The 120,713-nt window shown below is 43.8% G+C and overlaps 5 protein-coding genes across 6 annotated transcripts; 4 read left to right on the top strand and 1 right to left on the bottom strand.

Annotated features, from left to right (window-relative positions):
* Positions 1–25,579: 25,579 nt before the first annotated feature.
* LOC115207355 (ATP-dependent RNA helicase DDX19A) lies at positions 25,580–33,571 on the top strand. The gene is made up of 12 exons (XM_029774378.1): positions 25,580–25,805; positions 26,375–26,414; positions 26,614–26,745; positions 27,938–28,073; positions 28,405–28,497; positions 28,877–28,979; positions 29,413–29,527; positions 29,696–29,873; positions 29,975–30,212; positions 30,726–30,888; positions 31,196–31,387; positions 31,651–33,571. Exons 1-12 carry the CDS (start codon positions 25,749–25,751, stop codon positions 31,710–31,712), a joined length of 1,509 nt encoding a protein of 502 aa, XP_029630238.1. The 5' UTR covers positions 25,580–25,748; the 3' UTR covers positions 31,713–33,571.
* A 4,725-nt stretch (positions 33,572–38,296) lies between these two features.
* On the top strand, positions 38,297–42,823 carry LOC115207354 (tubulin beta-6 chain). Its single transcript, XM_029774377.1, has 4 exons — positions 38,297–38,409; positions 40,222–40,330; positions 40,451–40,561; positions 41,232–42,823. The coding sequence occupies exons 1-4, from the start codon at positions 38,353–38,355 to the stop codon at positions 42,383–42,385; spliced, it is 1,431 nt and encodes a 476-aa protein (XP_029630237.1). The 5' UTR covers positions 38,297–38,352; the 3' UTR covers positions 42,386–42,823.
* A 1,311-nt stretch (positions 42,824–44,134) lies between these two features.
* prelid3b (PRELI domain containing 3) lies at positions 44,135–53,499 on the top strand. Of its 2 annotated transcripts, XR_003880988.1 has the most exons (7): positions 44,135–44,269; positions 45,124–45,292; positions 48,011–48,100; positions 50,303–50,400; positions 50,894–50,964; positions 51,145–51,247; positions 51,541–53,499. XR_003880988.1 is itself a non-coding variant. In XM_029774375.1 (6 exons), the coding sequence occupies exons 1-6, from the start codon at positions 44,238–44,240 to the stop codon at positions 51,658–51,660; spliced, it is 585 nt and encodes a 194-aa protein (XP_029630235.1). In that variant the 5' UTR covers positions 44,135–44,237; the 3' UTR covers positions 51,661–53,499. The 2 variants fall into 2 exon arrangements, 1 of the variants encoding a protein (XP_029630235.1); XM_029774375.1 differs by lacking the exon at positions 50,303–50,400.
* A 2,688-nt stretch (positions 53,500–56,187) lies between these two features.
* Positions 56,188–63,334, top strand: aurka (aurora kinase A). The gene is made up of 9 exons (XM_029774374.1): positions 56,188–56,536; positions 56,681–56,749; positions 59,642–60,065; positions 60,149–60,188; positions 60,351–60,542; positions 60,861–60,999; positions 61,504–61,652; positions 61,845–62,019; positions 62,501–63,334. Exons 2-9 carry the CDS (start codon positions 56,684–56,686, stop codon positions 62,678–62,680), a joined length of 1,365 nt encoding a protein of 454 aa, XP_029630234.1. The 5' UTR covers positions 56,188–56,536; positions 56,681–56,683; the 3' UTR covers positions 62,681–63,334.
* Positions 63,335–66,055: 2,721 nt separating this feature from the next.
* On the bottom strand, positions 66,056–71,424 carry LOC115207351 (vesicular inhibitory amino acid transporter). The gene is made up of 2 exons (XM_029774373.1): positions 70,497–71,424; positions 66,056–69,026 (listed from the first exon to the last, which is right to left on the bottom strand). The coding sequence occupies exons 1-2, from the start codon at positions 70,914–70,916 to the stop codon at positions 67,839–67,841; spliced, it is 1,608 nt and encodes a 535-aa protein (XP_029630233.1). The 5' UTR covers positions 70,917–71,424; the 3' UTR covers positions 66,056–67,838.
* Positions 71,425–120,713: the final 49,289 nt, after the last annotated feature.

Below are 120,713 nucleotides of genomic sequence, written 5' to 3'. Positions count from 1 at the left end.
TTCATAGTAGTTTTCCATAGTTTTCCATAGTAGTTTTCCATAGTAGTTTTCCATAGTTTTCCATAGTAGTTTTCCATAGTAGTTTTCCATAGTTTTCCATAGTAGTTTTCCATAGTTTTCCATAGTAGTTTTCCTTTGTAGTTTTCCATAGTTTTCCATAGTAGTTTTCCATAGTTTTCCATAGTAGTTTTCCATAGTAGGTTTCCATAGTAGTTTTCCATAGTAGTTTTCCATAGTTTTCCATAGTAGTTTTCCATAGTAGTTTTCCATAGTAGTTTTCCATAGTTTTCCATAGTAGTTTTCCATAGTAGTTTTCCATAGTAGTTTTCCATAGTAGTTTTCCATAGTACTTTTCCATAGTTTTCCATAGTTTTCCATATTAGTTTTCCATAGTAGTTTTCCATAGTTTTCCATAGTAGTTTTCCATAGTAGTTTTCCATAGTTTTCCATAGTAGTTTTCCATAGTAGTTTTCCATAGTTTTCCATAGTTTTCCATAGTAGTTTTCCATAGTAGTTTTCCATAGTAGTTTTCCATAGTAGTTTTCCATAGTTTTCCATAGTAGTTTTCCTTTGTAGTTTTCCATAGTTTTCCATAGTTTTCCATAGTAGTTTTCCATAGTTTTCCATAGTAGTTTTCCATAGTAGTTTTCCATAGTAGTTTTCCATAGTTTTCCATAGTTTTCCATAGTAGTTTTCAATAGTAGTTTTCCATAGTAGTTTTCCATAGTAGTTTTCCATAGTTTTCCATAGTAGTTTTCCATAGTAGTTTTCCATAGTAGTTTTCCATAGTTTTCCATAGTAGTTTTCCATAGTAGTTTTCCATAGTTTTCCATAGTAGTTTTCCATAGTAGTTTTCCATAGTTTTCCATAGTAGTTTTCCATAGTAGTTTTCCATAGTTTTCCATAGTAGTTTTCCATAGTAGTTTTCCATAGTTTTCCATAGTAGTTTTCCATAGTAGTTTTCCATAGTTTTCCATAGTAGTTTTCCATAGTTTTCCATAGTAGTTTTCCATAGTAGTTTTCCATAGTTTTCCATAGTAGTTTTCCATAGTTTTCCATAGTAGTTTTCCATAGTAGTTTTCCATAGTAGTTTTCCATAGTTTTCCATAGTAGTTTTCCATTCTCACACAAGGCTGGAGAGAGAAGGTGCCCATAAATCTTTACCTTTTGTCAATCCAAGTAATTCGTTTTTCTCTCTCTCCAAGAAGTGAATGTTTAAGTGTATGTTTATATTGATGCCGTGTTTATAGACCTTTATAGACATGTTATAAGTGTAATGCCATATGCATTTATTCATGTACATATATGTACATTGCATAGTTATAACCCTTAACTAATACTGTTGACACGTGTTCATATCTTTGTCTTATAGAACTACAACAGTAACATTCCAAGTCATCCGGATTACCAGAATCATATAAACATCTTCAAATGGAAACAGCTGTCTGTGTGTGGTGGTGACTGTCAAGAGTACAGTGATGGGCCTCAACATCATGTTCTAACCGGACAGCACTATAGAGTACAGAACCAAACCAGTCAGTTAGAAGTACAGTTGAAGTCGGAAGTTTACATACACTTAGGTTGGAGTCATTAAAACTCGTTTTTCAACCACTCCACAAATTTCTTGTTAACCAGCTATAGTTTTGGCAAGTCGGTTAGGACATCTACTTTGTGCATGACACAGGTAATTTTTTCAACATTTGTTTACAGACAGATTATTTCACTTATAATTCACTGTATCACAATTCCAGTGGGTCAGAAGTTTACATACACTAAGTTGACTGTGCCTTTAAACAGCTTGGAAAATTACAGAAAATTATGTCATGGCTTTAGAAGCTTCTGATAGGCTAATTGACATAATTTGAGTCAATTGGAGGTGTACCTGTGGATGTATTTCAAGGCCTACCTTCAAACTCAGTGCCTCCTTGCTTGACATCATGGGAAAATAAAAAGAAATCAGCCAAGACCTCAGGAAAAAAATTGTAGACCTCCACAAGTCTGGTTCATCCATGGAAGCAATTTCAAAATGCCTGAAGGTACCACGTTGATCTGTACAAACAATTGTACGCAAGTATAAACACCATGGGACCACGCCGCTGTCATACCGCTCAGGACCACGCCGCTGTCATACCGTCTCCTAGAGACGAACATACTTTGGTGCAACAGCAAAGGACCTTGTGAAGATGCTGGAGGAAACAGGTACAAAAGTATCTATATCCACAGTAAAATGAGTCCTATATTGACATAACCTGAAAGGCCGCTCAGCAAGGAAGAAGCCACTGCTCCAAAACCACCATAAAAAAACAGACTACAGTTTGCAACTGAACATGGGAACAAAGATCGTACTTTTTGGAGAAATGTCCTCAGTTTTGATGAAACAAAAATAGAACTGTTTGGCCGTAATGACCATCGTTATGTTTGGAGGAAAAAGGGGGAGGCTTGCAAGCCGACGAACACCATCCCAACCGTGAAGCACGGGGGTGGCAGCATCATGTTGTGGGGGTGCTTTGCTGCAGGAGGGACTGGTGCACTTCACAAAATAGATGGCATCATGAGGAAAATGATGTGGATATATTGAAGCAACATCTCAAGACATCAGTCAGGAAGTTAAAGCTTGGTCACAAATGTGTCTTCCAAATGGACAATGACCCCAAGCATACTTACAAAGTTGTGGCAAAATGGCTTAAGGACAACAAATCAGGGTATTGGAGTGGCAATCACAAAGCCCTGACCTCAATCCTATAGAAAATATGTGGGCAGAACTGAAAAAGTGTGTGCCAGCAAGGAGGTCTACAAACCTGACTCTGTTACACCAGCTCTGTCAGGAGGAATGGGTCAAAATTTACCCAACTTATTGTGGGAAGCTTGTGGAAGGCTACCCGAAACGTTTGACCCAAGTTAAACAATTTAAAAGGCAATGCTACCAAATACTAATTGAGTGTATGTAAACTTCTGACCCACTGGCAATGTGATGAAAGCTGAAATAATTAATTCTCTCTACTATTATTCTGACATTTCACATTCTTAAAATAAAGTGGTGATCCTAACTGACCTAAAACAGGGGATTTTACTAGGATTAAATGTCAGGAATTGTGAAAAACTGAGTTTAAATGTGTTTGGCTAAGGTGTATGTAAACTTCCACTTCAACTGTATATAGCGGGTGAGGGCATTCACAGCCGACCACTCAGACAGGTGAGGCCATACCAACCAACTGTTTGTACTGGTCCTTCTAGACGGATTTAGTGACTAACAGTTTTTTACATGGTCCGTAATTTCTCCGGATTTAGCGAACAATAGTTTTTACAGTTTGTTTGTGTCTGTGGGTGAGGGATGGGTAGCCTACTTCAAGTAACTACTTGACTTTGTAGCAACCCTGGCTTGCTGTATTATTTTGGTCTGGCTTGCTGTATTATTTTGGTCTGGCTTTTTGAGAGGTTTCAGAAATGGACTGATTAGCATCCTCTCTTGAGTCAACAGTGTGCTTACTTTACTGCTGGAAGACATTGATCTGTTTGCTGTTACCCTCTGAACAACAGATCATTAGTACAGCTAGTAAATACGGTTATGTAACTGTATTTAGTCCTACCTGCTATGTTGGGATTTAAATGAATTGGGATTCACACATTTGTTTTTGAGGTAAAATTACTGTCATGTTATTGATGCCAAATTGCAAACCTTATTTGCACCTTGTTTATTCCATAACCAATGGGTGTGCCTGAGTCTCATCACCTCTCAACTAACTAGGTCAGCTGTTTCCACCTGGAACACTATTCCCCTGCGTTGGTCTTTCAGTCGTTGCAGGAAGTCCTGTGAAGGTTATTGTCCTGGTCCAGCCCAAACACCTGACATAAACAATCAACATAACGAATCACAGCGATAGGCTATGATTTGTAATCAGGTATGAGCTGGAAGGAAAGCTTCTACACACTCCTGCCATTCAGATCTGGAGCTATCCACCCTGTTCCCAGCATGCAGGAGCCATTGATTACAGGGTATTGATTAGCTAAACGAGCAAGTCTGTTTGTTTTGTTACCAAGGCAACTACTGTAGCTATCTAGTAACATTTCTAGCTACTTCAGTGGATGTTGAACACATTTCTAGCGGCAAATGTGTTAAATTATAGCCATGGTATAAATAGTGCGCTGTGGAAAACATCTACCATGTTGTTGATTATTTTCCATAGAACGAATAGCCTCTCGTTGATTATCCCTTACATAATGCATGTGTCACGCTCTGACCTAGGAGAGCTGTGTTTTCTCTGTTTAGCTAGGCCAGGCTGTGATAGGTGTTCTATGTTTTGTTTTCTATGTTTTGGCCGGGTATGGTTTCCAATCAGAGGCAGGTGTCTATCGTTGTCTCTGATTGGAAGCCATACTTAGGCAGCCTGTTTTTCCCTTTGTTTTTTTTGTTGGTAGTTGTTTTCCGTTTAGTTGTAAGTACCTGACGGAACTGTCTGCTGTCATGTTTTGTGTTATTTGTAAAGTGTTCATTCTTTCGCATTAAACTACAAGATGAACATATTCCACGCTGCACCTTGGTTGTACCAGTCTCTTCGGCCCAGGTTATCCTGCGCCTGCTCTACGCACGGTACCCCTCATTCACCAGCACAGCCCAGTTCGTCCTGTACCAGCGCTCCGCCCTTGCCGGGCTAAAGTCAACATCGAGCCAGGACGGGTTGTGCCAGCCCTAAGCGCCAGACCTCCAGTAAGCCTCCATGGCCCAGTGTGCCCTGTGCCTGCTCTGCGCACCCAGTCTCCTGTGCGTCTCCCCAGTCTGGTGAGACCGGTTCCAGCGCCCCGTAGGAAGCCTCCAGTGATGATCAATGGTCCGAAGCCTCCAGTGATAATCCATGGCACGAAGCCTCCAGTGATGATCCATGGCGCGGAACCAGTAGTGATGATCCATGGCACGGAGCCTGCAGCGAAGGTCCCCAGTCCGGAACCTACAGAGACGTTCCTCAGCCCGGAGCCTCCAGCGACGCTCCCCAGTCCGGAGCCTCCAGCGACGCTCCCCAGTCCGGAGCCTCCAGCGGCGGTCTGCAGCCCAGAGTCTTCAGCGACGCTCCCCAGCCCGGAGCCTTCAGCGGCGGTCTGCAGCCCGGAGTCTTCAGCAACGGTCTGCGGCCCCGAGTCTTCAGCGACGGCCTGAAGCCCAGAGTCTTCAGCGACGGCCTGCAGCCCGGAGTCTTCAGCGACGGCCTGCAGCCCCGATTCTTCAGCGACGGCCTGCAGCCCCGATTCTTCAGCGGCGGCCTGCAGCCCAGAGTCTTCAGCGGCGGTCGGCAGTTCAGAGCCTCCGGCGCTGATCCACGGTCTGGTTCCTCCGGTAACACAGAAGCGGGGGGATCAGTGGGCGGTGTGGGGGCTACGCCCCGAACCAGAGCAGCCACCAATTATAGATGCCCACCCGGACCCTCCCCAATAGGTTCAGGTTTGTGGCCGGGAGTTCGCACCTTTGGGGGGGACTGTCTGCTGTCATTTTTTGTGTTATTTGTAAAGTGTTCATTCTTTCACATTAAACTACAAGATGAACATATTCCACGCTGCACCTTGGTCTGCTCATTTTGACGATTGTGACAGCATGCTCCAATCTGAAGTTGAACTTGAACTTGTTGACTGATGCCAAGGCGGTGTCTGCTAAGAAGAGGAAATGAGTAGCTGCTGACCAGAAGACTGCAGCCAAGGGCTGGCACCACACCTGCCCTGTCTGTCGGGTGAGTAGTATTGGTTGGTACTGCATGTGCCTTTAGGGTCTCCTCCATGTGTAGGTTAATGTATTGGCCTGTGTGCTACGGTCTTTCATATGTGTAGGTTATTGCATCGTATTGCTTAGTTTTATAAATTGTGTTAACTTTGAATTCAATCTAAGCCACAGATTGTCAACTTCCTGCATTTTGAGAGTAAGCATCTCATGTCTATATAATGGTCCCAGTACTGGTTGATGTGAAGGCCTAAGGGACCACACACACTCAAATCAAATTTTATTATTCACATGTGGCTACATGGACCTGTTACATTGACCAGAAGGGTGTTGATATAGCTGTGTTTAGCCATTCCTTGTTTTGAGTCTGTAAAGTGTATTTCTCATTCTGCAGGAGTCAACCTAGTATTTTATATTAAACCTACCTTACAAATTCAGTTGTTTCTCCATTTGTAACTCACCCATCAAAAATCTCAATATGCTGCTTTAAATGTTGTGTTATTTGTGTTGGTCTAATTCCTAAAATGGAAAAGCAGAAGAATCGCTGAGCTCTCGGATAGTAATAATAGTAATAGTAATAATAATTGTTGGTATGGTACTTTATGGGTTTGTGACATTGAGAATAAACCATTTAATCTTTACTTCAAAGTCAGATGTTTATACACTGAGTATATCAAATATTAAGAACACCTTCCTAATATTGAGTTGCACCCCCCCTCTTCTGGACTCTACGAGGTGTCGTAAGCGTTCCACAGGGATGCTGGTTCATGTTGACTCTAATGCTTCCCACATTTGTGTCAAGTTGGCTGGATGTCCTTTGGGTGGTGGACCATTCTTGATACACACGCATGAAAAAACCCAGCAGCGTTGCAGTTCTTGACACAAACCGGTACACCTGGCACTTACTACCATGCCAAGTTCAAAGGTGCTTCAATCTTTTGTCTTGCACATTCACACTCTGAATGGCACACATACTGTACACAGTCCAAGTCTCAATTGTCTCAAGGCTTAAAAATCCTTCTTTAACATGTCTCCTCCCCTTCATCTACACTGATTGAAGTGGATTTAACAAGTGACATCAATAAGGGATCATAGCTTTCACCTGGATTCACTTGGTCAGTCTATGTCATGGAAAACGCAGGTGTTCTTAATGTTTTGTACACCCAGTGTATGTTATGTATAAAAGGCATATGTATGCATCGTTTAGTATTTTGATTTCTTTAAAACAATGTAATTGTTGGAGTTCAGTTGTTTGACGTGATTGATGGGTGACTAGGTGCGTTCTTGATAAATAACTGCTTATTTCATTCTGCAATGAGTTCATCTGGTTTAACAGAACATGTCAACAAGTTAGTTCTGAATTGTTTTAATATAGCAATGCATTCTGACACCATGAATTGAAATAGATTTCACCTCGTTCATATAGTTGGCAGAAATTACAAGGGATTAAATATAGACCACCGGCGGAAGGAAAAGAGGATCTGGTCAAATAAGGGTATGTTGCTAATAATCAGCTAGCTAGCTATATAACTTCTTTGCAAAAAACAAGTGTAGTTTTCATGTCACATTATAAATGTCTGACTGCTACTAGGATAGTATTCTGTACAAGACACAAGACCAAATGCATAAATAAGACAAATATTATTGTTAGTTAAAGAAAATATGGAACAATAAATGCAAATGTTCAATATAGTTTGTTTTGGATCAGTGTAGCTAGTTGCTAGGCGCCTGCAGGGATTTGTAGTTTTGGATCGATGTAGCTAGTTGCTAGGCGCCTGCAGGGATTTGTAGTTTTGGATCGATGTAGCTAGTTGCTAGGAGCCTGCAGGGATTTGTAGTTTTGGATCAATGTAGCCAGTTGCTAGGAGCCTGCAGGGATTTGTAGTTTTGGATGATGTCTACTTTGATGTTAATTAGCATTTTCGAATCTGAGAGTAAATAGAGCCAAATATATTGATAAAAGTCACCTTGTCCGAGAGAGATTTAAACGGTTATCAAAACGTCACGCCAGGGAAAGCTTGCATGAAACACAAACCTTGTTTGAAGTGGGTTTCCCATATGGGAGACAATTTATGGTGAAAAAAACAACGATTGGAACCATTTCCAGTGTTTGACCCCTAGGTTTTATGGGTATTAGGAGGCGTCCACTGTGGACCTCTATCCTCTGGGGGCTTAGCAGCGCTGTGGAAACACACTCTGACTGCAGCGTTTAGGTACCAGGGTTCCTCAACCCCAGAAGAGGAGAGGCCACACTACATACAGCAGTGGGTTTGTGGGTGCAGCCTGGATGAGAGGAAAACCCTCTGTAGCCCTGAGCCAAAAGGAATCCCCGACCCCAAGTAAAGACCATACATGAAGAACAGCATGGGTTTACACATAGCCTGAGTGATAACCACACGGTAGAAAACTCTGTGGAATCAGACTCTGAAGGCTGCCCTGACGGATTTACTACAAAGCAGGATCAATGAGTTAGCCAGTTAACTTTGATAAACAACCAGAAATAACTACTGATTTTCTAGGTTCAATAAGAAAGCTAAACGTAGATATGTGTTTTTGGTTGTTGGGTCAATTAGACCATGACAATTTCAAGCTTATCTTTCTGAAGAACTTACTTCAGAAAATTAATGCAAGTTAGCTGGCTTACTCATTGATCCTGCTTTGTAGTATTGCCATCTGAAGCACCAGCAGGGTTTCCCCACTCTGCACCACCCCCAGGGACAGGCCAGTACAGCAGTGGGTTTGGGTACAACCTGAGTGAGAGTGAACACACAGTCCTCCCTCTGTCATGGGTTTAGCATGTAAATGGCTTGGTGTGATGCAGTCTGATCCTCTGTCATGGGTTTAGCATGTAAATGGTTTGGTGTGATGCAGTCTGATCCTCTGTCATGGGTTTAGCATGTAAATGGTTTGGTGTGATGCAGTCTGATCCTCTGTCATGGGTTTAGCATGTAAATGGTTTGGTGTGATGTAGTCTGATCCTCTGTCATGGGTTTAGCATGTAAATGGTTTGGTGTGATGCAGTCTGATCCTCTGTCATGGGTTTAGCATGTAAATGGGCTTGGTGTGATGTAGTCTGATCCTCTGTCATGGGTTTAACATGTAAATGGTTTGGTGTGATGTAGTCTGATCCTCTGTCATGGGTTTAGCATGTAAATGGTTTGGTGTGATGTAGTCTGATCCTCTGTCATGGGTTTAACATGTAAATGGTTTGGTGTGATGTAGTCTGATCCTCTGTCATGGGTTTAGCATGTAAATGGTTTGGTGTGATGTAGTCTGATCCTCTGTCATGGGTTTAGCATGTAAATGGTTTGGTGTGATGCAGTCTGATCCTCTGTCATGGGTTTAGCATGTAAATGGTTTGGTGTGATGTAGTCTGATCCTCTGTCATGGGTTTAACATGTAAATGGTTTGGTGTGATGTAGTCTGATCCTCTGTCATGGGTTTAGCATGTAAATGGTTTGGTGTGATGCAGTCTGATCCTCTGTCATGGGTTTAGCATGTAAATGGGCTTGGTGTGATGCAGTCTGATCCTCTGTCATGGGTTTAGCATGTAAATGGGCTTGGTGTGATGCAGTCTGATCCTCTGTCATGGGTTTAGCATGTAAATGGTTTGGTGTGATGTAGTCTGATCCTCTGTCATGGGTTTAGCATGTAAATGGTTTGGTGTGATGCAGTCTGATCCTCTGTCATGGGTTTAGCATGTAAGTGGGCTTGGTGTGATGCAGTCTGATCCTCTGTCATGGGTTTAGCATGTAAATGGTTTGGTGTGATGTAGTCTGATCCTCTGTGTATGTGCATGGTATGCAAATGACCAATTCTGCAACTTAACAAAATGTTGTACTAATTGCACTTAGCATTTGCACTATGAAATTGTACTTAACCTGCCTATTTGTTTGTAAATATCCTGTACTATTTATTTCATTTTTTTATGTGTGAGATGTTTTATGACTGCTGCAAGATGAATGGCCTCTTTGAGGACATTGAAGTTTTCTGAATCCGAATGTTTATACGCTACATGAAAGTATGTGGACACCTGCTCGTCGAACATCTCATTCCAAAATCATGGGCATTAATATGGAGTTGGTCCCCCCCCTTTGCTGCTATAACAGCTTCCACTCCTCTGGGAAGGCTTTCCACTAGATGTTGGAACATTGCTGCAGGGACTTGCTTCCATTCAGCCACAAGAGCATTAGTGAGGTCGGAGTCACCGTTCCAATTCATCACAAAGGTGTTCGATGGGGTTGAGGTCAAGGCTCTGTGCAGGCCAGTCAAGTTCTTCCACATCAACAAAACATTTATGTATGGGCCTCGCTTTGTGCATGGGGGCATTGTCATGCTGAAACAGGAAAGGGCCTTCCCCAAACTGTTGCTACAAAATTGGAAGCACAGAATCGTCTAGAATGTCATTGTATACTGTAGCGTTAAGATTTTCCTTCACTGGAACTAAGGGGCCTAGCCCGAACCATGAAAAATAGCCTCAGATCATTATTCCTCCTCCACCAAGCTTTACAGTTGGCACTATGTATTGGGGCAGGTAGCTTTCTCCTGGCATCCGCCAAACCCAGATTCGTCCGTCGGACTGTCAGATGGTAAAGCATGATTCATCACTTAAGAGAACGCGTTTCTACTGCTCCAGAGTCCAACCACTTCGACGCTGAGCCATTGTTGCGCCTAGACATTTCCACTTCACAACAACAGCACTTATAGTTGACCGGGGCAGCTCTAGCAGGGCCGAAATTTGACAAACTGACTTGTTGGAAAGGTGGCATCCTATGACGGTGCCACGTTGAAAGTCACTGAGCTCTTCAGTAAGGCCATTCTACTGCCAATGTTTGTCTATGGAGATTGCATGGATGTGTGCTCGATTTTAAACACTTGTCAGCAAAGGGTGTGGCTGAAATAGCAGAATCCACTCATTTGAAGGGGTGTCCACATACATTTGTATATATAGTGTATTAGTGTTTGTGTGTCATGTTGGGTTCCCCCGTTGTATCGTCAGGTATAGTGCCAGTGCTGGGGAAAACAACAAGACCACTAATGAGCAGGAAGATAGAGAATAACACAGGGGAAAACAACAAGACCACTGATGAGCAGGAAGATAGAGAATAACACAGGGGAAAACAACAAGACCACTGATGAGCAGGAAGATAGAGAATAACACAGGGGAAAACAACAAGACCACTGATGAGCAGGAAGATAGAGAATAACACAGGGGAAAACAACAAGACCACTGATGAGCAGGAAGATAGAGAATAACACAGGGGAAAACAACAAGACCACTGATGAGCAGGAAGATAGAGAATAACACAGGGGAAAACAACAAGACCACTGATGAGCAGGAAGATAGAGAATAACACAGGGGAAAACAACAAGACCACTGATGAGCAGGAAGATAGAGAATAACACTGGGGAAAGCAGGAAGATAAGGAATAACACAGGGGAAAGCAGGAAGATAAGGAATAACACAGGGGAAAACAGGATCTAGTGCCTGGAAAGTACCGGGAATGTTATGTCTTATTTCATCATGTTCTTGTCAATATGTTTCTGTAGATTATAGAATGAGGTCAGTGTTGGAAGTCCGTTGTTGTTGTCGTCAACAGTAACCTAGCCTGTCAGGGTTTAAAACTCACCTGTAGTATATGATTTAGAATAGATTTCTGTGTTTGTTCAGGGTTTTTACATGTTTCTGTCACAGGTAGATTCCAAAATAGATTTCAGTTTATGACCCGAGACCTGTTTTGAAATCTATACCTGAGATCTGTTTTGTACCTGCAAAGCTAACTTCACAGTCACATTAAGTAAAAATGACATGACTCAATATTGACTTTGATCCACTTTCCATGTTTCCTCCATTCTCTGGTAGCCTACTGCACCTGCTCCCAATCTGAAACCACAGACCCAGTACACGTTTCTGTCTCTGCCTCATGCCTGATGCCCCCCCCCCCCCCCCCCCCCCCCCCCCGCAGTTATCGTAGCAAATGGAACTGGAACTGAACAATCTCGTTAGAACAGAATAGAGAGAGAGAGAGAGAGAGAGAGATAGAGCATGAGAGACAGACAGACAGACAGACAGACAGACAGACAGACAGACAGACAGACAGACAGACAGACAGACAGACAGACAGACAGACAGACAGACAGACAGACAGATAGATAGATAGATAGATAGATAGATAGATAGATAGATAGATAGATAGATAGATACTATAGAGAGATAGATAGATACTATAGAGAGATAGATAGATACTATAGAGAGATAGATAGATAGATAGATCAGTAGACAGATAGATAGATAGACAGACAGACAGACAGACAGACAGACAGACAGACAGAGAGACAGAGAGAGAGAGAGAGAGAGAGAGAGAGAGAGAGAGAGAGAGAGAGAGAGAGAGATAGATAGATAGATGGGGTAGAAAGACAGACAGAGATCAATGTGTATTATCATCAAACAGCTTGCTGTTTTCCAAGAAATCTGTGAGAGCTGGAAGAGATGGAGAGAAATGTAGATAGAGAGAGAAAAAAGGGAAAAGAGAAAGATGGAGAGAGAAAGATGGGGTAGAAAGAGCGAGATGTAGAGAGAGAAACAGAGAGATTGGAGAGGCTCAACATGTTGAAATGTGCACCAGGCAGCCGGAGAGAAAGGGTCCGTTCAGATCCACCAGGATGGTTGCCATGGCAACCATTACCAGGCTCTCTGGCGCTGTAGCTTTGTTTCTGTGAAGTCTTTGGAGGGAAACGACTGACTGCGAGAGGAGAGGAGAGGGTTTTTTTAGAAAGCCCGTTTTTGGTGCAGTGGCGTCATCATAATGAGCAGATGTTAATAAAACCAACTTCATTTCACAGTAACAATGATGCTGTTATAGTGCTTACATGTCTCATCACGACATGGCCTGCCTCTCCTCTCTCTCTACCTTTCTCACCACCATCTCCCCTCTCTCTCTTTCCCTCTCCATCTCTCCCCATCTCTCTCTATCTCTCCCCATCTCTCTCTATCTCTCCCCATCTCTCTTTATCTCTCCCCATCTCCCTTTATCTCTCCCCATCTCATTTTATCTCTCCCCATCTCCTTTTATCTCTCCCCATCTCCTTTTATCTCTCCCCATCTCCTTTTATCTCTCCCCATCTCCCTTTATCTCTCCCCATCTCCTTTTATCTCTCCCCATCTCGTTTTATCTCTCCCCATCTCCTTTTATCTCTCCCCATCTCCTTTTATCTCTCCCCATCTCCTTTTATCTCTCTCCATCTCCCTTTATCTCTCCCCATCTCCCTTTATCTCTCCCCATCTCCCTATCTCCTTTGCTCTCTTTCTCTACCTCTCACAGATTCCGCTTTTACACGATGCTACTCTGTAGCTTTCCATCCAGCCCTATGCCCTCAACAATCCTTTTTAGATACTGCATACAGTATGTATCCTTTAACATAATACATTGTTCTGGGAGTTCAAGGAGAGATATCTGCATTGATCTGTGTGAGACAAACTTCACTACAAGACCCTTACCTGAACATGCACAGATGCACAGAAATATGTATCCGTCCAACATGCATGAAGAAACACATGCATCATGTCTCTCTCTCACAAAACCCCAATCAGCACCCCAATCAGCACCCTAATCAGCACCCCAAATCAGCACCCCAATCACCACCCCCAATCAGCACCCCCAGTTTGTCTCTCTTCATTTCACAGTAAAAATGATGCTGTTATAGTGCTTACATGTCTCATCACGACATGGCCTGCCTCTCCTCTCTCTCTACCTTTCTCACCACCATCTCCCCTCTCTCTCTTTCCCTGTCTATCTCTCCCCATCTCTCTTTATCTCTCCCCATCTCCCTTTATCTCTCCCCATCTCATTTTATCTCTCCCCATCTCCTTTTATCTCTCCCCATCTCCTTTTATCTCTCCCCATCTCCTTCTATCTCGCCCCATCTCCATTTATCTCTCCCCATCTCTCTTTATCTCTCCCCATCTCCTTTTATCTCTCCCCATCTCCTTTTATCTCTCCCCATCTCCCTTTATCTCTTCCCATCTCGTTTTATCTCTCCCCATCTCTCTTTCTCTCCCCATCTCTCTTTATCTCTCCCCATCTCATTTTATCTCTCCCATCTCGTTTTATCTCTCCCCATCTCCCTTTATCTCTCCCCAAATTTCTTTATCTCTCCCCATCTTCCTTTATCTCTCCCCATCTCCATGTATCTCTCCCCATCTCGTTTTATCTCTCCCCATCTTTTATCTCTCCCCATCTCCCTTTATCTCTCCCCATCTCCCTTTATCTCTCCCCATCTCCCTTTATCTCTCCCCATCTCCCTTTATCTCTCCCCATCTCCCTTTATCTCTCCCCATCTCCCTTTATCTCTCTCCATCTCCCTTTATCTCTCTCCATCTCCCTTTATCTCTCCCCATCTCCCTATCTCCATTGCTCTCTTTCTCTACCTCTCACAGATTCCGCTTTTACACGATGCTACTCTGTAGCTTTCCATCCAGCCCTATGCCCTCAACAATCCTTTTTAGATACCCCCAATCAGCACCTCTATCACCACCCCTATCCCCACCCCAATCACCAACCCAAATCCCCCAATCAGCACCTCCAGTTAGCACCCCCAATCACCACCCCCAATCACCAACCCAAATCACCACCCCCAATCACCACCCCCAATCAGCACCCCAATCAGCACCCCCAATCAGCACCCCCATTCACCACCCTCAATCGCCAACCCAAATCCCCCAATCACCACCCCCAATCACCACCCGCAATCACCAACCCCAATCCTCCAATCAGCACCCCCAGTCAGCACCCCCAATCACCACCCCAATCCCCACCCCCATCACCACCCCAATCAGCCCCTCTATCACCACCCCTATCCCCACCCCCATCACCACCCCAATCAGCCCCTCTATCACCACCCCTATCCCCACCCCCATCACCACCCCAATCAGCCCCTCTATCACCACCCCTATCCCCACCCCTATCACCACCCCAATCAGTAATATCCAAATCTGTCTGCTTGCTGCATAACAACAACAACAAAGCAAAGCTGTTTTGCCTCTCTCTCTCTCCGCTACATCATGCATGGAGATCATTTTCAAAATGAAACAAAATTATTTCCTGTGTCTCGGTGGCAGAGTAGCGTATGCACGTCCAAATGGCACCCTATTCCCTATGTAGTGCACTACTTTAGACAAGGACCAATGGCACCCTATTTCCTATGTAGTGCCCTACTTTTGACCAGGAGCAATGGAGCTCTGGGCACAAGTAGTGCACTATATAGTGAGAAGGATTCCATTTGGTACGTATCCAGGCAGGGATTGTGTATAGGGCCCTGGGGCGAGATGGCATGTAACTGTGTACGCGTGCCGAAGTTCCTGAATAAAATATGGTGACCTAGATGGAAATCCGCCATTGGTCAACTTAATTGTCCAACATGTGTGATTAGCGAACCAGGTGCAAGAGGTGTGGCCATGGAGTGGTCATGTAGGCCCTGTGGATGAAATTAGCACGTTGATAACTGTTGTTGCTCGGTGCTCTCTTCGGACTTGGAGAGTAGAAATGCAATGGTGAATTTACATACAACACACCATCTTAAAAACAGATGCTGGCTATTGCATTAAATGGATATTGAGTCATGAAGCCAAGGAGAGTGTACATCTACTAAGACAATGCAACATGTTTTTATGTACAACACGTTTTTATTTCTCAATGTGTAACTCTGCTCTTTTTTAAATGAGCTTCTTATCCATTTGATCTCTTGTTTTGTATTCCGGCTTGTCGGTTGGGGGTTTGTATCCATTTCCTCCTTTGACAATCTGACGAATCATTCACTTCTGCATAACCATTCTAGAAAGAAAAACAATCACAGGAGAGAATCGTGAGAAACATGAGAACCCTCTTACAGTGTTCTCTAGCTGCTAGGTGATGTCACTGCTGAGGCTCCTCTTCCATTCAGTTCAGTGAAACAGATAAGAGTCATGCATGTGATGTTTGCACAGACCCCGAGTAACTAAACATAGCTCACTGTACTGTGTGGATGCGTGCCAAACGGCAGCCTATTCCTCACATTGTGCACACTACTGTTGACAAGAACCCTACATGCCCTGGTCAACAGTAGTGCACTATATAGGGCATAGGGCCCTGGTCAACAGTAGTGCACTATATAGGGCATAGGGCCCTGGTCAACAGTAGTGCACTATATAGGGCATAGGGCCCTGGTCAACGGTAGTGCCCTATGTAGGGCATAGGATGCCATTTGTGACTCACCCAGCATGTCTGCAGGCATGGCTGGATGAGCACAACAGACACAATGCATTTTGATTCAACACAGCTATACGACTACACTGAACCCTCCTACATTATTGATGCACAGTTTGATTGTTGGTACAGTATCAATAAATGATTAGGAAATTGAAAATTGTTGAGCGAAGACCTTGAAGCAGAGCCATGAATCTGACTAACATAAGAAGGCAGGGAGCCTCAACAGAATTAACTTGGCCTTCGTCTGGGTTGAAGGAACCTTGAATCTTTTCAAAGGTCCTCCAGCTATTTGGCCCCCATGAGTTATGTGATGAATGATCTTATTGAATGAAATAACTCGTCTTACAAACTAAAGCCCAGTTAACCTCTGATACTCCAGTCTGCAGCCTCTGTTTGCCTGGATATTACTATAAGCACCTAACCCACCTGATAACCTGGAAGTGGCCAACTCCAGTCCAGGAGGTCTGCTGTGCTGGTTTCCCTGGTTTCCAGGTCTACACCAGTCACTGTTCCAAAGGTGGGAGTGAAAACGAGCAGGACTGTGGAAACTCTCCCCTGTTCAAGTAGTCCCTCAGTCGGGTGAACCAAGAACATGCTCAGTATTCACTGTGGGACAATTCATCATTCAGAATCTTGCAAATAGAGGTGATGATTAGAATGGGAATAATAAATCTCTATCATGTGGTACAGAGATGCATGTCCAGTCTATGCAATGCATTTCTGTGTGCAACATTGCTCTATGTAGCCAACTGAAGATTACTGGTGAAAACCCTAGCTAATACATTATCTATTATGGGATGTTGTATAGCCATTGTAATTCCATGGTGATGTCCAGTATGCACCGGTCGCTTCTCTCACTAAGCCTCTGGAATAACAACCAGCCCTGATCTCTCCCTCCCTCCCCCCCTCTCTCTTTCTCTCTCTCTCTCCATCTCTCTCTGTCTTTCTTTCTCTCCCGCCCCCTCTCTCTATTTCTTTCTCTCTCTCCATCTCTCTTCTAAGACAGAAAACAACTTCTGCATAACCATTTTAATTCTGGCGTGGGTGTGCAAGTTTTCTGAGGGAGGCAGAGAGAGAGAGAGAGAGAGAGAGGGAGAGAGGCAGAGAAAGAGAGACAGGGACAAAGAGAGAGAGAGAAAGAGAGAGAGAGTGAGCGAGCGAGATAGAGAGAGAAAGTAAGCGAGAGACAGAGAAAGAGAGAGACCATGGACTCTGCATGCTAATGTCTTCCAGGAACAAAGCAGTAGAGGGCTGAGTCCCAAATGGCACCCTATTCCATATAGTGTACAACCTCTGACCAGAGCCCTATTGGCCCAGATAAGAAGTAATGCACTGTATAGGGAATATGGTACCGTTTGGGACTCAGCAGAGGTTTGAGGAGGAAAATCCTGTTTAATCCCTGCTATCTGACCACAGGGACCTGCACACAGTTTACAGGATCAGCCTCCCTTTGATTCTCATTCATTAGCAGACTGAGAACAGCCATGCACCGCCACGATGCATCCATCTAAGGCAGTAGTATTCAAAGTCGAGGTCGCGAACCCTAGTTTTTAGGAACTAAAAATTAAGAGTAAAGAATATTGTATGGGACAATACAAACGTTTTTGAGAAAGGTAATTTGGAAAATACTATTTTATTGAGTAAATGTATTTATTGATTTCTTTTCATTTTGATAAGAGATGAAAATGTAATAAATGTAATGTTATTTGTTGATGTAAAAATCGAAATGTACCGATTTTAAAGTTGTGCCATTAGATTTGGCGTGGGGCGGGGTTGTGTTAAATTCTTGCGGGGTAAAAAAAAAATGGGGTCCCTAGAAATGATTATGGAAACAATGGGGTTTCAGGTGAAACATTTTGGCTGCTACTGATCGAAGGGAACAGAACAGGCTAGAACTGGTTGTAAATAAAACTCCTGTAATTTCAACCTGTTCAGGTGGGATGGAGTTTTTTTTGGCCCAGAGCATGACATCACAATCTGATCTGATTATTTTTGACCAATGACCAATCATCTTTTATTTGCATATGTATCCTCCTACTTTGAGGTAAGCTCTAGAGCAGGAAGGGAGCTCAACATTAGTAACAATAACAATTATGTAACAATGTGTTGTCACATATACAGCGCATTCAGAAAGCATTCAGACCCCTTGACTTTTTCCACATTTTGTGACGTTACAGTTTTATTCTAAAACTGATTAAATAAAAAAATGTTCCTCATCAATCTACACACAATAACCCATAATGACAAAGAGAAAACAGTTTTTTTCAGTATTCAGACCCTTTGTTATGAGTTTTGAAATTGATCTCAGGTGCATCCTGTTTCCATTGATCATGTTTGAGATGTTTCTACAACTTGATTTGAGTCAACCTGTGGTAAATTCAATTGATTGGACATGATTTGGAAAGGCACACACCTGTCTATATAAGCTCCCACAGTTGACAGTTCATGTCAGAGCAAAAACCACAGTGGCCTCCATCATTCTTAAATGGAAGATTTAACCACCAAGACTCTTCCTAGAGCTGGCCAAGTTGAGCAATCAGGGAGAAGTTATGCACATCAACAACAAGATCAACAACTAATGCTAGCCAGAGCAAGATGAGCTAAAATCTAACGAAGGAACATTAGATAAACCCGCAAACTTTTTCTGCTAGTTGGCTGTCAAAATTGCACTGATAAACGAGGAGTTGTAGCCTCCTCGTCCTTCTGCAGCTTGCCTTCGCATGCTTGTCCCAAGTAGCTAGCTACTTCCAGACACAAATGAGAGAACACCTCACACTAACCATTTTACTCACCCTAGTAGAGCTGGTTAGGCTGTTTACATTTATTATCTAGAGTGTTCTTGACTAACTAGCTCTTTTTTTGCCTGTATTTACTGACACCAGTCATATTCAGCGGGTGTTACCTGTTTGTAAATTCATCAGTTTTGCACTCTGGCATGAGCAGAAATGAAGGGGAAAAGTCAGTCATTCACCCACTACTCCAATGGCATGACATGACATCCTCCTAGCAGCTAGCTAGCTAACATTAGGCTTTGTGTTTTTAGCTTGCTACATAAATAGATATGCTAGTCTATTAGCCACATTATGGCTGAATTGTGATCATTGCCCTTGCTAGTTTGATTGTATTGACATTCCCAGCTTTAGTTACATTTGTTTGTTTCTGTCCAGAATTGTCACGGCTGTCAAAAGGATCAGACCAAAGTGCAGCATGTGTTTCGTTCCACATATTTATTTAATCCGTGAAACTATGCAATACATCAATTAACTGAAATCTACAAAAAAAACAACAAACCGTGATGCAGAGGAGAAACAAACACTACTCACAAATAATCACCCACAAAAACAGGTGGGACAAACATCAGCTTAAATATGACCTCCAATTAGAGACAACGACGACCAGCTGCCTCTAATTGGAGATCATACCAAACAAAACCAACATAGAAATACAAAACTAGAAACTGAACATAGAAATACAAAACATAGACAAACACCCCCTGTCACGCCCTGACCTAATCTACCATAGAAAATAACCACTTACTATGGTCAGGACGTGACAAGAATATTGAGTCATTGAAATTGAAACAGTGCATCCTGAATGTAGACAGTAAACAATGTACCAGACCAGCTGTGATTTACAACCTGATAGCAGTATGTTTTGTACTACCAACAGTAAACAATGTACCAGTCCAGCTGTGATTTACAACCTGATAGCAGTATGTTTTGTACTACCAACAGTAAAAATGTACCAGACCAGCTATGATTTACAACCTGATAGCAGTATGTTTTGTACTACCAACAGTAAACAATGTACCAGGACAGCTGTGATTTACAACCTGATAGCAGTATGTTTTGTACTACCAACAGTAAACAATGTACCAGACCAGCTATGATTTACAACCTGATAGCAGTATGTTTTGGACTACCAACAGTAAACAATGTACCAGGCCAGCTGTGATTTACAACCTGATAACAGTATGTTTTGGACTACGAAGAAATGTATTGGTGAATTATATTTATCATGTATTGAACTGCATCCATCTATTCTGGCAACAATGCCTTAGTGTACGTCATTGTCACTCCCTGACCTGAGAGAGCCGTTTTTCTCTGTTTAGTTAGGTGATATGGGGTGGGCATTCTATGTATTTTGTTTCTATGTTTTTGGCCAGGTATGGTTTCCAATCAGAGGCAGCTGTCTATCATTGTCTCTGATTGGGAACCATACTTAGGCAGCTCTTTTTCCCTCCTTGAGTTGTGGGATCTTGTTTTTGTGTAGCTGACATTGAGCAGCCCCAGAACGTCACGTTTCTGTCTGTTTTCACCTGTTTCTTGTTTTGTTCGGGTTCACAAATAAAGTATGTGGAATTACCGGCACGCTGCGCCTTGGCTGATCTATGACAGGGAGTTCGAAGATAGCGATCGTGACAGTCATGGAACGTTGAGTCCAATACAACCTATTTTTAAAACCTCTTATAAAGTTGGTTTGTAGCATAAACTGGGAATTTGTGACTGATATTATGATTGCCTGTTTTTTTCCATATCTGCAAAGTAGTTAAAACACGGTCAGTTTCCCTTTAAACTTTAGGTCATCTGTTACTTTGCTACATGTGAAATGTTTTTTTCAATGGGAAGTAATAGTTGTACATTTAAATTGGGAAATGCTTAATGGTTGTGTTTTTGTATTCTTATGATTGGGACCTACTGGCTTATTACGTCAGAGTTTTTACAGACTGCTTATCCTTTAACATCATGCTGTGTGTGACTGCTGTCTTTCCCTCTGCCCTAAGCAGTGGTGTAGTTGTGCTTTAACATCATGCTGTGTGTGACTGCTGTCTTTCCATCTGCCCTATGCAGTGGTGTAGTGGTGCCTGGAGAAGTGAGTATACTCTAGTTTTGCCAGAAAGTTCCCAAATGGCCCATCCAGCGAAGGAAAGGCACCCTGTGTGAAAAATCCTGTGTTTTCTTAATGAGTTTTCCTATAGATTTTTCAGATGCTTAAACCACATCAATCTGAATGGGTGGGCCCTGAAAGGATGGGCCTGTGCCCATCCATGTCTGAGCCCCTGATGCAAACAGAGCATGGTGACAATTGCACATCACAAATAGCCTACTAACCAACAGTTCGGACTGAACTTTTTCAATACCTGGTTTGCATACCATTGTTTCCTTAGTTAGCATTTCCTTGTCACACCCTGATCTGTTTCACCTGTCTTTGTGATTGTCTTCACCCCCCCTCCAGGTGTCGCCCATCTTCCCCATTTTTAAATTTTATTTTAATTTTATTTAACCTTTATTTAACTAGACAAGTCAGTTAAGAACAAATTCTTATTTACAATGAAGGCCTGCAGGGACAGGGACGGGGTCCTGGGATAAAAAAATATAAATATAGGACAAAACACACATCACAACAAGAGAGACAACACAACACTACATAAAGAGAGACCTAAGACAACAACATAGCAAGGCAGCAACACAGCATGGTAGCAACTCAACATGGCAGCAGCACAAAACATGATACTGGGCACAGACAACAGCACAAAGGGCAAGAAGGCAGAGACGACAATACATCACACAAAACATCACACAAACCATTATCCCCTGTGTATTTATACCTGTGTTCTCTGTTGGTCTGTTGCCAGTTCGTCTTGTTTGTCAAGTCAACCAGCGTTTTTGTGTCTCAGCTCCTGCTTTTCCCCAGTCTCACTTTTTCTCACCCTCCTGGTTTTGACCCTTGCCTGTCCTGACTCTGAGCCCGCCTGCCTGACCACTCTGCCTGCACCTGAGCCTGCCTGCTGACCTGTACCTTTGCCCCACCTCTGGATTATTGCCCTCTGCCTACCCTGAGCCTGCCTGCCATCCGATACCGTTGCCCCACCTCTGGTTCACTGACCCCTGCCTGCCTTGACCTGTCTATTGCCTGCCCCTGTTGGAAAATTAAACCATTGTTAATTTGACGTTGTCTGCATCTGGGTCTTACCCTCTTACCTGATATTCCTACCCTACAGGCTACCATTCTTCTGTGAGCTGCTCCATGACAAAACCAGTTGAGAGTTTTACACTTTGGCTGCCTGCAAATTATATTCCGCTGAAACTGGGCTTTGTGTGCGGCGCGCATGTGAATATATTTCACGTGCTTTGCGATTGTGTAGGCTACTTTGTGTATGATTTCTCTATTGTATTACATCATTGATAAGTCATATACCACCATTACACTACTTTGATATGCATCAGTAGGGATTAAGAAGTGAGTGTAAGCAATGCCCACTGAAGAAAAACGTTTTTTACCTGCGTATAGCCTCCACTACACCACCGGCCCTTTGTGTTTTACAAAAAGTGCTCTATCCTACATTAGTGTGCTGGTATTATGGTTGTTGTCCTTTCAGCATCATCAACCTGTCACACACTGAAGGTCTATAGGTTCACACACTGAAGGTCTATAGGTTCACCACTGAAGGTCTATAGGTTCACACACTGAAGGTCTATAGGTTCACCACTGAAGGTCTATAGGTTCACCACTGAAGGTCTATAGGTTCACCACTGAAGGTCTATAGGTTCACACACTGAAGGTCTATAGGTTCACACACTGAAGATCTATAGGTTCACCACTGAAGGTCTATAGGTTCACCACTGAAGGTCTATAGGTTCACACACTGAAGTTCTATAGGTTCACCACTGAAGGTCTATAGGTTCACACACTGAAGGTCTATAGGTTCACCACTGAAGGTCTATAGGTTCACCACTGAAGGTCTATAGGTTCACCACTGAAGGTCTATAGGTTCACCACTGTACTAACATGTCTATAATAGATATAAAGCGTGTTAAGATATTGTCACCAGTGGTGTAAAGTACTTAAGTAAAAATACTTGAAAGTACTACTTACGTAGTTTGTACTTCACTTTACTATTTATATTTTTGACTTTTACTTCACTACATTCCTAAAGAAAATAATGTACTTTTTACTCCATACATTTTCCCTGACACCCAAAAGTATTCGTTACATTTTGAATGCTTAGCAGGACAGGAAAATAGTCAAATTCATGCCATTATCAAGAGAACATCCCTGGTCATCCCTACTGCCTCTGATCTGTCCGATTCACTAAACATACATGCTTAATTTGTAAATGATGTCTGAGTGTTGGAGTGTCCCCCCTGGCTATCTGTAAATGATGTCTGAGTGTTGGAGTGTCCCTCCTGGCTATCCGTACATTTTAAGAACAAGAAGATGGTGCTGTCTGGTTTGCTTAATATAAGGAATTTGAAATGATTTATACTTTTACTTTTGATACTTAAGTATATTTTAGCAATTACATGTACTTTTGATGATTAAGTATATTTAAAATCAAATACTTTTAGACTTTTACTGTAGTATTTTACTTTACTTCATCTTTTATTAAGGTATCTTAATCTTTACACTTACTCAAGTATGACAATATGGTAATTTTTCCACCACTGAATGTTTCAAGAAAGGAGTGTCTATATTTGGCCTGGCGAAGAGGTTTTATGCGCTGACTGAATGGAAGCTGATAATTGCGAGTTTTTTTACTCCGCTGGTCTCGGGAAGAAATTATGAGTACTCACTGTCCAAGACCGAGTCGAGAACGAGTACAAATGTATCAGACACCGAGATAAGACCGAGTCGAGAACCAGTACAAATGTATCAGACACCGAGATAAGACCGAGTCGAGAACGAGTACAAATGTATCAGACACCGAGATAAGACCGAGTCGAGAACCAGTACAAATGTATCAGACACCGAGATAAGACCGAGTCAAGAACCAGTACAAATGTATCAGACACTGAGATAAGACCGAGACACTAAATATGTGAAAGAAAGAGACCTATTCAGTTGTACAACTGACTGTATTCAACTGAAATGTGTCTTCCTCATTTAACCCAACCCCTCTGAATCAGAGAGGTGCAGGGGGCTGCCTTTATCGACATCCACATCTTCGGTGCCCGGCTTCATCGGGGGGCAGAATGACAGATTTTTACCTTGTCAGCTCAGGGATTCGATCCAGCAACCTTTCGGGTTACTGGCCCAACACTCCTACCCGCCAGGCTTCCTGATGCCCCAGGTAGGTAGCCTGGTCTCGTGACCTACAACACTGGCTAGGCATACTGGTTTGTGTCAAGAATGGCAACGCTGCTGGATTTTACACGCTCAACAGTTTTCTGTGTGTATCAAGAATGGTCCACCACCCAAAGGACATCCAGCCAACTTGACACAACTGTGGAAAGCATTGGAGTCAACATCCCTGTGGAACACTTTCGACACATTGTAGAGCCCCAACTAATTTAGGTGTTCTTAATGTTTTGTATACTCAGTATAGATGATGTGGTGCACTGGCAAAATATAAATACACACACACACACACACACACACACACAGTCTACTCCCATTATCCATTCCAGACAACATCTACGGTCTTCTTATCTGTGCTCAATGCGTCCCATGGAGTCTCATTGGTGTGATAACAGGTAGCCCTTGTTCTTTGCCTCCTCCTAAAATTCTCGGGGGAACTGAAACCTTAATTTTACACGTTTGGTTGCCATGGATACCTCATCCAGCGCAGCCGCAGTTTGGTAGGCAACAATAAACTCAGACTCCCTTTTAAGCCAAATGTATCTCCAAACTAAAGCTCTGAACGACCCAGACCCCCCTGCCTCTCCTCCTCTCCTCTTCCTATAACTCAACACACACTGATGATCACCATCGATGAATGACATGAGAACACTGATCAATATAGTCTTCTTATCTCTTACTGTCTCCCTCTCCTCTCTCTGTCTCTCTCCTCTCTCTGTCTCTCTCCTCTCTCTGTCTCCCTCTCTCCTCTCTTTCTCTCTCTCTGTCTCTCTCCTCTCCCTGTCTCTCTCTCCTCTCTCTGTCTCTCTCCTCTCTCTGTCTCTCTCCTCTCTCTGTCTCTCTCCTCTCTCTGTCTCTCTCTCCTCTCTCTGTCTCTCTCACTCGCTCTGTTTCTCTTTTCTCCCTCTCCCTGTCTCTCTCTCCTCTCTCTTTCTCCCTCTCCTCTCTCTGTCTCTCTCACTCTCTGTCTCTCGTTCTCCCTCTCTCTCTCTCCATCCATCCATCCATCCCAGCGGAACAAGACCAAGCAAAGGTGTGAAATCAATTTGGCATGTAATGAAGCAGCAGCAGTAGCATCAGTGAAGACAGGTTTCAGAGAGGTGACCTCTGGGTCTCTGTAGGTTTAATGGACGCTGAATCTGGTCAATAGATAGACAGTCAGTCCGTCCATTGGAAATATCGGGTTGTATTACCTAGGTATAGGTATGGATTCATACTGGTGTAGTCTTTACTGCAAGTAGTCGCAAACTGTTCCCTAAAACGTCTTAAATGCAACCCCTATTTCAGTTATCAAGACAGAATGTTTAAGGCACCATCTAGAGGCTGCGTAAAGTACTAAATACATATTGTGATAAACTGATATTTTACCGCAAATAAATTATTTCATCCATCTGCAATACTCAGGAAGAAAATTTGCGAAACAACAATAATTTCATCCATGCAGGCTATTTTTGGATTAAATGCACTATACAGAATTAGCTAATCCATATACGGCATATTTGAATGCACTTTTGTTGTACGAGTTGGAAGGAACTGTTTTTACTCTTGTCTCAATTTCTACACCCGGACCTTTTTTACGGACGCACTGGTGAACTCCGTAGCCGATTTCTTCACGCCATTGTAATATTAGTTTATTTTCAGACTTTGGAAACACTTTGTTCGGGGTTCCTAGCTGAGTTATCTGTTTGGTGAGATAAGAGAGTGACCTAATAACAGCGGACATCATGTCAACGGACTCCTGGGCCCAGGCTGTGGACGAGCAGGAGGCCGCCGCCGAATCGGTCAGCACCAGCTTACCGAACCGCTCTTTGGCGAAGTGTGTCGGGTCATTGGGCCTATGCTTCGGCTGGTTAACGTTAACTATGGATTTTGTTCAACAACAAAAAATAATAATTAGCAAATGACATGAATTACCTAGTTAACTCGTTTACCGATATTACAATCAATCTAACATTACATACATGACCGTATTACCGTTTACATCTTAATGACTACTGTAACTAGCTAGTTTGGCTAACGGCAGCTAGCTAGTTAACTAGTCAAGTTATCAAACGTTAGCTAGTTTACGTTACTTTACTAACCTAGCCAGATCAGCTAACTATTAATTGTTTTCATTGCATTGTAGGACACCACGTTTTCTGTTACATCCAATTCTATCTCGTTAAACCGATTTCATGTATTTCTTGTCACGACTTTCGACGTGGTAAATAAATGTCATCTGTCCAGAGAGGAAGATCCTAACATGTTCACGTCCTCCACTTTGTGCAGCACATGCCTTGTCCTGAAATGACCAGTTTAAAGACATTCCTGGACATCCTTAAACCATATTATGTTTGTTTATATTTCCTAGATTGGTAGCCTACAAATCAAAGACAAGCCAGAGGAAAATGGTAAGAGAAGTTACCCCATGTTACCTATTATAAACAGGCTATGTGGTTTAGCAGAACACCTGGTCTGAAGGATTAGAACTTACATTTGTGAATCAATTCTTGTTAACTAGTTTGGGGGGAAACAAAATGTTTCATTGAAAAAAAGTGTCAACTTGTTCTGAGATACCACAAGCTAACAAATACCATATGGTACCCTCAGGTACTGCCAACACTGCATTGGCGGCGACGACAACAACAACAACTACGACAAACACAGCAGCAGCCAGCGCCACAACGCCTGCAAAGGCAGGAGGAGGAGAGGGAGACAAAACAGGAGACGAGGACGATAAAGGTGTTTACTGTCAGGCAATGCAAACAATACAACATGGGATGTCAGACAGTGCAAACAATACAACATGGGATGTCAGGCAGTGCAAACAATACAACATGGGATGTCAGGCAATGCAAACAATACAACATGGGATGTCAGGCAATGCAAACAATACAACATGGGATGTCAGGCAATGCAAACAATACGGGATGTCAGGCAATGCAAACAATACAACATGGGATGTCAGGCAATGCAAATAATACAACATGGGATGTCAGGCAGTGCAAACAATACAACATGGGATGTCAGGCAATGCAAACAATACAACATGGGATGTCAGGCAATGCAAACAATACAACATGGGATGTCAGGCAGTGCAAACAATACAACATGGGATGTCAGGCAATGCAAACAATACAACATGGGATGTCAGGCAATGCAAACAATACAACATGGGATGTCAGGCAATGCAAACAATACAACATGGGATGTCAGGCAGTGCAAACAATACAACATGGGATGTCAGGCAATGCAAACAATACAACATGGGATGTCAGGCAGTGCAAACAATACAACATGGGATGTCAGGCAATACAAACAATACAACATGGGATGTCAGGCAGTGCAAACAATACAACATGGGATAACAGGCAGTGCAAACAGTACAAAATTGTCATACTTGAGTAAAAGTAAAGATACCTTAACAGAAAATGACTCGAGTGAAAGTCACCCTGTAAAATACTACTTGAGTAAAAGTCAAAGTATTTGGTTTTAAATATACTTAAGTATCAAAAGTAAATGGAATTGATCAAATATACTTAAGTACTACATAGAGCCATGACTACATGGAACTCTATTCCACATCAATTAACTGACGCAAGCAGTAAAATTACATTTAAAAAAACAGATAAAAAAACACCTTATGGAACAGCGGGGACTGTGAAGCAACACAAACATTGGCACAGATGCACACACACACACGATAACATACTCACTATACATACACATGGATTTAGTACTGTAGATGTGTGGTAGTGGTGGAGTAGGGGTCTGAGGGCACACAGTGTGTTGTGAAATCTGTGAATGTATTGTAATGTTTTTAAAATTGTATAAACTGCCTTAATTTTACTGGACCCCAGGAAGAGTAGCTGCTGCTTTTGCAGCAGCTAATAGAGATCCATAATAAATACAAATGTAATGTAACTGTTTTCAGATGACAAGGCGGCACAGTCGTTATTGAATAAGTTGATACGCAGTAATCTAGTGAACACAACCAATCAAGTAGAAGTCCTACAGAGGGATCCCAACTCTCCGCTTTACTCTGTCAAATCCTTCGAGGAACTACGGCTGTAAGTTCCTCTATGTCCTGTCTATGAGGTGCCTATGAACTGTTAGAGTGCACAAGGTGTTATGAATGTTGTTGAACTAAAATGAAAGTTTTGAACAGAATCTGTTTCGCTGTTGGTACATGTAATGTGCTCTGGGCCCCTGGCTCTGTTGGTACATGTAATGTGCTCTGGGCCCCTGGCTCTGTTGGTACATGTAATGTGCTCTGGGCCCCTGGCTCTGTTGGTACATGTAATGTGCTCTGGGCCCCTGGCTTTGTGTCCATATCTTTCTCTGTTTTGAATAAAAAGAAATGTCCCCTAAATACTCCTGTTTCCCTCCCTGTCCCCACAGTAAACCTCAGCTGCTCCAGGGAGTGTACGCCATGGGCTTCAACCGACCCTCCAAAATCCAAGAGAACGCGTTACCCATGATGCTCGCTGAACCGTGAGTTTACAGAGAGCTTCAGTCAGTTGCTCAGTCCAGACACTTCCTGATACCTCTTAGTCAGTCACACACATCTCTCAGCTTTTTGTATCAAGTTAATATTCATTCCCTGAATCCCAAACTAGTTGACAGACTAGAGATGATTAGTTTTGTTTGGACAGAAGGCATATAGACATAAGAAATGCTGTGTGGAGTCGACCTCTCTGTAATACCAAACATCCTCTCTGTCTGGTCTTGCTCTTCTCCATTTAAACTGATATCAAACTGTTCCATTGATCTGATTGGCTGTTAAACAGTTTTACCAGAACAATCATCAAGCTTGGTCTTTCCTGTCTCTTTCTGTCTGTGTTGATCTGACCTGTGCTCTCGTGGCTACCAGCCCACAGAACCTGATAGCCCAGTCTCAGTCAGGGACCGGGAAGACTGCTGCCTTTGTCCTGGCCATGCTCAGTCACGTTGATCCCAACAACAAGTTCCCACAGGTGAGTTGAGCCCTGACCCTTGACCTCTCAGGGTCACTTTCATTAGGGTACACTGTCTGCTTGCTTGTTTTTTTTTGTACCAGTTCCAGGTAGGACCTCTGCATGTTTTGTGCCTAATGGCATGTTTAGGTAATCGGCAGGTGAGATGGTTAATACTACCTTTATATAACACCATCTCTCTCTCCTCTCCCAGGCTCTCTGTGTGTCCTACCTATGAGCTATATAACACCTTCCTCTCTCTCTCCTCTCCCAGGCTCTCTGTGTGTCCTACCTATGAGCTATATAACACCTTCCTCTCTCTCCTCTCCCAGGCTCTCTGTGTGTCCTACCTATGAGCTATATAACACCTTCCTCTCTCTCTCCTCTCCCAGGCTCTCTGTGTGTCTCCTACCTATGAGCTATATAACACCTTCCTCTCTCTCTCCTCTCCCAGGCTCTCTGTGTGTCTCCTACCTATGAGCTGGCCCTGCAGACGGGGAAGGTCATTGAGCAGATGGGGAAGCACTACTCAGAGGTCAAACTAGTCTACGCCATCAGAGGAAACAAACGTAAGTCCCTATGGAGTCCTTTTAAAGTCTCAACTGATTTGACTGTATTTCAGATGGAGTGAGAAACACTGCTCTGACTTATCACACTGAGCTGACCAGGTTAATCATCCACCGCAGTTGTTGTAACTGTGGTGAAAAGGGGAATATTCTCTCTTCTTCTCTCCCCAGTGCAGAGAGGTACTCAGCTCCAGGAGCAGGTGGTGATAGGGACGCCAGGCACCATGCTGGACTGGTGTCTGAAGTTCAAGTTCATCGACCCCAAGAAGATCAAAGTGTTTGTCCTGGACGAAGCTGACGTCATGATCGCTACACAGGGTCATCAGGACCAGAGTATACGCATTCAGAGGTACACACATTGACCCCTTGGTCTTCTCTCTCTGTGTTTCAGGAAGTTGGATAAAGTTCTAAAAACCCACCCACCACACTGACCCCTTTTCTCCCTCTCAGGATGTTACCCAAACAGTGCCAGATGCTGCTGTTCTCGGCCACGTTTGAGGAGACGGTGTGGAACTTTGCCCAGCGCATCGTCCCAGACCCCAACATCATCAAGCTGAAACGGGAGGAGGAGACGCTGGACACCATCAAACAGTACTACGTCCTCTGTAACAGCAAAGAGGAGAAGTTCATGGCTCTCTGCAACATCTACGGGGCCATCACCATTGCTCAGGCCATGATCTTCTGTCATGTGAGTTATTCCACTTAATCAAAGTGTTTGAGGCAATTATACGCATCGCCTTGCTATCTTGATCACATGATGAGTAAGTTGGTTGGTATGTAAGGTAATGGGATAGTGAGTAAGTTGGTTGGTATGTAAGGTAATGAGATAGTGAGTAAGTTGGTTGGTATGTAAGGTAATGGGATAGTGAGTAAGTTGGTTGGTATGTAAGGTAATGGGATAGTGAGTAAGTTGGTTGGTAAGGTGATTTGTAGATCGGTGAGTGCACACTGTTACTTAGTCACAGATAAGTGTTGAGGAAATGTTTAATTCCCAGCTGTCAAGAGTTAAATCTGATAATATTAATGGATGTAAGCAGCATGACAAGATGGGAAGCTGTTACCATGTTGCCTGATACCTATTTAATCCTCTCAGATCTACACTAGGGGCTACGGGAGACGTTTCCAGTGGCTAGGGGGTGGATTTGGGATGTGGTGTTTCTCTCCGTGTACTTTATCCCTCTTGTCTCTCTTTCCCGCTCAGACCAGGAAAACGGCAGGGTGGTTGGCAGGTGAGCTGTCCCGGGAGGGCCACCAGGTGGCGCTGCTCAGTGGGGAGATGCAGGTGGAGCAGAGAGCTGCTGTCATCGACCGCTTCCGAGACGGAAAGGAGAAGGTCCTGGTCACCACCAACGTCTGTGCCAGAGGTAACTCAACCAATCAAACTATTGGTGTCTAATGTTTCCAGATGGTTTTGATCGTGTTTATTAATGGTATAGCTGTTGATCCTTGAGGAGTTTCAAATTAAGGAGAGGGCCCTTTTTAGCTCGTGATGCAAAAGTAACTGTTCAACTCTTCTTCACATGGATGTAGACTGATGACATTACATTAATACACTGGTCTTCATTGAATTATTTTTAGTATTCTTCACCTGGGTGGATATGTTGTACACTAATTTTATGTTTGGTCTGTCCATCTACCTATTCTAATCTGACCATTTGACTCTCCCTCCAGGTATTGACGTGGAGCAGGTTTCCGTGGTGATAAACTTTGACCTGCCGGTAGACAGAGACGGTAACCCGGACAACGAGACGTACCTGCATCGGATTGGCCGCACGGGTCGTTTTGGGAAGCGGGGATTGGCCATCAACATGGTGGACAGCAGGTTCAGCATGAACGTCCTAAACAAGATCCAGGAACACTTCAGTAAGTCAGGATGTCTGAATAAATCATTTATTTATTGACCTTTCAAATAGAATTTGCTACCTCTCCCAAATGATTTTCAAACTTTGATGTCCGTTTTCCCGGACAAGGATCAAGCCTAGTATGGACTAGAAAAGCACTTTCCATGGAGATTCTTCTTTGAGCTTGCTTTTTGGTCCAGGACTAGGCTAAATCATGTCTGAAAAACCGTCCTCAACAGTGTGACAGTCTTAACAATGACCTTTATCCTCACTAACCATCCATAGATAAGAAGATCGAGAAGCTGGACACAGATGATCTGGATGAGATAGAGAAAATCGCAGGCTGAAAAGACTTCAGAACCACATGACTGCTCTAGTCCCCCTCCCTCTTCCTGCTTCTCCCAGACCCACCCCACCCCTCGGACTGTTATCATAGTCTTTCATTTTAAAAAATAGAGCGTTGGAGAGAAGAGCAAAGCCACAAACACAGCTATAATGTTTACATGTGGTTAAATGTCTAATCTCTCAAATATGTTTTTATAAGTCTCTGAAACGTTCCCGTTTCACTCTTTGTACTTCTTAATGAATAAAGTTTATAATATTAGCTAACATTTTTCATTTGTATATGTGCGTTGTAATGCTGTCATGGTGGTAGGCTTAGAGCGCAATGGCTTATGAAAAACATTTTTAAAATTATGCAAGTCGAATGTTACTACTGCCAGTATCTTCCCTGTTTATGCAGTTATTTTGGTGGAATGGAAACAAGCCCTCTCATTTTATATAAAGATATTTTTGTTTAACCTAGTCCCTGAATGAAATCTCAAGGAGAGAATAGAGCATAATTAGGAAAATAAGCTGAATACTTTAAAGATTTTAGTTATCATTTGTGAATGTTTTGCAATGAATACAAGAATTCTGATAAGTAGTACAGAGAGTGAAATAGATGTATTGTTTTGAGCAGTCTTTGTTTTTAAAAATCATAGTTACTTTGAGATGGTTAGGGGTCACGGGTTCATGCAAACTTGTATCAACCTTTCTGTGTGCCACTACAGTAGTGCAGTGTTCAAGTCGCATAACATCCGATTTGTTCGTTTTCAGGATTTTCCCTCAAAATGCCAAATAGCAAAAGGGGATATGGAGAGAACGTAACTTTTACTACATGTTTTGACCAATAAAGTACAGGTAAATTAAACTATATAAAAATGTGTAATTTAGACATCCGACCATGCATCATCTCAACCTCAATGTTTTAGTTTTTTTATCGATTACAAAACAACACAGACCTCGATACATTGTTTCTTAAATCATCTCGCAGTGGAACTGTTGTCATTGTTAGGTATGTTATCGTTCATATCTGATTGACCATGTACCTGGAGACTCACCTGTCAAGATGTTAACTATTGGTCTGATTTTTATTAACACACACTCACTGATGTCCTCATCTCAGAATCCAGAGGGAGAAGTTTGACTTTCTGGTCACACCATTGTGTTTTAATTGAAAACTCCACCAAAAAATGTATATTTTGGTAGTTGTTTCATTAGTCCATTGATAATGTAGTCCCAAAATATGTCAGCAATGAAGTTTTCAAGATATACATAAATACAGCCAGTATGAACCATTTTGCGTCATACTGGCTGTATTTATGTATTTGGATATTTATACATCTTAACTTGATTGCTGACATGCAAAATGTTTTGGGACTACATCAATAATGAAACAATACCAAAATGGAGGCTGCTTTAATAGACATTTAGTAAAATGTCATTAACTCATTACAATTGCGAGGGGCTGCAAAAAATATGGAAAAACAACCTTGAGATTGAATTACCCAACAATGCCTTGCTCAAGTGCATTTTCTGTAAAATATTTAAATTTATTTTCAACGATATTATTGGCTCAATATTCTGAGTTATGACTTGAAATGTCATATTTGACATATGACCACCTCACCCTGAGTGTAGAATGTGTGATTTAAAGTGAAATGCTTATGTGACTAAAGATGCCTATAAGACTCACTGTGGGACAGTTGAACAGCCACAGATTCAGCCTAACCCTGTACTTAAAAGCATTTTCAATTGAGATTCTCCATTGAGTTTGCTTTATAGTCCAACATTAGGCTTGATTTGTGTCTGAGAAACCACCTGTGTTTATTAAGAACTGAGATGCATGGACAGACAGATACAAATAAAAAACTTGTATATACAGTACTTGCTACATTAGGCCAAAGAAATTTGAATGAAAAGTGTGGCTGAATGATTGATTTATAGTCACCTAAAAGCATTCCTTACCAACTGAAATGTTGATACACCGATAGCTTCTCTGCATTATAGTGAATTAACATTAACGGGTGACTTTTCAAAACTGCCTGTATTTGGAGAACTTTCAGAGGTGTCCTTGATATAATGACATTGTCACTGTTTGATTTGAATGAGGCTGGAGTTGTGTTTGGTCAATCAGAGTCGATCCTCTACAGAACCTCACTTTCTACTGTTCTGTTAACTGTTCAGAACGGTTCAATGAACATTTAACTGTTCAGTTCTGTTAGCTCACTGTTTCTGGGACTTTTCTTGGCAAGTCATAGTGAATATCTGGGTGTATGTTATTGAATGGGGAAAATGCAGCCAATTGTTTGAGAATCACTGATGTTAAATTGAATAACATGTTATTGTTCTTTTGGTCAGGGAAATGTGTATATATGCAGTTAGATTTGAATGTCTATTTATGAGTGTTCTGAGTGCACTTTGTTGAGTTGGCCCACTATTTACCAGTCTGTACACAACACTCCTACCAAACTGTTGTTTTGGTCTAACAACAAAAAACAAGTTACCAATTACCCCAATTATTAATAAAACGTTAAATCAAGATTTAACGTTAGGGTTGTTTGTTAGTATGTCTTCATCTACACTTTGGGGGTGTGTGTGTGTGTGTGTGTGTGTGTGTGTGTGTGTGTGTGTGTGTGTGTGTGTGTGTGTGTGTGTGTGTGTGTGTGTGTGTGTGTGTGTGTGTGTGTGTGTGTGTGTGTGTGTGTGTGGATGAATGATGAGACTTTCCAGAAACATTTCTGCCATCAAAATGTGTCAAGGCGTTAGCTTTTTTTCCTTCTGGAGAGAGATGATACGTATCCTACTGAGTGTTGTAGATAGACACAACAAGCTATAAGTACAGCTGATGTGGGTGTTATCAGAGACGCAGCAGAGAGAACGAGACGGCAGCCTCACAGCTTAACTTGACTTTCTCCTTAATCACTCAACTGTGGTTGGGGTCCATGTACTGTACCATTCAAAAGTTTTAGAACACCTACTCATTCAAGGGTTTTTCTTTATTTTTACTATTTTCTACATTGTAGAATAATAGTGGAGACATTAATACTATGAAATAACACATATGGAATCATGTAGTAACCAAAAAAATGTTAAACAAATCAAAATAGATTTTATGTTTGAGATTCTTAAAAGGATCCACCCTTTGCCTTGACAGCTTTGCACACTCTTGGCATTCTCTCAACCAGCTTCACCTGGAATGCTTTTCCACCAGTTTTGAAAGAGTTCCCACATATGCTGAGCACTTGTTGGTTGCTTTTCCTTCACTCTTTGGTCCGACTCATCCCAAACCATCTCAATTGGATTGAGGTCGGGTGATTGTGGAGGCCAGGTCATCTGATGCAGCACCATTACTCTCCTTCTTGGTCAAATAGCCCTTACACAGCTTGGAGGTGTGTTGGGTCACACAAATGATAGTCCCACTAAGCCCAAACCAGATTGGATGGCGTATCGCTGCAGAATGCTGTGGTAGCCATGCTGGTTAAGTTTACCTAGAATACTAAATAAATCACTGACAGTGTCACCGGCAAATCACCCCCACATCATAACACCACCTCCTCCATGCTTTACGGTGGGAAATATATATGCGGAGATCATCCGTTCACCCACACTGCTTCTCACAAAGACACAGCGGTTAGAACCAAAAATCTCAAATTTGGACTCCAGACCAAAGGACAGATTTCCACCAGTCTAATGTCCATTGCTCGTATTTCTTGGCCCAAGCAAGTCTCTTCTTCTTATTGGTGTCCTTTAGTAGTGGTTTCTTTGCAGCAATTGGACCATGAAGGCATGATTCATGCAGTCTCCACTGAACAGTTGATGTTGAGATGTGTCTGTAACTTGAACTCTGTGAAGCATTTATTTGGGCTGCAATTTCTGAGGCTGGTAACTCTAATGAACTTATCCCCTGCAGCAGAGGTAACTCTGGGTCTTCCATTCCTGTGGCGGTCCTCATGAGGGCCAGTTTCATCATAGCGCTTGATGGTTTTTGCGACTGCACTTGAAGAAACTTTCAAAGTTCTTGAAATTTTACGTATTGACTGACCATGTCTTAAAGTAATGGTGGATTGTCGTTTCTCTTTGCTTATTTGAGCTGTTCTTGCCATAATATGGACTTGGTCTTTTACCAAATATAGCTATCTTCTGTATACCCCCCCCACCTTGTCACAACACAACTGATTGGCTCAAATGCATTAAGAAGGAAAGACATTCCACAAATTAAATTTTAAGAAGGCACACCTAATAATTGAAATGCTTTCCAGGTGACTACCTCATGAAGCTGGTTGAGAGAATGCCAAGAGTGTGCAAAGCTGTCATCAAGGCAAAGGGTAGCTATTTAAAGAATCTCAAATATAACATATATTTTGATTTGTTGGACACTTTTTTGGTTACTACATGATTCCATATGTGTCATTTCATAGTTCTGATGTCTTCACTATTATTCTACAATATAGAAAATAGTAAAAATTAAGAAAAACCCTTTAATGAGTAGGTGTTCTAAAACTTTTGACCGATAGTGTGTGTGTGTGATATATATATCCCATTCCTCCATGATCACTCAACCATAGTTGTGGTACCATATATATATATATATATATATATATATATATATATATATATATATATATATATATATATATTTATATATATATATATATACTGCTCAAAAAAATAAAGGGAACACTTAAACAACACAATGTAACTCCAAGTCAATCACACTTCTGTGAAATCAAACTGTCCACTTAGGAAGCAACACTGATTGACAATAAATTTCACATGCTGTTGTGCAAATGGAATAGACAACAGGTGGAAATTATAGGCAATAAGCAAGACACCCCCAATAAAGGAGTGGTTCAGCAGGTGGTGACCACAGACCACTTCTCAGTTCCTATGCTTCCTGGCTGATGTTTTGGTCACTTTTGAATGCTGGCAGTGCTTTCACTCTAGTGGTAGCATGAGACGGAGTCTACAACCCACACAAGTGGCTCAGGTAGTGCAGCTCATCCAGGATGGCACATCAATGCGAGCTGTGGCAAGAAGGTTTGCTGTGTCTGTCAGCGTAGTGTCCAGAGCATGGAGGCGCTACCAGGAGACAGGCCAGTACATCAGGAGACGTGGAGGAGGCCGTAGGAGGGCAACAACCCAGCAGCAGGACCGCTACCTCCGCCTTTGTGCAAGGAGGAGCAGGAGGAGCACTGCCAGAGCCCTGCAAAATGACCTCCAGCAGGCCACAAATGTGCATGTGTCTGCTCAAACGGTCAGAAACAGACTCCATGAGGGTGGTATGAGGGCCTGACGTCCACAGGTGGGGGTTGTGCTTACAGCCCAACACCGTGCAGGACGTTTGGCATTTGCCAGAGAACACCAAGATTGGCAAATTCGCCGCTGGCGCCCTGTGCTCTTCACAGATGAAAGCAGGTTCACACTGAGCACATGTGACAGACGTGACAGAGTCTGGAGAAGCCGTGGAGAACATTCTGCTGCCTGCAACATCCTCCAGCATGACCGGTTTGGCGGTTGGTCAGTCATGGTGTGGGGTGGCATTTCTTTGGGGGGCCGCACAGCCATCCATTTGCTCGCCAGAGGTAGCCTGACTGCCATTAGGTACCGAGATGAGATCCTCAGACCCCTTGTGAGACCATATGCTGGTGCGGTTGGCCCTGGGTTCCTCCTAATGCAAGACAATGCTAGGCCTCATGTGGCTGGAGTGTGTCAGCAGTTCCTGCAAGAGGAAAGCATTGATGCTATGGACTGGCCCACCCGTTCCCCAGACCTGAATCCAATTGAGCACATCTGGGACATCATGTCTCGCTCCATCCACCAACGCCACGTTGCACCACAGACTGTCCAGGAGTTGGCGGATCTTTAGTCCAAGTCTGGGAGGAGATCCCTCAGGAGACCATCTGCCACCTCATCAGGAGCATGCCCAGGCGTTGTAGGGAGGTCATACAGGCACGTGGAGGCCACACACACTACTGAGCCTCATTTTGACTTGTTTTAAGGACATTACATCAAAGTTGGATCAGCCTGTAGTGTGGTTTTCCACTTTAATTTTGAGTGTGACTCCAAATCCAGACCTCCATGGGTTGATAAATTGGATTTCCATTGATTATTTTTGTGTGATTTTGTTGTCAGCACATTCAACTATGTAAAGAAAAAAGTATTTAATAAGATTATTTCTTTCATTCAGATCTAGGATGTGTTGTTTAAGTGTTCCCTTTATTTTTTTGAGCAGTGTATATCCGATTCCTCCTTCCTTTGCAAACTGTTGGAGCGAAGGCGCTGTGCACAATCTACAGCCAAACAATAACTTCTCTGAAAGAGGTTTAAAACTTTTATAAAGTAAGAAATGATTACAATTTATTAAAGAGATTGTACAAAACCAGTTATATCCAATTAGGGGACCGTTTAGGCTTGAGATTATCCCCAGAGTCAAATGCGCTGTATACATCATACTTGATCAAGCATCATACTTGTTCAGCACATCAACATTCAATCGTACTGTGTTAAATGCAAGTGAAATGAAAGTCCAAAAGATAAACCTGGTGGTTTGGGTGTCACCCTGACAGCAGTGACATCAGATGCCCTCTGCAGTATAAAACCCTGGTGAGGAGGCAGTGTCATGTCAGATGCCCTTGTGTGTTAGCAGTCTTTAGCTCGCTCATCATGCGTGAAATTGTACATCTACAGATCGGACAGTGTGGAAATCAGATAGGCTCTAAGGTAAACGTACTGGTTACTATTCCAATGAGTTAAATGTCTTTTTACTCACTGAAGGGTTGATAAATTAACCGTTTTATATTCAGATGGATTAAATATGTTTTTTACTCACTGAAGGGTTGATAAATGAACTGTTTTATATTCAAAGGGGTTAAAAGTATTTTTTTATTCACTGAAGGGTTGATAAATTAACAGTTTTATATTCAAAGGGGTTAAATGTGTTTTTTACTCACTGAAGGGTTGATAAATGAACTGTTTTATATTCAGATGGATTAAATATGTTTTTTACTCACTGAAGGGTTGATAAATGAACTGTTTTATATTCAGATGGATTAAATATGTTTTTTACTCACTGAAGGGTTGATAAATTAACCGTTTTATATTCAAAGGGGTTAAAAGTATTTTTTTATTCACTGAAGGGTTGATAAATTAACAGTTTTATATTCAAAGGGGTTAAATGTGTTTTTTACTCACTGAAGGGTTGATAAATGAACTGTTTTATATTCAGATGGATTAAATGTGTTTTTTAAACACTATACATGCTTTAGCTCTATGCTTATCTTGATTCCAATCACAGTATATATACTTCTACTGCAAATACAATATATACAAATACAAATATATATATAATGCAAATGCAGTATATATACTTATACTAGAAATAAAATATATATACTTCCACTGCAAATACAATATATATTTATATATACTTCCAATGCAAATACAGTATATATACATCAACTGCAAATACAGTATATATACTTCCACTAGAAATAAAATATGTATACTTCCACTGCAAATACAATATATATATATACTTCCACTGAAAATACAATATATATACTTTATTTACATGCAATGAGACTTAGAAACTGGAACAGTAGGGTATGTTACTTGTTGATAATGTTGATGCCCTTCATTTACTATTCACAGAGTAGTAAAGCACAACATACCTATACATGTAAACCAATTGGCATTCTCTTGAGTATAATATATCTATTTTTCATGTTTGAAATAGTGTATATTGAACAAGTTACTGGGTGCTGGAACGTTGCCTGCCGTGGCGGTTGTTGAGTGTGAGTGACAGGGAGTTCCCCAAGGGGCACTCTGCTCAGAGATAAGGAGGAAGTAGCAGAAGTCTGGCACATTGAAGGGTGGGACATAGAAGGGTGGCACATAGAAGGGTGGGACATTGAAGGGTGGGACATAGAAGGCTGGCACATAGAAGGGTGGGACATAGAAGGGTGGGACATAGAAGGGTGGGACATAGAAGGGTGGGACATAGAAGGGTGGGACATTGAAGGGTGGTACATAGAAGGGTGGGACATAGAAGGGTGGGACATAGAAGGGTGGCACATTGAAGGGTGGGACATAGAAGGGTGGCACATTGAAGGCTGGCACATTGAAGGGTGGGACATAGAAGGGTGGCACATAGAAGGCTGGCACATTGAAGGGTGGGACATTGAAGGCTGGCACATAGAAGGCTGGCACATTGAAGGCTGGCACATTGAAGGGTGGGACATTTTTATTATGGCTGCTGCTGAGGACAAGCAAGAGCAACTGTATGGTGCGTTAGATTTTAGCTACAGTTCACCACTATGGACGGCTCACACTTCATCATAATGTGTGTATTGGGCATCTGTTGGGGTCTGGGGGAGTTATCATTAGGGCCTGAGTTTTTCCTGGCCTTTTGACCTGTTGAGTTTTTCCTGGTTCTGTGTCTTTCTTGGGCAGGTCACGCTCAAAATATACAACACGGATATATAGCTTTACTATGTATCAATGTCTTTATATCTATCTATCATGTCTTTACAGTTTTGGGAGGTGATCAGCGAGGAGCATGGAATCAGTGCTACGGGAATGTATGAGGGGGATGATCCTCTTCAGCTGGAGAGGCTCAACGTCTACTTCAACGAGGCAAATGGTAAGAAAAATGGATACCTTATTGAAAAATGAAGAGAGTTCTTCAGTCCACAGGACTATCAAGATATATTATCTTGGATCAAATGCAAATCATTTATGACATGTTCATTTGTTTTTCCAGGTGGTAAATATGTGCCCCGGGGCCTGCTCCTTGACCTAGAACCAGGGACCATGGACAGTGTCAGGGGTAGCCGCATCGGAGCTCTCTTCAGGCCAGATAACTTTATACATGGTGAGAGTAACTGTACATCTGATCAAAGTTATTGATGACAGAAACGGCACATCTGATCAAAGTTATTGATGACAGAGACGGCACATCTGATCAAAGTTATTGATGACAGAAACTGTACATCTAGTCAAAGTTATTGATGACAGAAACTGTACATCTAATCAAAGTTATTGATGACAGACACTGTACATCTAATCAAAGTTATTGATGACAGAATCTGTACATCTAATCAAAGTTATTGATGATGATGGTAACTCAATAATGATACTCTTTTGACACTATTGTAATATGCATACTGTATCTTAAAGGGACATTTCACTTTTTTACGTTTAAAGTGGCACTACAGTCTCCTTTTCAACTCATTTAACACATGATTTACTTCACAAAAGGCAAATCTCAATAGGTGGTCCAGGTCAGTATAGGTTCCTTTATTGTTCCTCAAGGGGGGAGGCCGATGACATCACGGATTCCTGTCAGACCAAGTCCTTGAATGCCCTACACCTTGAAGGTTGCAGTTGTGCATATTTTACTGTATTTATATTTGGGATATCGCTTTTCTTGGGATATCGCAGTAAATGTTCAGAAATCGCTAGAGAACTTCTTATTTACAATGTAAGTTAGTTGCACTAACATGATGGGCACAATTCTCTTTCTGCCGGTTTCTATGGAATAGGAAACTCTGGTGCTGGTAACAACTGGGCCAAGGGCCACTATACAGAGGGAGCAGAGCTTGTGGACACCGTGATTGACAGGGTGCGTCAGGAGAGCGAGGGATGCGACTGCCTTCAGGGCTTCCAGTTTGTCCACTCCCTAGGTGGCGGGACGGGGTCCGGCATGGGCACCCTCATCATCAACAAGATCCGCGAGGAGTACCCCGATCGCATCATGACCAGCTTCAGTGTCCTGCCCTCGCCCAAGGTGTCAGACGTCGTGGTGGAGCCCTACAATGCCACGCTGTCCATCCACCAGCTCCTAGAGAACACGGATGAGACCTTCTGCATTGACAACGAGGCTCTCTATGACATCTGCTTCCGGACGTTGAAGCTCACCAACCCGACCTACGGTGACCTGAACCACCTGGTGTGCATGACCATGAGCGGGGTCACGACCTCCCTGAGGTTCCCAGGTCAGCTCAACGCCGATCTGAGGAAGTTAGCTGTCAACATGGTGCCCTTTCCCCGCCTCCACTTCTTCATGTCGGGCTTTGCACCTCTCACAGCTCGCGGCAGCCAGAAGTACCGCACCCTCTCCGTGCCCGAGCTCACCCAGCAGATGTTTGATGCCCGTAATATGATGACCGCCTGCGATCCCCGAAGAGGACGCTATCTGACCGTGGCTGGGATGTTCCGTGGCAAGATGTCCACCAAGGAAGTGGACGAGCAGATGCTGATGATGCAACAGAGGAACAGCAACTACTTTGTGGACTGGATCCCTCACAACTGTAAAGTATCTGTTTGTGACATCCCACCTCGGGGGCTCACAATGGCCTCCACCTTCATTGGCAACAACACGGCCATTCAGGAGATCTTCCGTCGTGTAGGAGACCAGTTCTCGCTCATGTTCAGGCGCAAGGCCTTCTTGCACTGGTACACTGGCGAGGGCATGGACGAGATGGAGTTCACAGAGGCAGAGAACAATCTGAATGACCTGGTGTCCGAGTACCAGCAGTACCAGGATGCCACGGCTGACGAGGAGGGTTGGGGCCCCGAGGAGGTGGCTGGGGAAGAGTCGGCTTCACCGGCTGCAACGAGAGTTCAGAGTACGGAAGCTACGACGATGGAGACTGTGACAGAGACTATTGAAACCATTGAGACGATAGCTGAATAGATGATAACAAGGGCCAAGGGTTTTTCCAGGTCAGGTCATGAGGACAGGAAAAACTTCTGGCCCTACTAGTATTTGCTTCATAGTGTCCAAAGGAGATATCAGCATAATTGCCTGTTTAATAAAATGTACAGTGTGGTAATAGAGAGCTGTAATGTAGTGTCAATTGTCTGCATTTGTATACTGATGTAGGCCTATTTTATGTTTTTTTTTTTATGAAACTGAATAGACCAGGAAAGAATCTGTCTTACAAATATAGGTAACAAATTCTGTCAATGTTGTAATGTAGAATACCAGATTTCCCAAACTTGATTGCAAATTTAAAAAAGCTGTATTTAAAAATGTTCTATTTGTTAATTATTTTGTGCCTCAGCAATTTTAGCAATGTATTCAGTGTGATATTGTGAACCAGTTCTTTTATTAAAATTCTCCATTATAACAATAGTTCTCTGTGTGATTATTTTGTGTGGTTCTTCCAAGTTCAAGCATTATTGTCAATGAACAATGTCATAGGCCTGGTTTTAAAGCCCAATAACACTTCACCGACATGCAGTAGCTACAACTCAGTCATTGGCTACAGTTGACACATCATTCCCTCCCACTCCTCCCATCTGACAGAGAGAGATTACTTTGTGACTGTCTCTGTCCAGTTTGATAAGACCATTCGACATGGCAGCGGAATTGCCCCTTTTGTAAGGTCATAATATACTCAGATCAGGCTGAAAGACCCATGAACTGTGCCACCTGAAGACAGAGACTAATCTATGGACTAAAGGCCATGTAGCCTCAGTGGAGGCTGCTGAGGGGAGGACGGCTCATAATAATGGCTGGAATGGAGCAAATGGAATGGCACCATACACCAGGTAACCATGTGTTTGATGTATTTGATACCATTCCACCTATTCCGCTCCAGCCATTACCACGAGCCCGTCCTCCCCAGTTAAGGTGCCACCAACCTCCTGTGATGGGAATGTAGGTTAGAAGGGAATGGTATAATCCATACCAGAGGATAATGACCTAGCAGTCAGTCATCTCTGCAGTAGCTCTATACTCAGAGATGTTTAACCAATCAAAAGGTTGGGCAATGACCACATCCAAGACCATGTTTATTCAGGATCCAGGTTGAACCCCCACTGCGTGATGAGTTATTTAACCTCACTGAAGGGGATAAATGTAAACATTGTCCAGTTGTTTTTACTATACTGTGATTCTATGTTGAAAGTGGAATAGTCTAGAGGACGTGTCAAACACATCCCACAGTGGGCCGAGTGTCTGCCGTGTTTTCGCTGTTTCCTTGTACCTTGATCAGTGAATTAAGGTCACTAATGAGTAAATAACTCCACTTACTGGTTGTCTAGGTCTTAACTGAAAGGAAAAACCAAAAACCTGCACACACTAGGTCCTCCATGGAAGGAGTTTGACACCCCTGAACTAGAGGATAGAGATCCTATTTAGGAGAGAAAGCAAATCATTGTTGAAAAACATTACTATTAATATGTGTTTTATTTATTCAATGAATAAAAATGGATTCAACAGTAAATCTTCCTCATAGGTAGTTATTCAAATTCGCATTTGATATAACAAACATGCACACGCCAACATGCCAAAAACTTGTGCCTTGCCAGAAGAACGTCCTGTCCAGTAAGGCGTGTGCGTTTTTTTCCCCACTTCGTCTGTGCGTCGTCGACGGCTGTCAATCAACGCCGGGGAATGCGGCGGAAGTGCGCAACACAAACACATGTCCCATGACTGCGCGTCGTAGGTGGTGGAGGAGGGGTTTGCGCTGAGCGGTTTTCCTAACAGTGTGACTGCAATCCCCAGCTGATTCACTCCTAAGCTCCCCATCTCAACGACCATGAAGATCTGGACGTCGGAACACATTTTCAAGTGAGTAGGCAGGTTTCTATCTATTCATTGATTTGTTCCTGTTGTTTCGCTTAGTATCGGTTTTGTCTTGAATTAACTGACTGAAGAATTCAACTTCACGATTTGTAACTTGGATCCCATGTGGATTTGATTTTAGTCAGCAAACGTTAGCTAGCTAGTTATTGTAGTTTTATTTTTCTTTCAATGACTGAGAATCCTGACCCTGGCAGATTTGTATAAATTGAACAGCATCTGAATGGTTTAAATCAACAGCTTCTAGCGGTCAGTGTCAGGTTGCAGCCAATTGCGTAACCAGTTAGCTCGTCGTAGTAGCGACCGCAACCTTTCCCCTGGTTCTTGACGCGCCTCCGAGATGCGCCACACCGCAACCACATGGCTTCCGTCTCCTCAATGACAACCTAGATTCTTCATCGAGAGAGAATCAATCCGTGGATACATTTAGGCTATTTACAAGTCAAATCACCAGTTTTTATTTTTATTTTTAAAAGGTTGACACTCAGCTACTATGTAGACAGAGCTGAATTAAATCAGTGAGGTTTTAGACTTGCATATCTGTTCTCAGAGCATGTCGCCCAGTCCTGCTCAATGAATAGAGGAATAATAATCAACTCGTGAAGGCTGTGGCACATAAATAGATGACAATGTTCATAGCTCTTAAACGGCACCTGTTTCATCCACACAAGTGTATAAATAAAAATACATATTGTCATGAATTGCACTTGTGATTTCAACTTCAATGTTAAAGTGTGTGTGTTTATTATCCATGTATTTCAGTGTCTGACTGCCATGTGGATATCAGTAAAAACGTGTGTAATATAACTTGAATGCTGATAAACTCTTTGTCCCCTCCACAGCCATCCCTGGGAGACAGTCACCAAGGCTGCCATGCAGAAGTACCCCAATCCCATGAACCCCAGTGTGTTTGGGGTGGATGTGTTGGACCGTAGTGTGGACACACGGGGACGCCTGCACAGCAACAGACTGCTGAGCGCTGAGTGGGGTCTGCCCTCCATCGTCAAGTCGGTAAGTGTGTTTTGTTGTTATTTTTTTAATAGAAATTCAAAAAACGTAGGATCTGTCTTTCATTCTGATCTATCACAGTAGATTCTACTTTAGCAACATAATAGTAAGCAGTCGAAGTGTCATACTAGCCTTTTCGTTCAGTGTTGGGCATTTTCTCTGCAATAGCCCTAGAAATAGAAAATGAAATGTTTAAAATACGTCAAGCTTCATAAAATGAAAGTACAGCAAGACAGTATATTTTGACTGGACAACAAACCTGCTGTTTCAAGCCTTTAAACTGCTGTGTGACGAAAAACATGTGGGGTGTCAAAATGTGTGGTGTCATGGGTAGAGAGTCCTCCTGGTAGACTGCTCCTGGTAGACTGCTCCTAGTAGCCCCGGCTTCAGTGTTACTCGAGTTCATAGCCCAGCTTCACAGCCATATATCTCTGTTAGACATTCTCACACACTCTGCGTCAGGCCAAGCAATGCATCTTCCATTATGCAGTAGTTGACCTTGGCCCCCAATACTCCCAGCCGTAGGGTGCTATTCCTGGACATAGGGGAGTAGGGGGGGTAAGAGTAGCAGGCTCGCTGCCCACCGCTACCCGTGGCACGAGACTGCATTTCTCTGTGTGTGGCACATGCTGTCCTGAACAAGCTGGTGCCATTCCTGTTCCTCGTATCCTGTCCTGGCAGTACAGAGCTACCCCTATAAAACATAATCCTGTCTGCTCAGTACAGAACTGTCCCTATAAAACACAACCCTCTTATCAGTGATGTAACAGGCAGACCTCTACCTATGCTGCCAGGGGCCTGCTGTAACAGGTGGAGGGAGGGGCCAACTCAGGGCTGCTTTAAATGGTTTCCAGTCTCATCACCACGTTCTTGTCTGGTGTAGCTATTAAACACTGTCCGTAATTAGTTTGCTCTTTGCTGCATATGCAAATTGCCACAAGATTACAGTTACGACTATTATATGACTACGAAGGCATTGTAAAAGATTAGGTGATTCATTTCATCTTGAATCAATTGACCAGGTAGACTATAACTTCAGTTTTAAAATGACAGTTCATACACATCTTATTCTTCAGTTTTTTTGTTGTTGCAAATATTCCTATTATTTTTCCTTTGAAATGAGGTCATCTCCAGAGCTCTGATCTGACCCGTAGTCTAGTACTATGGAAGCATTAACCACTGTGCTCCTCCCTTGCCTGGTCCTTTAATCTTAGCCCCCAGAAACTGGTGCTGTGACGAGAGACCACCCAACTCTGCCTTTTGGTTTGGATCCTGAGAGGGAAGGTCGGCAGAGTCCTTTGACAGTCTTGCTCCTCCACCGGCCAAATCATTGACAGGACACTGTCTCCTTTAATTCAAAAAGCCTCTCATAGTAGGAGTGCTGATCCAGTATCAGGTTTCCCATGTCCATATACATCAATCAATCACATGTATTTATAAAGCCCTTCTTACATCAGCTGATACCTCAGTGTCCTGTACAGAAACCCAGCCTAAAACCCCAAACAGCAAGCAATGCAGGTGTAGAAGCACGGTGGCTAGGAAAAACTCCCTAGAAAGGCCAAAACCTAGGAAGAAACCTAGAGAGGAACCAGGCTATGAGGGGTGGCCAGTCCTCTTCTGACTGTGCCGGGTGGAGATTATAACAGAACATGGCCAAGATGTTCAAATGTTCATAGATGACCAGCAGGGTCAAATAATAATAATAATCACAGTAGTTGTCGAGGATGCAACAGGTCAGCGCCTCAGGAGTAAATGTCAGTTGGCTTTTCATAGCCGATCATTGAGAGTATCTCTACCGCTCTTGCTGTCTCTAGAGAGTTGAAAACAGCAGGTCTGGGACAGGTAGCACGTCCGGTGAACAGGTCAGGGTTCCATAGCCGCAGGCAGAACAGTTGAAACTGGAGCAGCAGCACGACCAGGTGGACTGGGGAAACAAGGAGTCATCAGGCCAGGTAGTCCTGAGGCATGGTCCTAGGGCTCAGGTCCTCCGAGAGAGAGAATTAGAGAGAGCATACTTAAATTCACACAGGACACCGGATGGACAGGGTAAATACTCCAGATATAACAGACTGACCCTAACCCCCCCGACACAAACTATTGCAGCATAAATACTGGAGGCTGAGACAGTAGGGGTCGGGAGACACTGTGGCCCCGTCCGATGATACCCCTGGACAGGGCCAAACAGGCAGGACATCTGATTTATTATGATATGAAAGGTAAATAGATCAGCACTACTACCCAGACTTTTTGTGACCACGTGCCCCAATCTACACAATTGCTATTAATATCACTGCTAAATCCTTTTTTTTTTTTAAAGAAGTCTAGCACATAAACCGGCCAAAATCACTCACAGGGCATTGACGTCGTCGGGGAATCTCTGAGACTTCCAATAAACTGAGACATATGACCGACCTTTAGAAAAGAACAGCATTATAAATGAATGGACCGTTGAGTGGAGGCCGAGTGTACAGTAGATTACTGAGAAACCAGATTAACCAATCTGTTAGATCCAGCACTATCTGACTTGGCCATAGACATGTCCTATATACCTAGCTAGTGCACAAAGGAAACCGTCTGATACATGTGTTACTACTGGCTAGGCCGTTGAAATCAGTACAGGATGGACACTGCTCCGTCAGGACATTTGAATGACACTAAACGGGTCGGGTCTGGTGCTTTGATCATGCGGGCCTGTTCTATTCTTTTTATCTCTCATTCCAGATCATTGGCAGAACACAGACGTGCACCTACATCCAGGAACATTCTGTAGTGGATCCCGTTGAAAAGACATTCGAGCTTCAATCTTCAAATGTGAGTTCTGAAACTTTTTATGATTTCAGCATAATGTTGTATATAATACTTGTTGACACTGAGACATACACTGAGTGTAGTAAACATTAAGAACACCTGCTCTTTCCATGACAGACTGACCAGGTGAAAGCTATGATCACTTATTGATGTCACTTGTTAAATCCATTTCAATCAGTGTAGATGAAGGGGAGGAGACGGGTTTAAGAAGGATTTTTAAGCCTTGAGACATGGATTGTGTATGTGTGTCATTCAGAGGGTGAATGGGCAAGGCAAAATATATAAGTGTCTTTGAACGGGGTATGGTAGTAGATGCCAGGCGCACCGGTTTGTGTCAAGAACTGCAATGCTGCTGGGTTTTTCACGCTCAACAGTTTCCCGTATGTATCAAGAATAGTCCACCACCCAAAGGACATCCAGACAACTTGACACAACTGTGGGAAGCATTGGAGTCAACATGGGCCAGCATCCCTGTGGAATGCTTACGACACCTTGTAGAGTCCATGCCCTGACGAATTGAGGCTGTTCTGAGGGCAAAGGGGGGGGTGCGCAACTCAATATTAGGAAGGTGTTCTTATTGTACACTCAGTATACATATAAAGTGGGGAACAGTATGTAAACATTATTAAAGTTAGTGTTCAGTGACTATGTACACTACTGTTCAAAAGTTTGGGGTCACTAAGAAATGTCCTTGTTTTTGAAAGAAAAGCAAAACATTTTGTCCATTTAAAATATCAAATTGATCAGAAATACAGTGGAGACATTAATGTTGTAAATGACTATTGTAGCTGGAAACGGCAGATTTAATTTTTTATGGAATATCTACATTGGTGTACAGAGGCCCATTATCAGCAACCATCACTCCTGTGTTCCAATGGCACTTGTGCTAGCTAATCCAAGTTTATCATTTTAAAAGGTTAATTGATCATTAGAAAACCATTTTGCAATTATGTTAGCACAGCTGAAAACTGTTGTTCTGATTTTAAAGAAGCAATAACAATGGCCTTCTTTAGACTAGTTGAGTATCTGGAGCATCAGCATTTGTGGGTTCGATTACAGGCTCAAAATGGCCACAAACAAAGAACTTTCTTCTGAAAGTCGTCAGTCTATTCTTGTTCTGAGTGGCTATTCCATGTGAGAAATTGGCAAGAAACTGAAGATCTCGTACAACGCTGTACTACTCCGTTCACAGAACAGAGCAAACTGGCTCTAACAAGAATAGAAAGAGGAGTGGGAGGCCCCGGTGCACAACTGAGCAAGAGGATAAGTACATTAGACTGTCTGTTTCTCAAACTAGCCTCCTCACAAGTCGTAAACTGGTAGCTTCATTAAATAGTACCCGCAAAACACCAGTCTCAAAGTCAACAGTGAAGAGGCGACTCTAGGATGCTGGACTTATAGGCAGAGTTCCTCTGTCCAGTGTCTGTGTTATTTTGCCCATCGTAATCTTTTCTTTTTATTGGCCAGTCTGAGATATGGCATCAGTCTAAGGTTCAGGGCAAGCTACTTGGTGGAGGCTGGATAGTGGTGACTGTTTAACAGTCTGATGGCCTCAATAGAAGCTGTTTCTCACAATCTCATTCCCAGGTGTGGGGGGGGGGGGTGCATCTCAATATTCCCAAGGTGTTCTTAAAGTTTTGTACACTCAGTGTATATCTGTTTCATAGGTGGCATGTTGTAGACCTATAGCCTGGCTGTTGCATTAGAGTTTGTTACAAGACCAGACCTGTAACCATTTACAAAACACGCTGTGTTGAAGAACCTGAAACTCTGGAAGCTGTCCTGGTCTCATTTCCAATAGCAGATGAGTATGTCTGTGAACTGAGGAAGCCTGAATGCAATGAGTCAAATGGTTTAGTATTTATGGAAGGTCTACCTTGTTCTATAGTAAACAAAAATATAAGCGCAACATGCAACAATTTCTATGATTTTACTGAGTTACAGTTCATATAAGGAAATTTGTCAATTGAAATACATTCATTAGGCCCTAATCTATGGATTTCACATAACTGGGCAGGGGTGGCCCACCCACTGGGGAGCCAGGCCCACCCACTGGGGAGCCAGGCCCACCTACTGGGGAGCCAGGCCCACCTACTGGGGAGCCAGGCCCACCCACTGGGGAGCCAGGCCCAGCTAATCAGAAAGAGTTTTTCCCCACTAAAGGGCTTTATTACAGACAGAAATGCTGTTCTGACGATCCCGCAGGTGAAGAAGACTGATTCGGAGGTCCTTGGCTGGCGTGGTAACACGTGGTCTGCAGTTGTGAGGCCAGTTGGACGTACTGCCAAATTCTCTAAAACAAGGTTGGAGGCGGTTTATGGTAGAGAAATTAACATTCAATTCTCTGGCAACAGTTCTGGTGGACATTCCTGCAGTCAGCATGACAATTGCATGCTCCCTCAAAACATCTGTGGCATTGTGTTGTGTGACAAACTGCACATTTTAGAGTGGCCTTTTATTGTCCCCCAGCACAAGGTGCACCTGTGTAATGATCATGCTGTTTAATCAGCTTCTTGATATGCCACATCTGTCAGGTGGATGGATTATCTTGGCAAATGAGAAATGCTCTCTAAAAGGGAGGTAAACAAATTTGTGCACAAAAATAAGAGAAATAAGGTTTTTGTGCGTATGGAACATTTCTGGGATCTTTTATTTCAGCTCATGAAACATGGGACCAACACTTTACAATTTGCGTTTATATTTTTGTTCAGTGTAGTTCACAGTAATTTAGAGTGAATGTGTATATTACATTAAACCCTGAACATGTCTAATCTATGATTCTCTCTCTCTCTGCAGATCACATTCACTAACATGGTGTCAGTGGATGAGAAGCTTACATACAGACCACATCCTGATGACGCAGAGAAGTAAGTACAGTCGAACCAAGTAAGGCTTTACTAACTTTGTGCCATGCTTACAGTGTATCAGGGGCTACTTGAAATGGGAGATGTCGATCTCCAATGTGACTTCCCTGGTTAAATAAAGGATTAATGCATAACATGAATATATATATTTTTTTGATAAATTCTCCACTCTTGTCTGTGCAGGACGATATTGACTCAAGAAGCTCTCATCTCAGTCAAAGGGGTTAGTCTGAGTAGCTACCTGGAGGGAGTTATGGCTAGCACCATGTCTGCAAACGCAGGCAAGGTACGTGATCTCTGTCTTCACCTCACCTACTCAGATGGCTGGTTAGAGGAACACTTATATTTTCATGTAGTTTGAAAAAACTCATGATGTCCATGATAGCTTGGTCTCAGATCTCTTCATGCTGTATAGCCTACACCTATGCTCATGTTTGGCATGACAACTTCCATCGGAGCTATACGACACAACCAGATCTGGGACCAGGCTATGTCCTTTTGAAATCTGAGATCATTTATATCGTTTAACAAAAAAAAAATGCATCTTCTAATTTGTCTCCTCTCCTCTTCCTCCATCAGGGTCGTGAGGCGATGGAGTGGGTGATCAGGAAGCTAAATGCAGAGATCGAAGAGCTGGCAGCCGCCGCTCGCAGCACCATAAGGACTCCCATGGCTGCTGCTATGACTTCAGAGAAATAATACCTCTATGTTCCCAGCTTCCAGCCTGGGGACATTGTTCTTCTCCTGTGTCAGAACAGACTCCACCTCCCTTTATACTGCTCTGATTCTCATCAACTGGTCTGACGTCTAAGCCAGCCAGGAATCAGATCGCCAAGTTTGATTACAATTCAAGTACTGTATTTATGATTAATATATTGTTATTATTTAAGTACTAACTGAAATGAAGGGAACAACGGTAATTCGAATATATATTTTTGAACATTTTATAGGAGAGGACCATCTCAAATGCCGTGTCTGTTGGAGTAGAATCTAAATATGCTCAGTGCCCAAGTTTGAGACTAGAGCAGGTCATGTTATCAGCATGCACTAGTACTAAGTAATAACCTCGGGGACAGTGTCAAATATAGAGGACGGTTCAGTGAGTAACAACTTGGTTCGGCACTGATCTTGTTGGACAGTGCTAGCCTGGTGCCAGAGTTGGCAAGAGAGCACAAACAGGTCTGGGACCAGGCTAAGACCATATCAGAGGTTATTGAATAAATCCTGGGGATACAATCACCTGTCCCTTTAACAGACAGAACCAGAACCGTTTCAACATGCTGCATTTGATACCGTTTTCCCTGCGGAAAGCTGCACCTACATTAAGAATGGTACGGCGAGGTTGGGGTTTTTTAATACTTGACAGTGACATATATTTATTGAGTGAAATCACTGACAAGGGGGGAATCAAATGTGACTTTGGGAAGAATTAACAGAAAATAAATGTATGGTTTAGTCCTCACTAAATATTACTAACGGATTATTCTTCGGTGCCTCAGAAGTCTGACCCTCTGCCAGCACAAAATGTCTGTGTTCTCGGAGTGTTCGGACCCCAACAATGAATGCATTTAACGCACATACTGTGCAGAAGAGAGGGCTCCGGGCCCTCCAGTAATGTTCTGCATTCTCTCCCGAGAGTCAAACTAAGTATTTTAAATAATATAAAAGAACTGTTTTGGTTAAATGTTCTGTACTGCTATAGTCTCCAGTATGTTATGGAAATGTCTGCTATGTTTGACATATGGAGAGAATATATTATTTATTTTATTTATATAGATAGATGAATGTGTTTTTAATTTGGTTGTAAACAATGGTATTTGTTGTCAGTGGTACTTATTGCCTGGGATGTCCAGTATATATTCTAGATCGTAACGCTGAGGAGATCAAATGCCTCTGCTACCAGCTGTCTAAGGGCCGGTTTTCCGTACGCAGATCAAGCTTAGCACTGGACTATTTATGTAGTTTTTTTTTCAAATCCAGGACTAGGTGTAATCTGTGCAAACCGGACCTGAATGTCATGGGTCTATGGTGAAAACTTGTGTTGTCGAGGGCGATACGTCAAGGAAAGAAAAGATGCTACAGTCAGTACGTGTGATGTATGCATTCCAAAAACCAGGCCAGTTTGCATTCTCAATACACATGTGTTATGTTGCCAGTCAGTTCTAATATGCTTTAAAGTGGTAATGTAAGATATTCTAGGTTTGTTATTTGTCAGTGAATGTTCTGTTCTGACATGACCTGATGTTAGAACATGACCTGATGTTAGAACATGACCTGATGTTAGAACAAAGGGACATGTTGATCGTTCTAACCTTCAGACATATGTGTAAGGAGTAATTTATGGGTGTTTTTTTTTTTTTTAAACCCATATTTAGAATAAAATAACTTAACTCTACACCTGCACAACAATACAACTTAGTTGGTGCTGAAATCATAATGGATTAAAATGCTTCTGTAAACTCAAGTTCCAAACGGTCAAACAGAAATGAAGACCAGGTATGTTGGTTTACATGAAAGAAATAAAGTCCTCTGAAATATGCGTTTGCTTTTACATTGTTGTTTGAGCTCAGATAAGCAATTTAAATGTCTATGATTGTAGCTACATACATTTATTGCTCTACTTTGACAAAGATTTGTGGAATAGGTTTTTATGGCAAAGCTGTCAGCACTTTTCCTAGCCCTGTGTATTTTGAGCAGCCAATATGACTGCATTTCCAAAAGAGGTTGAGATGGCGGCAGATGATGCCCTACCACAGCTCTAGGATCAGATTACCCAACGCCCAAATCCTAACCTTGAGATAATTGATGTACTTTTCCAAGGCTGCAAACCGCCAAGTCTAAGGGTAGAGCTCAAATATTCAAGCCCCTTGGGTGCTGCCATAGTTACACTAGAAGTGCCCATCCAAGAAGGCTCAAGGTCATTGGCCACAGATTAAATGACGTCAAATCAGGTTATATCTACCGTAGCTTTGATTGGGCTGATCATGTCAACATCATACTTCAAAATCTTAGCTAACAGTCATCATCATGAATCAAGTTGACAATCTACTGGCAAATCCTTGTCATATGAAGAGAAATTATAGATAAAATGTATCGGTGCTCATCGGCCATTGGACATAAACATTACACCAGTTGGAAATCGCAAATTCAACAATGAGTGGTTTGGAAGGAATCTGTGGCTAACTGCAAGCATTGCAAAACAATCATTAGCCTGCTATTCAGTGGAGTGGCTGTGTGGTCCCAAGTCTAAGATTAAGGGTCTCTTTTCCTAGTTTAAAATGATAAACATTCAACATTGGCCATACTGTCAATGAAGCATGATTTGCGCCGCGCTCAAAACAACAGTTAACTCGGAACAGCAAAATCTGACTTTGGTGAGTTCAAGACAACTGGGAACTTGGGGGAAAACGAGCTACGACTGGGAAAATACGTTTTGAACTTTCATCCAACTCGGAATTGTAAATCGGGAACTCTGACCTCTTTCTAGAGCTACGACCTGAAGATCAATGACATCATGATTCAAGAATTTTTATTTTTTTCGAGTTCCCAGTTGTCTTGAAAGCACCCTAAATCCAGAGAATGCCAGACTTATGACAAAATTTGTCCATGAAGGTCCGCCGCACCACCTTCCTGTTCAAGTGAGCACAGTACATGAAGGTGAGTCCAGAAATGTATTGTATGCTGCTCTATAAGTGATGTAATATGCCAGGGAGATATGTATACCGTAGCTAAGAAAGTAATACTAAGTGTATGTTGTGTAGTCAGATGTTAGTAGCCCATGTGCCTCACCCTAATAATTTGGTCTATTTTCACCTCTTAATTTCGCCTACTGTTCTGACTTGGTTGTGCACATGTGGCCTGTAACCTGTTTTAGAGAAATGTAAAAAAAAACACATTTTGTAAGAGCTTTCATTGTCTTTTTATTTGCCCCCTCTTCATTTATCCTATGGTTCTGACTTGGTGTACAGGGAGAACACTGAAAGAGCAGCCCATGTTCTGAATTCTGTCGCTGTACATTTCAAAAGTGCTGAACAAATAGTTATATTGACTACTTCTGTCCTAGCTCGCTCATTAATGTCTTAATTTAAATGACTGATTGCCTCTTATCCGCTTGTCATCCCCTTATGCCATAGTTTGTACATCTCAATTGTCAGTAGAAACCACATTTGTCAGCCATATCAGTTCTTTTTAAAGCAGTAAATCAGGCTGAATGAGCTGTTTCGCTGCCAGACAAGGCTCCGCTGATAGCCGGATGTAGCAGTGGTAAGGTGTTGGGACTGCTGTCGGGACATCTTTATGTAGGCCCTAACAGTTTGTGGGCACCATTTGGCACCGTTATAGTGCAATTAATGTATTGTTTAGTGTTGTGTTGTGTAGTGGCTATGCTGGCATGCATCCCATATTATTTTATTTTTTTGCCCCACCAAGATTTACATGCCAAAATCGCCGCTGAACATGGCAAATACCCCGTTTATCTGTTTAAAGTGCGGCGCATCATCCCATGGTATCCGTGAAGGCTGCGCACATCAGAAATATCAATGAAACATTATAGTTCCTACACGCCACTTTCTATTTTCCAATAAAATAGTCATTTTATAGGCTGTGTTGCTTACCGTGTTGTTGTCATGTTGTGTTGCTACAATACTGTGTTGTTGTCTTAGGTCTCTCTTTATGTGGTGTTGTGTTGTGTTGTCTCATCGTGATGTGTGTTTTGTCCGGTATTTATATGTTATTTATTTTAATCCCAGCCTCAGTCCCCACAGGATGTTTTTTGCCTTTTGGTAGGCAGTCATTGTGACTGTGTTCTTAATTAACTGACTTGCCTAGTTAAATAAAGGTTAAATAAATGTAAGTAAATAAATGGGCATCAAACTCATGTCGGTCCTCCAGAACGCAGCCGTAATCTTCCTAGTAGGACTCGACAGTAATGAGGTGGCGTGTGTGTGTGTGCGCACATCCCTTTCAACGTGTGTTGGGAGTCGAGCAAGAGTCGACTCGTACGACTCCAACCACAGGAGTCGGAGTCGACTCCTAAAATCCTGGAGTCGTGCACCACTAGTGGTAACAAGTGGAAATCCATCTGAAATTCCCAGATTGCATTTCGAGTACCACGTTATGACCGAGCTTGTGTTAGCCAATGGTTATTTGGAAGAGGGTCGCCCGTCAACCAATCACAGGCCTTAGCGTTTTTAAAGGCATTTAAAAGAGGGATGTTTGAAATTAAACAAGACGCAGTTAGCGAGTCGGTGTGTGATTGACCAGAGTGCAATGAGCATTTTTTATTTTTTAGTTGAACTCTAGTTATCCAGATGAAATATTACTATAGCTACTAAACTCGTGGTCTGATAGCAAATATCGAAATACTATAGAGCTAACGTTTCCCTAGACGAGTTTTCTTTCGCTTGGAATCGAGATATCTGGTTTGGCTGACTTGCTAGCTAACGTTAACGAGTTGGCTAACCCGTGCATCAGTTTGCATAACTGAGGGAGTCAACTTGACCAATATTCATCAATACACGACGTGAGAGAAGTCATTGCTGGGTTTTTTTTTTGAACCGTCGTAGCTAAGATTTCGGTAAGTTTTTAGACCCCCATAATCAACTATGAAATATGGATGCTAACGTTAGGCATACTGAAGCTAGCTAGCTAATGTTAGCTAGCTTGCTACTTTTCTTTTGGCTAAATGCGCTAACCACATTTAAGAAAAATATTTCTACAGAATATGGATGCTACTAGCCTCAAGTTGGCGAAGGACTCGAAGCTTCAGAGGTCTGTGTCTGAACACAAGGTCAGTTCTACATTCTAGTTAACCTTTTTGTCATGGAAATGTACAGGATGTAACGTTTTAACTAGCTGTGAAAACAATCCTAACCCCGTTGTTCGTATCACCTGATTCAACTAACTAATAATGGTCAGTGTTGTACTCTTTGAAAATAACTAGCTACAAATTTACCAAGAAAATACCCATTAACTAATTCCAGTGTGAAGTAAGATGCACTAAATTTACCATGAAGAAAAATCGATGTTACTTAGCTAACGAAAGTTACACTATACATTAATGTTAATATAAATGTGTTAACTAACTTGACTAGTTGAATAAAATAGACATTGCTGGTCTGACGTAACATCCAAACTATTTTGTGAGAAATTGTTACTGTAAATCTGAAGTGTCCTAGACTACAAATTTGAAAGAACAGGTCACTTTGGACTCATATTTTAAGTGTAATTTGGCTTATTAAACGAAATATTTCAAGTGAGAATTAGGCAGGTTTGATAACGAAATATAAAGGTGACTATTGCATTGATGTAGTGTAGATCCAGTAAGCAACACTGCTATATGCCAATGTATTTAGCGAAGGTACCACCAGTAAAGGGGGTTACATAATCACGACTGAAATGTGTCTTCCGCATTTAACCCAACCTCTCTGAATAGGGGGCCAATCAAAGTTTAGATATTTCTAATTTATACAGCCCAAATTTGAAAGAACTAAAGCTTAATCTCATGTGAAGTTACTACTTTACTTACAACCTTTTTATGTTTGGTCAAATGAGTACTCGGGGCTGAGCTAAAAGGATACCGACTGTACTGTTAAAGCATGTGGGTGTTCCAAATAAGCCCACGTCCATAAATCAATTTAAATGTCCAAATGTTGACACATTCCTTATGTTAGATCAACTTCTAAAATGTATTGTTTATGTGAGGTTACTCATAACAGGGGTGTCTAATTGTATCCATAGACTTGACTAGTTGATTCAGGTGTTACTGCTTGGTTGGTTCAAAACCCTGCACCCTCACTACTATCCCTCTGTGGCTAAAAAATGTTGTGCATTCATTATTTTTTTGAAAGGGGGTTCACATTTGCTGTACTGTTACATTTTACTAATTGTCTTCCTTAAGCCTGCTGTTGTATTGCAAAGGTAGTTGGACCAAAACATGTAATCACCTGGATGAATGAAGGACAATGTCCTAACCACATGAGTAGTCAACTTGTCCCTCTTTCTATTTGTCCTCTACTTGTAGGTGTTCTATCCCTGAAATCCTTCAACTGTAATCTTAAGGGCATAACTGTAGCTTGATTATTTTACTTAAATTAAATCTAAAGAAAATGGATGAATGCTTAGGTTCATTGCATGTTAGGGGATGTCAACACATGACCCCAATGTGTTTCAATGCCAACAGGGCTTAATGGGAGCATACTGGGCAACAATGGATTTATGGAAGAAAAGTACAAAGTGACACTTACTCAAAATATTTGGGAACCAATGGGCTGGGTTATAAACATGCACTTGACTACAATATTATGCCAATTTAGTATTGAACAGTATTTATTTTCATTCTGTATAGAGGGGTCTTCGTTTTTCTGTACCTTTGAAGCCCACCTGAGAATGTCCACATTACAAGGCAGCCATGTATAACAATGAAAGTGTAAATTAACAGTTAATAAGACATCAGAGTTTGACTTCTGGGGGGGCATTACCTTGTAGCCTAGTGGTTAGGGTGTTGGGCTAGTAACTGAAAGGTCAGATCAGGAATTTGATCCAGCAACAAGGTAAATCTGTCATTATGCCCCTGAGTAAGGCAATTAATCCACTGTTCCCTGGGTGCTGATGTTGCTTAAGGCAGCCCCCTGCACCTCTGATTCAGAGGGGTTGTGTTAATGTGGAAGAAACATTTCACTTGTACAACTGAATGCATTCAACTGAACGTGGCTGCCTTAACCGATATCCACGTCTTTGGCGCCCGGGGAACAGTGGGTTAACTGCTTTGCTCAGGGGCAGAACGATGGATTTTTACTTTGCTGGATTGAATCACCGAGCTGACAACCTTTCAGTTACTGGCCCAATGCTCTAACCACTAGGTTACCTGCTGCCCCTCAACAGGCAAGATGCTTATTAATACCCATGTAGTATATCATGTGCATATCAACACATCTCTTAATTTTACATTACCTATGATCACTTGTCTGAGAATGTACAAAAAATATCTGGAAAATGTTGCTATGTAGAGATATATTTGACATTGACCACTAGTATGAATTTACACAACTGTTTAACATCTATGGATTGAACCACATGAATTGGTTGAAACATTAAATGGCAGTTTTTTTTATCTAAAGCTTGAAGGGGGCTGTAGGGTAAGTATACCCTTATCTACTATAAACACTACCTAGAGTTGAAGTTAGTTCAAATAACACCACGCTAATGATGTTAGTGGCAGGTAGCCTAGTGTTGGACTAGTAAAGGAAAGGTTGCAAGATTGAATCCCTGAACTGACAAGGTAAAAACCTGTCGTTCTGCCCCTGAACAAGGCAGTTAACCCACTGTTCCTAGGCCGTCATTGTAAATAAGAATTTGTTCTTAACTGACTTGCCTGCAACATGTAGTTGAAATGCATTCAATTCACTACTCAGTTCAATTTGCTACATGTTTTGTGGATGGCCTTGTATAAAAGCCTGCATATCCTGTGGGAATCATTGGCCAGGCTACATTAACACTGCTGTAACTAAAGAAACAGGAAACTGTCATCCTCCTAAATAGGACAAGTCATGTGTTGACCCAAACCATTGACTGCAATATCTAGCATGCAACAACCTTTTTTGGTTGCATAAAGCAGTGTGCTGGTATCCTTTGTGTTGTCTTGCCTTAATAGTACTCATGACTTCACTCCCCATATGTTTAGCTTACCAGTGATGGGCCGAAGCGTGTTCCCGTGTCCCAGTCGTCCAGTGGTCACAAACCTGTGGCCTACGCCACGCCAGCCCAGCGCGTTCTAGGGCCGTCAAATGGGCCGCAGCGTATCCAGCGATCCATGACCCAGAAGCCGGAGACCGCAGTCCCACACACCAAGACCACACAACCGCAAGCGGGTTATCAGAATGTGAATCCTGTTCAACCCCAGCCTAAACTGCAGTCTCAAATCCAGAGCCTCAATTCTGTTAAAGGGCCACCTCAAACCCAGACACCCAAACCTGTCCAGACCCCCAGCCAGTCAAAGGTTCAGACCTTAACCCAGAGCCAGCCAAAGAACCACACCAATGCTTCGACTCCTGCAAGTTCTGAGCCAGCCAGAGCCACTGAACAATCCAAGCAGGAAAAGCCACAAAGTAAGAACCAAAACATTTTGTAATGGTCAGATTGGATGGTAGATATTCCTTGGTCCACTCTTACAATTGTTTTGTTTGTTCAGATAAACCTACCAAGAGTGAATCCTCAACTGCTTCTTCAAAGTAAGTTCAGGTGGTTGACTGAGCGTTGAATCTGACCTCAGCAGACCAGATGTTATGATTCTGTTCCAATGTCACTGCCGTAGAATGGGTACAATACACTTCTGCCTCGTTACTGTGATGGTTTCAATGGTCTAACTGACTTGGCTGATCTTCCTATTGTAGGAAACGCTGGGCCCTGGAGAACTTTGACATCGGTCGTCCCTTAGGGAAGGGTAAGTTTGGCAACGTGTACCTGGCCAGGGAGCGCCAGACTATGTTCATCCTGGCTCTCAAGGTGCTCTTCAAGAAGCAACTGGAGAAGGCCGGGGTGGAGCACCAGCTACGGCGGGAAGTGGAGATCCAGTCACACCTCAGGTGGGTGCTGATCATGCCGTCCTAGCTGACATTCAGATGGTCTGACTGGTGGTTACCACTGCCAGGTCTGTTTAGTGCTTTAGTCAACTTTTTTGGGGGCATAACAAGGAACAGCCAAATGAATAAAGCTCTTCAACGATTGAGTTTTACAGTAATCAGTCCTACATACACAAGGCATTGAGTGGTTAACTAGTAGGATAAAATATTTTCTGGCCACCAGACTAGTCCTAGTATCATCCCTGTGGATGAGTAACACATCAGCTGTATTGTAAAACATGACATTAATGCACTGATTAATTCAGCTTTTTTTCCCCACAGGCACCCCAATATCCTGCGTCTTTATGGTTACTTCCACGACACGGCTCGTGTTTACCTCATCCTGGAGTTTGCTCCTAAAGGGGAACTGTACAGTGAGCTGCAACGATGTGGATGCTTTGATGAGCAAAGGAGTGCCACGGTAAGGAATTTGTGTATTTTATTTTTTTACTTTGAGAATAGTTTATGGAATTATTTGAAATGTGGCCTGCGCTAGGCGTAACGGCAACCACGAACATGGCACCAGTAATACTATGACCTTTGAATGGTTTAGGCTAGACATGGGCAGTTTCCTGCACAATAATGATTCTGCTGGTAAGCTGTACAACCACAGCTGTTCTGTTTGTCTGTAGGACACTCAGGGACTGAGTTGCAGCGATCTAATTATCAAGATCAACTTGAGTGTCTCTGCTTTCCTGAGCTTTCCACTACCTTAACACTTCAGTCACTTCAAAGCTTACAATAATTTAAATTCAAATTAGTCAGGACTGGATTTGCCAGGTCTTTGTAGTCCTAAATGCCCTTAAAATAATTTTCAGATTATATTATCAAAAATAAGTTACATGTTCGGTGAGAATATATGAAACCTCTTAACATCACGTGCTGAGGCTGCAGTTCCTAAATTGAAGCCATTCTGTTTCTCCAGTACATAATGGAGCTGGCGGATGCCCTGAACTACTGCCACTCTAAGAAAGTCATCCACCGGGACATCAAGCCTGAGAACCTGCTGCTGGGGGCCAATGGGGAGCTGAAGATAGCAGATTTTGGCTGGTCGGTGCATACACCCTCCTCAAGGTAACCCCTCCATCCATCAGTCTCCCTTGTTGGCAGTTTATTTGTGAATTGAGATTGTGTAAGGACATTGATGTGAATTGAGTTTGCTTTTGCAGCCAGAAGCATTGTCATGTGGAATAAGGAAGTTACTTTCCATCTGCTATGTTTCACCTCACTGAATATACCCATGATGCACTTCCACCCTCTGTCCAGGAGGTCGACTCTGTGTGGAACTCTGGACTACCTGCCTCCAGAGATGATTGAGGGCAGAACCCATGATGACAAGGTGGATCTGTGGAGCCTGGGGGTGCTCTGCTACGAGTTCCTGGTGGGACGCCCTCCATTTGAGACAAAGAACAATGAGGACACCTATCGCAAGATCTCACGGGTCAGAACTGACTAAAGTTATTTTATGTAGATTTGTTGGTGTTGCTTTACAATTAGGAAGAAAATAACTTTACAGCAGTTGTACATGTTGATTCAGCTTTGCTCTTATTGGTTTGTTTAGATCACATTGTATTTGTCACATGCTTTGAACAACCGGTGTAGACTTACGGTGAAATGCGTACTTTAAACCATGCTTAGATAACTTCATCTGGTGCTCAGTTGGTAAGAGCTTAGAGCTGGCTGTGAATTGGTCTCTTCAGCTGTTTGGTATTGGTTGACAGTCTTCCATTAATCTATACACTATTGATTCAACTTGACTGTTCCACATTTTGATAAAACTAGTCTTTCACCCAGTTTAAAACGCGGTGCTGGCGACACCAAGGTCGTGTTTATTTCCTGCATGGCTCAAGTACAGACTAATATGTATTGGTAGATGTTATATACCTGGAACACAACTCTGAATCCACCTCTCCTTCTTGCAGGTGGAGTTCACTTACCCAGTCCATGTTAGCGCTGGCAGCAGAGACCTAATAGACAAACTGCTGAAGCACAACCCTCTCCACAGGCTCCCTATCCAGGGTGTCCTGACCCATCCCTGGGTGGTGGAGAAATCTACCAAGACGCCAACCGCCATGTCTCACAGCCCAGAGCAAAACAAATGAGGACTTTTATGGTGTTTCAGACTTCCTGGTTGGAAGTTTCCCAGCACCTACACAGTACTGTTGCCACGGTCGTGTTCATTAAAGGAAGTAACAGTCATCTTTATTGGACTGCTTCAGTCATTTAGTTTGGCGTCTAATCAACACGACACGTACTTAATGCTTGACTATACTGCTCACTGCTATGGATAACTTTGCTTTCTTCTCTGTGAATGTGTTATCTGGCGTCTTGATGCCCTGCTGTAATTTCTGCTGCCTTTTTTCTATGGCATTTTATCTTTGTAAATATTTTACTGTTGTGTTAGTAAAATTATGAGCATTTTATGGTATTTACTGTCATTACTTGAATAAATATGCTGGTTTGACATGTGGCAATGTTCATGAGGGATAGGAAGTTACGATGCCAAACTTGCAATGACGCATCAAATGTGCAATTTTATTTTTTTTTACTTTGTGGTAGCCCAATCTAATGCACAGGTTATGGACAACTACAGTACATTTTAAGTTTACTTTGTTCAAGTCCAGCAGCCAGAACGCTTTTCACTGGTAATGGCACCGCCCTTGATTGCCACTAGATGGCGTACCACTCATTCTAATGAACCAGCCATATATTAACATTATGACTGATCCGGAGAAATAAAGAATTTGCTTTAACTTTAAATTTTCATGTGACTACTTGGTCTGTACGTTACATTCACTTAATTCCAATATAATTTGAATATACTATGGAACGCAATCCTTGTGTTTAATGAAAGGCGTAATTACGCCATGGTTGGCGATATATTCCAATTATAGCTCGACGGTAAGCGACGCTTTTCTTAATCATTCCCTGTGCCTCGTCGCTGTACTATACCGCTACGTTCAGGTGTCAGTGTCGTTAAAATGGTTGCTCATTCAACACTTGCTTTTTAACGCTCCAGTTGAGCGTTTGCCTGACGAATTTAGTTTGGCATTGGTCCAATATTCCTTATCAGTTATGCCGTTAAAGATTTATTTTAATTTGATTGTACCTAGGGACGATCAACCATACCGCCACTGGTGTGAATTTGAAAGGCAACTAAGCCGAAGTCTGTTAAATGTAACAAAATTGCCTTTAGTCATTTCTGTGAATCTCAATTCTTAGCTCAAGTACTTTCATATATTAGTGTGTACACCCATTCAAATTTGTGGAATCGGCTGTTTTGGCTACACCCATCGCTGACCGTGTTTTAATTTTTTGAATGAACCTTTAACTAGGCAAGTCATTAAGAACAAATTCTTATTTTCAGTGATGGCCTAGGAACAGTGGGTTAACTGCCTTGTTCAGGGGCAGAACGACAGATTTTTACCTTGTCAGCTCAGGGATTCAATCTTGCAACCTTTCGGTTACTAGTCCAGAGCTCTAACCACTAGGCTTCCTGCCGCCCAAAAGTCAAGCACACAGCCATGCAATCTCCATAGACATTGGCAATAGAATGCCCTTGCTGAAGAGCTCAGTGACTTTCAACATGGCACCATTGGATGCCACCTTTCCAACAAGTCAGTTGGTCAGATTTCTGCTATGCTAGAGCTGCCCCGGTCAACTAAGTGCTGTTAATGTGAAGTGGAAACCTCTAGAAGCAACGAAGGCTCATCCAAGAAGTGGTAAGCCACACAAGCTCACAAAATGGGACCACCATGTGCTATAGGGTGTAAAAAGCATCTGTCCTCGGTTGCAACACTCCCGAGTTTCAAACTGCCTCTGGAAGCAACATCACAAGAACTGTTGGTCGGGAGCTTCATGAAATGGGTTTCCATGGCCGAGGAGCCGCACACAAGCCTAAGATCACCATGCGCAATGCCAAGTGTCAGCTGGAGTGGTGTAAAGCTCGCTGCCATTGGACTCTGGAGCAGTAGAAACGCGTTCTGAGTGATGAATCACACTTCCCCATCTGGCAGTCTGATGGATGAATCTGGGTTTGACTGATGCCAGGAGAACACTACCTGCCCCAATGCATAGTGCCAACTAAAGTTTGATGGCCGAGGAATAATGGTCTAGGGCTGTGGTTCAGGCCCCTTAGTTCCAGTGAAGGGAAATCTTAAGGCTACAGTATACAATGACACTAGACGATTCTGTGCTTCCAACTTTGTGGCAACAGTTTGGGGAAGGCCCTTTCCCTGTTTCAGCATGACAAGCACTAAGTGAGGTCCATACAGAAATGGTTAGTCGAGATCGGTGTGGAAGAACTTGACTGGCCTGCACAGAGCCCTGACCTGAACCCCATCTAACGCCTTTGGGATGAATTGGGACGCCGACTGCGAGTCAGGCTGAAGCACCCAACATTAGTGCCCGACCTCACTAATGCTCTTGTGGCTGAATGGAAGAAAGTCCCTGCAGCAATGTTCCATCATCTAGTGGAAAGACTTCCCAGAAGGGGGGCAAACTCCATATTAATGCCCATGATATTAGAATGAGATGTTCGATGAGCAGGTGTCCACATACTTTTGGTCATGTAGTGTAGTCAGACAGCAACGCCTCTTTTCGTCTCATCTTTTCCATTTTCTAATCTCATCCTCTTTAGTAGCCTACTTTTAGCTGTAGAGCGTGCAGATTGGGCTGAGGTAGTCGGAGCTACTGTAAACCGCTCTGTCAATGCCCATGTTTCTATCAACAGATTGTAAACCTTATGGAGATGGACCTTGTACGATGTGCAGGTCCTCCCAAATAGGCCTGCGGTCCAGATGCAATTTTTTTAACACGCAATCCATATGTTCGATGAATAGGCAGGCCTATCTGCTTGTGCCCCATAGCAAAAATCTGGCAAATAGCATACTGTCCGTTATAACTTCATTCTGCTAAATTTATACAAGCATGATGAACCAAAGTGGACTAGGCCTACAAGCTGCACATACCTTAAACTATTAATCTTTAGGCTACCATTTTCTTTATTCTATATAGCGTTTTAGATATATAGGGCTAGGCTATTCCAAGCAAAACCTACTGTCATTATAGACAATTACCGGCTAAAATGTACCATTATCGATGCAAACCGTAACAATTATGACACGTGACTTGTGCACCTGCATTCACTGTTCGCAGTGCTCACTGGACCTCTTTCTCTCTCGCGCGCGCTTAAAAACAACACATTTAATTAACTGAAACGTTACCTTTTTGGTCTTGAATGTAATTGCATAATTCCTGTAATTCAGAGTGGCTATTACACAGGAATAACACTCATAAAACGTTAATCATTAAACAAAACCATGCATGTATTTTTATTATTAATCGTATATATGCAAAAAAATCCCAAAGTATTCTTCAACATTTTTTTACATATTTTATTCTATTTATAGAGAAAAAAAATACATGTTTCTCACGGTTTTCGTTTTCATCACATAAAAACACACACATGTATACAATATAATTTAACTTATTTCTTTATTCTTTAATATTCATTTTCACGATTTATGAGAGATATAGGCTACATTCCATCTTTTTGAAACCACAATAACACTACACATACGGTTTTATAACATTTCCACATGACCCGTTGGATTGCACACAATGAAAGATGTCTTTATGCACATGTTCTTCTTTGTATGATGTCTTCATATTTGTATGATTCAGACACTTGATTCCGGAAAGCGAATTATTCAAATTAATATCGCATGAATAGTTTACAATTAAAATGCATAATGTGAAACAGGGGATAACTTCGAATTGAGAGTGACAGAATTCCTTGTGGGTTGACTGTTCTTACTGACGCGACAGTATTTTCCTCTTTCTAGGGCGAATATGGGACAAATGACTTTGGAACTTGTGGTCCTAAAACACCGTTCTCCGAACGCTAACGACATAGCTTTTTACTTCAAGGGCATTTGCCGTTTTTTTCTCTCACAATTTCATGTGCGACAGGTAAGTGTAAGCCTAACGATATGTTGTAGGCTAATAGTTATTCATTCAAATATCCAAAAACACGTTTTTCCCTGACTCTGGTTATAACCGTTTTCTTTTCCACCTTCCAATTCCAGAATGATGTTCTTATCTGTCTCAATATCATACATTCAATGCATAGTTAAAGTAGCTGTGTATGTAATTAGACCACTATAATCACACTGTTTCCATTATAGCGCTTGGAGAGAATAATTACTTCTGAATAAAGATATTTGGGATATTCCTAGTATTCAGTATGGGCATCATCCATGATATGTATAGGTGTAGGCCGTCATTGTAAATAAGAGTTTGTTCTTAACTGACTTGCCTTGTTAAATAAAGGTTAAATAAATAAAACAAATGCATTCTATTTATTCTGTCTTGGTGATATACTTTATTGCCATTATATTAGTTGTCATCATGATGGGTCCACATTACAATATTTGAAATATTGCAAATAATTTAGAAGAAGAAAATGGCATCATATCAAACGCACAGCTTCGTTTATACCATTTAGTCACATTATGCCGTTGAATTGTCAAAGTCCACAACCACACGCACTCCTATAATAAAAGCTCCTGGAAAGAACAAACAAGGGATCTATTGCTTGCTTCGTATATGGCACCCCTAAAGGTTCTATATAGCACCCTTTTGTAGGGTTCTTTGATCAGAACCCCCAGGGGTTCTTCTCTACTGAACCAAACGTTTTTCAATATAGAACCCTTGGGTTCCATATAGGGTTCTAGACCAACGTTGGTTCTATATAGAACCTTAAGTTGTGCCATACATGAAGCAAGCATAGAACCCTTTTTTGGTTCTCTCCAGAAGCTTTTTTTCTAAGAATATAAACTTGAATGTCAAATGAAATGGCTCTCCAGGTGGTACGAGACCTCCATAGAGAGATGAAAAGACGCATTGCTCATTTAGCAATTTTGTTTAGGTCGATTGAACTATTGTAAACCTTCACTCCACTGAAACATATGGATATTCATTTAGTCATATTTAGGCTATACATTACAAGTTGAATTGTCCATATCGTGTGTCATGTTTTGTGACTTTTGTGTCTCTCACTCTCCGCGCGCGCACGCGTGTGTGTCAATGCAAGGATGTAATGAGCACGCGCAAATGTGTGCGTGCACTGCATTCTGTGCACGCATTTATTTCGCATGAATTGTGTAAGCATGGGCTGACTGCGCTCAGTGGTGATTTCAGTTATTCACTTTAAGATGGATGTGCAGTAACATCTATATCCAGCAGACTGTGGCTTGGCTAATCTTCTATGCCATATTTATAAGCTTCTATGAGTCCCTCCATTGAGTGGATGAAACCGGAGATAGCGCATATGCCTCCTATTACAAATATAGCGACATCAAAGAACACGTGGTGCCATAGCAGCTTTCTCCATAGCAGCTTGAGGTGGAAGAGGCTGGGGAGCAGAAAGCACAGCCCTGCGCCCGTCAGGCTGCCGGTCAGACCCATGAGAAGGGCAAAATGCGGTACATAAATGGCCATGAGCAACGTGAACACCACAAGGCTGCATCTGAGAGTGAGGCCCCAAGCTTTCAGGCGTCCATCGCCCCCGTAGCAATTTGGGAACCATGTGCGTTCTTGTTCGTTAAAAAATGATTTCTCCAAAACCTCGACTGCAGCGAAGAATGGCAATGGGTATGACAGTAAGGCTTTGGACACTAAGAAGAGGTTTACGACAGCCCTGATGGTTGACGGCAGGTTGTCTGTGATGACCTCCTTGGTGGCATCCGCCCAGGTCAGGTAGGCCACGAGGGCGAACAGGCCCTTGAGGACGCACGCGGCGATGTGGGTCCAGTTCATCATGCAGTGGAACTCGCTGGGCTTCTGCATGTTCCCCTCGAGCGACGGAAGGAAAATCTGAGAGGTGTAACTGAACACAATGATTCCAATAGAAATTGGGAACTTCTTTACATCGATGTAGAATTTGACTTTGTCCCAGGCCCAGTCACGCGCTCTGGAGAGGCAGTAGGCAATTACCAGGATGTTGATGACGAAGTGCGCGATAGTGCACAGCAAGCTGAATTTTGAGACGGACTTGAGGTTCTTGAGGAAGGCGCAGGGTAGCAGGGCGGCAGTGGCCACTATGGCCCAGGACTTCTGGGAGATAGGAAGGGTGGGAAAGCTGTTGTACATCAGGTTACCACTCACAACAACGTACAGGATACACGTCATTACCAGCTCGATGATCTGGGCTACATTCACGATATGACCGCCTAAAGATGGAAACCTCGGCTGACAACACGCGTTGGCTATGTCCACGTATGTGTCCCTCACACGCACCAGTTGACCGTCTTCGTCCTCCTCGTACAGGCAGGCGATGAGGATTTTCCCCGTGTAGCAACACACCACGGCGGCGAAAATAATGAGAAACAGTCCGAGGTAGCCCCCGTGGAGAATGGCGTATGGTAAACCCAGAACGAACATCCCCTGAAAACACAAAAATACACAATATGGAGATGGATTGGCCTATGGGAACAACGCATAACCAGTCCACAATATAGGAAATTCAATACAATAGGCTATATAAAATGTGGATTTTGCTTGGTTATAACTAATACGTTGTAATAAAGCCTAAATATATGCTATATATACATGACAGTATAGTTTAAAGCTACGGATTTGTAGCACTCAATGGTTGACATGGGTATGGACATAATAAACACAAAATGTGTTGGCCAATTCCAGATTATAATATATATTTTTGTCGTATTTGCTGATCATAACGTCACGCATTATAAGCATTATAATATATCCTATGTGTAACATGATTCAATGGGGGATATAATATATATGGGTTCTGGTGGGGATTCCATTTCGCTGTGAGCGTGCCCGTTCCAGCTAATTGTGTTAACGTCATTAGGGGCTTCTAAAGGAGACGCGTCCTGACGTAACGGTGACGGTCGTGATGAGGACTATAGCCCGAATAACGTGTGATGGGACGGCGCTCGGCTTGGGGACTTTTTGACTCATTTTTAGTATTTATTTGGATCCCCATAAGCTCTTTATGGGATTCAAACAGGAACAAAGCAACACATCATACGAAATAAACTGTCGAGTAAATGTTAACATTTAAACGGTCACCATATATTACATGGTTGTAGGTGATGGACACGCGTAATGTAATGGTGAAGTGCGTTATTAAACGGCTGTAACGTATCGGAAAGGCTATGGAGAAAAGCACAGTGCCGCATAGATTAGGCTATATCTTTATGACCTTGATGAGATGGTTATCTAGAAGGCCACCTGTCGATCTGAACCGGAGATCCTTTCAAATAGTACAGCTGCTACTTGAATGCGCGCCGGGTCGACAGAGCCAAGCTTGTGCGTAAAACCACATCAATGGATCAGTACGTCATTTTCTTTTGTCAAATGAAAGTCTATGGGTCTCCTCCATGGAATTAGACTATTTCAATATATTTCCATCATTATTCTCTAGGCTATGTGTATGGCTTCATATAATGAAATACAACAAAACATTACGTTTCACGCACAGCGGTTATCTTCTTATTCTAACAGCAAGCACGCGTTTCCGTTTCCCCCGCTCATTAGGATCCTATCCAAATCACATAAATGATCGATGTGTTCAAAATAGCCCAATTCATCTCTAAATCCTACATCAAAACGAAATATCCTGTCAGATGGGCTCGTCCTTCTTTATTTTTCATACGGAACCCTTGGTAGTCTAATTGGTTGTCTATATCGACTGCCGTAACCCATCTCCATGTGCCGTTTTCATAAGTATTCATTTCATGGTTGCAATCAGTTTGGCGATGACTGAAGGGAAACTATGTTTATTTCTTTACTTTTGGCTGTGGCAGGTAACACAACATAATGAATGAATGAAGGAGTGAATGAGGGGAAGAGGGGACGAGGAGTTTCATCTGAATGCGTGTTTACCTGGATGGCATTGGTGACGTTCCAGCCCGCTTCCCAAGCGGTGATTTTTGGTGATTTTTCTTCTTCGCCCAGACCTGAGGCTTTAGAACCGGAGGGCGGGGGTCCGGTGCCGTCTCTCTGGTAGTGGCTGTCCCCAGCCGCCATTCCGTCTTCTCCTCCAGCCATCCCACCCTCTCCACTCCCTTCTCCAGCGTCTCCACCACCCATTTCATCCGATTTCATGATGTCCATCTGCAGTCCTTGCCGGTGGTCGTAATCCAAATCATCGCATGCGGCGAAGCCCAGTCCCTCCTCGTCTGTGGCGGCCTGGAAGCCCATCTTGGCCATCATGCCGCTCACCTTCGCAGTGGATTTATTCGACATGGAAGTTGCCGCATTTGACAGTTTATTTTGAAACTTGCTTCGGATTAAATGTGCCATTGTTGCTTCCTCTGTCTGGTTTACCTAGTCGGTGACGTTTTTTTTCTCCTAATTCAAATACAATAAATAGTCAACAACTTTAGTTTGCAGATATGTTTCTGTACATTAATAAACAAGGCTATGGTACAAACGGTGTTTTTATAAAGCCCTGGTGGTTGTTCAGTTGCTATCTCCACTTCTTGATCATCCCCAGGTTCATGTCACCTTCAGACGTCGGCGCTCCGTCTCTGCATCTTGTTAAACGCACTCGCTTCTTTAGCTCGACGAAAACGTCCGATCTTGATACCCAATTTTTCTGAAGGAAAACTATTTATTACGCAGAGGATTACTCTAAATTGCTCGTTGCAATATTTAGTTGGTTTATTGATAATAACGGTTGCAGCAGCGCATCCACAGTTGGTTTTCCTTGGTCGTTACCGATGCCAATGCGGTACGCTTGAGCCTGGGGGTGGTAAAGAGGAGGCACGTGTCATCATCAGCCTGCCAATGCAAAGACTGTGCTTCGAGAAACACGTCTCGAGCTCCCAGCGGGCGCAGCCGCCCCATAGAAGAAAACGGGAGCTATTTGGTGCATTTCTAGGGGAGGTGCTTACGGTACCCCGACCCATCCCTACCCCCATATTCTACAAAACTTCATTCTAACGTCCAATGGCATTCTGGGGGATTCGACTAAATAACTTTACGTGTGGCCTATAAAAGGAGCTAGGCGGGAACTGAAGGGAGAAACCATCAACTCTTTGGACCTAGTTATGTAACTTTCAGACTAGAATTTGACCACCTTTTGTTATAACCATTGAGTTTTATTTTGAACGACAAGAGGACGTGCGTGTCTTCAGTGGCAAAGATAGTTGGATGTGCCTGCTGGAATTAAATGGATCGAATTTCAAATGGTTTTTCGTTTATTCGTGAAGAACATGCTTATTTTCTTGTTTCGTCAATCAAAATAGTCTGTCGATGGTAAGGTGAACGTTAATTCCATGTAGCCAGTAGAGAAAGAAAAACTGGTTTTTTTCTGCTGATTTAAAGGCTGCTTTATTTCTACGGCTTGCATTTTATGCACCAGAACACCTTATTTGTTAGAAGAACACTCTTTTTTTTAATAACCCTACCTTATATCAAAATAGAAAAAGAATATATCCTTGGTTTTGCTTCTAAAACGCAGCCAATTATACATTTCGAAATGAGGAGAAAAATGCTGTGTTTTCAGGTTAAATGCATTGGGCCATAGCACGTTTTATTGTGTCTGCAACGAACCTTCTCAAGATGACGCTTTCACCTTAATGCGTTTTTAGTTCAACCATTGATTGAGAGAACTATAGCTTTTAATAGCAAACTATTTTTGGAGATCGATATGAGTTGTGAGTTTTAAAAAAAAGATTGCAACGTGATTTGCAGGACCAAATATGGGGATCATCTCCAGAAAAGGTTTATTGCTATGCGTGGATATGGATTTTCCTTTAAACTATAAATATTAAATACTAATATTTACTCTTGCATGCAGCACGAGTCCAAAACGTTTTTATTGTTTTACTAAAACAATGTAATTCTCAAATAGTCTAGCACAACTATTTAATTATAATAAATAGAAATAGGAAGGCCTAGTTTGTATTAGTCTTAATAATAATAACGTATAATTAACTATCAACGTGCCATAAATAATAATAATTGGAAGTTAATTTAAAAGTTTACAGATAATGAAAGAATAGTTTGATATAACTGCTGTCGTGGCAGTGCTAACCCACGCAGTGTGCAAGGACGCAGCAGAAGCCTGACAATAGGAGCGAGCTAGATGTTTACATGTTTTACTACAGCAAGTCACCCCGACAGCTTTGTCTTCCTCAGGTCACTGATCGTTTGCGTGTGCCGCTTTCCAGTGTTTCCCCAGGCAAAAAGAAACGCGACACTAATGCCTCGGATGAGTTATATATTTCTAAGCCTAATACTATTCTTCATTCAACCTATTTGGTGCTGAATTAAATGTACAATTTGATTCGAAAAATGCTTTACAATTTAGGTGAATTCTATTTTTCTTTTTGGACAGCTCTTTTTGGCGTTCTGCGGTGGGAACATAGGATGAGGCTATAAACATCCTTAGACATGTTTTATTTTCAACCGTGACTATTGATATTTTGATGTTTCAAAACTCATATTATTCTGGGCATGGGGAATTCATTAATCAGTTAGAGATGAATTGTTCATCTTAATTGGTCCTTTGTTTATTTCCTGATTGAGGTTCAGCACCACGTGCAGAAGAACAGCGACAAAACAACCTGCCGTCGCTGCTTGGCTTGTTTGAGTGCTGAAGAAAAGCAATTTTATCTTATTTCTGTAGTGGGTCTGTTGGACTAGGCTATATCAAGTACAATACCAACCACCGAAGGCTTCATGCAGCAGCTTGTTCACATTTCAAATAGGTGATTTGCATTTTAGCCTACAGTCACCACGCACGTGTATCTGCCAGGTTCCTAAAAAATTAGGGGACACTAAAACATCAAACATCACCAGGAATTAGCTGGAAAAATACCTAGGAAAAACAATAGGAAAAAATCCCACCAGTGATTGGCAATGCTATCTAGTCTATTAAAATGTTTAGCAAATATCTCAATTCCCACAATGAAATTTAAAATACAATGTTCCCTAAAATACCAGAGAAAAGGGGGCTTAACCTACACATTGCACGAGCAAACATAAACGGTATTTTCTGAGAGAGAAGACCGAGTCAGAAATACAATAGAAGCGGTCCCCAGAGAGAGTGAAGGGGTTAATGACAGGCGGCGTTATCAGCCTCGTCCAGACCTCCTCTGATCTGTGAGACTGTCTGATAGAATGTGTTCTAGAATGAATAGAACATCCATGACACCAGAAGAGAGTGGCTTACAGTGCTGAATCCCACCGCAAGACTTGCTTACAGATAATCATCGGCATTGTTTATTAGCCAATTGTTTATTAACGGTAGGCATACTTCTTTTTTTAAATGTACGTTTTAGGGAATTAGCAGACACTCGTTTTAATTACTTGTTATGAAGAACATAAATGAAATGGTCAAAACAAAAATGTTTACACACATGTTTACATCTGCACTAAAAGAAAAGCACAAAAAAATGATTAATTATACAAAAAAATAGCTTATTTGACTGGCTGTCAGTCTTTTCAATCAACCCCCTCCCTTTTCCATAAGTGATTCATATTTTGTCGAGTCCGCATGATCTTGTGTTCCATGAACACATTAATAACGTGGTATTGACGTTTTATGTGAGGGCAGGCCGTACGTAGGTGCGAAACCTAAATTAATCAGTTAATGTTGATGGAATTCGCAAATGGAGAGCCAGCGAGTCTGAGAGGGGCGTCGTTCGACTCGTTCCACTGTGCATATAATCTGTCCGATAGATTGTCCTCACTACCGCTCAGTCTTTAGACATGGTCCTGGTCAGTTATTCCTCACTACCCCTCAGTCTTTAGACATGGTCCTGGTCAGTTATTCCTCACTACCGTCCAGTCTTTAGACATGGTCCTGGTCAGTTATTCCTCACTACCCCTCAGTCTTTAGACATGGCCCTGGTCAGTTATTCCTCACTACCCCATAGTCTTTAGACATGGCCCTGGTCAGTTATTCCTCACTACCCCTCAGTCTTTAGACATGGTCCTGGTCAGTTATTCCTCACTACCCCTCAGTCTTTAGACATGGTCCTGGTCAGTTATTCCTCACTACCCCTCAGTCTTTAGACATGGTCCTGGTCAGTTATTCCTCACTACCCCTCAGTCTTTAGACATGGTCCTGGTCAGTTATTCCTCACTACCCCTCAGTCTTTAGACATGGTCCTGGTCAGTTATTCCTCACTACCCCTCAGTCTTTAGACATGGTCCTGGTCAGTTATTCTTCACTACCCCTCAGTCTTTAGACATGGTCCTGGTCAGTTATTCCTCACTACCCCTCAGTCTTTAGACATGGTCCTGGTCAGTTATTCTTCACTACCCCTCAGTCTTTAGACATGGTCCTGGTCAGTTATTCCTCACTACCGTCCTGTCTTTAGACATGGTCCTGGTCAGTTATTCCTCACTACCCCTCAGTCTTTAGACATGGTCCTGGTCAGTTATTCCTCACTACCCCTCAGTCTTTAGACATGGTCCTGGTCAGTTATTCCTCACTACCCCTCAGTCTTTAGACATGGTCCTGGTCAGTTATTCCTCACTACCCCTCAGTCTTTAGACATGGTCCTGGTCAGTTATTCCTCACTACCCCTCAGTCTTTAGACATGGTCCTGGTCAGTTATTCCTCACTACCGTCCTGTCTTTAGACATGGTCCTGGTCAGTTATTCCTCACTACCCCTCAGTCTTTAGACATGGTCCTGGTCAGTTATTCCTCACTACCCCTCAGTCTTTAGACATGGCCCTGGTCAGTTATTCCTCACTACCCCTCAGTCTTTAGACATGGTCCTGGTCAGTTATTCCTCACTACCCCTCAGTCTTTAGACATGGTCCTGGTCAGTTATTCCTCACTACCCCTCAGTCTTTAGACATGGTCCTGGTCAGTTATTCCTCACTACCCCTCAGTCTTTAGACATGGTCCTGGTCAGTTATTCCTCACTACCCCTCAGTCTTTAGACATGGCCCTGGTCAGTTATTCCTCACTACCCCTCAGTCTTTAGACATGGTCCTGGTCAGTTATTCCTCACTACCCCTCAGTCTTTAGACATGGTCCTGGTCAGTTATTCCTCACTACCCCTCAGTCTTTAGACATGGTCCTGGTCAGTTATTCCTCACTACCCCTCAGTCTTTAGACATGGTCCTGGTCAGTTATTCCTCACTACCCCTCAGTCTTTAGACATGGTCCTGGTCAGTTATTCCTAACTACCGTCCTGTCTTTAGACATGGTCCTGGTCAGTTATTCCTCACTACCCCTCAGTCTTTAGACATGGTCCTGGTCAGTTATTCCTCACTACCCCTCAGTCTTTAGACATGGTCCTGGTCAGTTATTCTTCACTACCGTCCTGTCTTTAGACATGGTCCTGGTCAGTTATTCCTCACTACCGTCCTGTCTTTAGACATGGCCCTGGTCAGTTATTCCTCACTACCCCTCAGTCTTTAGACATGGTCCTGGTCAGTTATTTTGCAGCTATAACAACCTCTCAAGTACATACATTCTAGTTTCATCTTGATAAATATAATCAGCAAATCAATGTGATTCCGTGTGTGTGTGTGTGTGTGTGTGTGTGTGTGGTTTGCTCACCATTTTATGTTTGATTTGAATACCAGAATGGTAGCCCATAGTGAACAAATTCATGGTCTGGGTGCGATTGAATTGCATGGGGTTAATAGTGATTTTATCTAGTCAATGCTCACTTTATCACCTATCATTGAAGGCAACGAGGGGTCAAGATGTCGGGTCCCAGGAGGATTCTCAACGAATAGTTGTCACCTTGAGAATACAGATTAAGGGAAGATAGCCAATAAACGCTTGTTTTATATCGCATGTAGCCAATCCGGTTTGTGGCTCTATTGTTTTTGAGGAACCCATGTATTGTGTAGGCCTTACATGGGCAGAGGAAACATATTCACAGGCCGTGTTTTTTTTAATATGATGTGGAGTCAATCGAAAACTCACCCCTGTCTCTTCTCTCCACTCCTCTCCTCACATCAATTCACCGGTGGGCCTCTAGACCCCTCCCACCTCGGCTCTGCAGCAGTCTGCTCCGTCATTTTCCCTATTACACACTTGGCTGAGCTGGCACATGTCCCCTCCTCCTCCCCCAACCACAAAATGATTCATTAGCAGAATATGAGCCACTGAAGAGAAAATATGTTTGTCAAATATTCTTAGATGTGGTTGAAATTCTACCCAACCAGACCAAAACATGTAGGCTATGATAGCAAGCGATGCCACAAATCATTTAGTAAAATAAAATTACAATCGTATAATACCCATAAATAAGATATTTCAAGTGTATGTGAGAGAGAGAGAAAGAGAGAGAGAGAGAGTTAAAGAGAGAGAGTTAGAGAGAAAGAGAGTTAAAGAGAGAGAGAGAGAAAGAGAGAGAGAAAGAGAGAGAGAGTGAAAGAGAGAGAGTTAAAGAGAGAGAGAGAGAGAGAGAGAGAAAGAGAGAGAGAGAAAGAGAGAGAGAGAGAGTTAAAGAGAGAGAGAAAGAGAGAGAGTTAAAGAGAGAAAGAGAGTTAAAGAGAGAGAGAGAGAGAGAGAGAGAGAGAGAGAGAGAGAGAGAGAGTTAAAGAGAGAGAGAAAGAGAGAGAGTTAAAGAGAGAAAGAGAGTTAAAGAGAGAGAGAGAGTTAAAGAGAGAGTTAAAGAGAGAGAGAGAAAGAGAGAGAGTTAAAGAGAGAAAGAGAGTTAAAGAGAGAGAGAGAGAGAAAGAGTGAGTTAAAGAGAGAGAGAGTTAGAGAGAGAGAGAAAGAGAGAGAGAGAGTTAAAGAGAGAGAGAGAGAGAGAGAGGAAGAGAGAGAGAGAAAGAAAGAGAGAGAGAGAGTTAAAGAGAGAGAGAGATATTCTACAAGAAAGAGTGTGTGAAGTGAACCTCCTGTGTCTGTGAGCTCGGGTACGTTAATCAGTGTAGTATGGAGATGTCTTAAAGAGAGAGAGAATTGAGAACACTCGCTGTCACTGTAGCCATGACGATGGTAATGCGGGACAGATCACTCAGATCACGGCACTGTAGCCGTGACGATGGTAATGGGGGACAGATCACTCAGAACACTGCACTGTAGCCATGATGATGGTAATGGGGGACAGATCACTCAGAACACTGCACTGTAGCCGTGACGATGGTAATGGGGGACAGATCACTCAGAACACGGCACTGTAGCCGTGACGATGGTAATGGGGGACAGATCACTCAGAACACGGCACTGTAGCCATGATGATGGTAATGGGGGACAGATCACTGCACTGTAGCCATGGTGATGGTAATGGGGGACAGATCACTGCACTGTAGCCACGGTGATGGTAATGGGGGACAGATCACTCAGAACACGGCACTGTAGCCATGATGATGGTAATGGGGGACAGATCACTGCACTGTAGCCATGGTGATGGTAATGGGGGACAGATCACTCAGAACACTGCACTGTAGCCATGATGATGGTAATGGGGGACAGATCACTCAGAACACTGCACTGTAGCCGTGACGATGGTAATGGGGGACAGATCACTCAGAACACTGCACTGTAGCCGTGACGATGGTAATGGGGGACAGATCACTCAGAACACGGCACTGTGCTGTGCGCTCGAGGGAGGCTGAAAGTCATAGCACACAAACTCTGAGCTTTTGGATCATGCGCAGTACAGGCTGGAACATGCGCTCGCTCATGCTTTGCCTAAAACAATTGGTTAAAGGGAACAGGGGACTTGATATTGGTGACAGATGTAAGAAATCACACAAACTTAATAACATAGGCTACTGTTACAGTAGGTCTATGGCTGTGTTTGATGTCAGCTGTGTCCATGTTACATATGTAGGTTACCCCTGTCTCATCACGTTTGTATGATCTGACATCCATAACAATAGCGCCATTTAGGTTTAACAGCACGATGTAGAAATATGATCCAGTTATTTAATTCAAAGCTAGGCCTATTTTCATATCCTGTAAGAAAAACGTTGCACATAGTCCACTAGACCAGAGCCTGTGAAAGATAATGCATTACCTTAGCCTATTCCCCTTTCATTTAACCCTTGGCTGGCTGACTGACTGACGTGGTCACGTCATAGACAGCTCAGCGAGGCAGAAAATAACACATAACACACTTCAATTAATAAGGAAACCTGAAAAGACACTCCGTCTCTCTAGAGACCGCGCACGGCGCAGGGGAATTAGCCTATCCAGAGAGCTTTTCTCTTTCCGAAATCCATTAACATTACCATCACAATCAGTGCATTATCGCCCTGATTAGCCAATATCTAGCCAAATTATATTGCCAACTTCAATTAAATGCATCTCCTAGAACCATAGAATTAGGAATTAGAATACTGGGATGTACATGAACGTTCTTATGACGGGATAAAGGTGAGCGATTTTGGTCAGGCAGTACTGGGATAAAATATTGTTTCAATTTGAAGATTATCTGCGTTGTGTGTTAGCTAGTTAGCCAGCCAGTTTTAATGGAATTCATTCATCAATGTTTCTTAATTAACTGCCAATATACCAATATTCCATTCAAACAATGCAGTCAATCTACAGCCAGACACTGTCTGAAATCAGTTGATGATAGAACTGACAAGATGTAAATTAAACAAGTACTGATATTATATCATATAATAACACTTACAGCTTTCCTAGAAAACTAAAATGTAGACATTTATGGTCTGTTTACATGTTTTGAGGCTATTTGTACAGAACCCTTGAATAAAACCCGTATAAACTGTATTTATAATTATATGACAATATTTTAGGTTGACAATAATTATGTTAAACCTACACAAATTATGATTTATCACATGCCTTTTATTTTTCTGCATATGTAAAAGCAGGAATGGCATCCACTATGTCTCTACTGCCATTCCTTCCAATTAGATTTGCTTGGATTTCTCCCTGAACATAATGGCTGCCATTTTCGGACTATTCTGGAACGTGTTGTGATTTCCATTCAATAATATAACATGTTAGCTAAATAATCTTGACTAAATGAATACCCGACTGAAAAAAAGGACAAGGCTACTGATTAAAAAATAAGCCAAATGTTTTAAGGAAAAAAAGTGTACTTTTTCCCCCTTGTTTCTATGTGTCTCTGTAAGGAAAACCATCCACAGAGTCTTATTCCTCCTCCTCCCCCAGAGATGCATCCAGGTGGCGCCGCGATAATCGCTAAGAGCCTTTTCATTATGGTCTTAGTGTGCCTGTTTAATGGCTTATTATGAGGCCCCGAGAGGGCTACCGGGCGAGGAGGTTTATATTAGCCCTGCTGGGCGGGTGTGCTCTTTGCCACTCGAGGAATAGCATTTCTGATGAAATAAAAATAAAAAAATAAAACATTTTTGGATTAATTAGCCTACTGTGGTTTTAACCAAAATAATATTTTCGAAAAAGAGTATCCAATGTCAATAATTGTAAATGCATTTTCATTGTCATAATTTATATTCTTTTAGGCCTATTCATTTGTTCATTTTTCATCCAGTATTTTCTCATCATCAGCGCATGTGTGGTCGGTGGTGTCTCTTGTCTCGTGGTGCCAGTTGTTTTCCCTCCCGGTTAAGTGGCTTTGTTGTTCCTGGGGTTCCGCGTGCTCCCCAGACGCCATTTGTTGTTAAACTGGAGTGACTCCGCTCACTCCATCACCTTTGACGTTCGTCTTTTCACTCTAGCCAGGTTTTCACCTCCCCGCTGTGACACATTAACATTGTAATTGCCTTTTAGCCCTCGCTTTGAACACAATAAACTCAGCCGGTCCATTGGGACTAGCTGCTATGGCCCGGGGCTGGCACAATGAGCTATGCCATTGATTTATCACTCTAGCTGCCGAGAAAGGACCACCATCATAACCACCTTCAGTGGTGGACTATATGAAAAGGAGGGCGGAACAGGCTCCCATTAACATTGACGGGACTGAAGTGGCATCGACAGGACTGAATGGTCCAAACACACCAAGACAGTTGTGAAGAGGGCACACCAACACCTTTTCCCCCTCAGGAGACTGTTAAAGATTTGGCATGGGTCCCCAGATCCTCAAAAAGTTCTACAACTGCGCCATGGAGAGAATCCTGACCGGTTGCATCACCGCCTGGTATGGTAACTGCTCAGCATTTTCCCGTAGGCGCTACAGAGGGTAGTGAGTACGGTCCAGTACATCACTGGGGCCAAGCTTCCTACCATCCAGGACCTACATACCAGGCGGTGTCAGAGGAAGGCCCAAACAATTGTCAAAGACTCCAGTCACCCAAGTCATAGACTGTTCTCTCTGCTACCACACGGTAAGCGGTACCTGAACGCCAAGTCTAGGACCAAAAGGCTCCTTAACAGCTTCTACCCCCAAGCTATAAGACTGCTGAACAATTAATCAAATGGCCACCTGGACTATTTACATTGACCCCCCCCCCCCCCCCCCCCACCTTGTTTTTACCCTCCGGCTACTTGCTGTTTATTATCTATGCATAGTCACTTTACAAATTACCTCGACTAACCTGTACCCCCACACATTGACTCGGTACCGGTACCCCCTGTATATAGCCTCCACATTGACTCTGTACCGGTACCCCCTGTATATAGCCTCCACATTGACTCTGTACCGGTACCCCCTGTATATAGCCTCCATATTGACTCGGTACTGTAACACCCTGTATATATCCTCCACATTGACTCTGTACCGTAACACCCTGTATATAGCCTCCACATTGACTCTGTACTGGTACCCCCTGTATATAGCCTCCACATTGACTCTGTACCGGTACCCCCTGTATATAGCCTCCATATTGACTCTGTACCGGTACCCCCTGTATATAGCCTCCACATTGACTCTGTACTGGTACCCACTGTATATAGCCTCCACATTGACTCGGTACCAGTACCTCCTGTATATAGCCTCCACATTGACTCTGTACCGGTACCCCCTGTATATAGCCTCCACATTGACTCTGTACCTAACACCCTGTATATAGCCTCCACATTGACTCGGTACCGTAACACCCTGTATATAGCCTCCACATTGACTTGGTACCGGTACCCCCTGTATATAGTCTCCACATTGACTTGGTACCGGTACCCCCTGTATATAGTCTCCACATTGACTCTGTACCGGTACCCCCTGTATATAGTCTCCACATTGACTCTGTACCGGTACCCCCTGTATATAGCCTCCACATTGACTCAGTACCATAACACCCTGTATATAGCCTCCACATTGACTCAGTACCGGTACCCCCTGTATATAGCCTCCACATTGACTCTGTACCGGTACCCCCTGTAAATAGCCTCCACATTGACTCTGTACCGGTACCCCCTGTATAGAGCCTCGTTATTGTTTTGTGCATTTATTGTGTTACCTTTTGATTGATTGATTTATTATTTTTGCTTTAGTTTATTTAGTAAATATTTTATTAACTCTTTCTTGAACTGCATTGTTGGTTCAGGGCTTGTAAGGAAGCATTTCACTATAAGGTCTTCACCTGTTCTATTCGGCGCATGTGTCAAATAACATTTTATTTAATTTTATGTCTTGTAAACAAAGAACTAAGTAGCGGAGATGGTCGATTCAGCACCACGGACAGCAGAGATTTATCGCAGTTCTGGGGCACGTTCAGAAGGACACTACGTTTTGAAACGTTTCAGATATAAATACGTAATGTAGAACAAACACGCCTCTCCGACATGTAGACCAATGAATGATGTCAGCTCTGTTTGTGTCATTTTTATCTGCAACGTTTGACAACATTTGACAACGTTTGGCAACTGAACGTGGCCCAGGTGTTTGGACCTTCAGCACCACAGAGCAGTGGACAGCGACCGACGTTACTCAGGCGCTACTGAAAACACAGTCACCACTGAGGGAATCCCTGAGGGTAAACTGGGAAGGCCAAGTAGCAGCAATAAGCATTACTGGGTCGGGAAGACTGACTCCCACACAAACTGTTTGATAGACTGTTCAGACATATCTGAATTGAAACGTTTGCATTTAGAATTGTAAATAATAGAGAATCAATCTGCAAATGATTGAAATACACAACATACACTGCGTGCACAATTATTAGGCAAATTGTATTCCTCGGGATTCATTTTATTGTTGAACAAACACAATGCTCTCAGTCAATCCAAAATGTTATTGAACCTCAAACCTGAATGTTTAACAAAGGAAAAGGGAGTTTTGTCTTTTTCAGGGAAATATATAAGTGTGCACAATTATTAGGCAACTATTAGTGTGCACAATTATTAGGCAACTAAATTACAAAAATAATTTCTCTCAACTCACTTGTTTATTCTCAATTTTTAGAGTAAGTGTAACATATAAGTAACACAAATTACAATTATATACCATTTTTGGCCTTTCAAAAATATTCAGTGACCAATATAGTCACCCTTATTTTCAATAACTGCCATGAGCCTTCCATCCATGGAGTCTGTCAGTTTCTTGATCTGTTCACAATCAATTTTCGCTGAAGCAGCAACCACAGCCTCCCAAATGCTGTTCAAAAATGTGTTTTGTCTTCCATCACTGTAAATCTCACGTTTGAGAAGGGCCCACAAGTTCTCAATAGGATTTAAGTCAGGTGAGGAAGGGGGCCAGGTCATTATTCAGGCATCTTTGAAGCCCTTGCTGGCTAGCCAAGCAGTGGAGTACTTGGATGCATGTGATGGAGCATTGTCCTGCATAAAGATCATGGCCTTCTAGAATGCTGAGGACTTCTTCCTGTACCACTGTTTGACGAAAGAATCTTCCAGAAACTGGCAGTAGGTTTGGGAGTTGAGTTTCAGTCCATCTTCAACCCGAAAAGGTCCAACTACCTCATCCTCAATGATAGCAGCCCATACCAGTACCACTCCTTCACCTTGCTGGCACCTGACTCAAAGTGGTGCCCTGTGTCCATTACTGATCCAGCCACGGGCCAATCCATTTGGTCCATCAAGAGTCACTTTCATTTCATCTGTCCATAAAACCTTTGAAAAATCTGTCTTCAGGTATTTCTTTGCCCAATCTTGACGCTTCAACTTGTGAATCTTATTCAGTGGTGGTCTTGTTTCAGTCTTCTTGACCTTGGCCATGTCTCTGAGCACTTGACACCTTGTACTTCTGAACACTCCAGGTAGGTTGCAGTTCTGGAATACGGTGGCACTGGAGGATAATGGGTTCCTGGTAGTTTGACGTTTAATTCTTCTCAAGTCTTTTGCAGTTAATTTGCGCCTTTTCTTCCCCATGCGTTTTTTGCGCCCCAGTTGACTATTCGCAACAAAACGTTTGAATGTCCGGTGGTCACACCTCAATAGTTTAGCTATGTTAAGAGTGTCACATCCGTCTGAAAGGCATTTTACATTTTTGGTTTTTCAGTGTCAGTTAAATTTCTTTTTTGGCCCATTTTACCTGAGGTAATGAGGCTGCCTAATAATTATGCACACCTTGATATAAGGTGTTATTCACTTTCGCCACACCCTCCCTCATTACACAAATACATATCACCTGAAAATGATTCAATCCAATAAGCATTCAAGTTTATATGGTTTGGAGTTCGAAAATGTGAATAGAAACAATGATAAGATCAGAATTGTAATAAGGGTCGTCTAAAGGAGACCAAATACGGCGTGTGAAGTGCTCATATTTACTTGAAATGAAAAACACTTTGCAAAAGTAACAAACCGACCAAACAACAGTCCCATCAGGTACAAACAACGAAACGGAAAACAACCACCCACAAAACCCCATGAAAAACAGGCTGCCTAAGTATGGCTTCCAATCAGAGACAACGAAAAACACCTGCCTCTGATTGGAAACCATACCCGGCCACAACATAGAAAATACAGCATAGAACAACAATCTAGACAACCCACATAGAAAACAGAAAACCCAAAATACATAGACAAAAACACCCCCCTGTCACACCCTGACCAATCTACTATGGAATAATGACCTCATACTAAGGTCAGAACGTGACAAGAACACTTGTCTAATAATTGTGCACGCAGTGTAGTTTCATCTCTATGGAAGTATGGACTTCTCCAGTGATTACATGAACTAAAAGTCAGTCTGTGAACTGTTCATGAAACAATTGATCGTCATGCTAGTGGCAATGGGAAATAATCAATGGATATCACACTTCACTTAATCCAGCACTGGAGCTCTAGAGCCTCGGGCATGTGTCTGGTGTGTGTGTGTGTGGTGTGTGTGTGTGTGTGGTGTGTGTGTGTGTGGTGTGTGGTGTGTGTGTGTGTGGTGTGTGTGTGTCTGGTGTGTGTGTCTGGTGTCTGGTGTGTGTGTGTGTGTGTGTGTGTGGTGTGTGTGTGTGTGTGGTGTGTGTGTGTCTGGTGTGTGTGTGTCTGGTGTGTGTGTGTGTCTGGTGTGTGAGTGTGTGTGTGTGTGTCTGGTGTGTGTGTCTGGTGTGTGTGTGTGTGTGTGTGTCTGGTGTGTGTGTCTGGTGTGTGTGTGTGTGTCTGGTGTGTGTGTCTGGTGTGTGTGTGTGTCTGGTGTGTGTGTGTGTGTGTGTGTCTGGTGTGTGTGTGTGTGTGTGCGTCTGGTGTGTGTGTGTCTGGTGTGTGTGTGTGTGTGTGTGTCTGGTGTGTGTGTGTGTGTGTCTGGTGTGTGTCTGGTGTGTGTGTGTGTGTGTGTGTCTGGTGTGTGTGTGTGTCTGGTGTGTGTGTGTCTGGTGTGTGTGTGTGTCTGGTGTGTGTGTGTCTGGTGTGTGTGTGTGTCTGGTGTGTGTGTGTGTCTGGTGTGTGTGTGTGTCTGGTGTGTGTGACTCATGGCTAATGTCTCCTTGTAGTGAGTACAGCAGTGAGTCAATAGCGAGTCCCAGACACAGTAGATCAACTATAGATAGTAGAAGTACAACCGTTTTGTTCTCATTAAACTTGAATGTGTTTGTGAGAAGCGCCGCCATATCAGCTCTCCCTGGGCCCCAAACGCCGCCATATCAGCTCTCCCTGGGCCCCAAGCGCCGCCATATCAGCTCTCCCTGGGCCCCAAACGCCGCCATATCAGCTCTCCCTGGGCCCCAAGCGCCGCCATATCAGCTCTCCCTGGGCCCCAAACGCCGCCATATCAGCTCTCCCTGGGCCCCAAGCGCCGCCATATCAGCTCTCCCTGGGCCCCAAGCGCCGCCATATCAGCTCTCCCTGGGCCCCAAGCGCCGCCATATCAGCTCTCCCTGGGCCCCAAGCGCCGCCATATCAGCTCTCCCTGGGCCCCAAGCGCCGCCATATCAGCTCTCCCTGGGCCCCAAGCGCCGCCATATCAGCTCTCCCTGGGCCCCAAGCGCCGCCATATCAGCTCTCCCTGGGCCCCAAGCGCCGCCATATCAGCTCTCCCTGGGCCCCAAGCGCCGCCATATCAGCTCTCCCTGGGCCCCAAGCGCCGCCATATCAGCTCTCCCTGGGCCCCAAGCGCCGCCATATCAGCTCTCCCTGGGCCCCAAGCGCCGCCATATCAGCTCTCCCTGGGCCCCAAGCGCCGCCATATCAGCTCTCCCTGGGCCCCAAGCGCCGCTATATCAGCTCTCCCTGGGCCCCAAGCGCTTCTGCCTTGGGTCATATTCAATAGAGAGAAAACGTTTTGAAACAGAGTGAAACAGGGATGTATTCAGCTCTCCCTGAACCTTGACCACTAAGAACACAGATTTCTGCTATGGTAAGCCCTACTGAACACAACCCCGGCGTGTATAACTAGGAGAGGTGTAGCTGCCTGCCGGCTTACACACAATCTATTTAAATGACTGTAATCATTCTGAAGAGGCAAGTCACTCCAAGTCGTGATTCAACGTTTCTGTCAAAGTCGAAATCTGACATAGGACAGACATGAAATAATGCATTAAGTTGATGTGTACATGCTAGTCTTTCCCATCGCAGGCCATTGCTGTCTGTAACCATTTAGCAATTATTTCACTTAAACCTTGTAGCCTAGTAGTGGTGTGTCCCCCCCACCCCCCATTAAATACCTTATTTTAGTGCCTAATATGCAGCCGCTAGCCGCCACATCAGCATTACATCTACCTAGCATAAGCTCTGTTTTTATTAGCATAACACTCACCGTCCTCTCATCACTGGGTGCATTCCAAATAGCACCCTATTCCCTATATAGTGCACTACATTTGACCAGGACCCATAGGGCTCTGGTAAAATGTAGTGCTGCATTATATAGGGTATAGATACCATTTAGGACACCCTCACTATGAATGATTCATTGAAATGCACCATCTTGTCTCCAAATTGACTACATTCAGAAACTCTGAAAAGGTTTTTGTTCAGTGCTCAGTCATTGTGATGTTCTCTGGATGGATACAGGCAGGAAGCCCTTTGATTTAATTGAAGCTAGCGGTGCTCTGGACTGGAGAGTGCTTGTAGCTTACCCTACCTTAGTGAAGAGTTGATCAGGTTGAATGAGTAAAAAACGCTGTTTGACTTTGAAAACGTTTGATTGTGTGTGTGTGTGTGTTATGTATGGTGTGTGTGTGCTGTGTGTGTGTTATGTATGGTGTGTGTGTGCGTGTGCTGTTTGTGTTATGTATGGTGTGTGTGTGCTGTGTGTGTGTTATGTATGGTGTGTGTGTGCGTGTGCTGTTTGTGTTATGTATGGTGTGTGTGCTGTGTGCTGTATGTGTTATGTATGGTGTGTGTGTGTGTGTCCTGTGTGCTGTGTGCTGTGTGTGTGTGTGTAATGTATGGTGTGTTTGTGTGTGTGCTGTGTGCTGTGTGTGTGTGTGTTATGTATGGTGTGTTTGTGTGTGTGCTGTGTGTGTGTGTTATGTATGGTGTGTGTGTGTGTGCTGTGTGTGTGTTATGTATGGTGTGTTTGTGCGAGCGAGCGAGCATATATGTGTGCGAGTGCGCGTGTGTGTGTGTGTCTCTCTCGCTCTCTGTCGGTGTGCGAGTGTGTCGTCCCCCATCCCCCGCCAGCCACAGCCACTCCTGGATGTCATTAACGTCTATTGTGGGCTTCACAATCACACTCAGTAAAACTCAAGCTCTTATCATCAGACACCAGACACACTGTAATAGCCACAGTCACACATCCCCAGTAGAATAGACACAACTATTGATTCCTGGACTGATGTGTCAGACACACACACACGCGCGCGCACGCGCACGTACGCACGCACGCACGCACACACACACACACACACACACACACATATTCAAGGATTGGTTTGTCTCTCCAGGAACAACATATGATGTCATGTGCCAGTAACAATATCTGCACCTGTCCTGCTTGTCTTTGGACATATCCTACTGTATGAAGCCTACCAATCCTACTGTATGAAGCCTACCAAATCCTACTGTATGAAGCCTACCAATCCTACTGTATGAAGCCTACCAATCCTACTGTATGAAGTCTACCAATACTACTGTATGAAGTCTACCAATCCTACTGTATGAAGTCTACCAAATCCTACTGTATGAAGCCTACCAATCCTACTGTATGAAGCCTACCAATCCTACTGTATGAAGCCTACCAATCCTACTGTATGAAGTCTACCAATCCTACTGTATGAAGTCTACCAATCCTACTGTATGAAGCCTACCAATCCTACTGTATGAAGCCTACCAATCCTACTGTATGAAGCCTACCAATCCTACTGTATGAAGTCTACCAATCCTACTGTATGAAGTCTACCAATCCTACTGTATGAAGCCTACCAATCCTACTGTATGAAGTCTACCAATCCTACTGTATGAAGCCTACCAATCCTACTGTATGAAGTCTACCAATCCTACTGTATGAAGTCTACCAATCCTACTGTATGAAGCCTACCAATCCTACTGTATGAAGTCTACCAATCCTACTGTATGAAGTCTACCAATCCTACTGTATGAAGCCTACCAATCCTACTGTATGAAGCCTACCAAAGTATGCCATTTAGCAGATGCTTTTATCCAAAGCGACTTACAGTCACGCATCATACATTTTACTTATGGGTGGTCCCGGGAATCGAACCCCCTATCCTGGCGTTGCAAGCACCATGCTCTCCTCTGACCTACAGAGGACAACGTACAACAAAACACTGAATTAGCTTGGTTAATTATAACTATGTAGTTATTTGTATTTGACAGAAACCCTCAATATAGGACTACTACTACCGTTTCTTCATAAATACCAGATGCCCCCCTCCCTCCATCTCTCCCTGCTCACCCCGGGGCCTCCCTGTGTCACTGTAGCTCACCACTGATTGCTTTCTGATCTCACTCCTGTTCTGTTTAAACAGCATGGTCTCTCATGTGGCGGGGCAATGGAACACAAGTACAGCCCCAGGGTGCAATGCAGCCGCTAGCAGCCAGACTTGGGTTCAAATGCTATTTGAAATCATTTCAAATACTTTACCTGCCCTTGATTGAGTTTACCTGTTGCCAAAAGTCTGAAAAGTGCAAACCGCAAACCCGGTCCATCTGGCAGCTCAAGGCATGCTAAAACAAACACTAACAAGTATCTGAAACATATCAACTACTATTTGAACCCAGGTCTGGTCTGGCGAGCAGCAGCTGCCTGTGTGTCTGCGGGGCTGCAAACTAGGAAGGTAGGCACAGGGACCTGACCTACTGGTACTTTGGCCTTCTTGGCCTCCGTCTGCCACTCCCGGGTATGGAGGGGAGGCTCCACCTAATGGGAGGCCCCGGGTACAGAGGGGTGGCCCCATGTAATGGGAGGCCACATCTAAAGGTGAGCCCTTTAACACATGTAATGTTAGTTTGCACTGGTTCATGTAATCCAAGAGACACCAGAGGGACAAGGTGCATTTCAGACTGGTTCAGGTAATCCAAGAGACACCAGAGGGACAAGGTGCATTTCAGACTGGTTCAGGTAATCCAAGAGACACCAGAGGGACAAGGTGCAGCAGATACAGTTTAGCTGCTGATGTGAGGAGAGAAGGAGGGGAATGGTAGGCATGTTGCAGTGGATTCTTCTGTTTTCCATTTAGCTGTGAAGTGCAGGTAGACATTTTATACAAATCACTGACTTTATTGCATTTACTGCAGATACATTGTAATACTTTGGCAACATTTCATTTAGGAATATTAGGACGGATTGTATTTTTGGAAATCTGATCAATTATATTTATAACAAACAAAAGATGCACAGTATGTTTGTGTGATATGATTTCTACTGAGGCTCCTGGGACATAGGTAGAGGGCCAAGAGGATATAGGTAGAGGCACTAGAGGATATAGGTAGAGGCACTAGAGGATATAGGTAGAGGCACTAGAGGATATAGGTAGAGGCACTACAGGATATAGGGAGAGGCACTAGAGGATATAGGTAGAGGCACTAGAGGATATAGATAGAGGAACTAGAGGATATAGGTAGAGAACCAAGAGGATATAGGTAGAGACACTAGAGGATATAGGTAGAGGCACTAGAGGATATAGGTAGAGGCACTAGAGGATATAGGTAGAGAACCAAGAGGATATAGATAGAGGAACTAGAGGATATAGGTAGAGGCACTAGAGGATATAGGTAGAGGAACTAGAGGATATAGGTAGAGGCACTAGAGGATATAGGTAGAGGCACTAGAGGATATAGGTAGAGGAACTAGAGGATATAGGTAGAGAACCAAGAGGATATAGATAGAGGAACTAGAGGATATAGGTAGAAGACCAAGAGGATATAGGTAGAGGCACTAGAGGATATAGGTAGAGGCACTAGAGGATATAGGTAGAGGCACTATAGGATATAGGTAGAGAACCAAGAGGATATAGATAGAGGAACTAGAGGATATAGGTAGAGGCACTAGAGGATATAGGTAGAGGAACTAGAGGATATAGGTAGAGGCACTAGAGGATATAGGTAGAGGCACTAGAGGATATAGGTAGAGGAACTAGAGGATATAGGTAGAGAACCAAGAGGATATAGATAGAGGAACTAGAGGATATAGGTAGAAGACCAAGAGGATATAGGTAGAGGCACTAGAGGATATAGGTAGAGGCACTAGAGGATATAGGTAGAGAACCAAGAGGATATAGGGAGAGGCACTAGAGGATATAGGTAGAGGCACTAGAGGATATAGGTAGAGGCACTAGAGGATATAGGTAGAGGCACTAGAGGATATAGGTAGAGGCACTAGAGGATATAGGTAGAGACACTAGAGGATATAGGTAGAGGCACTAGAGGATATAGGTAGAAGCACTAGAGGATATAGGTAGAGGCACTAGAGGATATAGGTAGAGGCACTAGAGGATATAGATAGAGGAACTAGAGGATATAGGTAGAGGCACTACAGGATATAGGGAGAGGCACTAGAGGATATAGGTAGAGGCACTAGAGGATATAGGTAGAAGCACTAGAGGATATAGGTAGAGGCACTAGAGGATATAGGTAGAGGCACTAGAGGATATAGGTAGAGGCACTAGAGGATATAGGTAGAGACACTAGAGGATATAGGTAGAGGCACTAGAGGATATAGGTAGAGACACTAGAGGATATAGGTAGAGGCACTAGAGGATATAGATAGAGGAACTAGAGGATATAGGTAGAGAACCAAGAGGATATAGGTAGAGACACTAGAGGATATAGGTAGAGGCACTAGAGGATATAGGGAGAGGACCAAGAGGATATAGGTAGAGGCACTAGAGGATATAGGTAGAGGCACTAGAGGATATAGATAGAGAACCAAGATAATATAGGTAGACGGACTAGAGGATATAGGTAGTGGAGCGAGAGGCTATAGGTAGAAGACCAAGAGGATATAGGTAGAGGCACTAGAGGATATAGGGAGAGGACCAAGAGGATATAGGGAGAGGAACTAGAGGATATAGGTAGAGGCACTAGAGGATATAGGGAGAGGCACTAGAGGATATAGGTAGAGGAACTAGAGGATATAGGTAGAGGCACTAGAGGATATAGGGAGAGGAACTAGAGGCTATAGGTAGAGGCACTAGAGGATATAGGTAGAGGCACTAGAGGATATAGGTAGAGAACCAAGATAATATAGGTAGAGGGACTAGAGGATATAGGTAGAGGGACTAGAGGATATAGGTAGAGGCACTAGAGGCTTTAGGTAGAGGCACTAGAGAATATAGGTAGAGGAACTAGAGGATATAGGTAGAGGAACTAGAGGCACTAGAGGATATTGGTAGAGAACCAAGAGGATATAGGTAGAGGCACTAGAGGATATAGGTAGAGGCACTAGAGGATATTGGTAGAGAACCAAGAGGATATAGGTAGAGGCACTAGAGGATATAGGTAGAGGCACTAGACGATATTGGTAGAGGCACTAGAGGATATAGATAGAGGAACTAGAGGATATAGAGGATATAGGTAGAGGCACTAGAGGATATAGGTAGAGGCACTAGAGGATATAGATAGAGGACCTAGAGGATATAGATAGAGGAACTAGAGGATATAGGTAGAGGCACTAGAGGATATAGGTAGAGGCACTAGAGGATATAGGTAGAGGCACTAGAGGATATAGGTAGAGGCACTAGAGGATATAGATAGAGGAACTAGAGGAACTAGAGGATATAGGTAGAGGCACTAGAGGATATAGGTAGAGGAACTAGAGGATATAGGTAGAGGCACTAGAGGATATAGGTAGAGGCACTAGAGGATATAGATAGAGGAACTAGAGGAACTAGAGGATATAGGTAGAGGCACTAGAGGATATAGGTAGAGGCACTAGAGGATATAGGTAGAGGAACTAGAGGATATAGATAGAGGACCTAGAGGATATAGATAGTGGAACTAGAGGATATAGGTAGAGGCACTAGAGGATATAGGTAGAGGAACTAGAGGATATAGGTAGAGGCACTAGAGGATATAGGTAGAGGAACTAGAGGATATAGGTAGAAGACCAAGAGGATATAGGTAGAGGCACTAGAGGATATAGGTAGAGGGACTAGAGGATATAGGTAGAGGCACTAGAGGATATAGGTAGAGGCACTAGAGGATATAGGTAGAGATCCAAGAGGATATAGGTAGAGGCACTAGAGGATATAGGTAGAGGGACTAGAGGATATAGGTAGAGGCACTAGAGGATATAGGGAGAGGCACTAGAGGATATAGGTAGAGGCACTAGAGGATATAGGTAGAGGCACTAGAGGATATAGGTAGAGGAACTAGAGGATATAGGTAGAGGGCCAAGAGGATATAGGTAGAGGGACTAGAGGATATAGGTAGAGGGACTAGAGGATATAGGTAGAGGCACTAGAGGCTTTAGGTAGAGGCACTAGAGAATATAGGTAGAGGAACTAGAGGATATAGGTAGAGGAACTAGAGGCACTAGAGGATATTGGTAGAGAACCAAGAGGATATAGGTAGAGGCACTAGAGGATATAGGTAGAGGCACTAGAGGATATTGGTAGAGAACCAAGAGGATATAGGTAGAGGCACTAGAGGATATAGGTAGAGGCACTAGACGATATTGGTAGAGGCACTAGAGGATATAGATAGAGGAACTAGAGGATATAGAGGATATAGGTAGAGGCACTAGAGGATATAGGTAGAGGCACTAGAGGATATAGATAGAGGACCTAGAGGATATAGATAGAGGAACTAGAGGATATAGGTAGAGGCACTAGAGGATATAGGTAGAGGCACTAGAGGATATAGGTAGAGGCACTAGAGGATATTGGTAGAGGCACTAGAGGATATAGATAGAGGAACTAGAGGAACTAGAGGATATAGGTAGAGGCACTAGAGGATATAGGTAGAGGAACTAGAGGATATAGGTAGAGGCACTAGAGGATATAGGTAGAGGCACTAGAGGATATAGATAGAGGAACTAGAGGAACTAGAGGATATAGGTAGAGGCACTAGAGGATATAGGTAGAGGCACTAGAGGATATAGGTAGAGGAACTAGAGGATATAGATAGAGGACCTAGAGGATATAGATAGTGGAACTAGAGGATATAGGTAGAGGCACTAGAGGATATAGGTAGAGGAACTAGAGGATATAGGTAGAGGCACTAGAGGATATAGGTAGAGGAACTAGAGGATATAGGTAGAAGACCAAGAGGATATAGGTAGAGGCACTAGAGGATATAGGTAGAGGGACTAGAGGATATAGGTAGAGGCACTAGAGGATATAGGTAGAGGCACTAGAGGATATAGGTAGAGATCCAAGAGGATATAGGTAGAGGCACTAGAGGATATAGGTAGAGGGACTAGAGGATATAGGTAGAGGCACTAGAGGATATAGGGAGAGGCACTAGAGGATATAGGTAGAGGCACTAGAGGATATAGGTAGAGGCACTAGAGGATATAGGTAGAGGAACTAGAGGATATAGGTAGAGGGCCAAGAGGATATAGGTAGAGGAACTAGAGGATATAGGTAGAGGCACTAGAGGATATAGGTAGAGGCACTAGAGGATATAGGGAGAGGCACTAGAGGATATAGGTAGAGGCACTAGAGGATATAGGTAGAGGAACTAGAGGATATAGGTAGAGGGCCAAGAGGATATAGGTAGAGGAACTAGAGGATATAGGTAGAGGCACTAGAGGATATAGGTAGAGGCACTAGAGGATATAGGTAGAGGGCCAAGAGGATATAGATAGAGGAACTAGAGGATATAGGTAGAGGAACTAGAGGATATAGATAGAGGAACTAGAGGATATAGGTAGAGGGCCAAGAGGATATAGGTAGAGGAGCTAAAGCATGTACAGTACCAGTCAATAGTTTGGACACACCTACTCATTGAAGGGTTTTTCTTTATTTTTTACTATTTTCTACATTGTAGAATAACAGTGAGGACATAAAACTATGAAATAACCCAAATGGAATCGTGTATCAAATCCAATCAAATCAAATTACATTTGTCACATGCTCCGAATACAACTGGTATAGACTTACAAGCCCTTAACCAACAATGCAGTTTAAATAAAATACCTAAAAAAATAAGAAATAAAAGTTAACAAATAATTAAAGAGTAGCAGTAAAATAACAATAGCGAGTCTTTAAACAGGGGTATTTGTACAGAGTCAATGTGCACAGGTTAATTGAGGTAATTGAGGTAATCTGTTCATGTACGTAGAGCTTTTAAAGTGACTGCATAGATAATAACAGCAGCGTAAAAGAGGATGGCCAATGCAACTAGTCTGGGTAGCTATTTGATTAGATGTTCAGGAGTCTTATGGCTTGGGGGTAGAAGCTGTTTAGAAGCCTCTTGGACCTAGACTTGGCGCTCCGGTACCGCTTGTCGTGCAGTAGCAGAGAGAACAGTCTATGCCTAGAGTCGTTGACAATTTTTAGGGCCTTCCTCTGACACCACATGGTATAGAGGTCCTGGATGGCAGGAAGCTTGGCCCCAGTGATGTACTGGGCGGTACGCACTGCCCTCTGTAGTGCCTTGCAGTCAGAGGCCGAGCAAATGCCATACCAGGCAGTGATGCAACCAGTCAGGATGCTCTCGATGGTGCAGCTGTAGAACCCTTTGAGGATCTGAGGACCCATGCCAAAGCTTTTCAGTCAACTGAGGGGGAATAGGTTTTGTTGTGCCCTCTTCATGACTGTCTTGATGTGCTTGGACCATGTTAGTTTGTTTGTGATGTGGACACCAAGGAACTTGAAGCACTGAACCTGCTCCACTACAGCCCCGTCGATGAGAATGGGGGTGTGCTCTGTCCTCCTTTTCCTGTAGTCTACAATCATCTTCTTTGTCTTGATCACGTTGAGGGAGAGGTTGTTGTCCTTGCACCACATGGTCAGGTCTCTGACCTCCTCCCTATAGGCTGTCTTGTCGTTGTCTGTGATCAGGCCTACCACTGTTGTGTCATCGGCAAACTTAATGATGGTGTTGGAGTCGTTAGCTTAGTGATGAGCTTTAAGGGCACTATGGTGTTGAACGCTGAGCTGTAGTCAATGAATAACATTCTCACGTAGGTGTTCCTTTTGTCCAGGTGGGAAAGGGCAGTGTGGAGTACAATAGAGATTGCATAATCTGTGGATCTGTTGGGGCGGTATGCAAATTGGAGTGGGTCTATGGTTTCTGGGATAATGGTGTTGATGTGAGCCATGACCAGCCTTTCAAAGCACTTCATGGCTACAGACGTGAGTGCTACGGGTCAGTAGTCATTTAGGCAGGTTACCTTAGTGATTAGAAACGTTGTTTGACTTGTTTGGACGAAGTTTATTGGTAACTTTTGGGATTCCTTTGTATGCATGTTGAACGAGTGGAGCGGGTGGATTACTGAATCAAACGCGCCAAATAAACTGACTTTTTTGGGATATAAAGAAGGCCTTTATCGAACAAAACAAACATTTGTTGTGTAGCTGGGACCCTTGGGATTGCAAACAGAGGAAGATCTTCAAAGGTAAGTGACTATGGTGGTCAGCTTGAAACATGTTGGTATTACAGATTCAATCAGAGAGAGGATGAAAATGTCAGTGAAGACACTTTTTTATTGACCGAGTCACTGGTGCTTCCTGCTTTAATTTTTGTTTGTGAGCAGGAATCAGGAGGATAGAGTTGTGGTCGGATTTACCAAATGGAGGGCGAGGGAGAACTTTGTACGCGTCTCTGTGTGTGGAGTATTGCACATTTAACATGCTGGTAGATATGAGGTAAAACGGATTTAAGTTTCCCTGCATTAAAGTCCCAGGCCACTAGGAGCGCCGCCTCTGGATGAGCGTTTTCTTGTTTGCTTATGGCCGTATACAACTCATTGAGTGCGGTCTTAGTGCCAGCTTCGGTTTGTGGTGGTAAATAGACAGCTACGAAGAATATAGATGAAAACTCTCTTGGTAGATAGTGTGGTCTACAGCTTATCATGAGTTACTCTACCTCAGGCGAGCAAAACCTTGAGACTTCCTTAGATATCGTGCACCAGCTGTTGTTTACCAATATACATAGACCGCCACCCCTTGTCTTACCAGAGGCTGCTGTTCTATCCTGCCGATACAGTGTAAAACCCGTTAGCTGTATGTTCTTCATGTCGTCGTTCAGCCACAACTTGATGAAACATAAGATATTACAGTTTTTAATGTCCCGTTGGTAGGATGTATGTGCTTGTAGTTCGTCCACTTTATTACAGAGCGATTGTACGCTGGCCAATAGTACCAATGGCAAAGGCAGATTAGCCATTCATCGCCGAATCCTCACAAGGCACCCTGATCTCCTTCTGCGAAATCGTCTCTTTCTCCTGGGAATGATGGGGATGAGGGCCTGTTCGGATGTCTGGACTAAATCCCTCTCATCCGACTCATAAAATAAAAATTATTTGTTCAGTTAAAAACCTCTTTGGGCTAGGTGGGACGCTAGCGCCGCCTTGTTTTTTAAAATGGTCGAATTAATAAACTAAACTAAACTAGCGCCCCATCTCGACGACATCCGGTGAAATTGCAGAGCGCGAAGTTCAAAATACAAAAATCGTAATTTTAAACATTCATGAAAATACAAGTGTCATACATCATTTAAAAGCTTAACTTGTTGTTAAAACAGCCGCTTTGTCAGATTTCAAAAAGGCTTTACGGCGAAAGCCTACCATGTGATTATCTGAGGACAGTGCCCCGCATACAAAAGCATTAAAAATATTTTCCAAACCAGCAGAGGCGTCACAAACGTCAGAAATAGCGATAAAATAAATCACTTACCTTTGAAGATCTTCCTCTGTTTGCAATCCCAAGGGTCCCAGCTACACAACAAATGGTTGTTTTGTTCGATAAAGTCCTTCTTGATATCCCAAAAAAGTCAGTTTATTTGGCGCGTTTGATTCAGGAATCCACCCATTCCACTCGTTCAACATGCATACAAAGGAATCCCAAAAGTTACCAATAAACTTCGTCCAAACAAGTCAAACAACGTTTCTAATCAATCCCCAGATACCCTAATATGTAAATAAACGATACAATTTAAGACGGGAATGTATTTGTTATGTAATGTAATGTTCAATACAGGAGATAAATAACGAAGCAGAAGACTACAGTCCAAAATGAGAGCCACCTTGAAAAACTACAATTACTCACTCATTTTTCAAAAAACAAGCCTGAAACCCTTTCTAAAGACTGTTGACAGCTAGCGGAAGCCATAGGAACTGCAATCTGGGAGGATTTCCTTTGAATATCCCATAGACAAGCATTTCAATGGGTGGTGACCTCAACAACAAAAATCCTGGGTGGATTCTCCTCGTGGTTTTGCCTGACATATCAGTTCTGTTATACTCACAGACATTATTTTAACAGTTTTAGAAACTTCAGAGTGTTTCCTATTCAATGCTACCATTACATGCATATCCTAGCTTCTGGGCCTGAGTAACAGGCAGTTTACTTTGGGCACGTCAGTCATCCGAACTTCCGAAATACTGCCCCCTAGCCTTAAGATGTTTTAAAGGTGAGTAATCGCTGTTCTGATGTCCAGAAGCTCTTTTTTGGTCATAAGATACGGGAGCAGCAACATTATGTACAAAATAAGTTACAAACAAAGCAAAAAAATGAACAAAATAGCACGGTTGGTTAAGAGCCCATAAAACAGCAGCCATCCCCTCCAACGCCATCTTTCGGCGGGATTTCACAAAAAAGTGTTAAACAAATCAAAATATATTGGAAATTGTTCAAAGTAGCCACCCTTTGCCTTGATGACAGCTTTGCACACTGTTGGCATTCTCTCAACCAGCTTCATGAGGTGGTCACCTGGAATGCATTTCAATTAACAGGTGTGCCTGAAAGTTAATTTGTGGAATTTCTTTCCTTTTTAATCTTAAGGCTAGGCATCCCGCTAGCGGGACACCTATCAACAACATCCGGTGAAATTGGAGGGCGCGCAATTCAAATAAATAATCGTAATATTAAACATTTATGAACATACTTTTATATTGGTTAAAAGCTTAAAGTATTTTAAATCTAACTGCATTGTCCGATTTACAATAGGCTTTACAGCGAAAGCATACCATGCGATTGTTTGAGGACGGCGCCCCACATCAACAGATCTTTCAACCAGCACAGGCTTCATAAAATCACAAATAGCAATTAATAATAATTTACTTTTTGAAAATCTTCCTCTGTTTGCAATCCCAAGGTCCCAGCTACAACATGAATGGTTGTTTTGTTAGATAAAATCCTTCTTTATATCCCAAAAATCAGTTTAGTTGGCGCCATCGATTTCAGTAATCCACTCGTTCAACATTACATTTTAGTCATTTAGCAGACGCTCTTATCCAGAGCAACTTACAGTAGTGAATGCATACATTTCATACTTTTTTTTTTCCTGTGCTGGCCCCCCGTGGGAATCAAACCCACAACCCTAGCATTGCAAACACTATGCTCTACCAACTGAGCTACAGGGAACATGCAGACAAAGGAATCCAAAAAGCTACTGCTAAACTTTGTTAAAACAAGCCAAACTATGTTTCTATCTAATCCTCAGGTACCCTAAAATGTAAATAAACTATAATATTTCATACGGAAACAAGTATGTTCAATAGAAAAGTAAAATTAGCAAGAGCGCGATCTCTTACTCGCGTGCCCACAGACTGATTTCCAACTGTGACTCCCGGTGCCAAAACTAAAAATTCTTCCTCGTTTTGGAAGAAACAAGCCTGAAACCTTGAACAAAGACTGTTGACATCTACTGGAAGCCATATGAATTGCAATCTGGGAGCTGGAATTACGTAGGACCCATAGCTTTCCATTGAAAGAGCATGGGATGTAAAAAAATAAACAATTCCGGTTGGTTTTTCTTTGGATTTTCGGCTACCATATCAAGTATTTTCTATCCAATGATACCAATTATATGTATATTCTGGCTTCTGGGCCTGAGTAACAGGCAGTTTACCTTGGGCACGTCAGTCAGGCAGAAATTCTGAAAAAAGGACCCTAGCCTGCATTTGAGCCAATCAATTGTGTTGTGACAAGGTAGGGTTGGTATACAGAATATTGCCCTATTTGGAAAAAGACCAAGTCCATATTATGGCAAGAACAGCTCAAATAAGCAAAGACAAGCAACAGTCCATCATTACTTTAAGACATGAAGGTCAGTCAATTCAGAAAATTTCAAGAACTTTCTTCAAGTGCAGTCGCAAAAACCATCAAGCGCTATGATGAAACTGGCTCTCATGAGGACTGCCACAGGAATGGAAGACCCAGAGTTATCTCGGCTGCAGAGGATAAGATCATTAGAGTTACCAGCCTAAGAAATAAATGCTTTACAGAGTTCAAGTAACAGACACATCTCAACATCAACTGTTCAGAGGAGACTATGTGAATCAGGCCTTCGTGGTTGAATTGCTGCAAAGAAACCACTACTAAAGGACACCAATAATAAGAAGATATTTGCTTGGGCTAAGAAACATGAGCAATGGACATTAGACCGGTGGAAATCTATCCTTTGGTCTGATGAGTCCAAATTTGAGATTTTTCGTTCCAACCACCGTGTCTTTGTGAGACGCAGAGAAGGTGAACGGATGATCTCGGCATGTGTGGTTCCCACCGTGAAGCATGAAGGAGGAGGTGTTATGGTGTGGGGGTGCTTTGCTGTTGACACTGTCAGTGATCTATTTAGAATTCAAGGGACACGTAACCAGCATGGCTACCACAGCATTCTGCAGTGATACACCATCACACCATCACATTCTGGTTTGCGCTTAGTGGGACTATCAATTGTTTTTCAACAGGACAATGACCCAAAACACACCTCCAGGCTGTTTAAGGGCTATTTGACCAAGAAGGAGAGTGATGGAGTGCTGCATCAGATGACCTGGTCTTCACAATCACCCGATCTCAATGAAATTGAGAAGGTTTGGGATGATTTGGACCGCAGGGTGAAGGAAAAGCAGCCAACAAGTGCTCAGCATATGTGGGAACTCCTTCAAGACTGTTGGAAAAGCATTCCAGGTGACTACCTCATGAAGCTGGTTGAGAGAATGCCAAGAGTGTGCAAAGCTGTCATCAAGGCAATTTCTACTTTGAAGAATCTAAAATCTAAAATATATTTTGATTTGTTTAATACTTTTTTGGTTACTACATGATTCCATATGTGTTATTTCATAGTTTTGATGTCTTCACTATTTTTCTACAATTTAGAAAATAGTTAAACAAAGAAAAACCCTTGAATGAGTAGGTGTGTCCAAACTTTTGACTGGTACTGTAGGTAGAGGAACTAGAAGAATGGTCATGGTGTAACGCTGAATTCAGGGAGTCAATACATTTAATCAATAAATGAACAAAACAAGGAACACAAACAGCGCACCGACATGAAACAGGAACAATGATGACTGGGGAAGAAACCAAAGGGAGTGACATATAAAGGGCAGGTAATCAAGGAGGTGATGGGAGTCCAGGTGAGTGTCATTATGCGCGTAACGCCGGTGACAGGTGTGCGCCCTAACGAGCAGCCTGGTGACCTAGAGGCCAGAGAGGAAGCACAACGTGACACATGGTAGTCTGTTTCTGTCACCCTCAGGTTTTACATTCATGTGGAGAAAATAAATTTCATCCATCTATAGGTGTCATTTCACCATCTATACTTGATCTTCTAGCGTTTCAATCTTAGCTACATGGTTCCCCCCCCCCCCTCCCCCCCCCCTGGATCTGTGGAAACCCCTGCAGGGGTTTCATTTGGGGCTGGATGGTTGTGGCCTTACCCTTGTCTCTCTGTCTATGAAACGACTCTCCTCCTCCACATAATCACTGCCAATTCAGCTCTTTGTTTTCATCCATAAGTACACCAGGCTGGCTGGGGGATTGCTATCATCACACTTTGCTCCCTCTGTGTTTAGCAGCCCCCTCCCCCCCCCCCCCTCCACTTTTCCCGTTTAGTCACTCTTTCATATCTCCCACGCCATCCTCCGTCATTAACTGTTTATATATCTCTCATGTCATTTCACATAATTTACTGCCCTACTCTCCTTCCTTCATCACTCTGTACCCCCATCCAGACACCTGCCAGTTAAGAGAGTCTCTCCTATCCTCTCCTCTCTTCTCTTCTCTTCTCCTCTCCTCTCCTCTCCTCTCCTCTCCTCTCCTCTCCTCTCCTCTCCTCTCCTCTCCTCTCCTCTCCTCTCCTCTCCTCTCCTCTCTTCTCCTCTCCTCTCCTCTCCTCTCCTCTCCTCTCTTCTCTTCTCCTCTCCTCTCCTCTCTTCTCCTCTCCTCTCCTCTCCTCTGTTCTGTAGTGATCATACCTCCACCCTTCTAAAGCAGCGTTGTTATCAGCAGCTACAGCTTTAATTCATTATAGGAGTGAAAGGACAGGAGATTAATAGTACCCCTTCTACCCTCTCCTCTCCTCTTCTCTCCTCTCGTCTCTCGTCCCTTGTCTCTTTCTCCTCTCTCTCTCTCTCTCCCCCTCTCTCTCTCACCCCTCTCTCGCTCTCTCTCTCCCACTCTCTCTCTCTATCGCTCTCTCTCTTCTTTCTCTCTCTCTCTCTTTCTCTTTCTCTCTTTCTCTCTCCTATCTCTCTGTCTCTTTTAATCCCGCTCTACTCTCTATCTCTCCCTGTCTTCTTCTCTCACAGCTGGTGCTTTTTGAAGGAGGAAAATGCCAAAATCAATGTAAATGCTTCATTTTGAATTGACTGTCTGCACACCATCTGAATGTTCTGATCCAGGTGTGTGGCCAGATATCTGATAACGTCAGGAGAAGGTATAGATTGATTTAGATAATCCAGATTATCAGACCAACTACCCACACACAGATTAATCCTTCTGCTGGTCTTAATTGAATTTAATCAAGACTATTGATATTTTGATGCTGAACGTCTAAATCATAGATTCGGTAGTTTACGTGTAAGTGTAACCGATGTGAAATGGCTAGTTAGTTAGCGGTGGTGCGCGCTAATAGCGTTTCAATCAGTGACGTCACTCGCTCTGAGACTTGAAGTAGGGTTTCCCCTTGCGTTACCCATCGTGCTTTTGTGGTGCGATGGGTAACGATGCTTCGTGGGTGTCAGTAGTTGATGTGTGCAGAGGAGCCCGGGTTCGAGCCCGGGTTGGGGCGAAGAGAGGGACGGAACCTACACTGTTACATAAATAATCTAAGGGTAATATATATTTGTGCTTGTCTCCACCCCCCACCAGGTGTCTCCCATTTGTCCCCCTTTATCTCCTGTGTATTGATACCTGCGTTTCCTGTTTGTCTGTTGCCAGTTTGTCTTGTCTCGTTAAGTCCTACCAGCGTGTTTCCCTTTGTTTCCCGTGTTTCCTGTGCTCTAGTGAAAGTATTATTTAAACCGTGTTCATGTTACCAAAATGTTCATTGTTTCCAAACATCACACAATGGTAAATCCTCACCACACTACTCCTGTAGTCTTTATTGGGTCTAAACGGCATCAGGAACCATTGATCCAGAAAGCTTTCTGTGTAAACGGCCTCAGGAACCATTGGTCCAGAGAGCTTTCTGTGTAAACGGCATCAGGAACCGCTGGTCAATAGAGCTGTCTGTGTAAATAGCAGGCAGGTTGAACAAATACACTGTCCTTGCTGGGAGGGAGGATATTGTCTCAAAAGAACTAAAAATGACAGAGATAGTGGGCCAATTCAGAGAGGGTTTGCTGTCCGAGTATGAGTGTTATACTGTACTGTAGTGTGGCCTAGTTGAGGGGGAGGGGTACCTCATGCATGAACAGCTCTCCTAGCTCACACACACACACGTGCACACACGCACGTGCACACACGCACGTGCACAACAGATTAGTGGGTTGGTTTCTCCTTTGCAGTCGTATGACTCATGGTCTAGAGCTGTGGCGACTGTCCATGGGGATTCCCAGTCAACAGCAGTCAGCGATCACACACACACACCACAACAACAATAAACACGTGAGGATCTAACGGTGGCAGGATAAGGGATAGCCTGGGTTCAAGATAGGATCCGTAGGCTGTTAAAAATTCATGTCAAGATTTATTTAGACTACATTGCAATAAGGCAATATCATTTTTTTTTATATTGCAGATTCTTTCCCCAAAAACTGTTGTACTGTAATTTCAGTTAAATAAAAATTCAATAAAATTGTATTTGTCACGTGCCGAATACAACAAGTGTAGACTTTACCGTAAAATGCTTACTTACGTCAATGTGCAGGGGTACAAGGTAGTTGAGTTAGTATGTACATGTGGGTAGGGGTAAAAGTGACTAGGCAATCAGGATAGATAATAAAGAGAGTAGCAGTGTGTGTGTGTGTGTGTGTGTGTGTGTGTGTGTGTGTGTGTGTGTGTGTGTGTGTGTGTGTGTGTGTGTGTGTGTGTGTGTGTGTGTGTGTGGTGTCAATATGCACATGTGTGTGTGAGTGTATGTACACAGAACATTTGCAAGTGTTAAAATCTTGGTGTTAAGGTGAAAAGTGTCATGAGTGTTATAGATACCTGAGTGTTGATTCTAGTGGGGTTAACACCAGTGTTATATCTGAGTGTTGATTCTAGTGAGGTTAACACCAGTGTTATATATGAGTGTTGATTCTCGTGAGATTAACTCCAGTGTTATATCTGAGTGTTGATTCTAGTGAGGTTAACTCCAGTGTTATATCTGAGTGTTGATTCTAGTGAGGTTAACTCCAGTGTTATATCTGAGTGTTGATTCTAGTGAGGTTAACTCCAGTGTTATATCTGAGTGTTGATCCTAGTGAGGTTAGCTCCAGTGTTATATCTGAGTGTTGATTCTAGTGAGGTTAACTCCAGTGTTATATCTGAGTGGTATTCTAATGGGGTTAACACCAGTGTTATATATTTTATTTTTTGAATTTTTTTATTTCACCTTTATTTAACCAGGTAGGCAAGTTGAGAACAAGTTCTCATTTACAATTGCGACCTGGCCAAGATAAAGCAAGCAGTTTGACATATATAACAACACAGAGTTACACATGGTGTCACGACTCCCGCCGAAGTCGGCCCCTCTCCTTGTTCGGGCGGCGTTCGGCGGTCGACGTCACCGGCTTACTAGTTGCCACCGATCGATGTTTCACTGTTCGTTTGGTTTTGTCTTTATTGTGTACACCTGTTTTTCATTTCGCTAATCATGTTCATTATTTAACATCTGCATTTCCTGTTTGTCTCGTCGGTGATTGTTTGTCTGTTTTGTGTAGTTGGAGGTGTTTTCTCCAAACTATGTATATTTCGATGAGAAGATTTATTGATAATTTTAGTAAACACGTTTGTTTACCTTTATCCCTGTGTCCTGCGCCTGACTCCTCCACTTCTCTAAGAAAACCATTACAGAATCACCGAACCACGCAATGGAGTCAGCAGGAGCAGCCAGTCCTCCTATTCATATAGAGGAGCGCGTTCAGCAGCAGGCGAATATGATACAGGATCTTATGACTGCCATGGATTACGTGCTGCTGCCCATGGAGAGAGTGGAGAGGAAAGGATGTCCCGTCAACCCAGCCACACCACCGCCCGGCACACCTCTGGATCACCTCCAACCGCCGTCTGGATCCGGTGGGATTCGGCTCTCGCTCCCGGGAGCGTATGACGGAGCAGCTGCCGGGTGTCAGGGGTTCCTACTCCAGCTGGAGCTCTACCTGGCGGCTGTCCAGCCGCCGCCCTCGGGACGCAAGAGAGTGAGCGCCCTCATCTCCTGTTTGACTGGTAAAGCCCTGGAGTGGGCCAACGCCATCTGGGAGGTGGAAGACCCGAATCTGGATAACTACGAGGACTTCTCCCGCCGCTTTCGGGCAGTATTTGATCATCCACCAGAAGGAAGAGCGGCGGGAGAGAGCTTGTTCCATTTAAGACAGGAGATGAGGAGCGCTCGGGAGTTTGCACTGGATTTTAGAACTCTGGCGGCTGGTGTGGGATGGAATGAGCGGGCCCTGATCGATCACTACAGGTGTGGTTTGCGAGAGGACGTTCGTAGGGATCTAGCCTGCAGGGACACCACCCTCCACCTGGACCAGCTGGTGGACTTATCTATCCAGCTGGATAACCTGCTGGCCTCCCGCGGACGTCCGGATCGGGGTCCGTTGGTTCCATCCTCCAGTCCCTTAGACCCAACACCGATGGAGTTGGGCGGGGCTGGTTCTAGGGAGACCGGAGGGGAAACCGTTCCATGCACCAGAGGTAACCGCAGAGGACACACTGCTGGTCGGTGCTGGGGAGGTTTTCCAGGTAGTCGAGGCGGTAGGCGGAACACTGGTGGTTAATCTCAGGTGAGTAGGCACACGACTCACCCAGACCCCCCTGTTGCTCACATGTGGTTATCTATAGGATTTCCGGGGTTTTTCCCGCATTCCCAGCATAAGGCGCTAGTAGATTCAGGCGCAGCTGGGAACTTTATTGATCGGTCTTTGGCCAATAGATTAGGGATTCCTATTGTTCCCGTTGATGTTCCCTTCCCTATACATGCCCTAGATAGTCGTCCTTTGGGGTCTGGGCTGATTAGGGAGGTCACAGTTCCCATTACTATGGTGACGCAGGAGAGTCATGAAGAGAGTATTAGTCTCTTTCTGATTGACTCTCCTGCGTTTCCCGTTGTGTTGGGGCTTCCCTGGTTGGCTTCTCATGATCCTATTATTTCGTGGCAACAGAGGGTTCTCAAGGGATGGTCCTGTCAGTGTTCAGGGAGGTGTTTAGGTGTTTCCTTAGGTGCCACTTCGGTGGAAAGTCCAAACCAGGTTTCCACCATGCACATTCCTCCCGAATATGCCGATTTGGCAATCGCTTTCTGTAAAAGGAAGGCGACTCAATTACCACCCCATCGACCGGGGGATTGTGCGATAAATCTCCTGGAGGGTGCTGCACTTCCCAGGAGTCACGTGTATCCTCTGTCACAGGAGGAGACGGCGGCTATGGAAACATATGTCGCTGAATCTCTGGGACAGGGATACATTCGGCCCTCCATTTCACCTGTCTCCTCGAGCTTCTTTTTTGTGAAGAAGAAGGATGGAGGTTTACGCCCGTGCATTGACTATCGAGGTTTGAACCAGATTACTGTGAAATACAGTTACCCGCTACCTCTGATCGCCAGTATGACAGAGTCATTGCTCGGGGCGCGCTTCTTCACAAAATTGGACCTCAGGAGCGCGTACAACCTGGTGCGTATCAGGGGAGGGGATGAGTGGAAGACGGCATTTAGCACCACTTCTGGGCACTATGAGTACCTCGTCATGCCGTATGGGTTAATGAATGCTCCATCCGTCTTCCAATCATTTGTGGATGAGATCTTCAGGGACCTGCACGGGCGGGGTGTAGTGGTGTATATAGATGACATTCTCATATACTCCACCACCCGCGCTGAGCATGTGTCCCTTGTGCGTACGGTGCTTGGTCGACTGTTGGAGCATGACCTTTACGTCAAGGCGGAGAAATGTCTGTTCTTTCAACAGTCCGTCTCCTTCCTTGGGTACCGTTTGTCCGCGTCAGGGGTGGAGATGGAGACTGACCGCATTTCAGCCGTGCGTAATTGGCCGACTCCAACCACGGTAAAGGAGGTGCAGCGGTTTTTAGGGTTTGCCAACTACTACCGGAGGTTTATCCGGGGTTTTGGCCAGGTGGCGGCTCCCATTACCTCCTTACTGAAGGGGGGACCGGTGCGGTTGCGGTGGTCGGCTGAGGCGGATAGAGCTTTTGGTAACCTGAAGGCTCTGTTTACCACGGCTCCAGTGCTGGGGCATCCTGATCCCTCCTTAGCGTTCATAGTTGAGGTGGATGCATCCGAGGCTGGAATAGGGGCTGTGCTATCTCAGCGCTCGGGTAAACCACCAAAACTCCGCCCCTGTGCTTTCTTTTCGAAGAAGCTCAGCCCGGCGGAGCGAAACTATGACGTGGGGGATAGGGAGTTGTTAGCTGTTGTCGGGGCTCTGAAAGCGTGGAGACATTGGCTTGAGGGGGCTAGACACCCTTTCCTCATTTGGACTGACCACCGAAATCTGGAGTATATTCGGGCAGCGAGGAGACTGAACCCTCGCCAGGCTAGGTGGGCTATGTTTTTCACACGCTTTTCTTTCACTCTTTCTTATAAACCAGGTTCCCAGAACGTCACGGCAGAGGCACTGTCCCGGCTGTATGATACAGAGGAGCGGTCCACAGAGCCCACTCCCATAATTCCAGCCTCATGCCTGGTGGCACCCGTGGTTTGGGAGGTGGACGCGGACATCGAACGGGCGTCACGTGCAGAACCCACTCCCTCCCAGTGTCCCGTTGGGTGCGTGTACGTACCGTTTGATGTTCGTGATCTTTTGATCTGTTGGGCCCACACATCACCCTCCTCTGGTCATCCTGGTATAGGTCGGACGGTGCGCTGCCTTACGGGGAAGTACTGGTGGCCCACGTTAGCCAAGGACGTGAGGGTTTATGTCTCCTCCTGTTCGGTATGCGCACAGTGCAAGGCACCTAGACATCTGCCCAGAGGGAAATTACAACCCCTTCCCGTTCCGCAACGACCGTGGTCACACCTATCGGTGGATTTCGTGACGGATCTTCCCCCGTCACGGGGTAACACCACGATCCTGGTCGTTGTGGATCGGTTTTCTAAGTCCTGCCGTCTCCTTCCTTTGCCCGGTCTCCCTACGGCCCTACAGACTGCGGAGGCCCTATTCACCCATGTATTCCGGCACTACGGGGTGCCTTACATTTACATTTAAGTCATTTAGCAGACACTCTTATCCAGAGCGACTTACAAATTGGTGCATTCACCTTATGATATCCAGTGGAACAACTACTTTACAATAGTGCATCTAAATCTTTTAAGGGGGGGGGTTAGCAGGATTACTTTATCCTATCCCATGTATTCCTTAAAGAGGTGGGGTTTCAGGTGTCTCCGGAAGGTGGTGATTGACTCCGCTGTCCTGGCGTCGTGAGGGAGCTTGTTCCACCATTGGGGTGCCAGAGCAGCAAACAGTTTTGACTGGGCTGAGCGGGAACTGTGCTTCCTCAGAGGTAGGGAGGCGAGCAGGCCAGAGGTGGATGAACGCAGTGTCCTTGTTTGGGTGTAGGGCCTGATCAGAGCCTGAAGGTACGGAGGTGCCGTTCCCCTCACAGCTCCGTAGGCAAGCACCATGGTATTGTAGCGGATGCGAGCTTCAACTGGAAGCCAGTGGAGAGAGCGGAGGAGCGGGGTGACGTGAGAGAACTTGGGAAGGTTGAACACCAGACGGGCTGCGGCGTTCTGGATGAGTTGTAGGGGTTTAATGGCACAGGCAGGGAGCCCAGCCAACAGCGAGTTGCAGTAATCCAGACGGGAGATGACAAGTGCCTGGATTAGGACCTGCGCCGCTTCCTGTGTGAGGCAGGGTCGTACTCTGCGAATGTTGTAGAGCATGAACCTACAGGATCGGGTCACCGCCTTGATGTTAGTGGAGAACGACAGGGTGTTGTCCAGGATCACGCCAAGGTTCTTAGCACTCTGGGAGGAGGACACAAGGGAGTTGTCAACCGTGATGGCGAGATCATGGAACGGGCAGTCCTTCCCCGGGAGGAAGAGCAGCTCCGTCTTGCGGAGGTTCAGCTTGAGGTGGTGATCCGTCATCCACACTGATATGCCTGAGGATATAGTCTCTGATCGGTGTCCCCAATTTACGTCTAGAGTCTGGAGAGCGTTTATGGAACGCCTGGGGGTCTCGGTCAGCCTTAACTCAGGGTTCCACCCCGAGAGTAACGGGCAGGTGGAAAGAGTCAACCAAGAGGTGGGTAGGTTTCTGCGGTCCTATTGCCAGGACCGGCCGGGAGAGTGGGCATCATTTATCCCTTGGGCGGTGATGGCCCAAAATTCCCTACGCCACTCTTCCACTAACCTTACCCCTTTTCAGTGTGTGCTAGGGTATCAGCCGGTCCTGGCACCATGGCATCAGAGCCAGATCGAGGCTCCTGCGGTGGATGAATGGTTTCGGCACTCGGAGGAGACATGGAACGCTGCCCATGTACGTCTTCAACGAGCCATCAGGCGGCAAAAGGCGAGTGCCAACAGCCACCGCAGTGAGGCCCCGGTTTATGCACCGGGGGATCGGGTCTGGCTCTCGACCCGAAACCTGCCCCTTCACCTGCCCTGCCGGAAGCTGGGTCCGCGGTTTGTGGGGCCATTTAAAGTCCTGAGGAGATTTAACGAGGTTTGTTATAGGTTACAACTTCCCCCTGATTATCATATTAACCCCTCGTTCCATGTGTCTCTCCTCAGGCCGGTGGTGACTGGTCCGCTCCAGCAGTCTGAGGTACGGGAGGTTCCTCCGCCCCCTCTGGACATCGAGGGGGCCCCGGCATATACCGTACGAGCCATTATGGACTCCAGACGTCGGGCGAGGGGCCTTCAGTACCTCGTGGAGTGGGAGGGGTATGGCCCGGAGGAGCGAAGCTGGGTACCGGCGGAAGACATCCTGGATCCGTCGTTAATCCAGGATTTTCACCGCTTCCGTCCGGATTGCCCTGCTCCCCGTCCTCCGGGTCGTCCCCGAGGCTGGTGTCGGCGCGCTGCTGGAGCCGCGCGTCAGGGGGGGGTACTGTCACGACTCCCGCCGAAGTCGGCCCCTCTCCTTGTTCGGGCGGCGTTCGGCGGTCAACGTCACCGGCTTACTAGTTGCCACCGATCGATGTTTCACTGTTCGTTTGGTTTTGTCTTTATTGTGTACACCTGTTTTTCATTTCGCTAATCATGTTCATTATTTAACATCTGCATTTCCTGTTTGTCTTGTCGGTGATTGTTTGTCTGTTTTGTGTAGTTGGAGGTGTTTTCTCCAAACTATGTATATTTCGATGAGAAGATTTATTGATAATTTTAGTAAACACGTTTGTTTACCTTTATTACATTTACATTTACATTTAAGTCATTTAGCAGACGCTCTTATCCAGAGCGACTTACAAATTGGTGCATTCACCTATAATATCCAGTAGAACAACCACTTTACAATAGTGCATCTAAATCTTTTAAAGGGGGGGGGGGGTTAGAAGGATTACTTTATCCTATCCCATGTATTCCTTAAAGAGGTGGGGTTTCAGGTGTCTCCGGAAGGTGGTGGTTGACTCCGCTGTCCTGGCATCGTGAGGGAGCTTGTTCCACCATTGGGGTGCCAGAGCAGCGAACAGTTTTGATTGGGCTGAGCGGGAACTGTGCTTCCTCAGAGGTAGGGAGGCGAGCAGGCCAGAGGTGGATGAACGCAGTGCCCTTGTTTGGGTGTAGGGCCTGATCAGAGCCTGAAGGTACGGAGGTGCCGTTCCCCTCACAGCTCCGTAGGCAAGCACCATGGTCTTGTAGCGGATGCGAGCTTCAACTGGAAGCCAGTGGAGAGAGCGGAGGAGCGGGGTGACGTGAGAGAACTTGGGAAGGTTGAACACCAGACGGGCTGCGGCGTTCTGGATGAGTTGTAGGGGTTTGATGGCACAGGCAGGGAGCCCAGCCAATAGCGAGTTGCAGTAATCCAGACGGGAGATGACAAGTGCCTGGATTAGGACCTGCGCCGCTTCCTGTGTGAGGCAGGGTCGTACTCTGCGAATGTTGTAGAGCATGAACCTACAGGATCGGGTCACCGCCTTGATGTTAGTGGAGAACGACAGGGTGTTGTCCAGGATCACGCCAAGGTTCTTAGCACTCTGGGAGGAGGACACAAGGGAGTTGTCAACCGTGATGGCGAGATCATGGAACGGGCAGTCCTTCCCCGGGAGGAAGAGCAGCTCCGTCTTGCCGAGGTTCAGCTTGAGGTGGTGATCCGTCATCCACACTGATATGTCTGCCAGACATGCAGAGATGCGATTCGCCACCTGGTTGTCAGAAGGGGGAAAGGAGAAGATTAATTGTGTGTCGTCTGCATAGCAATGATAGGAGAGACCGTGTGAGGATATGACAGAGCCAAGTGACTTGGTGTATAGCGAGAATAGGAGAGGGCCTAGAACAGAGCCCTGGGGGACACCAGTGGTGAGAGCACGTGGTGCGGAGACAGATTCTCGCCACGCCACCTGGTAGGAGCGACCTGTCAGGTAGGACGCAATCCAAGCGTGGGCCGCGCCGGAGATGCCCAGCTCGGAGAGGGTGGAGAGGAGGATCTGATGGTTCACAGTATCAAAGGCAGCAGATAGGTCTAGAAGGATGAGAGCAGAGGAGAGAGAGTTAGCTTTAGCAGTGCGGAGAGCCTCCGTGACACAGAGAAGAGCAGTCTCAGTTGAATGCCCAGTCTTGAAACCTGACTGATTAGGATCAAGAAGGTCGTTCTGAGAGAGATAGCAGGAGAGCTGGCCAAGGACGGCACGTTCAAGAGTTTTGGAGAGAAAAGAAAGAAGGGATACTGGTCTGTAGTTGTTGACATCGGAGGGATCGAGTGTAGGTTTTTTCAGAAGGGGTGCAACTCTCGCTCTCTTGAAGACGGAAGGGACGTAGCCAGCGGTCAAGGATGAGTTGATGAGCGAGGTGAGGTAGGGGAGAAGGTCTCCGGAAATGGTCTGGAGAAGAGAGGAGGGGATAGGGTCAAGTGGGCAGGTTGTTGGGCGGCCGGCCGTCACAAGACGCGAGATTTCATCTGGAGAGAGAGGGGAGAAAGAGGTCAAAGCACAGGGTAGGGCAGTGTGAGCAGGACCAGCGGTGTCGCTTGACTTAGCAAACGAGGATCGGATGTCGTCAACCTTCTTTTCAAAATGGTTGACGAAGTGATCCGCAGTGAGGGAGGAGGGGGGGGAGGGGGAGGAGGATTCAGGAGGGAGGAGAAGGTAGCAAAAAGCTTCCTAGGGTTAGAGGCAGATGCTTGGAATTTAGAGTGGTAGAAAGTGGCTTTAGCAGCAGAGACAGAAGAGGAAAATGTAGAGAGGAGGGAGTGAAAGGATACCAGGTCCGCAGGGAGGCGAGTTTTCCTCCATTTCCGCTCGGCTGCCCGGAGCCCTGTTCTGTGAGCTCGCAGTGAGTCGTCAAGCCACGGAGCAGGAGGGGAGGACCGAGCCGGCCTGGAGGATAGGGGACAGAGAAAATCAAAGGATGCAGAGAGGGAGGAGAGGAGGGTTGAGGAAGCAGAATCAGGAGATAGGTTGGAGAAGGTTTGAGCAGAGGGAAGAGATGATAGGATGGAAGAGGAGAGAGTAGCGGGAGAGAGAGAGCGAAGGTTGGGACGGCGCAATACCATCCGAGTAGGGGCAGAGTGAGAAGTTTTTGATGAGAGCGAGAGGGAAAAGGATACAAGGTAGTGGTCGGAGACTTGGAGAGGAGTTGCAATGAGATTAGTGGAAGAACAGCATCTAGTAAAGATGAGGTCAAGCGTATTGCCTGCCTTGTGAGTAGGGGGGGAAGGTGAGAGGGTGAGGTCAAAAGAGAAGAGGAGTGGAAAGAAGGAGGCAGAGAGGAATGAGTCGAAGGTAGACGTGGGGAGGTTAAAGTCACCCAGAACTGTGAGAGGTGAGCCATCCTCAGGGAAGGAACTTATCAAGGCGTCAAGCTCATTGATGAACTCTCCAAGGGAACCTGGAGGGCGATAAATTATGAGGATGTTAAGCTTGAAAGGGCTGGTAACTGTGACAGCATGGAATTCAAATGAGGAGATAGACAGATGGGTCAGGGGAGAAAGAGAGAATGTCCACTTGGGAGAGATGAGGATTCCAGTGCCACCACCCCGCTGGCTCGATGCTCTAGGGGTATGCGAGAACACGTGGGCAGACGAGGAGAGAGCAGTAGGAGTAGCAGTGTTATCTGTGGTGATCCATGTTTCCGTCAGCGCCAGGAAGTCTAGGGACTGGAGGGTAGCATAGGCTGAGATGAAGTCAGCCTTGTTGGCCGCAGACCGGCAGTTCCAGAGGCTGCCGGAGACCTGGAACTCCACGTGGGCCGTGCGCGCTGGGACCACCAGGTTAGAGTGGCAGCGGCCACGCGGTGTGGAGCGTTTGTATGGCCTGTGCAGAGGGGAGAGAACAGGGATAGACAGACACATAGTTGACAAGCTACAGAAGAGGCTACGCTAATGCAAAGGAGATTGGAATGACAAGTGGACTGCACGTCTCGAATGTTCAGAAAGTTAAGCTTACGTTGCAAAAAAAAATAAAATAAAAAAAAAAAAACTTATTGACTAAAATGACGAAAATGATACAGTACTGCTGGTTGGTGGAGTAGGCTAGCTAGCAGTGGCTGCGTTGTTGACTTTGTTTGAACGTGTAGCTGGCTAGGTGTAGCTGGCTAGGTGACCTCGATAGTTTCAGTACTACACCTTGTCATGATACAAAAGCAACTTTGTAGCTAGCTAACATAACACTAATCAAGACGTTCCTTTGTAATGTATTTAGTTTCTACAGTGTTACTCGTCGGTAATAGTTGGCTGGGTTTGGAAGAATGGCGTCGCGGGGGACGGCAATAGCTGGCTAGCTAACCTCGGTAATTACTAAATTACACAATTATCAAGCTATGACAAAGACAACTATGTAGCTAGCTAGCCAACACTGCACTAGTCAAATCGTTCCGTTGTAAAGTATTGGTATCTACAGCGCTGCTAGTTGGTAACGGTTGGCTAGCTGTTGGCTAGCTAGCTAGCAGTGGGTTAATGATGACTAGGTGTGTTGACTACGTCTGGCGTCGCGGCTGGCTAGTTACTAATAATTACTCTAAACTACACAATTATCTTAGATGCAAAGACAACTATGTAGCTGGCTCACTAACACTACACTAGTCAAGTCGTTCCGTTGTAATGTAATAGTTTCTACAGTGCTGCTAGTCGGTAGAAGTTGGCTGGTTGGCTAGCTAGCAGTGTTGACTAGCTAGCTAGCAGTGATGACTACGTTAGGAGGACGAAGATAGCTAACTTCGATAATTACTCTAAGCTACACGATTATCTTTGATACAAAGATGGCTATGTAGCTAGCTAAGAAAAAAAGTAGCTCAGATCAAACAAATCAAACCGTTGTAATGTAGTGAAGTGTAATATTTATCCCTGTGTCCTGCGCCTGACTCCTCCACTTCTCTAAGAAAACCATTACACATGGAGTAAAACAAACATACAGTCAATAATATAGTAGAAAAATAAGTCTATATACAAAGTGAGCAAATGAGGTGAGATAAGGGAGGTAAAGGCAAAAAGGCCATGGTGGCGAAGTAAATACAATATAGCAAGTAAAACACTGGAATGGTAGATTTGCAGTTGTAACGCCCTGGCCATAGAGAGGGTTTTTTTGTTCTTTATTTTGGTTAGGCCAGGGTGTTACATTGGGTGGGGCGTTCTATGTTTTGTTTCTATGTGTTTGTATTTTTTTGTTTTGGGCCGTGTGTGGCTCCCAAATCAGGCACAGCTGTAGTTCGTTGCTGTTGATTGGGAGTCACACATAAGTGCATGTTTTTCCATTGGGGTTTGTGGGTAATTGTTTCTGTTCAGTGTATTAGCTGTCAGTACTGTTTAGCTGTCGGTTGTTTCTTGTTTTGTAATTATATCGTGTTCTTTCTGAATTAAATTATGAACACTAACTCCGCTGCACCTTGGTCCAGTCTCTCTAAAGGCAGCCGTTACAGCAGTGGAAGATAATGCAAAGTAGAAATAGAAATAATGGGGTGCAAAGGAGCAAAATAAATAAATAAATAAATACAGTAGGGGATGAGGTAGTTGTTTGAGCTAAATTATAGATGGGCTATGTACAGGTGCAGTAATCTGTGAGCTGCACCTGATTTTTGTAGTTCGTTCCAGTCATTGGCAGCAGAGAACTGGAAGGAGAGGCGGCCGAAGGAGGAATTGGCTTTGGGGGTGACCAGAGAGATATACTTGCTGGAGCGCGTGCTACAGGTGGGTGCTGCTATGGTGACCAGCGAGCTGAGATAAGGGGGAACTTTACCTAGCAGGGTCTTGTAGATGACCTGGAGCCAGTAGGTTTGGCGATGAGTATGAATCGAGGGCCAGCCAACGAGAGCGTACAGGTCGCAGTGGTGGGTAGTATATGGGGCTTTGGTGACAACACGGATGACACTGTGATAGACTGCATCCAATTTATTGAGTAGGGTATTGGAGGCTATTTTGTAAATTACATTGCCGAAGTCGAGGATTGGTAGGTTGGTCAGTTTTACGAGGGTATGTTTGGCAGCATGAGTGAAAGATGCTTTGTTGCGAAATAGGAAGCAAATTCTAGATTTAACTTTGGAGTGGAGATGTTTGATGTGAGTCTGGAAGGAGAGTTTACAGTCTAACCAGACACCTAGGTATTTGTAGTTGTCCACATATTCTAAGTCAGAACGTCCAGAGTAGTGATGCTGGACGGGCGGGCAGGTACAGGCAGCGATCGGTTGAAGAGCATGCATTTCATTTTATTTGTATTTAAGAGCAGTTGGAAGCCACGGAAGGAGAGTTGTATGGCATTGAAGCTCATCTGGAGGGTAGTTAACACAGTGTCCAAAGAATGGGCCAGAAGTATACAGAATTGTGTCGTCTGCGTAGAGGTGGATCAGAGAATCACCAGCAGCAAGAGCGACATCATTGATGTATACAGAGAAAAGAGTTGGCCCAAGAATTGAACCCTGTGGCACCCCCATAGAGACAGCCAGAGGCCCGGACAACAGGCCCTCCGATTTGACACACTGAACTCTATCAGAGAAGTAGTTGGTGAACCAGGCGAGGCAATCATTTGAGAAACCAAGGCTGTTGAGTCTGCCGATGAGGATGTGGTGATTGACAGAGTCGAAAGCCTTGGCCAGGTCAATGAATACGGCTGCACAGTATTGTTTCTTATCGATGGCGGTTAAGATATCGTTTAGGACCTTGAGCGTGGCTAAGGTGCACCCATGACCAGCTCTGAAACCAGATTGCATAGCGGAGAAGGTGTGGTGGGATTCAAAATGGTCGGTAATCTGTTTGTTGACTTAGCTTTCGAAGACTTTAGAGAGGCAGGGTAGGATAGATATAGGTCTGTAGCAGTTTGGGTCAAGAGTGTCCCCCCCTTTGAAGAGGGGGATGACCGCAGCTGCTTTCCAATCTTTGGGAATCTCAGACGACACGAAAGAGATGTTGAACAGGCTAGTAATAGGGGTTGCAACAATTTCGGCAGATCATTTTAGAAAGAAAGGGTCCAGATTGTCTAGCCAGGCTAATTTGTAGGGGTCCAGATTTTGCAGCTCTTTCAGAACATCAGCTGACTGGATTTGGGAGAAGGAGAAATGGGGAAGGCTTGGGCGAGTTGCTGCGGGGGGTGCAGTGCTGTTGACCGCGGTAGGGGTAGCCAGGTGGAAATCATGGCCAGCCGTAGAAAAATGCTTATTGAAATGTTCAATTATAGTGGATTTATCGGTGGTGATAGAGTTTCCTATCCTCAGTGCAGTGGGCATTTGGGAGGAGGTGCTCTTATTCTCCATGAATTTTACAGTGTCCCAGAACTTTTTTGAGTTTGTGTTGCAGGAAGCAAATTTCTGCTTTAAAAAGCTGGCCTTGGCTTTCCTAACTGCCTGTGTATATTGGTTTCTAACTTCCCTGAAAGTTGCATATCACGGGGGCTGTTCGATGCTAATGCAGAACGCCACAGGATGTTTTTGTGTTGGTTAAGGGCAGTCAGGTCTGGAGAGAACCAAGGGCTATATCTGTTCCTGGTTCTACATTTCTTGAATGGGGCATGCTTATTTAAGATGGTGAGGAAGGCATTTAAAAAAAATAACCAGGCATCCTCTACTGAAGGGATGAGGTCAATATCCTTCCAGGATACCCGGGCCAGGTCGATTAGAAAGGCCTGCTCGCTGAAGTGTTTCAGGGAACGTTTGACAGTGATGAGTGGAGGTCGTTTGACCGCTGATCCATTACGGATGCAGGCAATGAGGCAGTGATTGCTGACATCTTGGTTGAAAACAGCAGAGGTGTATTTAGGGGGCAAGTTGGTTAGGATGATATCTATGAGGGTGCCCGTGTTTACGGCTTTGGGGTGGTACCTGGTAGGTTCATTGATCATTTGTGTGAGATTGAGGGCATCAAGCTTAGATTGTAGGATGGCTGGGGTGTTAAGCATGTCCCAGTTTAGGTCACCTAGCAGCACGAGCTCTGAAGATAGATGGGGGGCAATCAGTTCACATATGGTGTCCAGAGCACAGCTGGGGGCAGAGGGTGGTCTATAGCAGGCGGCAACAGTGAGAGACTTGTTTTTAGAGAGGTGGATTTTTAAAAGAAGAAGTTCAAATTGTTTGGGTACAGACCTGGATAGTAGGACAGAACTCTGCAGGCTATCTCTGTAGTAGATTGCAACACCGCCCCCTTTGACCGTTCTATCTTGTCTGAAAATGAGGTAGTTAGGGATGGAGATTTCAGAGTTTTTGGTGGTCTTCCTAAGCCAGGATTCAGACACGGCTAGGACATCCGGGTTGGCAGAGTGTGCTAAAGCACTGAATAAAACAAACTTAGGGAGGAGGCTTCTAATGTTAACATGCATGAAACCAAGGCTATTACGGTTACAGAAGTCATCATAAGAGAACGCCTGGGGAATAGGAGTGGAGCTAGGCACTGCAGGGCCTGGATTCACCTCTACATCACCAGAGGAACAGAGGAGGAGTAGGATAAGGGTACGGCTAAAAGCTATGAGAATTGGTCGTCTAGGACGTCCGGAATAGAGAGTAAAAGGAGCAGGTTTCTGGGGGCGATAAAATAGCTTCAAGGTATAATGTACAGACCTTTGTCTTGGTAGGATGTGAATACAGTGGAGGTAAACCTAGGCATTGAGTGATGATGAGAGAGATATTGTCTCTAGAAACATCATTGAAACTAGAAGATGTCATCGCATGTGTGGGTGGTGGAACTGAGAGGTTGGATAAGGTATAATGAGCAGGGCTAGAGGCTCTACAGTGAAATAAGCCAATAAACACTAACCAGAACAGCAATGGACAAGGCATATTGACATTAAGGAGAGGCATGCTTAGCCGAGTGATCAAAATCTTATTTTCACATTAGAAAAGATGCAAATATCGAACTTGTTCCCAATAAATAATAGACGGATTACGGCGCAATTGGAGTGAACGGAGTCATAAACACGACGTGCTCATATTTTTATTTATGCCAAGTGATCAAAAGCGTCCAGTGAGTAGTGAGGTCAGTTGCGGTCACGCGATTCAGACAGCTAGCCGGGCCATGGGTAGCAAGTTGGCAGAAGATGGTCTGTTATTAGCCACCTTGTGCGTTTCCGTCGGTAGATTAGTGGGGGTCCGGTAAGCTCTGGTCTGAGTCGCGTTGTACAAAACTGGCGATAGCTTTTCGAGCTAAGGGATAGCTGATGACCGCCAACCGTGGCTAGCTGAGTTCTAACGTTAGCTAGTGAACTGGCTTACTTCTGGCTAACTTCTGGCTAGCTTCTGTTGTGGATTTCAGATTTGAGGTAAATAATATATATATTTTTTAAATTGGTGAGGCGGTTTGCAGGAGAGTGTTTTGAAGTTGAGTTTTTAGAAAAAAAGATATAAAAAGATATGTGAAGAAAATATGTAAATATATATATATACACGGTACACGACAAGACGAGGACAAAGGATCTCTGACTGCTATGCCATCTTGGATTTATCATATGAGTCTTGATTCTAGTGGGGTTAACTCCAGTGTTATATATGAGTGTTGATTCTAGTGGGGTTAACTCCAGTGTTATATATGAGTGTTGATTCTAGTGGGGTTAACTCCAGTGTTATATCTGAGTGTTGATTCTAGTGAGGTTAACTCCAGTGTTATATCTGAGTGTTGATTCTAGTGGGGTTAACTCCAGTGTTATATCTGAGTGTTGATTCTAGTTTATTCCAATCTTCTGTATACCGACCCTACCTTGTCACAACACAACTGATTGGCTCAAACACATTAAGAAAGAAAGAAATTCCATAAATGAACTTTTAAGAAGGCACACTGTTTAATTGAAATGCATTCCAGGTGACTAACTCTTGAAGCTGGTTGAGAGAATGCCAAGAGTGTACAAAGCTGTTATCAATATATTTTGATTTGTTTAACACTTTTTTGGTTACTACATGATTCCATATATGTTATTTCATAGTTTTGATGTCTTCACTATTATTCTACAATGTAGAAAATAGTAAAAATAAACAAAAACCCTTGAATTTGAGGTGTTCGAAAACTTTTGACTGGTAGTGTATGCAAATAAGGCTGTACAACCTGAGTGCGTGTAATAGTGTGTGTGTTTACTGTTGAAGCCAGGTCACATATGCAAGACATTTTTATTTATTTAAAAAATATATATGTTTTACCTTTATTTAACTAGGCAAGTCAGTTAAGAACAAATTCTCATTTTAAATGACGGCCTAGGAACAGTGGGTTAACTGCCTTGTTCAGGGGCAGAACAACAGATTTTTAAAGATTTTTAAATTGATGTGTGTATGAAAAATTGTCAGGTGCAAAAACAAAATTCTTCACCAAAAATATAAGCGCATGATAGAAGTGTAAAAAGCATTTCTGTTGTGAAGAACTAAAAGCCTTTCCTCTTCCTTTTTTCACAAGACCGTTTTAGCAGCGGCTAATTCATATTATTACTGAAATTGCCTCAAATTGGTTGCCATGGTTATCTTTTTAGCTTTGTGCCTCAGTCAGTGGCTGATGATTCGAACAGAGACCTAGAAAGAGATGTGGTGGTGGGGTTGGAGGGAGAGAACGATAGAGAGGAGAGGGGAAGAAAGATACACTGCAAGGCAGTGACCTGGTAATAGTAAATCTGTCCACAGGCCATATTCCCAGATAGTTGCCATGGTCACAATAATTGCGAGGCAGGCAGGGAGTGAGTGGGGTTACGGTACGAGGAGAGGAGAAAAGAGGAGGGGAGAACAGAAAAGAGGAGAGAAGAGGGGAGGAAAATAGAAGAGAGGAAGATGGGAGAGGATAATACAAAATAAATGAGGGCAAGGGATTGGAGAAGAGGAGAGATGAGGGAAAGGATTGAGAAGAGAGGAGAAATTAGGGGAAGGGATTGAGAAGAGAGGAGAAATTAGGGGAAGGGATTGAGAAGAGAGGAGAAATTAGGGGAAGGGATTGGAGAAGAGAGGAGAAATTAGGGGAAGGGATTGGAGAAGAGAGGAGAAATTAGGGGAAGGGATTGGAGAAGAGAGGAGAAATTAGGGAAGGGATTGAGAAGAGAGGAGAAATTAGGGGAAGGGATTGAGAAGAGAGGAGAAATTAGGGGAAGGGATTGAGAAGAGAGGAGAAATTAGGGAAGGGATTGGAGAAGAGAGGAGAAATTAGGGAAGGGATTGGAGAAGAGAGGAGAGGAGAAATGAGGGAAGGGATTGAGAAGAGAGGAGAAATTAGGGAAGGGATTGGAGAAGAGAGGAGAGGAGAAATGAGGGAAGGGATTGGAGAAGAGAGGAGAGAAAATAGGAGAATAGAGGACAGTAGGCTGTGTGAGACCTGGCTGCAGTCTGGTGGAGGCAGTACATGCTGGCTGTTTGAGGGAACAGTGCAGTCTACCAGCGGAAAGGTGGGACGGACCGACTCTCT

Source organism: Salmo trutta, chromosome 14, assembly GCF_901001165.1.
Source record: "Salmo trutta chromosome 14, fSalTru1.1, whole genome shotgun sequence".
Classification (NCBI taxonomy): domain Eukaryota; kingdom Metazoa; phylum Chordata; class Actinopteri; order Salmoniformes; family Salmonidae; genus Salmo; species Salmo trutta.
Note: the sequence above shows the minus strand (reverse complement) of the source record. Positions and strands in the feature narration are given on the sequence as shown.

Excerpts from the sequence above, each read along its gene's own strand:
- LOC115207351 (XM_029774373.1), bottom strand. The coding sequence starts at position 70,916 with ATGGCACATTTAATCCGAAGCAAGTTTCAAAATAAACTGTCAAATGCG. Across the intron at positions 69,027-70,496 it reads ACGTCACCAATGCCATCCAG|GGGATGTTCGTTCTGGGTTT; the intron begins GTAAACACGCAT and ends TTGTGTTTTCAG.
- LOC115207354 (XM_029774377.1), top strand. The coding sequence starts at position 38,353 with ATGCGTGAAATTGTACATCTACAGATCGGACAGTGTGGAAATCAGATA. Across the intron at positions 38,410-40,221 it reads GAAATCAGATAGGCTCTAAG|TTTTGGGAGGTGATCAGCGA; the intron begins GTAAACGTACTG and ends ATGTCTTTACAG. Across the intron at positions 40,562-41,231 it reads GCCAGATAACTTTATACATG|GAAACTCTGGTGCTGGTAAC; the intron begins GTGAGAGTAACT and ends TCTATGGAATAG.
- aurka (XM_029774374.1), top strand. The coding sequence starts at position 56,684 with ATGGATGCTACTAGCCTCAAGTTGGCGAAGGACTCGAAGCTTCAGAGG. Across the intron at positions 61,653-61,844 it reads GTGCATACACCCTCCTCAAG|GAGGTCGACTCTGTGTGGAA; the intron begins GTAACCCCTCCA and ends CCCTCTGTCCAG. Across the intron at positions 62,020-62,500 it reads CCTATCGCAAGATCTCACGG|GTGGAGTTCACTTACCCAGT; the intron begins GTCAGAACTGAC and ends TCCTTCTTGCAG.
- prelid3b (XM_029774375.1), top strand. The coding sequence starts at position 44,238 with ATGAAGATCTGGACGTCGGAACACATTTTCAA. Across the intron at positions 44,270-45,123 it reads ACGTCGGAACACATTTTCAA|CCATCCCTGGGAGACAGTCA; the intron begins GTGAGTAGGCAG and ends TCCCCTCCACAG. Across the intron at positions 51,248-51,540 it reads TGTCTGCAAACGCAGGCAAG|GGTCGTGAGGCGATGGAGTG; the intron begins GTACGTGATCTC and ends TTCCTCCATCAG.
- LOC115207355 (XM_029774378.1), top strand. The coding sequence starts at position 25,749 with ATGTCAACGGACTCCTGGGCCCAGGCTGTGGACGAGCAGGAGGCCGCC. Across the intron at positions 28,074-28,404 it reads TCCTTCGAGGAACTACGGCT|TAAACCTCAGCTGCTCCAGG; the intron begins GTAAGTTCCTCT and ends CTGTCCCCACAG. Across the intron at positions 28,980-29,412 it reads CCAACAACAAGTTCCCACAG|GCTCTCTGTGTGTCTCCTAC; the intron begins GTGAGTTGAGCC and ends CTCCTCTCCCAG.